A 112,079-nucleotide genomic window follows, 5' to 3' on the forward strand; every position below is an offset into this window, starting at 1 on the left:
TTTTCTCTCTTTGACATTATTCATTTGTCTTTCCATGTTTTCCACTTTTTTTTTTTCCCAGTAGAGCCTCTTGGCATCTTAAACATAGTTATTTTACATCCTCTGTTAGTTCCAAAATTATTGTCATATTTGAGTCTGTTAATTCCAACGTATGTGTCACATTTGAATCTAGCTCTGATATTTGTATTGTCTGTTCAAATCATGTATTTCCTCGCCTTTTGGTCTTGTAAATTTTAGTTTAGAGTTGAATGTGTTGTGTGGGGTAATAGTAACAGATGTCATTATGTCTCATGTGTCATTTATGTTGATCTGGCTAGGAGTTGGGTGTTATTTCTTGTAGCTATAGGTGCCAGAAGCTTTGATTCTTCCAGTGTCCTTGTTTTTGTTTTCCCTCTCGGATTATGACAGCTGTACAATAATAACATAAGATAATGACAATAGGGGAAACTGGATGCAAAGTATATGAGAATTCTCTTTACTATCTTTATGATAATTTTGTCAATTGAAAACTTTTTTAAAAATGTAATAGAAGTCACTCCTTGGACTCCATTGGAAATAACAAATGCAAACACTTCTTCCTCTAAGAATTGACCCTCCAAGGGAAAGAATTAAGCTTTTATCTTGCTTTTCTTCTACTAACTGTATTACTACATAACGCAATACCTGTAGTAAATGCAGTGGAGCTCTTACTGGAGGATTCCAGGTGAGGAAAGTGCAAGGCATGATAGGAAAAAGGAAATGACCATTTGCAAGCTCAGGAATGTAACTGATGTAGTTCATGATAACTGATGGGTGCAATCACTGGGTGAAAGTTTGATTATGTACTCTACAATGCAGGCATGAGGTGTCACCGCCTGAATCCTCTGTTCAGTGACCTTCTGATCAACAGTAGAAGAACCTGAAGTGATATGCCTTCTGTTAGAATGCCCTAGGAAGCACACAGTACTACCTAGGAGTACTTTCCTCCCAAAATCTTGAACTTGCTTCTGGCCTCCCACTGGGGTGAGTTACAGTGCCAGGAAATACAGCTCTCTGTTAAAGTGACTATGCCCCTCAGTGAAGGCACAGGGTCTTTTCTGCGAAAAGAGCTCTAGACATCAGCAGAAAGGTGTTTACTTTGTTCTGCACATAGTCTGCTCAAGAAAGGCACCATTTTCCTGTCTACCACAGTGATGCCACAACAAGACAACAGCCTTGCCTATTCCAAGTCAATGGTGTTGGTCTTTCCCTTTATCTTTAAACCTGCATTTGCTCCCTATCCGCTAGGTCAAGTCAGAAACCTAAGATAAAAACCTCAATGCAACAAGTCAGTTCACGGTACCAGTGCCACTGATCTTGCTGCAAGGCTACCCTTGGGTCAGAGGATCAGGCCCTCCAAACTAGTCTCTCAAGAGCCCTGCCTCCTACTCTCTGTTGCAGAGCCCTGAGCTACTGCATGTTTTGTTCTCCCCTGGGCATTTGCTTTTGTCAGGCTGCCAGTATTCCTCTTGAGACATCTTCAAGTCTCTCCTTCAATGTCACCTTTTCCATGAGTCCTTCTGTGTATACTTAAACCTAAATTGAAATCCCTCCTTCCACCCCATCCCCAACACTCCTTATTCAGTTCTGTGGATTCAATTTGTTTCCATAGCATTGATCACTATTCAACCTACTTCACCTTTTACTTTGTTCCATGGTTCATTTCAACTCTACAGCCTTACACACATTAGATTATAAGCACTCCAGAGGCAACGAATTAGTTCAATGCTGTATCCTTAGAGCCTCAGGCAGTGCCTGGCACATAGTACATGCTCACCACTTATTTTAAGAATGAATAAAGAGCTTCCAGCTCTAAGGTCGTAGTATTTGGAGCCCCTCTTCCCTAAACCCTATTGGCATTTCTAACGCCCACAACTACCCAAATGGGCAAAGTTTGAATGCTTTCCACCATCCTCTAATTATTGGATCATGGACAAGGTAAGCAACTGAGCTTTCTGGGGACTCTGGAGACCCCTTGTCCCAGTCCCTGGTTGGTGCTCCTGGTATTCTGGTGAAGTCAGCATGGCAGGATTCCAAACTATGGCTGACTGCACACTCTCTCCTGCCAGCAGGCAGCTATGGCCTTCATGCTTATGCTCTTCTCCTCTTTCCTGTTGGCTCAGATCTTTAAGTTGCTATGGTCAAGGACTCGTGTATCCTTGGGTTGGGCCACAAAAGGTTTTACAAATAGCCAGTTCACACAGCACATGCCTATTGATTCCTGGGTATGGTCTGGAGAGCACACTCATATTCACCAATGATCTTTTTTTTTTTAAGTTTTTTTTTTAAGATTTTATTTATTTATTTAACACAGAGAGAGATCACAAGTAGGCAGAGAGGCAGGCGGGGGGGGGGGGGGAAGCAGGCTCCCTGCCGAGCAGAGAGCCCAATGCAGGGGGCTCAATCCCAGGACCCTGAGAACCATGACCTGAGCCGAAGGCAGAGGCTTAACCCACTGAGCCATCCAGGCACCCCTCACCAACGATCTTGATGAGACTTCCCTAGACAGAGTAGGAAGGGGAGTAGCCAACATGGTTTGCAAGGTTACTTTCAAACCAAAATACTCTAACCACTAGGATTTCTCCCCATCGCCAAATACAGGTGCCTTCCTTGCCTTTGCACATACTGTTCCTTGCATCTGAAGGTGTTGGAGATACAGTACTTGCAAGAAGAAAGGCTTTTTCTCATTGTGCTGTCCTCCATGATAATGCCAAAGGATATCCTCATCATGAGAAGACATCAGACACACTCAGACTGAGGTACATCCTAACAAAACTGGAAAAGTAGTCCTCAGAAGTGTCAATGCCATTGATATAAGCAGAACACTGGCCTCCCAGAGATGTCCACATCCTAATGCCCGGAGCTGGAATATGTTAAGTTACACATCAAAGTGGAGTTAAAGTTGAAGATGGAATTAAAATTACTAATCAGTTGACCTTAATATAGGGACATTGTTCAAGATAATCCAGGTAGACCCAATGTTAATTCAATGGTCCAACTGTGGAAGAGGGAAGCCATGTGAGAAAGACTCATCCTCCCATTGCTGGCTTTGAAGATGGAGGAAGTGTGTATGAGCCAAAGATCATGGTCACCCTCTGGAAACACATATCTCCCTAGAGAATTCCAAAAAGTATCACAACCCTGCCTATTTTAGCCCAGTGAGACTATTTTAGGACTTCTGACTTTGAGAAATGTTACAGAATACATTTGTGTTGTTCCACTAATAAATTCGTGTTGTACCACTAAGTTTATGGTGATTTGTTACATCAGCATTAGGGAAATAATACAGTTTCAATGAAACTGGAATTACTAAGAAACTATCACAGATTGGAGGACATTAAGGGGATGTAACAACTGTATGTAATGTGGTATCCTGGGTTGGAAAGAAAAAGCACACATCCCTGCCCCTTTGCTCCCAGGGGTCTTGGCCACTCTATGGTCTGTCCGACTGTACCACCACTCAGGACAATTGCAGGGGCCCAAATGGAACATACACAGGGGTCTGTGGCTGAGCTGCAAAGACAAGACCACCCATGAGGACAATGTAGTCCTCTCCCCACTTTCCTTCTTATAGGATCAAGCATCCTCTTCACCCCAGTGAGAGAAAATGAGTGACAAGGTTGGGGAACTGGGTCCTGACAGTTGGAGAATGTTGACTATGAAGCTGGGGCGCATAGAAAGCTACATGAGGTTGTTTCTATTTAAAAAAGCATCAGGAGCCATGGGTTTCATTACCACACCATAAGATCCCAGAGCACAGTCCACCTGTTCTCATACCCAGGGAGTTAAGTCATGCACATCTTCTTTTTAGGTGTGAGACTCCAGATTCTGCACCCTTAAAGTGCAAGGCAAGGGTGGAGGTATTCAAAAATGGAGCTGCCTCACAGGAAGCTGTTTGCAGGAATTGGTGGGATACTATCCATTCTCTCTAGGGACAAGAGCTGCACCCATCAGTCTCCTGAGAACCATAACGTCCAGGGAAGCTCAGGATAGGCATCCAAGTGGCCATGCTAGAGAAGGGTATCCTCCTCCTGGGTCCCAGCCGGCAGCCCCTGTCTCCCTTGCTGCCCACACTACTCAGTCTCTCCTGAACCTTGCTTCAGTCTGGAGAGCTTGGGAGCTTTGTCCTCCTGTCTCCCCACTGCTAACCTCTCAGTCCCCAATGCTGATGTTCATAAGCAGTTACCTCCACTTGACAGTGAATGGGGAGAAATGCTCTTTTGTAATTGCTGTGGTTCAGGAAGAGACAGCATGACTTGATATAGCTTCTTGGTGAGTCTCCTAGAAGTTGGTAAATAATAATAATTGCCATGTGATTGTGTGACAAATCGTTATGATTATGAGTTATTTTCTAATAATTCCCTATGTAACACCAAATGTTTGATTAAACTGATGGCCTTGTGAGGGTGACTCTGAGATTTTGCTTCCTGAGGCTGAGCCAGAGAGGGTGTGTGTACTGGTCAGTCATCTCCAGAGCCAGCTGGGACCCTGGTGTCTGCAATCAGGCCTTTGGAGCAGAGGGAAGACTAGCAGATGATGGTGGAGGTCACTGGGACTCTCTCCCACACTCTCTCCCAGACACGCTCAGAGTGAAATGAGGACTTAGAAAGCAGCCATGCTGGAGGGGGCTTCGGGTTCCCAGGCAGTAGGCTGTGCAGAGGCTCAGCCAACCCAGGAGAGGTGGAAGGAGGAGCACCCCCACCGCATCCCATCTGGACTGCCCTGGGATGAGCAGGGGAGGGTCATGGGAGTACAGATGGGGCTGAGTTGAGCTAGAGCCTGGATGATATCATGAATTGGATGCTGTTGGCCCAAGTCCCAGGACCAGAGCCTGTGGGGCACTCCAGGATGGAAGCAGGGACACTGCATGCTGTCCTTGGAGGGAATGGACTTGAAGGGTGTGAGATGGTGTTTGATCCAGGCCATCATGGACTGCTGGGATGTAGCACTCACAATGTCCCACACACCACCATGGGGGTCCCTCAGGGAGGCATTTCCAGAGTGCAAATTTCTCTCCAGCATTGTCTGTGCTGACACACATCACCCAGGTCCCTGGCAGTTGTGGCCATGGTGGGGAATACCAGACAGGAGATCCTCTGACCATCAGCAGAAAGATCTGGTGTTCTGTAGTTGCCCTGAGCCTGCCCCGATAGGCTGGTGCGAAGCATCTCAGCTATGGTCCTGCTTCTCTGAGAAGCTCCCATCCCCCAGCCATGACGAAGCCTGCTCTAAACTCCAGCCTCCTTGGCAAGGGGCACTTCCTGCCTGGCTCTCACCTGTCCTCGTCTGTGGCAGATGTCACCGGCAGCTGCCCTAGGGCTCTACATGAGCAAGTATGGGATGTGACACCAAGGGACATCCACAAGACAGCATCCGGGCAAAGTCACATTTACCTAGCACTTAGATGAAGGGTCTGCCCAAAGACCTCTCTCCCTGTGGGCAGGCAGTAAGAGTCCTTAGACCTAGTGGGTGGGTGTTTTGAGCCGCTGGCCTGCTGTGTTGCCTGACGTCCAGCCTGTCCAGGGGAGTGAGCCTGCAGCAGAACTTTGGGTCACCTAGCCAGCTAGGAGAGAAAGAGACCAGACTGGACAGGTGAATGGGAGAGCAAGGACCATGCCTGAACCCCAGAGCAGCCTTCAGTGGCCATCGTTCCAAAACTCACCTCGAGGGGAAACTTGATCCTTACACCCTCTGTCTTAGAGTGCGCCACTCCTCATCTCCGTTTCAGGATAGATAGTGATCTGATGGGGTTGGGAAAGTACACATGGGCTGGTCGAATATCTGGCTCTCAGTTCCCTCTTCTGTAACATAGGGAAGATAAAACAGTACAACCTCTGGGCCTTGATGTGTGATTGTACTCATTTCCTGGGACTGCCTACCAAGATGCCACAAAGTGGATGTGGAGGGATTTCTTCTCTCACATTTACGGATGCTCACAGTCCACAGTCAAGGAGTTGGCATGGTCATGCTCCCTCTGAAGGCTCTGGAGGAGGCTCTATTCTTGTCTCTTCTAACATCTGGTATCCCCAAGTTTTCCTTGGCTCGTGGTCACATCACCCCAGTCTCTTTCTTCTCACATAGCTGTATTCCCTCTGTACCTGCATACGTCCAGCTTTCCCTCTTGTTATGAGGACGCCAGTCGGATGCATTATGGCCCACTCAAATGACCTCATCTGAACTTGAGTACATCTGCAAAGATCCTATGTCCAAATAAGGTCACCTTCCCTGGTCCTGGGGATTAGTAGTTCAGCATAAGTTTAGGGAAACTATAATTCAACCCCTAACAAAGATTATGGAAGGTGTCATCTGTCTCTAAAATGACAAGCTCAAAGTAGGTAGTCAGTAAGAAGAAGCTGTTATTACTAGGCATGTAAGATGTATGTTCTTTCCCGCATTTTAATGTTGCTGAATCAGTTTATATCTTACAATCCCCAAGTAAACTGATCGATGCAAGGTTTTTTCCTTTGACAATCAGTTACCAATGGATGACCCATCTCAAATAGATGGTCTTGGGCAAACATGGTACAAGTTATTCTATAACAAGACTCAAAAGCCCTCAGCATGGGACGCCTGGGTGGCTCAGTTGGTTAAGCAGCTGCCTTCGGCTCAGGTCATGATACCAGCGTCCTGGGATCGAGTCCCACATCCGGCTCCTTGCTTGGCGGGGAGCCAGCTTCTCCCTCTGCCTCTGCCTGCCACTCTGTCTGCCTGTGCTTGCTCTCGCTTCTCTCTCTATGACAAATAAATAAAATCTTAAAAAAAAAAAAAAAGCCCTCAGCATGTCGATAACCTGGAGAATGTGGTAGGGAAAAGGGAGAATGGAGCCCACAGATCATGCCTGCTGCTACTACAAACTAAGGAATAAGAGATCATTGTTCTGGCAGATGTTGGAGGCCCAGTTTGAGGTATGGAGAAGGGAGGCCTACTTGTTTGAAGGGATCTTGGGATGGTCTGACTCCTGCATTCATTTCGTGAGCTCTCCCTGAGCAGGCTTCCTCAGCTAAGTCCTCACTGCCCATTGGCCTAGGGTTGCAAGTAGGCAGGGCAGGGGAGCATGCTGTACATCAAGCCAGAGAAAACAGTCATCGTAGGAGGCCACAGGATCCCAGGATAGACTGGAGACTGAGACAAAGCAATCTTCCTGTATTCGAAATGTATGGAACAACCTCACTGAAATGTTGTTGTATGTTGCCTGGTTCTGTATGCTGCATTTACACACAGACTCTAGCACAGCCTCGACTGAGTCCTGTTCTGGTCCAGGGGTCATTCTGGGTAAAACATTTTTGCGATGAGCAATCAGACACCAAACTAGAGGGCCTACCTGAGGGAACGGTGTTCCAGAAACTCCACAGAGAATGAACATAGAGGACATTTTTCTCCTGAAAAGTCCAACTGCCTCCACTTCCTGACTTCTGCACCTTTGAAAGGGTTGTTCCCTTTGCCTGCAACTGGAAATCTTCCGTGGCCTTTCAGATTCAGCTCAGCAGTTCTCCTGCTCTGGAAGCTTATCACATACAACACTAAGTGTTAGCAGTGCTTTCCACAGTGCCCGACATTAGCTGATGCTGACAGAGGAGTGAAGTTTGCAGACTGCCCTGGCCAGAAGGGTACATCAGAAGAAGACATGGGGAAGAAGGGGACATCTTATAAGTAAAGGCAGAGTGTCCCAGAGAAAGGTGACAGAAAGCCAACGTGCAAGCACAAAGGGCAAAAGGCAAGCAGGGAGTGGAGACACAGGAATGAGAACAGGACAGTGGGGAGGAGAGAAGGGGCTTGTGTGGGCAAGTGCTCGGTGACCTCTACGTTTCTTCCTGTCTTCCCAAAAGGCCTGGCCCATGTACCTGACCTGGGTTTTCCAGGCACATCTCATTGGAGGACCGGATCTCAGGAGTCTACTTCCCCACCTGGGAAGCCTTCCCGGAGCCCCTGGTGACCGGATAGGTCCAGGGGGGATAGCACAGGGACACCACGATGGCTCTGTGGGCCCAGACACGGTCTGCCCACTCCACCTTCCAAAAAGAAATAGTCCCTGCTTCCTTCGCTGGGATGCTTGCTCCAGAAAGGATGCTGACCCACGTGTCCTCAGGGACACCATCTATGGTGAAGAGGGACTCCTTCTGGGCTCTTGAAGAAGACCAGAGGCAGCTATAAATCTGAGTAGAACCATACATATTACCTTCTTGGTCTCTTCCATTGCTCCCGGTCTCCACCCCAAGCTCCTTGAGCCCCCAAATCCAGCTATGTGTTCTACTGTACCCTTATCCAGACCCCAACCACCTCCCAGGGAGATCTCAGGAACAGAAAGACTACACACTACTCAGGTCAACTTAAAGTAGCTAGAAACAAAGGGCCCTCTCAGGAAGCAAGGGGTCCATTTCGCAGGTGGAGTCCCCATTGATTTCTTATTGGTGGAATTCGGGGTGTGGACTTTGGGGAACTTAGAGTGGAGAATTTCAGGTTGAGAGAGGGTTAGCCTTCAGCCCGCACCTTGCATCTCCCGGCTGAATATGTTGCCAAGCTGGTCCCCCAGGAAGTTTAGTAGGCCTGCCAGCCCTCCCCAGGATTGGATCCCAGCTGTCCCTCCTTCCACGAAAGCAGTGATGAAGCTGGTCTGAGTCTTCTAATTCCATGCTCTCCCCACCCTGCTGCAGCCCAGGGGAGGAGCCCCGGTGGTGTGAGAGTTGGGCCACAGCCACTTCTATCCCCTAATCCAGGCACTCCATGACCAGAATACCAGGATTCCCTCCTTCACAGCCCTGTTCCTGAAAAGTCTGACCTCCACCCTATCATTTTGGAGACAATGTGAATGTTTATTTGGACAAGCCACCAACTTAACAGAAGGGTGTTACAAATCCAAGGTAGTCTTCAAAACCATGGTCCAGATATACAGTGATGCTTCTGGGACATTGTAATATGTACCCACTCCAAAGCCACATGAGTGTGCTTTCTGGCTTATTTGGGGTCATGATTTTTCAATCCTGAGCCATTTCATGCCTTTATATAAGGAATGTTGATAGTCTGTAGTAAGAGGGCCCTGAAATTTGGTGGCAAGTCAAAGTCGGCTAGGGGAGATGATGAGGGCATCAACCTGTGTATGGCCCAGAGTCTTTCCTCAATGTCTGGGTCACTCATGCCTCTGTACATGCAGGCCAGTGAAGTTTTGGGCCCTTGCTCAGGGCAGGACACTGAGTGAGGGGTCTGAGATTGGCAGCAGTGTCTTTTGCACTTGCTGGAGAGAAGACAAGAGGGACACCCAGATATTCTGATGTTTTTTACAGAATTTATTTATTTATTCAACAGAGAGAGAGAGAGAGTGAGCACAAGCAGGGGTGAGGGACAGAGGGAGAGGGAGAAGCAGGCTCCCCTGTGAGCAGGGGGCCCGAGGCGGGCTCAATCCCAGGATCCCAGGATCATGATCTGAGCTGAAGGCAATCGCTCAACTGACTGAGCTATCCAAGTGCCCATGGATATTCTGATTTTTATTTCCATGAGAGCACTGGTAGAGTACAGCGCTGGACCTCCAGTGAGGCTGAGGCATACCAGGTACATCCACTTGCTGAAGATTAGTGATACGAGGCCTTCTCTTCTATTCCCATGGACAGGTTTATAAGCTCCCCTCGGCAATCTGGCTTGTCGGAACAAAAAAATACATTGGCAACTGGTTTGTGTATTAGTTTTCTCTTCCCTGGGCTGGGCAGCCCTCACAACCTGGTCATGTCTGGGGGACTGAGCTGCAGAGCAGTGGGTCAGCTCTGGGACTCCCTGGGGCCTCACCAAAGTAGCGCCTGCCCTCAAGACTCTGGACTGAGCAGCCTGCCTGGTCTCTGCTGGTGAAGTTTCTGAAAAGGCAACAGTATCTCCTGTTCAAGTATCTTAACTGACAAACAATCTCAGTCTTAATGCCTGTTTATGAGGAGGTCACCAATAATGAAGATGGTGCTGGCCAGTCTGGCCACTGGCAACTACCTCTTTTTCGCAGAGTGCGGGCTGCAATTTCGGCAGGACCCCCTGCTGCCTCTTTGCTCCTGTACCTCTACCAGCTGGGTAGCTCAAGGCACATCAGACAAGCTTCTCTGTGCCTCAGCTTTCTCTTGTGTATTTAAATGTTTACTGGGAAACTCATCGGGGGCAGACACTGGACTCTACCTGGAGGATGGGCGAGGGAATTGACCAAAGACTCTGGGACTGGGTTCTGGTGTTGCAGCAGCTGACAAACCTGATTCAGGTTACTCATATTGAAAAGCAGCTCCTACAGTAATATCCATTTGCCAGTGGGTTTGGGAAGCCTAATTACCACTTGTGAAATGTTTTCAGTCTCTTGGAAGAAAGGGGATACATCATGGCAAGGTGTGACTATCATAATTGTGCTCTTCTCAAGCTGCCCCCAGGGCTAGCCCATATGAAAACTGCCATTCACGAAACTCTGTTATTGTAACAAAGTGCAACTATTACCCATAATGATACTAGACTAATGTCTAAGGTATTGCTGTACTCATGGAAAAGTCTTAAATAAGCCGGAAGTGAGGAAGGTAGACTAGGTCACCTGCTATGAACTTGCCCAGCTAATTCCAAAAGTAAACAGACTTTTGAGGAGGTAGGAACTGGAAAGAGCACGAAAGAGCAACTACATTCTCTGAGCACTTGGTGTGAACCAAGCCCTGTTATGTATGCTCTCTTACCCAAGTTTAGGAAGTTGGTTTTATCATCTCCATTTTGCAGGGGAGAAAAATTGAGACCAAAGATGTTGACCCGTGCAAGGGAGATACCTGGCAGTTATAAGTAAGATGGCCTGGAGTGGAGGAGGAGGCCAGGTGCGAAGTGACCACAAAGTCGAGGCAGGGGCCAAAAAGTCTCTGAACTCAGCAAACAGGAAAATGACTACCAGATTTCCAGTTTGGATGCCCCCATGAATAGGTGTGCTGCCAACGGAGAGGGCAACCCAGGAAGGGAAGGCGGTTGGGAGGAAAGATGACAGTGGCGCGGGGTTACCTGAGTGTGGGACCATCAGCACGTATCCATATGCTGGCCTGGGCCTTGGGAGAGAAATGGAGACGCAGACTTGGGAGTCACCGACAGATCTAACAGGTGAAGCCTGGGATGAGAACGCCAAAATGCAACGAGTCACCGTGGCCACTATCCCCCTTCCCGCCCAGGCTCAGGGGAAATTTCCCGAAGGCACGGCGGGGTGAGGTGACAATTGTCCGCGAAGACCTCCCCGCGAGATTCCCGGGTGGCGCGCTCCCTTCCCGCAGGCCTGCGCCGAGGGGGCTTCTCCGCTCGGCTCTCCGCCGCCTCCTCCAGGCTCCCCGTCTCTCCCAGCCTCCACGTCCCCCGCGGGCCGCAGGGAAAACCAGGGCCGCGGCCTCCTCCGGTCGCCACCAGCTAGGAGGGAGGCGTCGCACGCGGCTCGCAGCGCTTCCCCGGCCGGCTGGGCGGGGCTCGGGCGCATGCGCCGCCGCCGTACGGAAGCCTGGAAGGCGGGGCGGGAGGCGGCGGCTCAGGTTTCTCCCGGCGGCGGCGGCGGCAGCGGCGGCGGCGGCAGCAGCGGCGGCGGCGGTGGCGGCGGCGACGGCGGCGGCGGCGGCGGCGGCGGTGGGGACGCGGCTCGCGCCGGCACCATGAACCCGTTGTAACGCGCAGGGTGCGCGGCGCGGGGGGAGGGGGGAGGAGGAGGCCGCCGCGGCGAAGTTCTCCGCCATGAACCTGAGGGGCCTCTTCCAGGACTTCAACCCGAGGTGAGGCTCCGCCGGGGGAGGCGCGGCGGGAGTGAGGCTGCGGCGGGCAGCGGGGTAGCTCCCCGCGGTGCGAGCGGCTCTCCGGGCCGTGCTTCCCGCTCCCGGTGCCTTCAGCACCCCCACCTCCGCCCTCGGCCCCGCGGGAACCCCTTTGCTTTGGGGCCAGCCCACCCCGGCGGCTGGCCCTACGCCCCCTTCCCGCCCCCCGCCGCCTGTCCTCTGTTCCTCGCGTCGGGGCCGTTTCGCTTGACCCAACACCTACCCCCCCACCACACACACACCCCAGCTGTTTCCTCCAGTTCCTCTGAGCCCTTGAGGTTTTCCTTGGATGTATGCCCACCCCTAGCTTGTTTGCTGCTTTGTCGAGTGATATGTGAAACGACGCCGAATCCTCGGAGTCGGTGTCAGGGTATGGCAGTCCCTTACATAATGCCTCTGGGGGTGAACCTGACGATTTCCCATACACGGTGTCTCCTCAGTCTTCACTGTAAGTTTATTTGCAGGAAGTAGACGCTGTCGTCCTGTTTCCCAGCTGGGGAGTATCCATGCAGCGGACAGTGTGGAGAGAACACTGATTAAGGAATCAAGCGCCTGCCCTTGCACTTGCCCAAGTGTTCTGTAACTCTGTTCCCTCCCCCATGCTGTGTGTGCCCTGAAGCAGAGACCATCGCCCGCACACCTCACTATCCCCAGCATCTCCCACAGCGTTTGAAACGGAGCAGGCCCTTATACAATGTTTGTGGGACTAAACTGAGCCCAAAGATCTGGATTAGGGACCAGGCCCATGTGACTGTTACATATTCTCTGTTCATCCGAAAAATAAAGGAGTTGGCCTCATTGATCTTCTGAGTCCACTAGTCTTTGAAGGGAGTACCTACCTGTCTCCCTTAGTTGCTAGTGGGAATCTGTGCCCTCAATCAGCCTTTTGTATGCTAGGTCCTATGTGAGGTGCTTCGGATGCTGGGAGGTCCCAGCTTGTGGGTGGAGAAAGACCTGTAAATAGATGATTGATAGCACTGTGCAGTGTTGTACTGGGAACCCAGTGGAGACCACTGCCTGAACTGCTTGTGGGTGATGAAGGGAAGTCTTGGGAGAGATGGAGAGAGAGTATTGCGAGTGCAGTCTCCTTGAGGACAGTGACATTTTTTTTAAAGATTTTATTTATTTATTTGACAGAGAGAAATCACAAGTAGACAGAGAGGCAGGCAGAGAGAGAGAGAGGGACGCAGGCCCCCTGCTGAGCAGAGAGCCCGATGCGGGACTCGATCCCAGGACCCTGAGATCATGACCTGAGCCGAAGGCAGAGGCTCTAACCCACTGAGCCACCCCGGTGCCCGAGGACAGTGACATTTTAAGTTACAAGCCATTGAGGCTTCCTAGGTGCTCTGTTCCTCTTCTAGCACTACCGCGTTTCTGTTCTGGTCTGGAGTGCCAGTGTCCTAGTCATGGTGCAGTCGTTATCACTGTTGGCCTCGAAGCCGTGCTGCATCCAGGAGCGTGTTGAGAGGAGGTAAGGGAGGAGAGACTGTAGAACCTTCCTTTGCTGCTCCTAGGGGGTGAGGAGTGATCTACAGGGTAGCAGGATTGGTGCTGGAGTTGGAAGGGCCTTGTGTGTCTACATTGTTTGGTGATGGTGGTAAGAAGAAAAGTAAAATCTGAATTGTTTTGTATCCTTGGACCACTTGCTTATGTGTTTTATCTGTAGAACGAGTATAATCTCAGCAGGATGGGAAGCCAAATTCATGATTGATTGCATAGTGCTTTGCAAATAGATGGTTCCAGGACAGTTTTTGCAAGTTGACAGATAATTCAGAACCCAAGAACTGTCTCAAGTATTCTAATGGGCTAACAGTTGCCAAGCACAGTAGTGCTGCACAGATAACATCCTTAACCATTTTCTTTTCCTGTGGCTTCTCCCCCACCCCCTAAAATTCGGTGTATGTAAACTACAGTGAAATATTAGGTATCTAAACAGATTTATAGTAATTATCAATTTATTTGTCAACACTTTAATTCTACTGAAATTGAAATGCATCTCTAAAGACCTTTTGTAGGGCACCAGTGTCCTGATACAGTGTTGCTTCAGTAGAAGTGAGCAGTGTTGCCTCACAGTGGTGACTGCTAAGACAGTGGTCAGGTAATATTGGCAAGTCTGACTTTTTAGCTAACGATGTGTCATGTCTCATGGGCACACCTAGTTTTTGATGTTGTTCTTTAGTCTTGTTCCATGCTGAAGAGGGCCTTCTAGACAGCTAGAGTGCAAACCAGAGGATATAGACAGGAAGATACCTTGTGCCAGGGCATCTGGCCGTGGTGCTGCTGCCTTTCTAATTTGGAACTACTTCAGTATCTCTCTCCTACCCCAGGACCTTGGCACATGCTGTTCTCATTGCCAGGAATGTTTCCCTCTCCTCTCCTCCTGACCTAGTTAATTAACTCTTATTTATCCTTGAGATCTCAGCTCACTTGTAACTTGCTGAGAGGGCCTTTCTGACTTGCCTGAGCCCAATGATACCTGTTTATGCAATCTCTGTAGCATGCTGGATTCTTCCATCGTAGCACTTATTTGTACCCTTATATTTGTGTGTTTATTTGATTAATGCCTGTCTCCCCTACGAAACTGTAAGCTCCCTGGGACCAGGGCCATGATTCTGCCCATTATGGTATCTTGTGCACCTGCAATGGTACCTGACTCATTAAATATTTGTGGAATGAATGGATGGATGAATGTATGAATGACTCTCCAGAGCCTATAGGAGAAATCTAAAATGGCTTCTTCCAATCACTGCATTCCTGGTGGTCTGTGGCCTGGTCCTCTTCCTTCTCATCTTCTCTCCTTCAGAATACAGCCATTCCATTAGAGAGACAGGAAAGACCATGACACTATGGCAGAATGTGGCTGCCTGTACTTCGTGGAGTACGTGTGTCACAAAAATAGCCACTATCATGGTTTTGTGAGTCCCAAGGCATGGGCCATAGCTCCAGCTCTCCTTTCCAACCTTTTGATCTTGGTAAGTCTGAACCCACTGCTGTATTGCCAAAGGTCTAGCAAACTGCAATAACAGAATGATTCACAAATGGCAGCACTCAGATGCACAGGGCTGCCAGCTGACCCTCCGCCTATTTCCATCTGGCACAGAACTGGTTGATCGTGAACTTTTTAGTGGCACAGGTTAAGACTCGCTGCGGTAGGCACACTAGACCCACCAAGTCCTTTTCTGAATGCCTGAGGCTTCCTAACATAGCATCGAGGGAGCCTTATTCATTGAGTCGGCAACGCTCCGCAGTGTACGGAGCCGGCAGACTGATTCTGAGGTGGGAGGTGGGATCTGGGAGGAGGTGGCATTAAGCCAGAACCCTGGTCACAGCGTGGAGCCTTGGGATTTTCTGCTAACTTGCTCGCGTTCTGGCTTGGAGATGGCCTTCAGGCCTGGGAGCCAGGCAGTGCTGGAAACTGTGAGAGCTCTGCTAGGCCCTCTGAGTCATCTGCAGTGAGCCCTGACAGTGAGGTGCATCCCACAGGTGTGCTGGCCTGGGACAAAGTCTGCGGGATGCTGCTCGGTCATGGGAGCATGGAGTACTAAGGAGGTCAGTAGTGTTTAGAAAGTTCTGTGGGCTGCAACTTCTAAAACCATTCTGTATAAGTATCTTGTCTCTTCTTTGATTTTAGGAAAAATGGACGTGATTTCTGGTAATTGTTAACAAAGGACGGCTACCTGGCCTTCACCAGTCATTTGTAAAATACTTATATTTAAAGCATTCGTTCATCCAGCATTTCCCAAGTTCTTCCTGTGTGCCAAGAGATGTGCTAGGTGCTCTCAGTACAAAAATAAGTGAGATATAATTCCTCTCCATGCTCAAGCCTGGCAGGAGAAGCAGAAATGGGAAGAGAAATTGAAATTCAACACAGGAAGAGATGTGCCAGAGGAAGGAACTAAATGCTGTGGGAGCACAAGGGGGCAGAGCCACCAATTGTGTCAGCAGTCAGGGAAGCTTCCACAGCTCAGTCTTGAAGAATATAACTGTAGGGTTTCTCAGACCAAGGGCAGGAAAGGAGAGTTAGGAGGGGCAGAGGATGGAGAGGCTCGGGGTTCATGAGAGGTGTGCTCAGACAGCGGTCAAAGGTCAGTGTGGTGGTGGTGGTGCTGCAGGTGGCACGTGTCATATGACTTAAAAATAGTACCCGTGGTGTGAGTGGTCACTGCAGATATCATTTACATATTACTGGGGGTTTTGTTTAAAGCCGCTCCAGGTCTAGCGGTAGTGAGTGTGTGTTGGCACTGTTCAGGAACTACTCACCCACCACCCGAATGTCTGGTTATCTGTTGTTCTGTCATCTTAAGTCACCTAGAGTAGGAAAAACCTCTCGATTCTATTGAAGTTGTTATTATATGGGTGTGACTTCTGGGGCACCTAGTACGGGTTGGGCACAGTGGCAGTGCTTTCAGCATTATCTCAGATCTTTGCAACAACCCTGCACGTTAGATGATCAGCCTTGTTTCGCAGAGTCTCAGTGAGTTTGTGACTTCTCTGAAGTCACACAGGCGACAAGGGGCCAGGTCAGGATTCTAACATGAGTCAGCCGGTCTCCTCCTGAAGCCTGGGTTCATTCCTGCATGCCGTGGCACCTATCGAATTTAGTGACAGGCCCACAGTGGGTCTAATATCCCAAGGATATGAGTTTATGAGTTGGGATGGCACAAAGCAAACCTTGTATCTGAGCTTATATATCCAAGTGAGTGTTATCCCTCAAAGAAGCCGCTTAGGAGGAAGAGGAGTATGTGTGTACCTACTCACTGCTCAGATTCCTTGTTACTCATCTGAAGTTTCCTTTGGAGTCAGATTACAAAACAGACAAGGAAATCCATCTCATTGCTTCATAATCATGGATCGTTTTTGAACCCAAAGAGTGCCACCTAGTTTGATCATACATCTTACTCACTAAACTTGGCTCTGACTGACTTCAGGCCATTTCCAAAAATCGAATCCACTCTCAGTGAAGAGTTGGCATCATTGACAATATTCAGAAGGACTGACTGCAGGCTCTCTAGGCGATTCCAGGAGGAAAGCTCCAAAGCTGGTTTGAGCGATGAAGTGGAATTAGCTCATTGCCTCCCAGGGGGACTGTTTAAAGGAGACAAGTCTCATTTGAATGCATAATTTCTGGTTTTAAAAATACCATTCCCATCACTTGATAATTACACACATATTTTTCTTGTCTGTGAGCTCTTTGAAGTCCCGGATGTTGAGGCATTCAATAAATGCGCTGAATGAGCGGATGTTGAGTACAAATAGACATGTATCATCGGAGACTCTGTTGTGAGCGAGAGGCAGCAGGTGGGAGGAGTTTTAGATGGTTTCCCAGGAGTCCAGGAGTTAAGCTTCCCAGCACTGAGCTTGGGGTTTCTAATTGCCTTGCCTGATCATAGGTTGTACCTGTTCTAGAATTCAAAATGAAAGCCTTGAAATGAACTTGAGATAGGCTTTCGTATCTAATGATTCGTACTTTGTCAGCTGTGGCCTAGTAGTAAGAAAAACGATTGTTATGTGAGATTGTTACAGCTTTTCTCTTGTAGAATACTAGTGGCAGCAAAAAAAAAAAAAAAATAGGTAGAATTGATCATTTACACAGAGCTTGCACATCCCTCAATCTTAGGGAATTAATACGTGAGCAGACCCAGGAGTAGGTAGGCTTAGGGAGAGAGTGATGCCCCCTTCCCTCACAACTGCATCGCTGAGAAACTTTCAGCCTGGCCTCATTCTGGTCCTCCTTAAGAGTGATTGGTTTTTATTGGGCTTTTGTGCTTTCTTACATCTTCTGGTTAGATGCTCTTAAACATTTTTCATCCAAATAAACCCAGTTAAATTGCCACTAAAGGAATTTAAATTTTGTCAGTAAAGCTCTGCTCAGCTTAAGAACTAGAGCCCCTTAAACAGTCTGGGAGTGCATCAGTTAGCAGTTTGTCCATTGGAGCCATTCTCTGAAATCGTAGACAGGGGATGTGTCACCCAGCGCGTGTGCGTGCCACACATGTGTGCACATGTGTGCATGTATGCGCGCATGCCACATTTAACTGGAAAAGACTGATGGCTCCAAACTGAGTCCATTTGCATTATTTGGGGTTTGTTTTTTGTTTTTTGTTTTTAAAGATTTTATTTATTTGAGAGAGAGAGAGAGAGAGAGAGAGAGAGAATGAGCAGAGAGGAGGGGCAGAGGGAGAAAGAGAGAGGAGTAGACTCACTGCCAAGCAGGGAGCTGGATGTGGGGCTTGATCCCAGGATCTGGAGATCATGACCTGAGCGGAAGGCAGAAGCTAAACGCTAAACCCAGTGAGCCACCCAGTCACCCCAAGTTGCATTCTTTTGATTTGCAGAAAACAGATGCTAGAACTTTTACATCAGAGTCATCTGTTTTCCTCGGTAGGTTCTCTCCCTCCCTCCGCCCTTTTCCTTCCCTTCCCAGCAAAGCGGAGAGAGGGAATTTGAGCCTTAAGCCAGAAAGCTCCATACGCATTTCAGGGAGGACACTAGCTTTGTAGACTGACCCCGTGACACTATTTCGTGATCATGTATCAGCACTGCAGATTCGTAGAGTGGAATACATTCATTTTAAAGGTACAATTGGAAAAGTGAAATCGAGGAAGTAGTGGTTGATGCCACAACATCCAGCGGAACCTCCATTTGCTGGTTTGTGGAGAATTACGTAAAGTCTATTTTTATACTTGGATTCTGGTCTAAGTGTTTCTTGAAAAGTGACTCAAAGTAGTTTAGGCTTTGACTGCAACTTTTTAAAAAATAAATTTTCTTGTCACTGTGCTATGGCTGCATCATATTCTCTGCTTGCCAGTCAGGTTTGGAATTCCCGCTTTGAGATGTGGTCATCTCTTTTACTTGGCTCTCAAGTGTGTTGGTGTAGTTGACATACTGTTCCTTCTCCCCCAGTTACAAATGTGTGTATAAATTACATCTTCTAAATTTCTGAGTGTATTAATTTATTTGATCAACTTTATAGTTGTTCATTTTTTTCAGAGAACCAGCTATTGGTGTTACTGATTGGTTCTGCTTCTGTATCTGTATTTCTGCTTCTAGTTTTACTATTTCCATATTTGGGCTCCTTTGGTATTTTTTCCTCCTAAATTTCTTAGATAGAAACTTGGTTCAGTAGTTTTCCCTTTGTCTCTTTTTTCTTTCTTTTCTTTTCTGCTTTTAGTTCCACTTTTGGAGCGGATATGTTTTCTCTGAATCTTGCTTTGGCAGCAGCCTGGAAGTTTTGATATTTAGTTGTGTTTAACTAGTATTTTAAATATTCTTCAATAATGTTCTGTTTCGTCATGATTTAGTCATTACTTAAGGAGAGAAACGAACATTTACTGAGCATTACCTCCATGGCGCCAAGCCTTGCAATAGGGCCTTTCTGATAGGTTATTTAATTCTTACCTCAGCACCACATGGTAGAGGTAGTATTATCTGCATTTTGCTCACGAAGACCAGAAAGTTCAGAGTTGCACAGATGATCTCTTTAGCTCTGTCGCACTGCTTCACGAGCGAACATTGAGAAAGATCCATACGGTTAAGCAATGTTAAATCCATTGTTGTCAGTTTATTATGAGTTATGTAGAATTTCCGCTTCCAGTCTCTGCCACTTACAATCTACCTTACAGATTCTTCTATGCCTTCTATATGTTTCTTTTGCTCAGAAAATCTTCAGTGGCTCCCCATTGCCTATTAATAAATTCCCAGGGCTTTACCTTAATATTCGAATCCCCCTACCTTATTGCCACAGCATACTTTCCCCTGAATTTGTCTGGTGCCTTTCCTCCTGTCTGCCTAGCTCCTCACCCCCCAAGATTTATAGAATTCATTCTGCATGTTCCAGTCCTCTGGGGTACAACGAAGCTGTTTCATACTTTAAACAGTCTTATCCCTTTGTCTGGAATTCCCTGTCCCCAACCTACTGCCCAGATCCCACCTCCCTTCCCAACTCTCCCAGAGATACCAATTTTCCGTGTACTGGTGTAGATGATACATAGTTACATGTCGATAGATCACCTTCCTCTGTTCCTGTTAGTCTTTGAGCAACTTTGGGGCAGAGACTTCCTTTCTCATTTTTTATACATTACATACTTTGAAGGCACACATTAATTTAATTTAATTTTTTAAAGATTTTATTTAGGGCACCTGGGTGGCTCAGTTGGTTAAGCAACTGCCTTCAGCTCCGGTCATGATCCCAGAGTCCTGGGATCAAGTGCCGCATGAGTGGGGGGGTCCCTGCTACATGGGGAGTCTGCTTCTCCCTCTGACCTCCTCACCTCTCATGCTCTCTCTCACTATCTCTCTCTCAAATAAATATTTTTTTAAAAAATCTTAAAAAAAAGATTTTATTTAAATTGAAGTTAGTTAACATTGACTGTATTACTAGTTTCAGGGGTAGAATTGAGTGTAGTTCATCAGCTGCATACAGCACCCAGTGCTCATTATGTCATGCGCCCCCTTTAGATTTGTTTTTATTTTGTATCAGTGCCCATGATCCTTTTTCTCCCCATCTGGAAAAATAAGTATGTGTGATTGTAATGAAAGCATAATTTTTGTCCTGTTACTTGATGCTATAGAATCATGGCATTTTTTGTCTATTGTAGTGTTCATTTCCATAGTTTACTTAGGAGTTTGTCTGCTTTATCTGTGATTATTTAATAGTGGCAGGCAGAAGCCCACAGTGAAAGTATCTCTGTATATTCTTGATAGAAAAATGGTCAGATTATTACCGTCTTCTATGGCCATGTTGCTAGTCTTTCACTGTGTACCATTGTTAGTCATTTTAGTATTTTAATAGTTTATCTTTGAAGTCTACCAAATTACTTTACTAGTAAACTGCTTCTCTCTTCCTTACCCAAACTTGATAAACCTTTGTCCTCTACTTTCTTGTAGTTGGTTTGACTTGATATCGGTTACAGATGTGACTCTTGAATGCAACAGATTCAGATTTTATTTTTTAATCCAGTAAGTAAACTTTCTTATTATAGGTCTCTGGTAGGCAGAATAATGATCCCCCAAATATACCTACATCCTAATTCTAGGAACCTAGGAATATATTCCATTACATGGCAAAGAGGAATTAATGTAGCAGATGGAATTAAGGTTGCTAATCAGCTGACCTGAAAATAGGGAGATTATTCTGGATTCCCTGGCAAGACTGATAATCACAAATCTTAAATGTAGAAGAGGGAGGGCAGAAGAGGAGATCAGAGTGAGTCTCTATAAGGAGAACCGGACTCTCCCCTACTGGCTTTGAAACTGTACCAAGGAGCCATGAGCCAGCGGACTACAAGGCAGCCCCTAGAAGCTGGTCAGGCAGGGAAACAGTCTCTCCTAGAGCCTCTGGAAGGATCTCATTCTGGTGGCATCTTGATTTTAGCCCAGTGAGAAAACTATTTCAAACAGATGAGTGGATAAAGAAGATATGGTCTATATACACAATGGAATACTATGCGGCCATCAAAAGAAATGAACTCTTGCCATTGCAACAACACGGATGGAACTAGAGGGTATTATGCTGAGCGAAATAAGTCAATCAGAGAAAGACAATTATATGATCTCTCTGATATGAGGAATTTGGGAGGCAGGGCAGGGGGTTGTGGGGGGTAGGGAAGGAAAAACTGAAACAAGATGGGATTGGGGTGGAGACAAACCATAAGAGACTCTTAATCTCATGAAACAAACTGAGGGTTGCTGGACAGTGGGAGGGTAGGGACAGGGTGGCTGGGGGATGGACATCGGGGAGGGGATGTGTTATGGCGAGTGCTGTGAAGTGTGTAAGCCTGACGATTGACAGACCTGTACCCCTAGGGCAAATAATACATTATATGTTAATAAATTTAAAAAAAATGATTTCAGATGTTTGATGTCTGGAACAGTAAAGATAATGAATTTATGCTTTTTAAGCCACAAGGTTGGTGGTAACTTTGTATGAAAGCAATAGGAGAGTAATACAAGAACATTTCATCCTATTTATAATTTTTCAACCCCAGTATTTGAAGAAGGAATTACATTTTTGTATTATTATCTGTCCGGTTCATCGTGTTTCTGTTTTTTGTTTTTCATGTAATAGACCCAGAACTCTAAATTTCCTTTTGAATTACATAAAAAATTATAAAGTTACCACTTTTCCAACATTTTAAACGTTTTAGTACTTCTGTTTTCATTATATCTACTATTTTCTTCAATTAAATTAAAAAACCATCTCCTTTAGGGAAGATCATGATTTAGCTCAGAGGGTTTACTCTCTCTGCATCTCATCTATTTTTTGTTTATAGTTTGAAAATCCTTTAGAAAAATTTTACCTCTATATATTATTTAATTTACCTACAAGTCCTGTGTTTACCAGTGTCCTTGCATTTGTTAATGTTCTGATGCAGTTTTTTTTTAATTGTCTCTTTTCAAGTCTATTGTTTCTGGTAATGAGATGTGTAGCCATAGGTTTTGGTTGACAGATTGGTTCTGGTTTTCACACTAGGCATCCCCCTGGGCTTTCAGAGAGAAAAAGTTGCTTCTGCTGAATCCTTTCTCCATGGTGATCACTCCATTTCTATCAGCTTGTGAATCCCCCTCAAGCCTTTTTCGGCTCCAGAGTCTAGTGGTGAGGTCATTGTTACCTTGGCCTCTTGCAGTGGTAGCTCTCTTTGTCTTTGTAGCAGCTCATAAAAGCCTCCCTTGGTCTTGAACATTAATCGTCATAACGAACATGTATGCAGTGCAGCAGCCATCAAACCATTTTTCACAGACCCCTTGTTAGGGGCGCGTGAGAACCTTTCTAGGGCTCTGCGAGGCCACGACTGTTTTCCTGACACGACGGCGTTCTTTGCGTCTCTGTGCGTCGCCATCTGCATTGGCGGTGCAGAAGCGGTGAGGGGCCGGCTGCTGCCACCTGAGCGCAGAGCAAGCCGCTCACGTGCAACTGTACTGGTAGGCACTGGATTCTTCGCTGCGGTACACTTGCAGATGAAAAACAAAAAAGCCAGCTTCTCATTGGATGTCCTTAATAAGGCAAGAAAAAAGGTCTCACTAATATTGACCCTTGAGTATACACCCATTTTAACATTCTGTATGACAGAACGGGAAGAATGCAGAGAGGCTGTCTGCTGTGTACAGAAGTACAGCAGTTGACTCAAGGGACAACACTGGGGGCGGGAGGCGGGGGCACCTGGTTGGCTCAGTCGGTAGAGCCTGCTGACTCTTGATCTCAGGGTTGTAACAAGTGCAAGCCCCACGTTGGGTGCAGAGTACTTCAGCAGCAGCAGCAACAACCAAAACCCTGCTTGTGTGCCTGGGCTCCAAGCTGCCTTTTTCATGGAACACCGTTTTTACCTGGGAGGACACTCACAGACAAGACTGTGGCTGTTGGTACTAGGGCACTTGGCAGACATTTTTCTTGCAAATCCAAGTGAACTTGTAACTTGGAAAGAGCAGCACTGACACACAATAAACACAAATCTCACTTAAAATGTAAGAAACTTTTGTTGGAGTGCTTTCAATGTTTTCAACAAGAAAAACAACTGATGGTGTTTTTACAAACAGTAAAATTTGAGCTTTCAAGGGAAAATTGAAATTTTTAAAAAGTTTTATCTACCCCCATGAACTTGACAGCCTGCCAGTACTTACGTATTTCTGAGGAAATGGGTTGTGACAATAGCTAATGTGATTTTTTGCTTTTGTATAGTGAAATGTGTCAACATTTGAAAGATCTTTGTTACTCAGTGAACTAATACTTTTCAGTCAACCTACATGGTATTATAATTACAGAGGGATAAAAAACATTCCTTCAAAGTGCCAGAGAGACCAGTGGGTTTTAATGTAGCAGACAACAAAAAGTTCAGTGATAGGGTTTCAGATTCCACATCACAGTTAACCTTCAGGAAACTGCCACTGGTTGACTTTTAGTACCCTGTTAAAGAAGAATATCCACCATTATCAAAAAGAGCTATTAAAATACTCAGTTCTTTTCCAACTACGGATCTTTGTGAAGCCAGATTTTCTTCTTATGCTTGAACCAAAACAACATCTTGCAACAGAATGAATGCAGATGTAGATATTAAAACCGGGGTGTCTTTTATGAAGCCAGACATCAAAAAAATGTTCAAAACTGTACATATTTTGGAAAATGATTTTTTCATTAAAATTACGTTGCTTATGTTAACATGTAATGACTTTATTGTTATTTTTGAATTAATAAGTATTTCAGAAATAGTTTCAGAATCTGATACAGTGAATAATAATAGGTATAACCCATATAAACAAAACTCTTTGAGTTGCTCAGTAATTTTTAATCGCATAAAGGAGACCTGATACAAAACATTTTGAGAACCACTAATGTAGTGCTCTGCACAAAACATTTTCCATATTCATTATCTTGTACTCACAACCACCTTAGGAGTTACATATTACCCTGATTTTATAGATGACAATACTACAACACAAAAAGGCAGTATATATATTCTAGTTAGCAGCCTTTCCAAATCTGATGGTCCTCCCAGTGTGGTTTACCTTCTTGGTGGTTTGCTTCTGAGCCGACTTTCGTAGGTCCCATCTCCTTACAGCCTCCCTGCTTTTTCCAATCGATGTTTCTTACATTGTTTTTCATAATGCAAGTACAGTACATGTACCTTAATAAAAAAAAGTCATTCAGAAGAATGTAAAGACTGTCCTTAATCCTCCCCACTGGAGATCGTTGTTAATTCTTAGCGTGTATCTCTCCAGATACTTTTCCAGGACTGTTGAATTATCAGCGTAATGCCGGTATTAAAAGGACTTTGGGGTCAAATGTCAAATAGATCTTAGTGTGAATCCCAGCTCTCTGAACTGCTAGCTGCTTGGACAAGTTATTTAACATCTAAGCCTTTGTTCCTCATCCGTAAAATGGGAATAGTTAAGGTGCCTCCTTTGCAAGGGCGGTTCTGAGGCTGAAGTGAGTGCGGGGAAAGCAGCACAGTCTTGACGTGTCATAAGCCTCCTGCAGATGCCAGCTACTGCGGTGGTTGTGTACACACAGGTAGATCAGTGCATCTGCACAAATATCTTGAAGTATATTTTACATGCAGTAAAATTTACCATTCTTTAGTGCACAGCCATCTGTGTTTTGTTTTGTTTTGTTTTTAAGATTTTATATATTTATTTGACACACACACACACACACACACACAGAGAGAGAGAGAGAGAGAGAGAGACATTGAGAGAGGGAACACAAGCAGGGGGAGTGGGAGAGGGAGAAGCAGACTTCCCGCTGAACAGGGAGCCGGATGCTGGACTCAATCCCAGGACCCTGGGATCTTGACCTGAGCTGAAGGCGCACGCTTAACGACTGAGCCACCCAGGCACCCATCCCTCTGCATTTTGATAAATCCATCTATTTGTGTAACCACCGCCCAGAGATCTAGGTATAACACAGTTCATCACTACCAAAACAATTCCCTCCTCTCCCTTCATAGTCCACTTTTTCCTCCCACACAACCACTGGTAACCACGCTGACAGATTTTCTGTATCTACACTTTTGCCTTTTCTAGACCCTCAGCTATATGGACTCCTACAGGATGTTGTGTTTTCAGTTTGTTATCTTACCTAGCATAGTGCATTCGAGGTTTGTGCATGTTGTTGCATGCATCCCTACTTCACTCCTTTTTTCTGCTGATTAGTATTCTATTGAACAGGTGTACCACAATTGGTTTAACTGTTCACCAACTGATGGACATTTGGATTGGTGCCAGTGGCTATTACAAATAAAGCTGCTTTGAACATTTGAGTACAAGTCTTTGTGTGGACATATAGTTTCATTTTCTTGAGTAAATACCTCGGCATGGATTGGTGGGCCATAGAATAGCCAAAGAATGTGGCTAATACTACATTGTCTTGATTATTGTAACTTTATAATAAAGCCTTGAAAGCATGTGGTGTAGATTCTCCAACTTTGTTCTTTCTCACAGTTATGTTGCCCATTATGTGTCCTTCCATTTTCACCTAACTTTTAGAGTCACTGTGTCAATTTCTACAAAGGGATTTTCCCTGGAATTGTGTTGAATCTTTAGAATAATTTGATGAATGTGGTAGGCTAAGTAATGGCTGTCAAAGATAACCACTTCCTAATCCACAGACTTTGTGAATGCTACCTTCTGCGGTAAAAAGGTAAATATTAGCTTATGTCATAAAATGTGTGATTAAGTTAAAGATCTTGAGATGGAGACAGTATCTAGGATCATGTAGGTAGGTCCTAAATGCAATCGTAGGTTCCCATATAAGCAGGGGGCAGAAGGATATACTGTTAACACAAGAAGGCAATGTGATGTGAGCATAGAAAAATATTTGAAGATGCTCTACTGCTGGTTTTGATAATGGAGGAAGGGGCCTAAGGAGAACAAGGAATATAGTTACAGAAGCTGAAAAAGGTAAGGAATGAATTCTCCCCCAAGTCTCCAGAGGGGGTGGGCCCTGCTGACACCTTAGTGAAAATAGTGAAATCTATTTTGGACCTCTGGCCTCCAGAATTAGAAGAATAAATGTCTTTTATTTTAAGCCACCAAGTTGGTGGTAATTTGTTACAGCAACCATAGGAAATCAATACAGAGTATGTAAATATTAACAATATTGAATTTCCTAATCTATAAACATGGTATATCTCTCCGTTTATTTAGATCTTTAATTTTTCTCAGTACTGTTTGGTAGGTTTCAGTGTACAAGTGTTGCACATATTTTGTTACATTTATTTCAGTATTTCAAATTTTGATGCTTGTAAATGGCAGTTTTTTCACAAATTTTTAATTTTGGAATAATTTTAGATTTATAGGAAAGTTTCAGTAAATGTTAGTTTTCTTTAAAAAAATCTGCGTCCAATTTTTCATTTTCATCTTTTCATTGCTAGCATAAGGAAATACAGTAATTTTTTGTACATATATCTTGTATCCTGCTAACTCACTTATTTCGTTTAGAAGTGGGTTTTTTGGAGTAGATTAGCTAGGGGTTTTTACATAGATAGTCATGTTGTCTGCAAATAATCAGATTTACTCCTTCCTTTCAATTCTTTATTGCTTTCATTTCTTTTTTGGGTATTATTGTTAGGGCTATGGCCTCTAAAACGATGTTGAATAGATGTTGTTGAAGTGGAGGTACTTGCCTTGTCTCTATAGGGAAAGTGTTTAGTCTTACACCATTAAACATTATTTTCATAAATACCATTCTATTCCTAGTGTTTTTACAGCTTTTATTAATGGGTAGTGAGTTAAGTTAAATGCTTTTTCTGAAACTGTTGAGATAATCATGGTTTTTTTTTTTCATTCTGTTATAATAACAGTGTATTACATTATTGGTTTCAAGTGTTAAGCCAAGCTTGCAATCCTGATTAAACTACACTTGGCCATTCTATAATATCCTTTTTATATATTGCTGGGTTTAATTTGATAATTTTTAAAGAGTTTTTGCATCTATGTTCATGAAGAGTATTAGTTTATAGCTTTCTTTCTTGGTCAGATTTTGGTATCAGGGTAGTGCTGGCCTCATAAAATAAATTGGGAAATATCCCCCTCTCATTTTTTTCTATAAGAATTTGTGCAGAGTTGGTACTATTTTTCCATTATTTGAAAGATTTTTTCAGAGCCCGACATTTTCTTCCTGAGAAGGATTTTAACTACAATTTTAATGTATTTAATAGAGATAGGGATGTGAAAGTATTTCTTTTTGTGTAAAATTGGATAATGTCTTTCTTTCAAGAAATTTACTTGCATACAGTTCATAATATCCCCTTCTAAACCCTGTAATGTTTGTAAGATTTGTAGTAATGTTCCTGCTTTCATTTCTGATATTGATGATTTTTGTCTACTATTTTTTTCTGATGGGTCTGGCTATAGTTTTACTACTTTTCTTGGTCTTTTCAAAGAACCAGGTTTTAGGCTCATTTTTTTTTTCCTGCACTTGTATTTATATCATTTCCTTTCTTCTCACTTTTTAAAATTTCCTTCTCTTCCTAGTTTCTTTTTTTTTTTTTTAAGATTTTATTTATTTATTTATTTATTTATTTATTTATTTATTTGAGAGGGAACCAGAGAGAGCATAAGCAGGGGAAGAGGGAGAGGGAGAAGCAGACTCCCTGCTGAGAAGGGATTCCCAGCATGGGTTTCGATTCCAGGACCCTGGGATCATGACCTGAATGAAAGGCAGACACCCAACCAACTGGGTCACCTAGGCACCCTCTCTTCCTAGTTTCTTAAGGTGCATCTTAGATCATTGACTTTAGATTCTTTTCTAATGAAAGCATTTGATGCTATAAAGTTCCCTTAAGTACTGCTTTAGCTGGAGCTCCATAAATTTTAGTAGGCTGTATTTCCACTTTCATTTAGTCTGGAATTTTTCAAAATCTCCTTGTGTTTTTTTTTTCTTCTACGTATGGATTCTTTAGAACAGTATTGTTTAATATGCAGGCATTTTGAGAATTTTTCAGATATCTCTCTGTTGTTGACATTTAGTTTAATTTCATTGTGTATGGAGATTTAATTTCTATGACTTCGATCCTTTTAAATTTGTTGAGTCTTGTTTTATGACCCACATTTCAGTCTGTCTTGATGACCGTCCATATGCATTTGAAAGGAATTTGTATTTTGCTGTTGTAGGAGGAATGCTTTATCAATATCAGTTAGGCTATGTTGGTTGATAGAGTTATTCTTGTGTATCCTGAGTAATTTCTGTGTGTTCTGTCAGTTATTGAGAGGTGTTAATTTTCAATAATGATTGTGGGTTTTTCCATTTTTCCTTAGTATTTTCTACATGTAAAATGAAGTTTTGTTACTAGGTACACAAATATGTAGTTGTTAGACGCTTTTTGACAAATTGACCTCTTCTCATTGTGAACTGCCCCTATTTGTCACTGGTAATATTTCTTGTTCAAAAACACAACTTGTCTTAGTTTGTGGCAGGCAGAGTGGGCCCCCAAAGATATCCAGGTCTTAACCCATGGAACCTCTGACTATTGTATTTCATGGTAGGGGGTACTTTGCAAAAGTGTCTGAGGTTATAGTACTAGTTTCTATTGTTTCCTTGGCAAATTTACCACAGATGTAGTGTTGTAAAATGACACAGAACTTATTATCTCACATTTCTGTGGGTTAGAAGTGTAGGTATACCAGGGCTAAGTTGAATTCTCTGCTTGGAGTCTCACAAGGCCAAAATCAAGGTGTGGGCCAGGCTGCATTCCTTTCTGGGGCTCTGGGGATTAATCTGCTCCAGACTCTTTTGGGTTGTTGTCAGAATTCAGTTCCTTACAGTCGTAGGACTGAGAACCCCATTTTTCTTGCTGGCTGTCGGCAGGAATCATTCTCAACTTCTAGAATCTGCCTGCATTCCTTGGCTCATGGCTTCCTTCCGCCATCTTCAAAGCCAGCAAAAGCAGGTTGAATCCTTCTCATGTTTAGAATTTTTCTGACTTCCCCTTCTGCCTCATCTCTCCTCTTCTGCTAGGTCTCTCTGACTCACTTGTAGGTCTCCTTTTTCTGCTTTTAAGGATTCATATGATTACATTGACACCTGGATAATGTGGGATAATCTCCCTATTTTTTTAAAAAGATTTTATTTATTTTTGAGAGAGAGAGACAGTGAGAAAAAGAGGGAGAGAGCACAAGCAGGGGAAGTGGCAGGCAGAGGGAGAAGGAGAAGCAGACTCCCACCAATCAGGGAGCCCGACGTGGGGCTTGATCCCAGGACCCTGGGATCTTGACCAGAGCCGAAGGCCGATGCTTAACCAACTGAGCTACCCCAACGCACTAATATCCCTATTTTAAGGTGACCTGATTGGTAACCTTAATTCCAACTACAAAGTCCTTTCATATTAGTACCTAGATTAGTGTTTGATTAACCAGGAGACAGGAATTTGGGGGAACATCTTTAGAATTCTGTCTGGCACTGTTATGCACTTGATAGGAATAGTCTCCTAGATTACCCAGGCGGATCCAGTCTGTCACATGAGCTCCCCTGAGCGGAGAGCTTTCACTGGAAGCAGGAGCGATGGGGCAGAGGGAGAAGGCAGAAGAATTCTAAGTGTGAGAAAGATTCCATATGCTGTTGCTGGCTCTGAGATGCAAAGGCTTATGTGCAGGGATCAGAGAGGGTCTCTGGGGTCCAAGAGCAGCCGCAAGCTGACAGCGCATGAAGAAACTGAGACCTCAGTCCTACAGCCACAAGAAACCAAATTGCCGGCAACCCGAATGAACTTGGAAGCAGATTCTTCCCGGGATCCCTTGATAAGAGCCCAGCCGACTGACGTCTTGGTTTCAGCCGTATAAGCATCTGAGCAGCCAAACCAACCGAGCTTATCTGGACTTCTGACATATACAAGTGTGAGATGATAAATCCGTGGTGATTCGTTAGAGCAATAATAGAGGACTAGAACAGTTGTTAATATGCCACTTCAGCTTTCTTTTGGTTAGTGCTTGCTTGGTATAACTTTTTCTCTCCTTTCAGTTTTAATCTGTGATTTTATAGATAGATGAAGTGTGGTTTTTTTTTTTCTTTTTAAAAGATTTTATTTATTTATTTGACAGCCAGAGATCACAGGTAGGCAGAGAGGCAGGCAGAGAGAGAGAGGAAGGGAAGCAAGGCTCCCTGCGGAGCAGAGAGCCCAATGCAGAACTCGATCCCAGGACCCTGGGATCATGACCCGAGCCAAAGGCAGAGGCTTTAACCCACTGAGCCACCCAGGCACCCCAGGAAGTCCCTTTTATGTGAAATATGAGTGTGTATGTATAATCTGTTCAGTCACAGAAAGTATAATAAGGGTACTAAAATGTTACTGTGTTATACGGGTACTAAAATGTTACTGTATCTGAACACGGCAGATTAAAAATGCCATACTGGGGCACCTGGGTGGCTCAGTGGGTTAAAGCCTCTGCCTTTGGTTCGGGTCATGATCTCAGAGTCCTGGGATCGAGTCCTGCATTGGACTCTCTGCTCCACAGGGAGCCTGCTTCCTCCTCTCTATCTGCCCCCTATCTCTCTGCCCACTTGTGAGCTCTGTCTGTCAAATAAATAAAATCTTTAAAAAATAAATAAAAATGCTATACCTTTTTAAAAATAAAATCAAATAATTAGCTAGTGACAAAATTTGACAATATTTTAAACATGTCAGCCTTTTTCAGTCTCCATGTTTTAGTACGTCTAGTTTCTTCTGCTTGGAATGCTCCCTCCTCTCACAGTCTTTCTTGGCGAGCAGCTTTCCACATACCTTCAGGAACCAGCTCCAGGGGCATCGCTTAACCTGCTTTTTCGAGTCCCCAGACAGAATCCAGATTTCTTCTTTGGGTTCCCATCACACTCTATCCTTGTTCTGTTCCAGCACATACCATGCTGTATTATAATTCTGTGTTTGTGTGTGGCCTCCCTCCTACCAGGAAGCCTTGGAAAGCAGAGAATTATTTTATTCTCCTTTATGTTTCGCTAATCCCCTAACATAGTATGTCTATGACATAGAACTTTTTAATACGCGATGTTGAATTAGTGACTCTTCACACATGCTCAAAAATACTGCTGTTACGACTCTCCGTTTCAGTATCACATATTTGTAAAAGTGAGTCTTCTTTAATCATTTTACTTTTCTCCTAGTAAATTCCTCATCTACGCCTGTCTCCTGCTGTTCTCTGTGCTTCTGGCCCTTCGTCTGGATGGCATCATTCAGTGGAGTTACTGGGCTGTCTTTGCTCCAATATGGCTGTGGAAGTTGATGGTCATTGTTGGAGCCTCAGTTGGAACTGGAGTCTGGGCACGAAATCCCCAATATCGGTAATACTGCTTTATATAACTCATTGACCTCTACCCCAAGGGAACAATGTCTTGTTTTTTACTTTTGATTAAGTAAGGACGATTTTTTTCTGCCCATCTGTGGTTTTATAGGAACTATAATACAAGCAAACTGGGTTCTGTTCTAAGTTTTTTTTTTTTTAAATTAGGGGTTTGATATGCATTTTTAAATAAAAACAGTGTCATCTGGGGTGCTTAAGATCCTAGCCAGCCCACAAAAGCCAGTGTAATCTAAAATGCATCCAAAATATCGAACTGTTGCACCATGCTAGGCTAGGAAACATAAAACTATCATGTTTGCAGGAGCAGTCCTATAAAACAGAAGCCTGGCTTTGGTCATCAGGGATCTGTCTGTCTCCTCTTTTGTCCTGGAATTGGGGTTCCCCTTGTCCCAATCTCCTAGTCCTGGGGTTTTAGGACTGTTAGCGGTATGTATGTTGGGGGGTAGCTTGGCCAGGAAACAGTGAGTCAGTGAGCTGGGAAAAGAGGAGGCCCCGATGCTGTGAAGGAGAACAGAGCCTTTGGGGACCGGGCAGAGGGGTAAGTAAGCTTTACCTTCAACACCCCCGTGCTTTTCTTCTCGGCCGTTCAGGTTCCTAGAGTTGGCTCAGCTCTGGAATACAGCCTAGTACTGCTGGAGCCCGAAGACTCCCTGCCCCCTCGCAGAGGTTGGCACTTCGGAAAGGGAAAAGGAAACCTTGAGGGGCTGTCCTCAGCGTTCAGCAGCAAGACAGGAGAGGAGTGGCCGGTGGGCAGGCGGGGCGCGTGCAGCTGCTCACGTGGGAGAAGTGCAGATGTTTCGTCGATCTTGACTAGCTTTAAAAATAAGAGTTAGCCCATGTCACATACATAGCCACATGCGTACCTAAGAACTTTAAAATAGTCCAACAGAGAGCCTTGGCAGATGGGGGACATTTGTGTGGCGCTGTTTTCAAGTCCTTAGACTTCCCTATTTCTTTTTTAAGATTACCTGTGCAGCTGACAGATCTTTTCTTTTTTATAAAATATTTTCAGATATCTAGTATTTTTGACTCAAAGAATGAAAAGTTAAATAACTAAACCGTTTAGGGTCCACTAATTGATATTGAGAACCTATTTGACCTTTGCCACATTGGTTTAAGTTAAGATTTGTTAGAGCGAGGAGAGGCGCTGTGAGGCGCTGTGTGTGTAGTTGAATGTAGTGAGTGCGGAGCCGCGGTCATTTGGTTCTCAGTGTTCACGTTCCCCGGTGGGCCGTTGCCGTGTCCTGTACGGGTGACCACTACTTTCTTTTTCTCTGTGTCCTAACCTCGGGTGTACATCATAAAATGTACATCATACATTTATACATCATAAAATGTTTATCTGTATTTTGAATGAAACACTGTAGACCTTCCAAATGCATTTTTAAGCATTTTTCTGATTAACGGCCTAATTTTTCAGTTGTTAATCTGATAAGTTCCTGCATGATACTTAAACAGCTAATTAAACTGATTTTGTTTAAAAACAGTTTTAACTGCTCTTCCTTCTCTTTAATCTGCAGGTGTTAATTCATCTTCATGGAATAGAAAGGAAAATAAAAAGATGTTCATAATTTTATCGGTATTTTTAAATAGCACCTAACAATAGTTACTATATATTTTTGAAATATAACCCACAGCTTATTAAAAAAAAAAAGCCAGTTACTTTTATAGTACTGCATGGAATGTGATTTACATGGTTTTTAATTTATTAAGAGATGAGGATCTTGAGACTTAAGGGATATTTGTCTGTTTTTAGTAGTAGAAGCAATCAGCTTGAATCATCTTGGAAGTAGTTGAATTTAAAGTTACGAATAAAAGCATTTTTGTTTACTGTCAGGGAAGGAATAACTCTGGCTGTTACTTCTGAGAATGTCATTATCCAGTTAAAACTTTGGTTTGGCTGTGAAGTTCCTTTACCGTCATGTAGTAATTTGGGGCATTTGAAAGATTGCCTACTAAAGATTAAGTTTAAGTTTGCTTTCTACCTAACTTCCTTTGCTTTTTGTCAAATTGATAAATATCGCTTATAGTATCAACATTAAGTTGGTCTTTGCCCTGGACAACCTGCCTGTTCTGGAGATTCCGAACTGAGTATTTTTCTTCTTCTTCTGATGTCCCTTTTCAGAGCAGAAGGAGAAACATGTGTGGAGTTTAAAGCCATGTTAATTGCCGTGGGCATCCACTTGCTCCTGTTGATGTTCGAAGTCCTGGTCTGTGACAGGATTGAGAGAGGAAGCCATTTCTGGCTTCTGGTCTTCATGCCGCTGTTCTTCGTCTCCCCGGTGTCCGTTGCAGCTTGTGTCTGGGGCTTTCGACATGACAGGTCACTGGAGGTGAGATTTCATGTATTTAAGAATGTTTTAAAAAGTCAGATCTTTTGGTCTGTTATTGTAATGTAGATTTCTTGTCCTTCGTTAGGAAGAGAGAAGTCATTAACTCTAGATTATGGTGTGTAAGGAAACAAAAGCTGATGGGAATAATCATGGTTCTCTCTTTTGACTCAGAACGCAGGCTTTTCACCCAAGCCCTCGGGCTCCATCCAGCTCTGTGGTTTCCCCTAGCCACCTGTGTGGGTCAGGCTTCTCCTGAGCCAGTGGGAGAGGTGGGGAATGGGAGAAGGGAGGGAGAAAGAAAGAGAAAGAGGGGGAGGGAGAGCACGACTGATTACTTCTATGGAGCTTGGCTCACACACTTGTGGGGCCGACAGGTCTGAAATTTAGGGGGCGGACCAGCCGGCAGGAGACGCGGCCTGAGTTGGTGCTGCCATCCTGAGACAGTGTCTCCAGGAAACCTCAGGCCCTCGAACTCATTTGATGAAACCACCCAGAGTACCGAGGGTGATCTTTACCGGAAGGCAGTCCTTCTGCTGCAGTACCTAGACTCGGGCCTGATCCGGGAAGCGGTCCTGTGTGGGCCCAGCCAGTGGGTCCCCGCAGAGCCCAGGGACTGGCGCTTCGTCTGCTCTCATTGGCTGCAAGCCCGACGTAGGGCAGACGCTGCTGAATACAGAAGCAGCGCGAGAGCAGCCCTGATATTAGGATCGGAAAGGAGTGCAGGTCACATTGACCGAGCCCTCAAGGTGTGCCGGGCACCCGGCTGGTCCCTTCCCGCGCAGCAGGGCCTTCGTAGAGGGGCACCACCACCCCGCAAAGCAGGTGCAGTGGCCGCCCCTGTTTTGTGACGGGCCGTTCGTTCCAGGGCAGGGCTGGGGCCGGACCCCACGTCCGTCAACCTGACTCCAGAGCCTGCCCGCCGAACTGCACGGAAGCTGAGGGCCCAAAGCCCTGTACAGATGGGGCGAGGGGAGACCTGGATGCTGGGGGGGCTTTGTTCTCAGCTGGATGAGTAACAAGCAGAGGAAGGAGAGTGGCTGTGGGGCTGGAAGGCTCCCAGAAAGAGGGTGGGTGAGAGAGCCAGGCTCCGTGGGAACCCATGGGAACAGGACCCTGAGCGCCAGGACGCTTGGTCTTCACTGGGGAGAGGGCACGGGCATGGGGGTAGTGTGGCTACTCTGCCATCTGAGGGCCCACTCTCGCCTCCCTGCCTTTCCTCCAGCCTTCCACAACCCGGCCACTTGTCTGCAAGGCCCCTCTGGCTGCTTGCCAGTGGGAGGAACGCTATCATGAATGAGTACAGTTAAGAAAAAAGTCTGGAAGATTCCCTGGGTGACAGTCAGGAGAGTGAAGTGGGGAAGCACAGAGACCCTCCTTGGCCCCCGGGGAACTTGGTACCTGTGCAGCCTCTGCCCGGGGCTGCTCCCCGCTGCAGGAAGACCCTCGCCCCTTCCTGTTTCTCGGTGCATTTGCTCCTGGGCTCGTCTGGTAACTTGGGCTCTCTCGTCTGAAAGAGAAAGCTAAATGACAGCAGCAAAAGCTTCTCAGTCCTCTGGCTCTTGTGCCTCTCTTGTCATTTAAGAAAGGCTCCCTCTAGCAGAGCCCATCTGACCTTGGGCTCCCTGATCAGCCTCCCATCCGCCGGACACTGGCCAGACCCAGCAGTCCTTTTTCTCTGGCCACCAGCCATGCTGTGGCTTCTGACACTGCTGGGTCTTTGACTAGGCCGGCACCCTCTGCTTTGGCTCCGTTGTTGCTGCTGAGGATTCTAGGCTTGGGTGTTCAGTCCTCGCTGTGCACATCTGCGAGCCACACGGCGGATGATGATGCTTACTTCCTGTCTCGGCCGCCACTTCCATGCCGTCGTCTCCTGCACGCGGCCGATTGCAGATTTCAGTGTCAGCTCTAGACCCCTTCTCCAGCGCCACCTGAGTCTGTATCTCTGTGCGGCTCAAAGGCACCACGTCCACCCGGTCACCCTCCCTGTTCTCCTTTATGCGCCTGCAGCTCTGCACGGTTTCTCTAGCACCTGTGCCCATGCAGCAAAACCAAGCTTTAAAATCCTTTGCAGAAGCGTACGGTAAACAGGACCACAGCAGTCACACATTCCACATATTCCCTATTTGGCTCAGCATTTCTCAGGGAGGGAGGGACGTGTGCTGTTGGCCTCTCGGACAGGAAACGTTTTGTTCAACAGGACTGTCTCATGCATGGCTGGACGCTTCTGCTGACCTCTGCCGACTCAATGCTGGTGGAGGGGCTCTCCCCACGGGTGTGTGAGAGACCCAGGGCCACTGCTGCACCATTCCTAGCCTCTTCCTGGGGTGGGAGCTATGTCGCCTAGGTCGAAAAGCTCCGAGAGAGCCATCGAAATGTAGTTGGATGGGGACCAAGGAGGAAGTTTCAGGTACATGTGAAAATGTGGAACTTTGTTTCTTAGGATGTTAAAGTGTATGCAAATGCTAGGACTACATTGGGCATGAAACCATCTTTTCTTCATGTGGAGTTACAAAACGTGAGTTGTTCATGTGGCCATGCCGGGTGTTCCTACCCAGAGGAAGCAACTCGTGTCAGGAGTTGAGCTCCCTCTTGGTGCTTGTGTCCCAGGAGGAAGAGCACCAAGTTTGCTAGGGGGTGGCTGGGGGATGGGCCTGCGCAGAGACATGAAGGAAGAGCCGGTGTCTTTTTTTCCCCCAAAGACTTTTTATTTATTTATTTATTTATTTTTTTTGTCAGAGAGAGGGAAAAAGCACAAGCAGGCAGAGTGGCAGGCAGAGGCCGAGGGAGAAGCAGGCTCCCCACTGAGCAGGGAGCCTGATGCGGGACTGGATCCGAGGACCCTGGGATCATGAACCAAGCTGAAGGCAGAGGCTTAAGCCACTGAGCCACCCAGGCGTCCCAAGGGTGACGGTGTCTTAAGAAATGGTGCAGCACCCAACAGGCACACACGTCCTTGGAGGAATTAGGTGTGGTTATTTAGGAATGAAATCAAAATCATACTTTTCATTTATGGGTGCTATTTTTTTAGATGGCTACTTAGGGCATAAATACTAAGTTTCAATCTAATTACTTGACCCAGTGGAACTGTTAAGGATTTCGTTCAGCCCAGAGCCCTAGGAAAGACTTGCTCCCTCACAGAAATGCCCTGTGAATGGAGCACTCCAAGGAAGCTCTGAGCCAGACGAGATGGCTTCCCGTGATTTTCAGTTCCCAGGCGGTGGCAGCCCAGGGAAGAGCAGCGAGGGCTGCCGCCAGAAGGAAGCCAGCCTGGGGTGTTTGGGAGCAGGGAGCCTTCCGGGTTGGAGGCTGGGAGGCTCGTGGGGGGGGGGGGCGTTGGAGGCGTTGTGTGGGGCGGTGGGGAGAAAGGCCTGACGAGGCAGCTGTCTTTGGGGTGGTAGAGAGGACAGGACGTGGTGGCAGAGCATGCAGGAGTGGGAAGAGGAGTACAGGGTGCTCCTGGCCGTGTGGCTTGGGTCCTGGGCTGCCACGGGGCCTGACAGCCAGGTGGGAGGCTCTGAAGGGACGGGGACAGGGTAAAGGTGCGAGGGGCTGATGGACTCAGTCTGGGACTGGCTCTGGCTGATGCGCGTCTAGGAGAGCTGGGTCTGGGCCACTGCGGGAAAGCTGGGTCGGAGACAGAGACGGCTGAGCAACCCACAGGAGGTCACCCGAGCCGGGGCTGTGGACGCAGGGCGACCAAGTGAAGGCCTGTGTGTTTGCATCCATGTCTCTCTAGTGGGGACAGAAGACCAAGTTGAAGTCTCTGGGGGGCCTCGGGGTTCAAGGAGAGGAGGAGACTGAAGAGGAGCCGCAAGAGCAGCAGGAGGAGGCGAGACCATGCGGGGCTCCTGGCAAGAGATGCTGCGTGGGTGCCCCGTAGGGTGATCTGACACAGGCGGTCTGTGCCGTAGAGGTTACCGTCAACCTTGACAGAGCAGTTGCTAATGGTCGGGGCTGGACGCCGGATTGGGTTGTTGGGAGCTCGGAACGCCAGGGGAGGCCGCAGGGGCTGGTGCATCCACGCTGTGTCATGGAGCTTGATGGAAACAGAGTGCTAGGGCTGGGAGGGGCCGTCGGCTCCAGCGAGGGTTGGGCTTGTTTGGTCTTGGGGTTCTTTTGTGTTTAATGGAAATGAGTTGAACTTGTTTCTGTGCTTCTGGGAGGGATCAGTGGAACAGGAGGGGTTAATGATGCAGTAAAGAATCCATAATTGATGTCTTGATGGGACACGGTCCTCGGGTCCTCGAGGAGCCAGAAGGGAAGGCGTGGAGAGCTGAGCCCTGGGTAGGACAAATAAGTGCAGGTACGGAACAGGGGTGGCCGTGGGGAGGGGCAGGAAGGCCGCTGATGGCCGCTGATGGCCGCGGATCGCCTCTACTGGCCAGCCCGGAGACAAGGTTATTGTTCGGGAGAGCATGAGGGGCAGGGCGGCCGCGAGCCAGAGGCGACGAGGCGGGAGACCGGCTGGCAGGCTTCTTGCTGCCTCTGCGTCCCTTCGCTCCTCTGGTGTGGAAAATCAGGAGGTCCCAGTACAGCTTCATAGGACTTTTACCATATTATAATTTGCATTGCCTCTTAGTGTGTTAGTCAAATAATTGCAGTATTGAATACAACTTTGACTTTGTTTAACTGATTCTTCTCTTCATTTTTAGTTAGAAATACTGTGTTCTGTCAACATCCTGCAGTTTATATTCATTGCCTTAAGACTGGACAAGATCATCCACTGGCCCTGGCTTGTATGTAACTTTTTAAATCCTTAAATAAACTTTTCTTTTTTTAATTATAAAAGTAATTTGTGTTCATTGTAGAAAACTTGGAAAAGACAGGCTTGGGTAACGGAATGCTAATCCCCCATAACCCACGGGGAGAGAGCGCGGCTAGTGTGCGGGGTTCCCTGTGCCGGACGTTACTGCTTCTGGAGGGCAGCTGAGCGCACGCCGTGCGTGCACCGCTATGGTGCGCTCTCGTCCTGACACATTGTGAGCAGCTTCCCCTGGCAAACAAAAGGTCCTTATAAGTATAACTTTTAAGGTTTAATTGATGCAGTATTTTTCCAATGCATTTACCAAGCCATCCCCTTCCAAATATTGAAGTTGATACTAGTATAATTATAAATCATGATGTAACGTATATTTTTGTGCCTAAAAATCTTTGCCTGATTTTTTTCATTGTTTTCTTAGGAAAGACTCCAGAGATAGTATTACTGGGCCAGAGGGTGGGAACTTTTTGAGATTTTGAAAGACAGACTGCACTCCCAACTTGCTTTCTAAAATAGTTGTGCCACTGTACCGTCATGCAGAGGGCGAGGTCTAAGTCCTGCTCAGAGCCTGTGGCTTCGGCTCCTGGGCGTTTGGTTGAAATTGCCTGCATAGATGGCTAGAGGGGGGTGGTGGCTACAGGTATGTACATGGCAGGCTGTGGCCAGAGAAGCCAGCAGCACTTGCACTCCTGCCACAAATGCCTAGAAGGCAGGTGAGAACCAACACAGAGGAGGCACGTGGGCTCTCAGAGGGGGTCGTGTTGCGGTTTGGGCTTTTCCCCCCTGCTGCTTAATACGTACTTTTGCATATAAAACATTTTTTGTTATGAACTTGGTTTACCGTTAAAAAAAAGTACCAAGTATAGCAAAAAGAGAAGATATTCATTTGGTGATGGGGAAGAAAATAAAGGAACATAGTCACCGCCATAATAAATGAAGGCACAACTCATCACCTCTTCCCAAAGTCTTTGATAAAACAGCCATAATACAAAATGTTTGGGTACCTGCCCTCCATCTTTAGGTGCTGTATCTGGAGAGGGGTAATTGGGTACAGGATTTTCTGTTGTAATGTGAAGGAAACTAATCTGAGTAAAACCAGCATTTGAGTATAAGGTACAATCAGAAAAAAAAAAAGATGAGGAATTATGAATGTTTTCTGTAGGTGAGCGGAGAGATTTTTTCCAGCCCCAGTCCTGGGCAGGCCCCAGCACATGGAACAGTCTGATGGCATGCTTCTTGCAGTGATCAGGAGAGACTGAGGGAGGCCACTATGATCGGTGGGGGGGGGGGGGGGTGATAAGTGAGCGCTGCTAAATGAGGGGCCCAGGGAAGAGACTCTCTGTAGACTGTACAGCAAAACCTACCATCAGGAACTCCAGGCTACTCAGGAGGTTTAACAAGCACACACCAACTCAAGTCATAGGTCTCAAAACAAAATGGAAAACCAAAGAACTGGCTGAAGAAAACATAGGAGAAAATCTTTGGGAACCTGGAGTTAGATGAGGAATCCCTACAAGTGGCACTAACAATAAGGTCCATAAAAGAAGCTTAGAATTGAAATTAAATGCATGAAAAGACAGGCCACAGAGTAAGAGAAAATATTCACAAAGCACGTGTCCAAATGAGGACTTGTATCCAAAACATCTGAACTCTCAAAAAACAAACAACCTAATTTTAAAATTGACAGAAGACTTGAAAAGTCCATTCACAAAGAGGATATACATATGGCAAATAAGCGCACAGACAGGACATCATTACCCAGTAGGGAAAGGCAAATCGAGGTCAAGATGAGGTCCTGCGAGATGCTCCTCAGAAGGGCCGAGCTGAAACAGGATGCAGGGCGCGGAGGACGGGGGGAATGGATGGGGACACCCACGCATCGCTGGGGGGGATGCCGAGTTGAAGGGGCACTTGGAGAAATAGTTTGGCCATTTCATGTGAAGTTAAGCACAGAGTGGACATAGGATTTCGCAGTGCCAGTCCGGGGTATGTCCCTTAGATGAATGATGCTGTTCAGCCACATGAAAACCCACGCCTGAATGTTGGTGGCAGCTTTAGTTGGGACACCAAAAGCGGGAAAGCAGCCAGATTTCCTTCCGCGGGTACTGGACACAGGCAGTGGTGCCCCCACCCTCTGGAATGCGGTGGCGGGGTCGTAAAGAGAAGCAGTCCGTGGTCACGCGTAGCAAGGAGGAGGGACGTCACAGGCCCTGTGGGCGGGAGCAGGCCGTTTCAGGAGGCAGCGCTGTGCGGTGCTCTGGGGACCACCCAGCGGAGTGAGAGGCATCGGTGGGTGCCAGGCGTTGGGGTGGGGTGAGGGGATGATGCCGTGAAGGACAGCACAAGGGAGTCCTGTGGGTGAAGCGGATGTCCTGTGTCCTGCCTGGGGACACACAGCTCTGCACAGGCGTGTGTGAAAGGTCATAGACCTGTGCACCAAGAGAAGAGTCCGCTTACTGTTAGACAACGAGACAGAGGGATGCCGGACAGACCCATGGGGCAGCCTCAGAGGGAGAAAGATTACACAGGGGAGCCGGGGAGGCCCCAGGGCTTCTCCGGTGTGCTCGTGTGGGGGCGAAGCAAGGTGTTTCTGGTGCGACAGCAGCAGGTGTGGACGTCGCCCAGGCGCGGTGACTGGGACCGGGCGGCAGAGCCCTCGCGGTGTCCGTGCGCATGTGAGTGGAGGGCAGCCTCGGCCGGGGTGGCCAACAGCCGCCGAGAGGAGGTGTCAGGGTGAGGTGGGGTGAGTGTGTGGGGTGGGGGCAGGCCGCCCCCTTTCCCTTGGGGTGGAGCCAGGTGCAGGCTGAATGAGGTCCTGTCCTAGGAGGACAGCTGCCAGGCTCCTCATCCTGAGCATGGCCCACAGCAGAGCGTGTCCCGGAGCAGGTGTTGGCCCCAGACCATCCTTGGTGCTGTCCTGCGGGCTGTGGGGTGGCGGTCCTCGTTCGCACCGGCACTCTGAACTGCAGGCCTCTGCCGGGGGCATGGCTGCGCCTGCCTTCAGGTGCTAGGCACAGAACACCCACACTTGGTTCTCTCCTCCTTCCCTCAGGTCGTGTGCGTCCCTCTGTGGATTCTCATGTCCTTTCTGTGCCTGGTGGTCCTCTATTACATCGTGTGGTCTGTCCTGTTCCTGCGCTCCATGGATGTGATTGCAGAACAGCGAAGGACGCACATAACGATGGCACTGAGCTGGATGACCATCGTCGTGCCTCTCCTTACTTTTGAGGTGAGCTTCCGGCAGCAGAGGTCTTCAGGCCCTGAAGCCTACCCTACCCCACGGCGGCCTTCCGAGGGCCTGGGAGCCACAGCACAGGAGAGGGTGGAGGGGTGGGGGGCTGGGGAGAATTAGAGTGGCCTGCGTTTGGGGCGGGTGAGAGGTAGTCCGGTAGCCATCGTGTGGCGTGTGTGGGCGCGTTTGCCTCCAGGAGGAGGGCCTTGCTGGATTCTCTATTGAGTTCCCTTAGAGGCGGACTTAGAGGCGGCACGGTTGCCTCTAGAATGAACCCCACCCAGCAGGAGCTTCCCATAACAGTCCTGGTGTTGGAAACTTCCCGAGTGCACAGATTTTGCTTCATCCTGAAGTGGGATAAGTTTGTCTTGTGCTTCCCCCCAGAATAGAAGGCCGCGCTCGTCTCCTATGGGACTGACCTTTCCTCATGACAGCCGGCGAGGGAAGGGTGGACTAGCCTCCGATGCTGTCCGTCCGCAGATGCCTTATCAACAAAACCTCAACTGTTTCTCTTTCCTTAGATCCTGTTGGTTCACAAACTGGACGGCCACAACGCATTCTCTTGTATCCCGATATTTGTCCCTCTCTGGCTTTCCTTGATCACTCTGATGGCAACCACATTTGGACAGAAGGGAGGAAACCACTGTACGTACTCAGCACTTCAGAAGCCCTTGACCTATGTGTGTGTGTGTGTGTGTGTGTCTGTGCCTGTGGCCCCAGTCTATGACAGGATGAGCCTGAGGGTCCCAGTTAAGGAGGTTGCCCAAGGAAGGCCTGGAACCTTCCAAGGGAGGGGTAAGCTGTCAACCTCACTCTCCCTGCCCTGCACTGTGACCTCCTTAGTAGTGTACTCTGCCGTCTGAGGTAGGGCTGACCGTGGCAGGTAGCCGCCTAGCCCTGTCCCCCCTGCTGCAGAGTGAGGGTCAGGACACCTGCTTCCTGGGGTCCCCGAAGGATTAGATAAAAGTCCACGTTGCCCACCGAACCCCAGGAGTTCTCTTAGTGTCTGCGTCCTGCTGGCTCTCCCCAGGGACATTGTTGGCATCACTATGGCTTGTCCGTGGTGCCCTGCTTGCCCTCTCTTCTCTTCACCTGCGTGACGGCACATTCGGTTTTGAAGTGATCTTTCCTTCCTCACTAGACTGTAAGCTCCTTTGCAGGTAGCCTGAGCATGCCATTCTGGAAGCCAGGGAGCTGGAGCGGGGGTTGTGCCCTGGGAGAGCCAGCACTGAGCTGATGGTCCCATGGTAGAGAGAGCAGGAGCAGGCCTCAGAGAAGGAGCTTTGAAGGGCCTTGTGAGCTCAGGCTGCCTGCCGGCATGGACCAGCGTGCCTGCCAGATGCTGACAGAAGCCCCTTTTTGGTTGCCATTCGTGCCATTCTTTGTCCTGTATGAGCATGTCCAGTGGGGAAGACGGCAGGAGGCAGGTATCCATCCGAGACGTACTAGAGCCGTCCCGTCACCGGAGCCCCCGTCAGAGGGCACCCCCCTCCCCTGATCTCTGGCAACGTCACAGTGCTCCCTGGGGTCGCGGCCCGTGTGGGAAGCCCCTGTCAGAGAGCCAGGGAGCCACAGGCCTTTCTTCTTCCCTCAGTGGGTATCGGGCTTTGCTCGATCTTCGTTGCTAAGGCAGCAGGAGAAAGCGTTATGTTGTATGAGCAAAACTTCACGTTCAGAAGAGGAAAGTGACAGGAGAGTCAGTGGAGGCCAGTGTTTGAAAAAGTGCATCCTTCCTTTTCAGGGTGGTTTGGTATTCGCAAGGATTTCTGTCAGTTTCTGCTTGAAATCTTCCCATTTTTGAGAGAATATGGAAACATTTCCTACGACCTCCATCATGAAGATAATGAGGAAACAGAAGAAGCCCCAGTTCCAGAACCTCCTAAAATTGCTCCAATGTTTCGGAAGAAGACCAGGGTGGTCATCACCCAGAGCCCTGGGAAGTATGTCCTCCCACCTCCCAAATTAAATATCGAAATGCCAGATTAGACTCGAGCAGAGTGCAAGTGGACCGGGGCGCACGCTGTCTTCTGCCCTCTTCTGCCTCCCGTTTACCCCACCCAGAACTAGAACTGGAGCGGGGGCTCCAGGGACTTCCATCTCATGCCTTGTTTGCACTCAATGCCTACCAGTGACTCACCGTGACGGGACGCACACAGGGCAGGGGACGGGCGCGCGCAGTGTGGGCTGGGGGGAGGGTTTGTCAGTGGCTGTGGGTGTGATGGAGGGACCACGGGTGAGAAGGAGAAAGCGATCCCCTCTGGGCCGGCGCCTCGGGAGCTGGCTTGGCTCTGTTACGGATGGCTGATGAGGCCAGAGAAGGAACTGGTTTTCAAAGTGCTAAAATTCCCATCAGAAGTGTTCTTTGAAAATGTTTCTTTAAACCAGGCTGGCCTCACCACATAACTTCGCGTCTGCCATTGGGGTGCAGTCAGCAGGCGCTGTCGCGGAAGCTTCGGGGCCCCTTGTGCCCTCACCGCCCTTTCTGCGTGGCTCCTGCGGGGGGGCGCTTTCTCCCCGGGCAGCAGCGACAGCAGTTTCTAATGGCCTCATTGCTGAGCCCTTTCTAATGGAGTGACTCTGTGCCTGTATAGTATTTATACAAATATTTTAGCATTGTAATATACCGTGTCAAATCCTAGTTCTGTACAGTATATTCTGTTAAAGTATTTTTTTACAAGCTTGTATTGGAGACATAAGGTGTTCTGTTGCGGAAGTAGAAGTTGCTGGCACACCTGTCCCGCCCTGGGGCGCAATGCGTCAGGGCACATCATCATTTACTCCTTGAGATCATACAGTAGCTGCTGCCGCCAGAACAGCCACAAAAAGCAAGAAATGGTCTGAGCTTTGCCTATGTCTGGGAGTACGGGCTGTCAGACAACAATCATGCGTGACCTGAAACTAGAAATGCGGGACAGAGTGGCGGAGATGGAACAGCCACTGGAAGGGGGAATTATTAAGATCTGAGGCCTTGTGTCTGCCCTTGACAGAAGCCCTTCCTGCTGGTCCCAGACCTTTCTCGAGGAGAGCAGTGGCTCACAGAATGGCGGGGTCGTGGGGTGAGCCCTGAGTCAAGGCAGAAGTAAGCAGCCCTCCAGGCTAAGAGCCTTTGGGGAGAACAAGCAGCCCTTTGTTCCAGGAGGGAAAAGGAGCACCAACATTCTGACCCAGGACGAGAGGGAAGGGTTGGACATGTGCAGCCGCTGCCCTGGCTGAACCAGGCTCAGCGGGTGCCCAGCACACACACGCGCGTGAGACCACCTGGCACAGGCTGCCGCAAGCCTGTGGTCTCTGAGGTAGAGGGAACGCTCGGGATGGCGAGGCCTTTCCTGCTTGGTGTGGAACAAATGTAGCGCAATCCACTATTTTTCCTCCCTGCAGCTGTTCAATAAACTGGTTCCTCCTTTTCCATGGTATTGTGTGCATCTGACTTTAGATGTGGTTCAGGCCACAGGCATGCTCTCAGCACACAAGGAAATACCTTCTAGCCGCCAAGGGCAGCCGGGGTGCGGCGGGGAGGTGGGGGGCGGGTGAACATCTCTAACGCGCCCGCAGGGACAGCCTGAACACAGAGAATGTGGAGGGAAAGACGGACGCCGGGAGCCTCGACCAGTGGCCTGGGACACCCCTGCCGACACGGCGACAGCTCAGGAGCCCCACGACACCACTCTCCAGCCCCAGGCCAGTCTGAACCCGTGACGGGCACTTGTCGTGGTCCCGAGGCAGCGCCCGGTGACGGCAGCCGCTGGTGCCGCTCCCCCCTACATCGGTTGCCCTGGGACCTCTGTCCGTGGGCCCCCGCTGTCTCGGCATTTTCCCGGGCACTCAGCTCGGGTGGCATTTCAGCCCGCGGTTTGTACCTGCCTCGGATGGAGTGAGGCCCCGCGGGGAGCCCCAGGCCACAGACTCTATGGCCTATTTGCTGCTACACAAAATAGCCTCCAGTCTGGCGGTGCGCCTGCTGCGTGGCCATCTCTGGAAACTCACTGAGTTCCACGCCCACAATCGAGTTGGGGAGGCAGTGCTTGGGGGGAGGTGGGCCTGCACGTGGGGAGAATGTGCTAGAAGGCTTCTCTGCATGGCCTCCTCTTCTGGATCCTCCAGGCCCCAGAGACCAGAGAAGGATCCCGGAGCTCAAACCCTGGCCACCAACCAGGACGGGTGCCCCTGCCACCGTCAGTGGAGGAAAGGGAAGGAAGCCAGCCAGTGTGAGGCCCCCGGCTCCCGGCCGGCCCCACGGTCTGCCTGGGAGGTGGTGGCCGGGTGTGAAGGGGGGCACGTGCAGGCTGAGGAGAGGCAAGGAAGGAGAAGGCCTCCTCCTGCCGCCCTCCTCCTCCTCCTCCTCCTCCTCCTCCTCCTCCTCCTGCAGGGTGGTGGTGGGACACACCTGACTAACCTGTTCACCTAAGAAGCCATCGGCCATGTGGCCTCGGGGGACCCACGGCGTGGGTAGACTAGGAGGGTCTCCGGGGAGGACCTCAGCACCCTGTTGGGACGATGCTAAAAAAGGCCCGCGTGGCCCACACCCTTGACCGTGGACGCCCGCCCCAGCCTCTGCTCCCTGCTTGAAAGCGTGCATCTCGGTAGGGACTCTCGAGACCCACGGGCCCGGAGAACGACCTCTGACCTCTTGAAGGACGCAGGCCAGCGGAGGTCAGCCGGCACCCGGGGAGCTAGGTGTGGGATGGATGGACGGTCTGGGGTTGGCCCCGGATGTTGGGTGTGTTACTGTTTTCTAAAGATTTTTTTTTAAATTTATTTGTTCGACAGAGAGAGAGATCACAAGTAGGCAGAGAGGCAGGCAGAGAAAGAGGGGGAAGCAGGCTCCCCGCCGAGCAGAGAGCCCGATACGAGGCTCGATCCCAGGACTCTGAGATCATGACCGGAGCCGAAGGCAGCGGCTTAACCCACTGAGCCACCCAGGGGCCCCTGTTGGGTGTGTTACTTTAAAGCCATAGACGAGGCTCCCCTTGCCCAGGGAAGGACCGGGTGTGACCAGAAGGTTGGCGTGCCGACAGGTCACTCGTGTGGCTGGCCCTTTATCAGGTCACTGGCTGGCTGGCTTGTGATGTCACCCCCCAAGTAACTGGAGCCCCTTTGTGATGTCCCCGGGCCGCCCTGTTATCAAGGGGTGCAGCCGGCCAGGCCGCACTCGCAGGTCTACAGGAAGGAGGGGCGCGCCGGAGCGGAGTATGGCCAGCAAGGAGAAGCGGGGCCCGCCGGGCCCGGCGCAGGGCTTGGGGCCGCCGCCCTCCCCTCCAGAAGAGGGGGCTCCTGCCGCCGCCGTGGGCCCGGAGAGCAGCGCTCCTCCAGCACAGCCTCCGCTCACCCTGGCGCAGCCGCAGCCGGTGTCCCCTGGGGACCCTGGCTTCAGGCTGCTGCTGGAGGAAAACGCTTTCCAGGCCTTGGCCCAAGAGCCTCTGCTCAAAAGGCCGCGCACCTCCCAGGACGCCCTGTCGGTGGGAGAAGGCAGCCTCCTCTGCCTGCCCTTTCCCAAGAGGCTGTGGGCCATCGTCAACAGCACCCAGTTTGCGTCCATTTGGTGGGCCAAGGATGGCACCTGCATAGGCATCAACGAGAAGCTGTTTCAGAAGGAGGTTTTGGAGCGGGAGGGTCCGGACAAAGTGTTCGAAACGGACTGTATGAAGAGTTTCGTCCGCCAGCTCAACCTGTATGGATTCAGCAAACTGCGCCGGGACGTGCACACATCCATCTGCCTTACCAGCTTTCTCACCGGAGGGGCCCCTGTTCACGTCCTGAGCAAGGTAACGGGGGCCGAGCCGCCAGGCTCTGGCGTGCTGGGGTCGGGGTGGGGGGTGGGAGCCCCCGGGGCTGCCTCCTGGGCATCTGGGGCCCGGGTCTCCCTCTGGGCAGTGGGGTCGGCGACCGAGACCCACTGTGGGGAAAGTGCCCAGGATGGCGCCAAGGGTGTCGGGGCTGCCTTCTTCAAGGACCCGCGTGATGGGCGCGCTGCCGCCCCGGGCCGGCACTCGGCGGGGGTGGGGGGCACTGGGAACTGGTAAGAGAGGAGGCGCTCGGAGCTCTCCTCGCGACGGAGAAAGCGTCTTCTCCTTTCTACCCTTCTTTCTGCTGCGACCCCGCCCCCCCCCCCCCCCCCCCCCCGCTTTTCCCATTTCTCTAGGTTTGTGTCTTTTGGCTGGGTGTGTCCGTGAGGCGATGGGCATCCGGGGATGGCCACACGTGAGGGACGTCGCTGCTCTGGGCACCCCCAAACGGCACGCTGCTTGCACGGGGCCCGTGCCCGAAACCTCCGCCAACACCGGATCCTCCCGCCCTGCTGCTCGGGGGGCGGGGGGTTGGGGGGGACCCCGCCTCACCGGGGGCTGTGAGCGTGCCCACGCGGGGCTCCCGCAGCTCCCGGCCGGCCATCGCCGAGGCGGGTGGTCGGGCCCCTTTCGTGAACTAGCGGTGTCCCTGGGCGTCTGGGGGCTGTGCTGCCCCAAAGCCCTTTGGAAGCCTGTGGAAGGCTGAAGGAGTGGGCGTGCTTCCCAAGCCCAGCGGGCCCCTGGACGCCCAGAGCCGGGGACTCCCAGCCAGGGCGCGCTTCTGCGGCCAGCGGACCTTGGCTCGGACAGCCGCCCAGGCTCCCGCCCCCGTCTGCCAATCCCGAGCCTCCCTCCCTTGGACTCCAAGCCCCCCTCCTTTGGGCGTGGATGCTGACCCGGGAGGCCCCTTGGAACCCTGGCCCCAGGGGCCGTGGGTGTCCCAAGCGAGCGAGGGCGGACGACGGGACAGCGAGCACACGCGGCTTCCTGCCCGGGCCGGGACCTGCCCCCAGGAGGCCTCGGGGCCTACGGCTACCCCGGACCGCAGCGCCGCTTGCGATCAACTCTGTTGTGACACGGACTCTCTCGTCCTCTTTCCATTTTGCCCCGCAGTTACAGTTCTACAGGAGCCCCTTCTTCAAGAGAGACTGTCCTCACCTGCTCCTGAGGATGAAGAGGAGAGTGGCCGTGAAATCCACAGTAAGGCAGATGGAAAGCAAGCCCGAGCCCGACACCCTGGGCGTCCCCCCGGCGGCACCGACACCCGGCCCGCGGCACGAGGGAGTCCTGTCCTCTGCCGGGGACCCGCCGGAGCCAGAGAGCAGCCCCGCAGGGCGACGGCCCCACCATCCAGGGCAGGAGCGGGTCGGCCCCTCCTGCCATTGCCGGCGCGGCGGCCAGGACCACCGTGGCCGACACCCGCGCCGCGGCAGGCCGGCCCGTGCACGGCCAGCCCCAGGGTGCCCAGGCGTCCATCTGCCTCGCGCCGGCCGTGGCCCAGCCCGCGACCTTCCCCTGGGTCTGTGTCACCCTGCCTCCCGCGCAGATACACCCTTACGCGTCGGGGCTGGGCCTCGCCCCCGGGCCCCCCGTGCTCCTCCCCGGGCCCACCGTGCAGCTCCCCGTGGCTGGGCTGCTGCCGCTCTACCACCCCTGGGGGCCCGGCGTGGCCGTTCTGCCTGGTGTGGCTGCCGGACCCGTCACCCCCGTGACCCTGACCCCTCACCCCCCGAGCCCCTTCCACTGCTGTCCCGACTGCCGCTGTTTCCCCGAGTACCTGCCACCGACCGCTCGGCCCCCCGATGGCCCCCGCTAGGCACACCACCGCAGCCAGGGCCGTCTGGTTGTCGGAAATCAGGCAGGTTAATAAAACGTGTCAGAGAGGGAGCCCCTTGTTGATGAGCCCAGTGCCCTCGGCCCCTGCGATGTTTCTTTCTTAGCGGCGGGCTAGGCCTCAGCTTTCTGCTTGCGCCGTCAAGAACTTGGCACGACACCCCTCCTGGTGGATGCGGGGGCCCAGGAGACCCTCGGTCAGGCCCCTCGGGGTTTCCGCCTCCGCTCCTGAGGAAGGCCTCCGTGTGGCGCCTGACGGGTCCGAGAAGCTGGCATCGGGGGCCGAGGGCTCACCGCGGCAGGGTTTTCCTGGCCGGGCAGGCGCCCTTCCCCGTCGTGCCGGGTCCCTTGTATGACAGGACCTTCCCTTGACCCACGAGGGGAGGTCAGGTCGCACCTCATAGGAGGAGAGAAAAGGTGGCCCTACCGTCCTCCAGCACCCAGAGGTGGGTGGAGACGGTCGCCGCCGGGTCCTACGGGTTTTGCAGCGCAGAGGCTGCCTGCTGGTATCTGGAGGACAGGATGCATGGTGGGGAGGGGCTCTTCCCGTCCCTGTCAGAGGAGCTGGTAACTTTTCCCCTTTGCCCCCAGTCGTCCTCTTTCTCTTCCGAACTCAACATGTCGAGCGCGTCATGCTCCGACTTGGGAGGAAACAACCTCCGGCTCCTGGGGCGTGCAGCGCCTCGAGGACGCGCACTCCGCACCCCGAGCCGCCTCAAAGACAGAGTGTCTCAAGGGGCACGGGCAACGAGCTCCCAGGCTCCCGCCGTGGCCTTGACGGGCCACAGACCATACCAGATGGGCTCTGGAACCGGGCAGCGGGGGATAGGGGGAAAAGCAACCGTCCCCAGGACGGAGAGACACCGCTGCCCTTAACTTTTCCACTGGGCAGGAGTAGGGAGTCCCCCTGAGCCGGGGGGGGGGGAGAGCCCATAGGGCCCCCGTCCCCCTGAGGCTAGTGCGCGCCTGGCAGGGATGAACACTCCAAGCTTCTAAGCATGGCTTGGTGTCTCTGCTGAGCTGTCGCCACCTCCAGGGCCACCCAGGAGCCCAGCTAGGGTCACCTGGTTAGAACAAAAAGATGCTCCTAGGGCTCTTACCTCTCGGGAAATGACAAGGGTTTTATTTAGGAGCCCCGTGTCAAACACGGGATCAGAGACTACATGTTAAGAGAGAAGCGATCCTCCCAGCACCCCCGTTTACAAGGGATTTAGGAGCCCCGTGTCAGGAACCGGAGTCAGAGACCTGTATGATAGAGAGAGAGAGAGAGACAGACAAGATATAGAGATATAGATGTAGAAGTACAGAAATCAGTATCTTATTAGGTCACAAGGAGCCTGGAGCACCTCAAAGTGCCAGAAAGTAGGGACACGGTAAAAATAAAATGAAAACGAAACAAAGCCACTCTGTACCTCAAAGGGACTCGGAAGCTGAGTGAGGTCCCTTTTCGGAAGACCAACGCTAGAACAGTGTGAGCGACCAAATCGAGCGAAACTGGGATGTGACCCAAACGATAGAATAAAACCTCCTCGAGTCCCTCGTGAGGAAAGACAGGATGGCATGGTGAAGGGACAAATGCGCGAGAGTGGACAAGCCTCCCGCAGGCGAGGCCCAAGCTACCAAAGTAGATACCGCTCCCCCAGAGAGGAGGAGCGCAGCCCGGCTCCCCAGAGGGCGGGGCTGGGCACAGTGACCTCCCCCAACAGCACCCCGCGAAACAGACAAATGAAAGGGTCCCTTTCCACTGGGGACCCCGACAGCCTCTACCTCAGCCGCATGCGCAGGGTCAGCATCCACAGTGACGACCCGTACTCCTCGTCCGGAGACACTCTCCAGAGGATGGGGTGAGCATCTTTTTCCTCTGTGCTCTTCCTCTCAGAAAGCTCTAGCCGGCTCTCCGCCGGAGAAATCTATCCGACAGACCCCAGTTGATGGACGTCCCACAGTGCGTGTGACCAGGACCTCTCCTAAAGCTCACGGTCCTTCCCGACAGCAAAGTCTGGGAACTCCCAAAGCCACGAGTCGTCCTCGGAAGACAGGACACCTCAGTGGGGGATGGGGCATCGTGGGAGGACAAGATCCCACTCGCACGCGGATGGAGGAGCCAGGACCCACCGAAGGCTGCTCTGGGTTCGGGCCCGGCCGCTGCTCGGCCGCGCCCCTTCCCAGTCCTGTCCCCTTCCCTTCCAGCCGACGGGGCGGTCCAACGGTGTCCAGCGGGCTCACTCCCCTGGGCAGGCTACACATCAGACACGCAGCGGGCCGGCAGTTCAAAACACCCTCCCACCGGGTCTACGGACTGTCACGGCATGCCCAACGGTGAGTGTCCGGGGGACCCTCTGCACACATCCTCTGTCCGGGCGCTCGGGAAATGCAGCACTGCCGTTCCCACTGTCTCCTGGCTGTCCCTTGGTCTCACACCCTGCCTCCCGCCACTTGCCCTTGCCCTGTGCTCAGCCCTAGCTCCGGCCCGGTACAGGCAGAGAGGCCCCAGGCTTGCTCGTGAAGGCGCCAGGACCGGGGACAGCGGTATTTGTCCGAGAGGACGGTCGGTCGGTGGGAGCCAGCCTGAAGGCCAGACCCCTGGCGAGGCGGCGGGGATTCAGGAAGGCCTGGCTGGGCCCGGGCAACGGGGGCTTCGGAGAGGAGCAGGACCGTGCTTGAGACACCTCACACCAGCCCCTCCTGGGAACGGGTCAGGCCACCTAGAGACCGTCACGTCGTCTGGCCAACGGGTAAGGGGGTCGGTCCCTGCCCTGCCCAGCCCTGGCCCCCAGTTACCGGGGACCGGGGGGGTGACGTGTGTTACCGTCGACACGATTGAGAGAGCCTGGCACCCCTGAAATGCCTTCCTGAGGGACGCTCGTGGTGGCGCTGGGCGAGTCCGAAGTGGGACAGCAAAGCAGTCCAGGACGGTCTGGATCAAACACCATCCCACGACCTCCAAGTCCGTTCCCTCCGAGGAGGGCACGCAGTATCCCTGCTTCCATCCTGGAGTGCCCCACGGGCTCCAGTCCTGGAACTTGGGCCGAGAGCACCCAGTTCAAGAGGTCAAACAGGCTCCAGCTCACCTCAGCCTCCTCTGGGCTCCCCTGACCCTCCCGTGCTCGGCCCAGGGCAGTCCAGACGGGATGACAAGGGGGTGCTCCTCCTCCCACGTCTCCTGGGGCGGCCAAACCTCTGTACAGCCTGCCGCCTGGGAACCCGAACCCTCTCCTCCAGGGCTGCGTTCTAAGTCCTCATTTGAGACTGCTTTGAATGGGGGAGCGTTGCGGTGGCCACGCCGTCACCCGCAAGTCTCTCCTCTGCCCCAACGGCCCGACTGCAGACACCAGGGTCCCAGCAGGCTCTGGGGATGGCTGACAGGGACACACGCCCACTCTGGCTCAGCCTCAGGAAGCAAAGCCTCAGCGTCACCTGCGCAGGGCCACCTGCTTCATGAAGCAGTTGGGGTGACACAGGACATCTCCGAAAATAACACAGCGTTGTACACGGTCTCACGCAGTCACCGGGGGACGACTGTCACTCGCGGGCCCCGGGCACACGCGCCACCAGGGTGTCGAGTCAGCTCTAGCGGAAGCGCCGGCACGCTGAGCGGGATCCACGGCTGGGGTCTCCCAAGGAAGGATGAGTGTGAGAAGACTGAGGGGTGAGGGCTTTGCAGCGGGGAGACAGGAGGACGAGACCGCAGACATTGCAGACCGAGGCCAGGGTCAGGACAGGCTGGGCAGTGCACGAGGCATGGGGGCTGCGGGCCGGGCCCCAGGAGGAGGACCCCCACCCCAGTTCCCACAAGGCCCACATGCAGCTGGCTGCCCGGCTCCCAAAAGAGACTCATGACGGCCCCACGGGCACTAACGGGGTAGCTCAGGGACCTGGCGGTGCAGGGGGCAGGAAGCATCCCTACAGCCCGTTTCCCGAGCAGAGGCTCCTGTGGGGAAGGCCGCCCGCCCTGCCCGGAGCAGTAAGGCCCACACGTCGGGCATGACACACACGCATAATGGTCCGTGGGTCTGACACCAGAGTCTGGCTGAGGACGCGGTGCGCTCTCTGTTCTGTGCTGCCATGGCAAAGAACGGATCCAGGGTCCCTGGGGCGCCTTCGATAGGAATGCCTGTGACAAACAGGATTCTGCCACGGGAGCCTTCCTAAGTGCGAGAGGACAGGCCACGCCGTTTCCTTCTTAGCCTGGGGACAGGAGGAGCACAAGGGGGGGGCCCGGCACTGGACATCGCTCTGATTCACTCTTGCGGACTACCTTTTCAGCCCAAAGCCGCTTTGCTACTTCGCTGAGGCAAAACCCCCTCATTTCTGGGAGGGGTTCCTGAGAAAGTCCAATTTGCCTTGAAAGTCTCTGTCTTTGGATGTGCCCAAAGACCAAGGGACAGGGGCTTCAAGTGCGAGATCGCACCTAATGTTCCCGAGTTGGCACACGCACGGACGTGGCTATGGTTGTTCACGACATCTCAGCGGGGCTGATCACCCTCCTCACCCCGGAGCCCCTTTTGGCACTTCCCAGGGCCATAACCTCCAAGATCTCAGTGGGCTGACAATGTTCGCTGTCCTCGGATGCACAGTCCGAAACCTCTCTAACCCGTGATTCTCTGCTCCTGTCCCGCTTTAGAAGAGGCCGGAACACGGGCACGCTGGCGTCTGAGGGTCTGCGCTGCTTGGGACAGCTGTCCGGTGCTATTGTGACACCCCCCCCCACTCGCCCCATCTACAAATCGTTCGTTGCCCTGACAGATCACAGACGCGGGGTTCGAGTGGAACGACAGAGAAGCGAAGCACACCGAGCTCCCTGCCTGTGCACCTCCGGGAGGACAGATCGTGCCCAAATGGGTGAGGGTGGCGCAGGGGGTCCAGACCAGCTGCGTGCAAGGAACCCAAAGGTCCCCAGGAACAGGAAGAGACCACCTCGATGCCTCTTTTCAGCTTCTCTCCCATGCAGATCTCTGAGCTTCAACCATTTCTGCCCACGAACACCCAGCCACTCTTCAGGACTGGCGGCGGACAACTCCGGGGAGTCCCGATAATTTCTCCTGGCCGAGGAGCCAGCGAAGGCTCCGCCGGTCCGGGGGGAACAGGGCTGTCCGGGACGTGCGCATTCCCCGCTGTCGTCCACAGAACGTTCGTGGTGAAGGTGGGAATAAAGCCCCTGAACCTTCACTGTGTTCAAATACCCTGTGACGGGGCCCGGCACGCTGTACCTTCAGGCCACAGACACTCGGCCTTCTCCACGGCCCAATGCAAACTGCTCCCGGCGTTTATCCATTTAAGACATCTGTCCCGCCCCAAAAGCACCCGATGCCCAAAGAGGGCCACTGTCACCACCCAGCTTCCCCGTGACCGGCAGCACAGAAGCGATCATGGGGCCCCTCTAGTCACAGCCCTGCCGCCCGGGCTGGGTCAGGGGCATTTCCAGGGCCGTCGTCGCCTCGGGAGCAACACCCCCCTCACGGCTTCCGCTTCATCCACAGCTCTCAGGGCACGCCTGCCCACCTTCGTGCCACGACTGGGACGGCTACACACAGTCCCCTTTGGCTGGGACGCGTCCTGCTTCTAGCGTCCTCCGCGCTCAGCCGCAGGGCCTTCCAGACGGTAGAACTCAGCCCACGTCGAGGAATCGAGGAGCCAGTGAGCCGAGCTCCCTCTGTGCTGAGCGGACGCTTCTCCTCCTTTCTTGAAGAACCAAGCCAGGGCAGGAGCCCCGTGTGTGTGCCTCTGCCATGGACACCATGACAGCCAGCGGGGCATCAGAGGCAAGAACCCACACGCTTATCGTCCCCCGTTCCTGACCCCCTTCCCCTTCCTATTCCGTTCTTTCGCCTTCCCAACCCACCCCGAGGCCAAGCCCTGTGATTCTGGCCCAGAGCCCAAAACAGGAGGCAAGGTGTCTAGGCTGGTTTCTAGGACACGGCAAAAATCCTTTTTGCTGAAAGATATTTTATGTGTTTATTTATTCGAGAAACAGCACACAGAGAGAGAGGGAGAGGGAGAAACAGGCCGACTGAGCAGGGAGCCCGATGTGGGGTTATATCACAAGATCCTGAGATCCTGACCTGAGCTGAAGGCAGATGCGGAACCAACGGAGTCCCCCAGACGGCCCCGGGACATGACAAAACTCGTAACTCTTGAACTGGGTCAGGACAAACGCTGTGTTGGGGGATGTCACGCACACACTCAGTCACTGAAGCCAATGAAACCTCCTACGCCAAGGAACCCACTGGAGAGCTCACCAGGGACACCGAGCTCTGAACTTGGGAGGCATCGCAGGGAACCGCCCTCCACATCCCCAAAGGAGGCTCTTTGCCCTGTATTTTCCCCCAAACCTCCCTGGCCCTGCACTGCTTCGAAATCCCAGGGCTCTCTCTTCACACACACACACACACACACACACACACACACACCCCAACAGGGAAGAACCAAGAAACAGCCTCACTTCGTGCCCGGGACCCCCAGGACAATCTGCCCACCCCGCCAGGGCCCGGACCGCACCACAGCCACCCCTGGGGCTCAGGCCCTCCCTTCCTCGTGGCTCACAGCCTCTTCAGAGGGGACCAGGGAGGAAACCGGCAGCCCGGGATAGACCCGCAGCAAATACTCCAGAACCTGCAACCTGCTGGTTTCCGCGTGGGCCCTGGGGCCCCACAGGAACTCGTAGCGGGCAGGGTCACCGCCGGGCACCTGCTGGTACTCCAGGTACCCTTCCTGCACCCAGACGTTGGTCAGGAGCTCCCGGGGCTCCCCGTAGATGATGTGTTCCTCGCCGGCATACACCCCCATGACCCCCAGCGCTTCCCACACCACCTCCTCGGGGGCACGGTCGCCCTCCAGGAGGATCACCGCCAGGAGCACCACCAGGAGGCCGGTCTTGGGCGGGCCCTGCTCACCGTTCAGCATCGCATCGCAGGTGAGGCCCAGGACAGTGACCAGGACGTAGGAGTGCTCGGTGGGGTCTACTTCCTTCACCTCCACGCCGAACACCAGCCGCATGCACTCGGACGCCTGGCCCAGCATTCCGGGGAAGGCGTCCTGCTCATCCTCGCCGACGATCGCCAGCATCTCCGCCTGGCTGGCCGGCTCCTTGGTGAGATACTTGAGGAGCAGGAACCCCACCAGGTCAGCTGTCTTCTCCTGGAGTATGTCAGAGCGCCTGGGCTCGGCTTCTTCGGACTCCTCCCCGGTGCTGGACCCCTCCTCATCTGAGCTGCTGGAGCCCTGGTCGGGCGGGCTCCAGGCAGTGGCTGCCATGGCCGCGGGCAAGGGGCAGGCCATCTGAGGGCTCTGGGGTGGACTCAGGGTCCCCGCAGCAGACCCCTCCTCCTGGGGGCCCAGAGACAGGGCCGAGCAAGAGAGGGAAGAGACGCTGGACTGGGAGGAGGCAGAGGCGGAGGAGGGAGGTAGGGTCTCCTCTCCTCCAGCCCCGCACTGCTGTGCCTCCTCCAGGCCCTGTCCCGGTCCTGGGACCGGGGTCTTCCTCCAGCTTCCACAGCTCACTCCTCTGACCCAGGGGGCATGGCGATGGTGTCGGGCTGAACCTGAAGACACATGTGGGTGGCTTCTCAGGGTGCAGCCAATCCGGCAGAGGCCCGGATGTCCCAGAGCTGACAGTGGGCTGCGTCGCCCATGGGTGCCCAGGGGTGCCCTCTGGGTTGGGACCCTGGCGCCAGGCTCACAGCAAGTACCTCACCTTGACCACTGGCACTCACCTGCACCGTGATCTCAGGGACTCCTGCCTCACACCAAGGGCTCAACAGCTGCTTCTCCATACCCCTAGGGGAGAAAAGGAGAAGACACCTCAGGGGACACACTTAGAGCACAGCCCCGGGGCCCGGGGCACACCGGAGGGCTGGGTTGGACTCCTGAGTCTGCCACCCGTCCAGGCTGGGCCGTCCCCTCCTTGGCCTCTCAGGAGACTTCTTACCCCTGCCAGGACCTAAGCCCCACGCCCCTTGGCCCAGAGGCCAAAGGGTCCCAGCAAGACCATGCGGCCCTGAGCCTCCACGGAAGGAAAGCGAGGGGGTCACATCTGGACCGGCCTGCATCAGGTCTACAGGGCTCGTCACGGATCTCCAGGGATGGCCAAATGTGGGGGTGCCATCTATGTGGGATGGGTCTGCTTCTTTGTCTATACCTTGACCCCAGGAAGGCTGGGAAAACTCCCGGTGTTCACTGGAGGCCACCTTCCTGGTGTCGAGGCCTCATCTCATGGAGAAGCCGGAAGGAAAAGCGAGGAGAACTCAGTCTGCCCACCGATGCCCCGTCTCCCCACTGTCCCCCCATCTCCCCATGGCTGACAGAAGTGTGAGGGCAGGCCTGGCCCCTGGGGATCCTCCCTCCTCCACTGACCTGAGTCCAGACCCTCAGGCACAGACCCTCCCCTCCCAGAGCCCAGGGAATTGGGGACGAAGAGGGGCTCAGCCTGACAGACGCAGCCCGGGTTCTCAGGGCGGTCAGGTAGAGCTGGCCAGATTTCTGGGCCATCCCCTCCGCGTCCCAAAGGGGGTCCTCGTTCCTGTCTAGGGGTTCCCCACATTGACTCTTGCTGTACCAGGGTGTCTCCCAGGTGGGCTTCCTCAGATGACCCGACTCTGTCCTCTCCCAGCATGGCCCTCGCCTCCCTGAGAGCTCCCAGAGGACGGTGAGGAGCCACCACGTCCATGTCCGAGGGTCCGTCCCCCACCTTCAGCTTCCAGCAAGATCCCAAAGGGCTGGCAGTGCGGACCGACCCCTCTGTCCTGGGATGGGGATGCCCTTATGGTCCTGGGAGGCTAATCCTCCTTCTGGCCAGGGCCTGGTCTTCCACCCACCCCCAACCTGAGATAGAGGCCATGTGCCCCTCGGCCCGAGACCTCACTCCCCGAGGTCTCTCCACCTTCCAGCCCATGAGACAAGTGAGCATGCCTGCCACCTTGGGCTACCGCTGACCAGTCCTCCCTGGGCTGCCAACAGGGCAAGGCTGGACTCCGGGGCACTGGCTCCTTTGTTGAGAAGGTAGGATCCGGTATGGCCAGTCCTGCCGCAGGGTCCTCATCCTCTCTCCCAGAAGGACCTGAGACCCTCCTCCCCACCCCATGCTCCTCTCTCTCTCTCTCTCTCTCTCACACACACACACACAAACACACGCACGAGCCCTCCACACCCCAGGCCGTGTTCCTTCTCACCACAGCCCACAGTCTCTCACACCCAGATGTGGACATCAGGACAGGCATGGGCTCCTCCTACACTGGGGCCTCCTCTCCGAATTGAACATGCTGGGGACCGGGATGCCTCAGTCCTCCCTCTGGTCCTCTCCTTCCACCACAGCAGGCCCACGGTCCGCCCGGGAGGTCCTGAAGCCCGATGCTTCCACCCAGACCCGCGTCTCTGGGAGACTTGGTGGGAATGCAGGGCTCGCCCGATGTGATCATCTGTCCCTGGGGCCTCCTGGGACCAAACGTGGTCTCTGTCCCCGATCCTGCAGTCCTCCTTGTAGGCCTCGCCTTCCCCCCCAGGCACACACGGTCCATCTCCCCCCTCACGCGTTCTTGAGGCGGTGCTCCATCCTTGTGACCACCGGTCCTCAGAGGCCCTGAGTCGGCAGTGGCCACCCACGGCGTGGGATCGCCCACCCCAGGAGCCTCCCGTGGCTGAACCAAGCCGCGGTCCCGCGGGCTCCCTGGGGACGCCCTCAGGTCTTCTCGCCTCGAGCCCTCGCGGGTCCCGGGCCTCTCCTGTCTGCTGTCCCGGGGCCGGGGCTCCCACACCAAGGCCATCGCTCCCCTGAGCCCACTGGCTCAAGCCTGTGACCACGATGTGCAGCGGCAAAGCCCAAGACTTCCCAGGGCTGACCGCGGGGGCTGAGATGGGGCGTCCGGGTCTCTCGGGCCTTCTTTCCCCTTTCCAACGGGGCTCCCTGGTGCCTATGCCTTTGTGTGCTGTACCGCCCGTGGATCGACTCCTGGACCCCAGCGCATCCAGCATCCGGGAGACCCAGCTGGGCGAGTGAGGTACACAAACACGCACATACGAACACAAATGAGGAGTCCGTGTCCTACACTAAGACGTCTAGGGGCTGCCTCTGGGTTGGGGTCCAGGGTCCCTCAGACCTCCCTCTGCCTCCTCGCCGTGAAGCCCAGCACGGCCTGAGCTGCCCCCTGCCCCTCTGAGCATCAGGGCCTTCTGCCAAGGTCCCCAGTGTCTGTGAGACCCGGATGCGGAAGTTCGGACTCGCCACGTGCTCCCATCCCCCTCCCGGAAATTCCCTGACTGACTCTGGGCTCGGGTCCAGGGTCCCTCAGTCCTCCCTCTGCATCCTCGCCGTGAAGCCCAGCAGCACCTGCCCCCACGTGTTTGCCCACGCGAGGGAGGCCCTCTTCCTTGTGCAGAGGTCCCCAGTCATTAGAGAAAGCCTGAGGCGCGAGTCCCACCCTAGGGGATAGGAGACCCCATCCTGCCAGATGCCTTTCTAAACTGACCCTGGGAACCCAATGCTGTGAGGTCCCCCCTCTCCTGCCTCAGGGTTCATACCTTGAATCCCATTCGCGGCTGAGCCCTCCCCTCTGACGCCCTGAGATCGGCTCCTTACACCAGGCGCTTTATCCCCGAGAGACCCGGATGTGGAAGTCCGGACTCGCCACGTGCTCCCATCCCCCACCACGGACCTTCCCTGACTGACTCTGGGTTGGGGTCCTGGGGCCCTCAGTCCTCCTACATCCTCACCATGAAACAAAGCACGACCTGCGCTCGCCCCTCTACCCCACTGAGGGAGGCCCCGCTCCTTCTGCCAAGGACCCCAGTGTCTCTGAGACCCGGATGCACCAGTCCCACCCCAGAGGCTATGAGTCCCCATCCCCCTCAGGTGCCTTTCCAGACAGAAACTCGGGCCCGAATGCTGTGAGGTCCCCCCTCTCCTGCCTCAGGCTTCATACCTTGACTCCCATTCGCGGCTGAGCCCTCCCCTCTGATGCCCTGAGATTGGCTCCTTACATCAGGCGCTTTATCCCTGAGAGACCCGGATGCGGAAGTCCGGACTCGCCACGTGCTCCCATCCCCCACCACGGACCTTCCCTGCCTGACTCTGGGCTGGGGCCCTGGATCCCTCAGTCCTCCCTCTGCACCCTCACCACGAAGCCCAGTATGACCTGCGCCCGCCCCTCTGCCCGCCTGAGGGAGGCCCTGCTCCTTCCACCCAGGCTCCGAGTCTCTCCGGAGGCCCCGAAGCCCCAGTCAGGCCACCTGACCACTTGTCCCATCACTCCAGGGCGGACTTCCCGGAATGGCCTTGGGAGCCGACGTGGGAGAGGTCCCCTCTGGCCTCCCTCAGGGTTCATACCTTGAATCCCATCCGGTCTGAGCCCTCGCCTCTGACGCCCTGAGATCGGCTCCTTACATCAGGCGCTTTATCCCCGAGAGACCCGGATGCGGAAGTCCGGACTCGACACGTGCTCCCATCCCCCACCACGGACCTTCCCTGACTGACTCTGGGCTGGGGTCCAGGCTCCCTCAGTCCTCCTACACCCTCACCATGAAACAAAGCACGACCTGCGCCCGCCCCCTACCCCACTGAGGGAGGCCCCGCTCCTTCTGCCAAGGCCCCCAGTGTCTCCGAGACCCGGACGTGCCAGTCCCCACACACTGGCCACGTGTCCCCATCCCGCCCGGGGCCTGCCCGGACTGGTCCTGGGGCCGACCTCAGTTTCGACCCCTCTGTCCTGGGCTCCCAACTCCCTCGGTCCTGCCCCCGCTCGGGCACGACCCCATCCCCCCTGACCCCCCAGGGCCTCCCTGGGCCGCGGCCTTCCTGACCCGGCATCCTCGCCCTCCGACCAAGGTCCTCAGCCCCCTCGGACCCCCGAGGCACCTTTTCAGCCGACGCCCCTGTGGCCACCCTCCCCCGGGGCCCCAGGGTCGGTCCGCGGCTGGGCTGCGGTGGGGCTGCAGCCCTCGGGGCCGCCCCGATCTCCCTCAGGTGCCGACACCCGCTCCAGGGGGGGCCTGGGCCCGTCCTTCTGGGGACCCGTGTCCCCTGCCCTGGCCCCGGCGGGAAGGGCTCCGCCGGACGGCGCTGCCCCGGCCCGGGGTCTCTCGGGGCTGCCGCCATGGCCCCCTGGATCCCGGGGGTCCCCCCACGACCCCCACTCGGGGCACCGTCGGGGCAGGGTCTACCTGCACGCCTGGCTGCCGGGCCTGGGCTCCTTCCCTCAGCCAACCGGACTCCGGCTTCCCGCACACAGGGCCTCGCCTCTCTCAGGCCTCGGAGGCGGAAGTCGGCGCTCGTCACATCCGGACCCCAGAGGAAGGGGTCCCCTAGGGCTGACAGCACCTCCGCGGCGATGGGTCCCAAGTGGGATTCGTGGGGGAGGGGACGGTTCGTGGGCTGGGAGTGGGTGGCGGGTACCCTGGGTGTTTCCTAACCACCTCCCTTGGACTCTAGCACGCAGGGTTGGGGGCCCCGTCCCAGCCCCCCGCTGATCCTGTGCTCGTGCACCTCCCCTTCTAGACTCCCCCAGCCTCCCCCCACCGTTCCCTGATATGGAGGCACAGTGTGGAGTCTGGGCACTGTCACCACCCAGCTTCCCGGGGACCAGAAGCACTGGAGTAATCACGGGGCCCCTCTGCTTACCCAGGCCACCTGGGCCTGGCCGGGGGCATTTCCAGGGCAGTGCTCCTCCCAGGACCCGCACCCCTTCTTCCTTCTTCTGCTTCTTCTGCACCTCTCAGGGCACCCACTACCCACCTTCCCAACAGGACTGGGGCTGCTAGACACAGTCTTCAGTGGCTGGGACAGGTCCTGCTTCTCTTAGTGTCCTCTCGGCTCACCCACAGGGCCTTCCAGAGAGCAGAGCTCAGCGCGTGTCTGGGTATCAAGGAAGCAGTGAGCAGGGCTTTGTCTGTGCAGAGAGGAAGTTTCCCCTCCTTTATGGAAGAATCAAGCCAAGGTGGGGGCACCCGTGTGTGTGCCCCTGGCATTTGTACAATGATGGCCAGTGAAGCATCGGAAACAAGAGCCCACACACTTTTCTTTCTCCAGTTCCAGACCCCTGTCCCTGCTTGCTCTCTTCTTTAACCTTTCCAACCCACCTTGAGGCCAGTGCCCTGTGATTTCGGTCCAAAGCCCAAACAAGGAGGCAAGGTGCCCAGCTTGTATAGTGTTTGTGTTATTAAGGTATATACATGGAGATTGTGTGTGCGTGTGTGTGGGTGTGTTTGCACAGGTATGAGGAGATTATCCTTTTTTGTATTCTCGTGCTTTAACTAGCTCACTTGTACATATACTCTCCCACTGTTGCCCTTCAGCAACAGTCACTTCTCTTGTGACAGACCAAATGCTGGGGGTGATGTGGAGCAGCAGAAATTCTCATCCTTACTTACTGGGATGAAAATTGTTCGACCAGGTTTAAGACACTGATGTTGTTTCTTACACATATAGACGTATTCTGTGGTATCATCCAGCAGCCATATGAGTATTTCCCCAAAGAAGTTGAAAACTATGTCCACACAAGAACCTACGCATCAATGTTTCTAACTGCCTTTCTCACAATTTCCTAAATACAGATGCAACGAAGATGTCTTTTAGTAGGTTGATGGATACACTCTAGGACATCCAGATGATGGAATGTTAGGGGCCACTCAAAAGAAATGAGTTATCAAGCCGTGAAAAGATATGGAGAAAACTGAGATGCCTATTGCCAAGTGAAATGGTCGATGTGGAAAGGCTCCATTTTGTATGTTTCCAACTCAATGACATTCTACAAAGGGACATTTATGGAGACAGGAAAGCGATCGCTGGTTGCCTGGGGCTGTGTGGGGAGGAATGAATCGGCAGAGTCGTGAATGTGCTCTGTATGGTACTGTCCTGATGGGTACATGTCATCCCACTTCAGTGCAAACCCACGGAAAACGAAAGCCAGATGTGAACATTAGTGGTACTTTGGCTATGGGGATACTTTGGTACTTTGGATGGTGGGCTTTGGATGACTATGATGAGTCATGGACCTTCCTCAGGGATGACCACTGTTTTACTCTGGTGGGGGATGTTGATATTATGGGAGACTCCGTAGGTGTGCGGCAGTGGATCAGTGGGAAATCGGTGTACTTTCCTCTCTGTCTCTGTGCACCTAAATGTGTCCTACAAAATGGAAACTCCTTTATTTTTTTAAAATTTTTTAAAAAGATCTTATTTATTTATTTGATATAGAGAGGGAGAGAGACCACAAGTAGGCAGAGAGGCAGGCAGAGAGAGGAGGGAAGTGGGCTCCCTGCTCAGCAGAGAGCCCGAGGCGGGGCTGGATCCCAGGACCCTGAGATCATGACCTACGCTGAAGGCAGAGGCTTAACCCACTGGGGCCACACAGGCGCCCCACAAATGTAAGTCCTTTAAAAGACATACAATGTGAACAGCAATACCTGAACAAGAGAATCGGAGAAAGCTTTAAGGTGACGCTTCGGAGTGCCGTCGGGCCGGGGACGTGGGGAGTAGCAGGGATGTCAGGAGGGAAGATAGACTGCATGGATGCCAATGAAAGCATGGGTAGTGGGAACGATTTTCTACTTCTGCCCCCGCTTCCTTCACAAATCTGATGCAGGACCGCAGAGGATACGTGCCAGCAGCTCTGGGCAAGTATCAGGACAGCAGAGAAAACGGCATTGACAGAGGCAGATGCGTCTGGATTCTGGGCTTTAGCTTAGGAGGTGAGGACAGCCTTTTCAAAAAAGTGCTGGAGGAGGATATCAAGACTAGACCAGAAACAGATGTGAGTATCAAAACAAATGACATATAGGATGAGAAGTTAGTCTTTCATAAAAGACATATACACACAGTCTACACGTATATACCTACATACCTATAAAAATGCATCTATAGCAAGAACATAGGTGCATACATGTCCGTCGATGTCCATACATATGTGATATATACATGCATGTAGACCTAAACACATACAACGTACACCCAGCCTATATACACATATGAAGTACACACACCGGGTAGAGGCGGACACTGTGTTTCTTAGGATGAACGAGCACGACCAAGGAAAACTCACTGCAGCGGACCCCGAAACAGGGGATAACCCTAAACACCCTGGGACCGAACCCCAAACCTCTGCAGCTGCTCAGCCTCGTCAGTAGATTCAATGTTTTTATAAAATCTTCAGACTGTTCCTGAAGTCTGGCGGCTGGCGAAGGGACCCCTTGGAAGGAGCGCTTCTCCTCCGACCCTGCCTCCCGGTCACGGGCACTGCGGGTCCACATCAGGCATCTGTCCCGTGACGGCGTGTGTCCCACAAGGGGAGAGGAGGGCCTCCTGGGTGAGGGCCGAGGGGTCCCACGTCCCAGCGCACTGTGTCCCTGCCCGCAGCCCTGAGACACCCCGGGCCCCGGGAGCAGGTGCGGCACGAGCCCCGCCAACCATCCCGCTGGGGCTCAGGTCTGCGGTCAGCGGCGGCCCAGTGTTGCCAGAGGGCAGGCGAGGCGCCCAGGGAGGACCGAGGGACCCTCCTCCCCGCTCCCCTGCTCCCGCCTTGCCCACGCGGGACCCATCGCCGCGGAGGTGCTGTCAGCCCTAGGGGACCCCTTCCTCTGGGGTCCGGATGTGACGAGCGCCGACTTCCGCCTCCGAGGCCTGAGAGAGGCGAGGCCCTGTGTGCGGGAAGCCGGAGTCCGGTTGGCTGAGGGAAGGAGCCCAGGCCCGGCAGCCAGGCGTGCAGGTAGACCCTGCCCCGACGGTGCCCCGAGTGGGGGTCGTGGGGGGACCCCCGGGATCCAGGGGGCCATGGCGGCAGCCCCGAGAGACCCCGGGCCGGGGGGCAGCGCCGTCCGGCGGAGCCCTTCCCGCCGGGGCCAGGGCAGGGGACACGGGTCCCCAGAAGGACGGGCCCAGGCCCCCCTGGAGCGGGGTGTCGGCACCTGAGGGAGATCGGGGCGGCCCCGAGGGCTGCAGCCCCACCGCAGCCCAGCCGCGGACCGACCCTGGGGGCCCCGGGGGAGGGTGGCCACAGGGGGCGTCGGCTGACAGGGGCCTCGGGGGTCCGAGGGGGCTGGGGACCTTGGTCGGAGGGCGAGGATGCCGGGTCAGGAAGGCCGCGGCCCAGGGAGGCCCTGGGGCGTCAGGGGGGATGGGGTCGTGCCCGAGCGGGGGCAGGACCGAGGGAGTAGTTGGGAGCCCAGGACAGAGGGGTCGAAACTGAGGTCGGCCCCAGGACCAGTCCGGGCAGGCCCCGGGCGGGATGGGGGACACGTGGCCAGGGTGTGGGGACTGGCGCGTCCGGGTCTCGGAGACACTGTGGGCCTTGGCAGAAGGAGCGGGGCCTCCCTCAGTGGGGTAGGGGGCGGGCGCAGGTCGTGCTTTGTTTCATGGGTGAGGAGGGTGTAGGAGGACTGAGGGAGCCTGGACCCCAGCCCAGAGTCAGTCAGGGAAGGTCCGTGGTGGGGGATGGGAGCACGTGTCGAGTCCGGACTTCCGCATCCGGGTCTCTCGGGGATAAAGCGCCTGATGTAAGGAGCCGATCTCAGGGCGTCAGAGGGGAGGGCTCAGCCTCGAATGGGATTCAAGGTATGAACCCTGAGGCAGGACAGAGGGGATCTCACAGCATTCGGGCCCTAGTGTCTGTCTGGAAAGGCACCTGAGGGGGATGGGGACTTGTAGCCTCTGGGGTGGGACTGGTGCATCCGGGTCTCAGAGACACTGGGGGCCTTGGCAGAAGGAGTGGGGCCTCCCTCAGTGGGGTAGAGGGGCGGGAGAAGGCCTTGCTGAGTTTTATGGTGAGGATGTAGGAGGATTGAGGGACCCAGGGCCCCAGCCCAGAGTCAGTCAGGGAAGGTCCGTGGTGGGGGATGGGAGCACGTGGCGAGTCCGGACTTCCGCATCCGGGTCTCTCGGGGATAAAGCGCCTGATGTAAGGAGCCAATCTCAGGGCGTCAGAGGGGAGGGCTCAGACGCGGATGGGATTCAAGGTATGAACCCTGAGGGAGGCCAGAGGGGACCTCTCCCACATCGGCTCCCAAGGCCATTCCGGGAAGTCCGCCCTGGAGTGATGGGACAAGTGGTCAGGTGGCCTGACTGGGGCTTCGGGGCCTCCGGAGATACTCGGAGCCTTGGTGGAAGGAGCAGGGCCTCCCTCAGGCGGGCAGAGGGGCAGGCGCAGGTCATACTGGGCTTCGTGGTGAGGGTGCAGAGGGAGGACTGAGGGATCCAGGGCCCCAGCTCAGAGTCAGGCAGGGAAGGTCCGTGGTGGGGGATGGGAGCACGTGGCGAGTCCGGACTTCCGCATCCGGGTCTTTTGGGGATAAAGCGCCTGGTGTAAGGACCTGACTGACCTCAGGTCGTCACAGGGAGGGCTAAGCCGCGAATGGGATTCAAGGTATGAAGCCTGAGGCAGGAGAGGGGGGACCTCAGAGCATTTGGGCCCCAGGGTCAGTTTAGAAAGGCATCTGGCAGGATGGGGTCTCCTATGCTCTAGGGTGGGACTCGAGCCTCAGGGTTTCTCTAGGGACTGGGGACCTTGGCAGAAGGAAAAGGGCCTCCCTCGGGTGGGCAGAGGGGAGGGCACCGGTCCTGCTGGGCTTTACAGTGAGCAACCCAGAGTCAGGCAGGGAAGGTCCGTGGTGGGGGATGGGAGCACGTGGCGAGTCCCGGACTTCCGCATCCGGGTCTCTCGGGGATAAAGCGCCTGGTGTAAGGAGCCGATCTCAGGGCATCCGAGGGGAGGCTCAGGCGCGAATGTGATTCAAGGTATGAAGCCTGAGGGAGGCCAGAGGGGACCTCTCCCACGTCGGCACCCTAGGCCATTCCTGGAAGTCCCCCCGGGGGGGATGGGATAAGTGGTCCGGTGGCCTGACTGGGGCCTCGGGGCCTCCGGAGAGACTCGGAGCCTGGGTGGAAGGAGCAGGGCCTCCCTCAGGCGGGCAGAGGGGCGGGCGCAGGTCATACTGGGCTTCTCCGTGAGGGTACAGCGGGATGACTGAGGGCCCCAGGACCCCAGCTCAGAGTCAGTCAGGGAAGGTCCGTGGTGGGGGATGGGAGCACGTGGCGAGTCCGGACTTCCGCATCCGGGTCTCTCGGGGATAAAGCGCCTGGCGTAAGGAGCCGATCTCAGGGCGTCAGAGGGGAGGGCTCAGGCGCGAATGTGTTTCAAGGTATGAACCGTGAGGCGGGACAGGGGGGACCTCACAGCATTGGGTTCCCAGGGTCAGTTTAGAAAGGCATCTGGGCGGGATGGGGTCTCGTATGCTCTAGGGCGGGACTCGCCTATCCGGGTTTCTCTAGTGACTGGGGACCTCTGCAGAAGGAAGAGGGCCTCCTTCGGGTGGGCAGAGGGGAGGGCACAGGTCATGCTGGGCTTCATGCTGGGCTTCACGTTGGACTCTGGACCCCAGCCCAGAGTCGCTCCGGGAAGGTCCTTATGGGGGATGGGAAGACATGGCGAATCGGGAATTCTGCCTCCGGGTCTCTGAGAGACTGAGGGCCTGATGGTCGGAGCAGGGCCACCCTCAGGTGGGCAGAGGGCTTGGTCCCGGCGAGTCTGGGAGGAAAGAGCAGGCATGAAACATGAGGCATGACCGAGGACACTCTGGCAGAAGCCCCCCCTCTGATGTCAGTCTAGGGAGGCCCCCCTGGGCGGGGCGGGGACTCAAGCCCAGTGGGGTCGGATTCCCCCATCCTGGTCACTGGAAAGATTGGGGGCCTTGGTGGAAGGAGAAGGGCCTCGGTCAGGTGGGCAGAGAGGGCCCAGGCAGTAACCCGAGTCAAGGTATGAACTCTGAGGAGGACAGAGGACGCCTCACAGGGGTTGGGCCATAGTGTCAGTCCAGGAGGATCCCTGGAGGGCATGGGACTGCATAGCGAGACCAGACTTCAGATTCCGGGTCTCAGAGGGTCAGGAGGCCTAGTGTAAGGAGCAGGGGATTCAGTTCAGCAGGGGGAGGGCCCGGGTTCTGTCAGGATTCAAGGTGAGCACTACGAGAGAGGACCGAGGGTCCCCAGACCCAGTACAGAATCAGTCCTGGGAGGCCCCTAAGCAGGAGGAGGTAAGTGGCATGTCCAGAATTCCACATCCGGGTCTCAGAGAGGCTTGGGGTTGGGGTGAGAGGCACAGCCTGAGGTCAGCAGCAGGGAAGGCTCAGACCCTGCTGGAGTCACGGTGAGGACCCTCAGGGAGAAGTGAGGGGACCCTGGACCCCAGAACAGAGTCATTGAGGGAGGCCCTTGAGCCAGCTGTCTGCCCGAGTCGCACCCCCACATTTGGCCGTGGATCTCAGGGATGTGCGGGGAGGTCAGAGAGGAAAGGACTGCGGACAGCGGAGGGCATGGCCCCAGGTCCTGCTGGAGTCCAGAAGGGAGGCAGGCTGAGAGTTGAGGTCCTTAGAGCCTAAAACAGAAGGTGATTTTGTTGCCCTTGGGCCTTCTTAGATGTCCCCCAAAGTGGGGGGGAATAGCTAAAGTGTTTCCTGATTTTTAAAGTGTTTCACCCAGGTTCTGGGGGACGGGAGAGCCTTGGTCTGAAGAATGTGGCCTCAGATCAGCAGGGTGGGGAGCCCCAAGACCCCGAGGGAGGACTGAGCAGACCCCTACCCAGACATAGGGGTTCCAAATGAATGGGTGCCCGGAGGGTCAGTCCTGCGAGGCAAGGCCGGGTGTCGAGAAAAATGAGGATCCTGGTTTCCCCTCTGGGTCTCAGTGGGATGGGGAACTGGGCCTGCAAGGTGCCTCCTGGAGTTAGGAGAAGGGATACTTCCAGGTCCTGCTGAAAGGAAACATGAGCCCTTTGAGGACAGAGCGTGGACTCCCGCCCCCCAGGACAGAGGGGCCAGCCCCCAATCTCAGCTCTCTATGAATGGGGTGCGGTACAGGGGGGTGGGCGTGGAGTGCTGCCTCCTCACTCTCCTCTGGGAGCTCAAAGGGAGGCGAGGGCCATGCTGGGAGAGGTCGGAGTCGGGTCATCTGAGGAAGCCCACCTGGGAGACACACAGGAGGCCCTGGTCCCGGCAAGAGTCAATGTGGGGGCCCCCCCGAGGCAGGAGCGAGGGCTCCCAATCCACACCCTTGGGACGAGGAGGGGATGGCCCAGAAATCTGGCCAGCTCTACCTGACCGCCCTGAGAACCCGGGCTGGGCCTGTCGGCTGAGCCCCTCTTTGTCCCCAGATCCCTGGGCTCTGGGAGGGGAGGGTCTGTGCCTGAGGGTCTGGACTCAGGTCAGTGGAGGAGGGAGGATCCCCAGGGGCCAGGCCTGCCCTCACACTTCTGTCAGCCATGGGGAGATGGGGGGACAGTGGGGAGACGGGGCATCGGTGGGCAGACTGAGTTCTCCTCGCTTTTTTCCTTCCGGCTTTTCTCCATGAGATGAGGGCCTCGACACCAGGAAGGTGGCCTCCAGTGAACACCGGGAGTTTTCCCAGCCTTCCTGGGGTTCAGGTATAGACAAAGAAGCAGACCCATCCCACATAGATGGCACCCCCACATTTGGCCATCCCTGGAGATCCGTGACGAGCCCTGTAGACCTGATGCAGGCCGGTCCAGATGTGACCCCCTCGCTTTCCTTCCGTGGAGGCTCGGGGCCGCATGGTCTTGCTGGGACCCTTTGGCCTCTGGGCCAAGGGGGCGTGGGGCTTAGGTCCTGGCAGGGGGGAAGAAGTCTCCTGAGAGGCCAAGGAGGGGGACGGCCCAGCCTGGACGGGTGGCAGACTCAGGAGTCCAGCCCAGCCCTCCGGTGTGCCCTGGGCCCCGGGGCTGTGCTCTAAGTGTGTCCTCTGAGGTGCCTCTTCGTTTTCTCCTCCAGGGGCTTCTAAAACAGGGCGTCGAGGTCTGGGTCTGAGGCAGGATTCCGTGAGGTCACAGCGCAGGTGAGTGCCAGTGGTCAAGGTGTGGTACTTGCTCCGAACCTGGAGCCAGGGCCTTGCCCATCCCACACCTGAGGGGACCCTGGATACCCACAGCCCTTTGTCAGCTCTGGGATGTCCGGTCTCTGCTGGCTGGGCTGAACCCCATGAGCCGACCACATGTGTCTTCAGGTCCTGAGGGCTGGGCTCTGCAGGGCGTATCCTCTGGGTGAGAAGAGGAGGAGGCAGCCCTAGTGGAATCAGTAGGTGCTCCTTGAGGACGCTGAGGGGGTTCCCCGCCCAGGCCGAGTGCGCCCCACTGTCTCGACCTGCGCGGCCTCAAAGAGCACAGGCAGGAGAGGCTGCACGTGGAGCACCCCTCGTCCTGCTCAGGGCTGAGAGATTCTGTTCAGGGTGCTGAATTTGGGGCCACAGAGGGAGCCCTACATGGTCAGCAGAGAAGGGAGTTCAATGAATGGCCAGGACTCAAAAAGGGGCCTTTGGGAGGCTGGAGGGTATGAAGGTTACCCCACATGAAAAGAGAAGGGGCCTTAGGGAGTGCAGCTTCCTTGTTCTCAGCAGGGCCCTCTGCCAGGGAGCACGTAGCAGGGACAGCTGGATGTGGCACGGCCCCACCTGTGTCCCACGGTTGGGGCTGGGGGATGTCAGGGACGTGAGGCCCTTGGTCTGTGGGAAAGGTCAGGGCAGCGGAGAGGGAGGATCCCTGGGACACCCAGGGCAGTAATGTGAGGACCCCGAAGGAGGACGGCCCTTCCCCCCACCCCCATTTCAGGGAAGAAAAAAGGACAGCACAGAGTCCAGCTCGGCCTTGCTGTCGGTCCTGGAAGGAGCAGTGAGCGTGTGGCGCTACGCGGCATGCTCACGTGTCCCATGGGCAGGAAGGTGGGGAGGTCCTCCGGGAGGGTGAGGTCCTGGGCTGAGAGGCACAAGGCCTCTAACTCAGGATGGGGCTGGGAGAGGAAGGGCAGGTCCCGGCAGGAGGAAAGAGTAACCTCCTCGGAGATTGAGGGAATCCCCACCGCGGGACAGGGCACCGGGCCCCCCTTTAGCCCCGGGCGGTGGCCTGTGGGTGGTATACGTGCATTTTGGAACCAGCGGTGGCACGGAGGGGGTTCCCTGTGACAGCGAACCTCGTACACCCACAAAGAGTCCAGGAATTCAGCACAGCGGCGACACTGTCCATCTGGAGACATCTTCAGAGTCCACAGAGCAGGAGCTCAGGCCTACAAGAGTGTCCCACCCTTCAGGGGTCACTGGGCAAACCCCGGGTTGCTCTGGGCACTTGGGACCAAGGGGCTCTAAGGCACAGGCTCCGGGAGCCCGTCCTCCACTTCCCTACATGGGCTGGAGCAGCTCCAGGCGCTCAGGCACACAAGCCCCTCACTGGACCCGTGGCTGACCGTACAAGGCCGTAGCTCAGGAACACCGGCCCCGAGAGCCGCGAGGCCACAGGCGGTGGGCAGGCGTGCGCGCACAGTGTCCATCCCTCTGGGTGCGCCTCTCCCCCTGCATCTCCATGTCCCCATCTGAAATCTCTCTAGCCTGTTCCTCTGGGGTTTCATGGAGGCTCCCACACTCAGTCTCCGGCCCCCTTAGCCGTCCCCCATGGTCAGGGGTTCCGGGGACCGAAAGCTGCCACCCTCCAGTCACCTGGCGGGTTCTCCTGGCAACCAGGCCCCCGCCTCGGTGCTGCCCAGAGTCACCTGGTGGACCTAACAAAAGTCACCTTCCTCACGCTCGACACTTAGGGATTATGAGGGCCGGAGAGTAGAGAGCCAGGAAGTGCGGACAAAGAGCAAGTCTTCGTCTGCTTGTGTATCACAATGTCCAAGGTGCCTTTTCCGGCTCTCGGGGGCTCTCACGGAGGTGAGGACCATGCTCTGAGAGGACACCATCTGGTCATCTGGGGAAGCCCAACTGGGTGTCAGGAGTCCCAGGTGAGGACCCTGAGGCAAGAGAGAGTGGACCCCGATTGCCAGAACAAGGAGGGAACCCCAGAGAACCCTGGGCTGCCCCTACTGTCAGCTCTGGGAACTCTGGGCATGGCTGGTGGGAAAAAGTGGGGGGGCCGAGCCCCCCCTTCTTACTCTCAGATCCCTGCTCTCAGGGAGTCACGGGCCTTGGTCTGATGGTCTGGACTCAGGTCAGCTGAGGCAGGATCCCGGGCCCTGGCAGGAGTCAAGGACCCAGCAGCCTCCCCTTCCCAGGGAGCTAGGAGGCCCCGGGGTGGGTGCGGTCAGATGTGGACACGCTCACTTGCTTCTGTTTGGTCTCGGGGCTCTGTGGTCTTGTTCTGAGACTGGGGCTTCAGGCCAGCAGAGGGCTGGGCCCAGGCCCTGCCAGCGCAAAGGTAAGTCCCCTGAGGGAGCAGGGACCGCCACCCTCTGGAAGTGGGGACCTCGCAGCATCAGACCCGCTCTCCTATCTGCCCTGGGGGCCCTGTATTCTCAGTCTGCACCCTGAGGGGCCTCCCCCTTCCCCCCAACAGGGGACTCGGGAGCTGGGAGGTGAAGCCCTGGGTCTGAGGAGCAGAGGGGAGAGAGAGAGAGAGAGAGAGAGGCAGAGGAGACCGTGGACTTCCCTCCTTCCGTTTTGAAGGGGACGGGCTGCCCAGGAGGAGAGACCTGTGCGAGGCCCGAGAGGGCCAGTACGGGGAGGACCCGGAGTCCCCTTTGTCAAGGCTGCTGAGGGCCCCTTCCTGAGCTGAGGCCCTTCACACCCCCCCTCTCTCCCAGGCCCTTGGGTCGCTTCGCCCACTCCTGCCCACACCGGGGGCTGCTGCCAGACACAAGTCATCATGCCTGTGGGCAGGAGGAATGAGCTCCGGAAATTGGAGGAGGCTCCTCAGGACCCTAGAGAGGCCCAGCGCCTGGCGGATGCGGAGCTGTATGAGGCTTCGGGGTTCGAGGAGGCCCTGTCTCTCTCGTCCTCCCCCTCCTCCCCCTCCTCCTCCCCCTCCTCCTCCTCCAGTTTCTCCTCCTTCTTCTCCTCTTGTTCCTCCCACTTATCCGTCTCTTCCTCCTCCTCTTCCTCCTCTTACTTTGTCCTGTTCCCTAATACCCCGGAGGAGGAGTCCGCTGCTGGAGGCTCGAGTCCTCCCCAGAGCCCTCAGAGGGCCTTCCCCGCCCCCAGTGCCATGGAGGCCTCTCCCTGGAGCCTGTCTGAAGATAGCTCCAGCTCCGCGATGGAGGAGGGGTCTGGCACTGGGGGGGAGCCAGGGGTGGCCGAGCCCGTGCTCCACGCTGCACTCCACGTGAGGGCGGTCAGCCTGGTGGGGTTCCTGCTCCAAAAGTTTCGCACCAAGCAGCCGACCAGCCAGGCGGAGATGCTGGCGATCGTCGGCGAGGATGAGCAGGACGCCTTCCCCGGGATCCTGGGCCAGGCGTCCGAGTGCATGCGGCTGGTGTTCGGCGTGGAGGTGAAGGAAGTGGACCCCAGCGAGCACTCCTACGTCCTGGTCACCGTCCTGGGCCTCACCTGCGATGCGATGCTGAGCGGTGAGCAGGGCCTGCCCAAGACCGGCCTCCTGGTGGTGCTCCTGGGGGTGATCCTCCTGGAGGGCGACCGTGCCCCCGAGGAGGTGGTGTGGGAAGCGCTGGGGGTCATGGGGGTGTATGCCGGCGAGGAGCACATCATCTTTGGGGAGCCCCGGGAGCTCCTGACCAACGTCTGGGTGCAGGAAGGGTACCTGGAGTACCAGCAGGTGCCCGGCGGTGACCCTGCCCGCTACGAGTTCCTGTGGGGTCCCAGGGCCCACATGGAAACCAGCAGGGTGCAGGTGCTGGAGTATTTGCTGCGGGTCTATCCCGGGCTGCCGGTTTCCTCCCTGGTCCCCTCTGAAGAGGCTGTGAGCCACGAGGAAGAGGGGGCCTGAGCCCCAGGGGCGGCTGTGGTGCGGTCCGGGCTCTGGCGGGGTGGGCAGATTGTCCTGCAGGGTGCCGGGCACGAAGTGAGGCTGTTTCTTGGTTCTTCCCTGTTTCTGTGTGTGTGTGTGTGTGTGTGTGTGTGTGTGTGTGGGTGTGTGCGCCTGTGGGTGTAGAGAGATCCCTGGCATTCTAAGTGCAGGGTCAGAGAGGGTTGGGGGGAATATGCAGTGCAAAGAGCCTCCTTTGGGGGGTGCGGGGGGGCGGTTCCCTGTGATGCCTCCCAAGTTCAGAGCTCGGTGTCCCTGGCGAAGCTCTCCAGTAGGGTTCCTTGCTGTAGGAGGTTTCATCTGATTCAGCGGCTGAGTGAGTGAGTGACATCCCCCAACAGCGTTTGTCCTTACCCAGTTCAAGAGTTATGAATTTGTCAGTTTTGTCATTTCCTGGAAACCGGCGGAGCCGCTGTTTCCTTGTTTGGGCTCCTGTTCAAAATCACAACACGTTTGGAGGGATGGAATGAAAAGTCGAAAGAAAGGAGGAGCGAATTGATGGGGTGGGGCCAGGAAATAGAGAAATAAAAGGAAAGTTTGTTTGTTTTTGCTTCTGATGCCTTTCTGTCTATCATTGTGTAAATGCCAGAGGCACACATGCGCGGGCTCCTGCCCTGGCTTGCTTCTTCCAGAATGGAGGAGAAATGTTCTCTCTGCACAGAAGGAGCCCTGCTGGCTGGCTCCTTGATTGCCAGACATGCACTGAGCTCTGCTTTCTGGAAGGCCCTGTGGTTGAGCAGGGAGGACACTAGGAGAAGCAGGACGCTTCGCAGCCACAGAAGTCTGTGTTGTCGAGCAGCCCCAGTCCTAGTGGGAAGCTGGGGAGGGGCTGCCCTGAGAGCTGCAGAAGAAGTGGAGAACGGAAGGCGGGGTGCAGCTCTCGCGGTGAGCACCGCAGTAGAAATGCCATGAGCCCAGGTGGCTGGGGCGTCTGGTCCCCAGGATTACTTCTGGTCCCAGGTGATGGCCAGTTAGCTGTGCTGTGACCGTGCTCCTGCATGGAGAAGGGGTGGTGCCTTCGGTGTGGGGGCAAGTCTGGAATGGAGAATTGCTCTGAGAATACACACTGGATCCTGGAGCAGCCCGAGCACTCTCTTGTGACAGGAAGGAAGCGTGTTTGCTGCCTTCCACCTGCATCAGAAATTTTGAGCACAAGAAAGAGTTTTGTGGCCTTTCCGACGTTGGATCTGTGGAGAAATCGGAACCCTTGTACACTCTTATGGGAATGGAACCTGGTAACAGCTGCTGTGGGAAAGCATGGGGCAGGGCCACAAAAAAGCAGACATGGAAATTTCTGTATGGGGCAGCAGCATCCCAATTCTGAGTGTGCAGTCAAGGACTTGAAAGCTGGGACTCAAAACTCCTTTGTGGGCCCGTGGTCACACTAGCGGGATTCAGAGAGTGTGGAACGTAGGCGTGATACCGTGATTCATGAGGAAGATATAGGGTTGGTCATTCAATGACCACAGTACACGTCTCGTTTCTATTTGGTCTTGGTCCTGAGCCCTGACTCTGAGTTCCTCAAACCCTCATAATTCCAAAGTGTGGGGAGTGAAGAAGGTGACTTTTGTTAGGTCCAGAGGTAACTCTGGGCAACACCTACGTGGGTGCCTGGTTGCCAGGAGAACGGGCCAGGTGACTGGAGGGTGGCAGCTTTCGGTCCCCGGACCCCCTGACCGCGGGGGAGGGCTGAGGGGGCTGGAGATTGAGTGAGGATGGGAGGAGCGTCCGTGAAACCCCAGAGGGACAGGCTCAAGAGATTCCAGGTTGGGACATGGGACATGAGACATGGGACACATAAGACATGAAGATGCAGGGGGATAGGCGCACCCAGAGGGATGGACACTGTGCGCGCACCCCTGCCCACCACCTGTGGCCTCCGCAGCTCTCGGGTCGGGGTGTTCCTGGGCTATGGCCTTGTACGGTCAGCCGGGGGTCCAGTGAGGGGCTTGTGTGCCTGAGCGCCTGGAGCTGCTCCAGCCCATGTGGGGGAAGCGGAGGACGGGCTCCGGGAGCCTGTGCCCTTAGAGCCCCTTGGTCCCAAGCGCCCAGAGCAACCCAGGGCTTGGGACTGGTAGCAGTGGGGCTGGACCCCCTGGTGGGCAGGAGCCTTGACCCTGTGGGATGTTGTTGGTGGTCTCCGGGTGGAGAATGGTAGAAGTGAGGTGACTTGTGGTTGTGCTGCTGGAGGTTCCCCTCTCCCGCTTGCCTCCTCCCACGCAGCACCCTCCCCCCCACCCTGGCCCTGTCACACTGCTGTCTGTCTGCTCCCAGGCTCCGAGGTGGGTTTGAAAACTGTGCGCCCTGTGGCAGCTCTGGGGGCAGCACAGGAGCATCTCTCGGGAGGGCACAAGGCTTCCAGGAGCACGGAGCACTTCTGGAACCCCAGGATCACAGAGCCCTACCTCCGCCCCACATGTCCTGGGTGTGGGGCTTGCCTTTCTTCCTGATATGCAAATCAGTGTGTCGTTCAGCGATCAAAACTGCGTTGTTTCCCTCACCCCCTCTTCTCTCCCAGGCCTTTTTGTCTGGAGGCTCCTGTGTGGCGGGTACACAAAAGCATTTTCACAAACCAGCACCGTCATAGAAGGGAACCAGAAAGACTCGTCACTGTCGAGGGGGTGGTGGTGGGGATGACGTGCTGAATTTCCGACGGCTTTGGCCAGGGGGTGTACATCGCTTTCTCCCGTGAGGGGGAGAGGAAAGAGCAAAGCCTTTCCCGGGAAGGCTGACCGAACACCCTCACGGCCTGGTGGGTACAGCTGGGGGAAGCGGGAGGGACTCGGGCAAGCAGCGTTTGTCGCAGACTGCAAGCAGCCCGGCTAGGCCTGCCGATGAGGCCAAGGCAGAGTGGGCTGTGTTGGATCAGGGCAGGCGCGTGTGGAGGCCTCCCGAGTTAGGAGGGCACTCACTGGTCTGTGTCCGGGATGCCGCGCCCACAGGCAGCAATGCCTCGGTTGCAGGAGAGAACGGGCCTCTATCCTGAACATCTGGGAGGGACCCTCACGGTCTGCGACCGCACCCAAGATACTTGGACAGATCTGGGCCTCGCAGAGGGCTGTCCCACATGTGCAAGGATCCCCAGCGCTCAAGATCTGTCCCTGGCGCTTAGCTTGCTGTCCTCTCAGCACAGCTGACGCGGAGGCTGCACAGGGCCGCCCCCCGTGCACGCGTTCAGGTTCGGCTCGGCGTTCCAGCCAGCCCGCGAGGCTTTGTGAGTCCCGGGTCTGACAGAGTCAGTGGCTTTCCTGTGCCAAGTCAAGGCATGGCTCGAGCAGAGGCCTTTTTTGCTTCGCCATCCTTAGAGACCCCCTAGCTGACAGCTAGAAACCCTGCACCTCATCTTGGATCCACAGCGGCTGCTAAGGTTTTGAGACCTGGGATCTCCCAGGAGCTCAGGAGCAAATTGCAGTCCGCTCTGGTGAAATCCACTGCCTAGGGACCCGTGCACCAAAGGACCTGTTTGGCTCATTTCGGGAACACAGCCTGAACCCTGCTTTTCCAGTCTCTACAAGTCTGTCTCTCCGCAGGCTGCCTCTCCCTCCCACACGGGCCTCCCTGTCCAGAGGCTCCAGGAAGCATTGGGAGATGGGTTTTGTTTCCAGGCATCAGAGTTCACAGCAGAGAGAGACCAGTGGAGTGACTTAAACACCACGAGTCCCAGTGGGAGAAGGTCCTTGAGGGAGAGGAGTCTGATACTGCAGAAAAGGAAGCCAGTGGAAATCTTTTTGGGGGAGAGTCCGGGCCCCCGTGTATACAGCAAGGGAGGACGGCTGGGAAACCAAGCTTGGACGTGGGTCCTTTTTTTTTTTTTTTTTTTTTTTAAATATTTTATTTATTTATTTGACACAGAGAGAGATCACAAGTAGGCACAGAGGCAGGCAGAGACACAGGGGTAAGCAGACTCCTTGCTGAGCAGAGAGCCCGATGCGGGGCTCGATCCTGGAACCCCGAGATCATGACCTGAGCCGAAGGCAGAGGGCTTAAACCCACTGAGCCACCCAGGCGCCCCAACGTGTGGGTCCTTTAGAAAGGCATGTTTTACACCATGGCCCCGTGGATATGCTTCCCAGTGTCCCCTGAGCCTTGGACGAGGACAGAAATGTGACAGCACCAGAGCAGACAGCTTCCTTTGCTGCTTGTCCCCACCGGGGACCGGTGGCTTCGTGGCTTCAGGGCAGGCAGAAGGGACCGGCTCCTCTTCCTCAGGTGAAAGCTGGGCTTGACTCCACCTTCCACGGCCTCGGCTGGGCCTTTCCCGACACCTTCCCGAGGGACTGTGGTCCAGAGTAAACGGCCCCCGGACACCAGGGAGTGATGGGCACGGCCACTGTGAGGCAGGTGTCCTCCCCGAGGGCTCCTCCTGCCCTCTTAAAAAGGCACAGCTTTTTTCCAGCTGCTGCTGGGGGGGAACACAGAACTTTTGGGAACCAGGTTCACATGATGGTCACTGCTGTCTTCCAGGACCTCCTTCCTTGTCTGGATGGGGAGACGGGAGCTCCTCAACTGGGGACTGTGTGGGAGCTGGCCTGGCCATGGGAGCCCCAGGAGAGGGGCCCTAAGGGCGCCCAGGCCCCGGAGGAAGGCCTTCTGGAGGCCGCCGCCCTGGAGCAGGAACAAAGGAGGGGGCAGCATGGCACCAGAGTGAAGACTAAGAACAGAGCTGTCCCGGGGGCTAGAGAACACAAAATGCCCCGAGCGACCGTCCCCTCCTCTCGTCTGTGGTGAAGAGGACCTTCCATTTAGGTTTGGTCCCCACCCCACACCCAGACTCTCCTCTGTTTTCAGATAGTGTGTATTGGCTTCCTCTGGTCACGCCTAGCTAAACAAGTCTCGAAATTTTCCTTGGGAGGGAGGCTGTTTAGAGCAGGCCCTTTGACAAGCAACCCCAGCGCGCCAACACCATCACTCGGTGGCTCGGTCGTCCGGGTAACGACGAGGTAGGAGAGGAACGCCGGGGTCGGGTGGGGGCGGGCTCGGGGCAAGGGGAGCAGGCCTGGCATGGGGAGTGGGCCCGTGAAATGCTTCGTTTCAAACTGAACAGAATGTACGCTGAACCCCAAAGTCAAGTCATCAAAAGGGGGAAGTGCCAAAGGAGATCTAGCTGGGAAGCGGGAGGCCAGAAATCCGGGAGAGCTCGAGCCCCAGCACTCTGCTGAGGAAAAGCGATTGGGCCTTCGAGGCGGCCTCCAGGGAGGCTGCGTCCACCTGTCTGTGCTAGGAGCTCTGCCACGGGCGAACACAAGTGTCCCCAACGTGGGAGAGTTTCTACAGGGAACAAATGGGAACAAGGGACAATCCCATCATGATCTGGAGAGGGACGAGGTCTGGGGACAAGCAGAGCTCGACAAGACACCCTCAAGCAGGGTGGAGGCAGTGGCCGTTCACAGACAGCACTGGTGCTGTGGGTACCAGTGTGTCTGAGGCGCTGCGGGTGACGCGGAGCTTGAGGAACAAGAGGGACGCGCTCGCCCTGCCGAGCTCAGCCCTACTCTGGCAACACTGGATCCAGGGGTGAGAAAAAAGGACTCTTTGCTCAGGCGCATCTGAGCAGGACCAACTAACCAACAGAAGCAGATGGAAGAGACCAAAGCGGGAATTGCGGGGGGGGGGGCAGGCAGAAGAGGGGGGCTACCAACTGAGACCAGGCCAGCTAGACCGCTAGGGACTGCCGTCTTCTGAGAGATACAGTCCCCCAAGGGCCCATCTGACTGGGACAGATTTGGTGGTAGTCAAGCCAGGACTAACCAGGGCCTGGCCCTTGAGCTAAGCCGAGAGGCCAACAACAGGTCTCCCCCCGTCCTCGGGGAGTGGGAGTGGACCTGGAATCATGGCTTCTCTACCCATCCAGCGCCTGGCCCCGGCAAACAGTGTGCCTGGCTGTAGCCAGGAGCCTTTCTGGAGAACTCAAACCATGCTTCTGTATACTCGTAGAAAAGAGAGAAGCTGGGGGCCTGTACCCGTCCCGCCCCCACACTTGGCCAGGGTTCCCTCTCCAGACCAGCTCGGAGCCACCTTTGTGACATCACATGACAGATAAAGAGGGCGATGACCCGGGCACCCGGTTGCCCCACTACGCAATTCTAGAATTTTGTGAACAGTATATATTGGGCATCCTGTCTTGGCTGGAGGCATTTCTGACTCAAGAGTCTAGCAAGACGGCCTCAGGGTGAAAATGCTCTTGATCTAGACTAGCTCCATGGCTAGTCAGAGTAACGACGACATATACCAAGTCATGCTGGCTCCTCCCGGTGATGGGGAGTCGGCAGGAGAGGTCCCGTCGAGTTCCTCCCTGCACCTCAACTTGGATTCCCAGAATTTGGAGAGGCGCGAGGGTCCAGCCGTGAGCCGAGATCCAGGCCCCCAAGACAACCCACCGCCACCGGCCCCAAACCGCGGTGCCTACAACGTGGGAGAAAACATTTTCGGGCTCTCCTTCCCAAGAAGGCTCTGGAGGATCGTGGAGGACACCACCTTCACGTCCGTGTGCTGGAATGACGACGGCGACACTGTGATCATCGATGAAGACCTTTTCCAGAGGGAGATTCTCCACCGCAGGGGCCCAGAGAGAATCTTTGAAACTGACAGCTTGAAGGGGTTCATCCGCCTAATGAACCTGTACGGGTTCAGCAAAATACGCCCAAACAACCCTTCGGTTCGTGCCCCAGGGAACAGGAAAATGATGGTAAAGTAGAAAGTTCTTGGTTTCCCATGTTTTCTGTCCTGACACTTTCCTAGTAGACCCAGATGAACAATCTCATGAAAGGGTTTCATTTCTTATTAATATTTCAATTAATGTATTTCTCTATGCCTAAACAGAGGCCAGGGAACGTCACACAGGTATGTGAACACCTTAACCTATGCACTCTGGGTCGTTCGTGAGCTCAGGGTCTAGGGCATAGTGAAGCTCACAGGCAGCTGCTTTTCTCCCTAGTAGAACTGGACCATTAAGACTGCCCTGGGCTGGGTGAGGGCAGGGAGTAGCTGTGGTGGTGGTGGGGGGGGGGGATTAGATGGGGCGCGAGTGGGGGTGGCAGTGGCGGCAGCGATGGTGGTGGTGGTGGGGACAGTGGTGGTGGTGGGGGTAGAAGGGGCGAGAGTGGTGGTGGCAGTGGTGGGGGCGGTGGTTGCGGCGATGCTCGCGGTGGTCGGGGTGGGGGCAGTGATGGCAGTAGGGACAGCCGTGGCCGTGGTGGTGGTGGCGACGGCGGGGGCAGCAGGGGACACGGCTCTTTCCTTCCAGAATGTCTAAAATGATGAATCTCATTTCAGCTCTACCGCAACTCCAGCTTTCAGCGAGACAGGCCAGGGCTGCTGGAGAATATTCAGAGAAAAAGTAATCTGAGAACTGTCACCGGGTGGCCAGGGAGCGGCACAACACCGTCAAAGAGAAAGAAGCCCGTGGTACCTACAAGACGGTCCCCACGAATCCATCACAAGGAATCCACCAAGGAGGACAAGGCAGCCCCCAAAGAAGGCCCAAATGTTCCGGGACCCAGTGGCACCGGGTCCTTTACCTTCTCTGGTATCTGGTCCCTGAGCAGTGCGGCGGGGTATGACACGGAGAATCCTGCCTCCGGGGAGCAGGGCGGCCCGTGTGGGGAGGGCACCTCCAGGAATGACACAGTTGCGCCCCCCACTACCACCGGAAGGGAGGGCGCAGGGGAGCTGCCCACCGCCCCCGCACCCTACCCAGATTACGGGTCAGTGATGTCGCTGTACAACACCTGCTATTCCATCCTGCTGGCTGCCCTTTCAGTCATGTCCCCAGACGAGGTCCCCAGTGAGAACGAGAACGAGGAGGAGGAGGGCTCCTCAGATTACAGGTGTGCCCTCTGTGAACATTTCAAGGACAATCCAGGTCCTTAAGCTCACAGGCCACTGGTGACAAGTAAAAATCACTACTGTATAACCGTGAATCTGTTTTTGGCTTTAATAAAGAAAAGCAAAACTCGGCAGGAGTAAATAAACAATCAAACGACAACGGCGAGTCTGTGTTCTTTTCAACTTGTGATACTACACACGCCTCATCGGATCACCCTGGGGAGGCTAGGAATCCTGGCCCGGGACAGGTTTTGGTGCCGGTGGGTCCCCTTTTCTCTGAAGCAGCAGCACTATCACACACACAGCCCAGGAGCTGGCCACGAGTGTTGAGGAAGGCCCAGGAAGATCTGGCCCAGAGCCTTGCAGGCCGGTCAGGAGAAGACAGCAGGCCTCACCCCTGACCTTGGTGGTGTCCCCTTACAGCATTCATGTAGTCTGAAACAGGAGGGCCTTTCCTCATGGGTCCCCTCGTGATGCCGGCAAGTTTCTGATCAGCAGCCGAGCGCGAGTGCCAGAGGCCTTCCAAAGAGGCCCACCTCAGAGCAGGGACAAGGGATGCCGTTAGGCTAGCTCAGAAGAGACAGACCTTTCCAGTCAATGGCCGGAGGGGGGCAAGGGTGGCCCGGCATCCCCAGAGAGAACACCTACTAGAAACTCTGCAGGGAACACAAAAAGCAACAACAAAAGGTTCGCCACAAAAGAACCACCACCACTCAATCACTTTCCCATCAGGGCTGTATTTAGGGTCCGCTTGCACACGACGTAGCCGTGCCATGTGCGGAACACGCATACTTCCTGGGCCAAGGGTCGCTTTTACAACAGAGCAACAGTCATCTGAGAGGACAGGCGGGTGCTTTGTTTCTCAGTCCGATGTCCTTGTCACCGTGAAGGGGGCTGACGTGGCTGGCCACTCCTGGGCCTGCCTTCCACAACAGTCCCTGGATGCTGTTCAAGCCCTCGCTGACTTTTGACCAGAAACGAGAAGGGGGGAGCCACTAACTAGTTCTCTTAAAACCGATTTCTTGGTACAATCCAAATTAGTTGAGGTGCAAAGGCCTTTATGGCAGCTTGCCCTTTCTCCTGAAGGTCAGGGTCCTTGAGGCTGTCGAGGAGCCCAGAGGGGCAGCTCCCAAAGGAAAGTCCGGCTGAGCTGTCCCCGCACGGGAGTGCGGAGATCGGGGTCCACGAACAGCACGCAGCCATAGCGGCCTCCGCAGCGGGGCCAAGCCAGACCACGCTGCTGTCGCCGACTGACGCTCAGCTCCCGGGGCAGGACGCAGCGCTCCTCCCTAAGCCTGCCCTCTCCTCAGGCCTCCCGCCCCGAGGGGATCAGGTGCTCTGGGATGTCTACCTGGAAGATGTCCTTTCCGCCTTTCCTGGGGATGGGCTCCAGCAACCACCTGGGGTTCGAAAGCACAGTGAGGTACTTCTGCTTCAGGCCGCTCAGGACAGCTTGCTTTTCCAGTTCCACGACCTCCTCCGGAGCTAAGTCTTCTGGGCACAGCAAAGTTTCCCCAACGTCAATAAGCCCTATGCGCAAAGAGAAGCACACGGTGGTTTTTCCTCCCGAAACCGAGGCCCCCCTGTTGCAGAACACAGCTATCGATCGCTCCAAGCACCAGAGACTAAGGGAGTCTCACCGAGGGGACACGGGATATGCTGGGCCCCTCTGATGGAGCATTTGCAACATGGCCAGACTCTGTTCAGGGAATTCTGGGTGAGGCCGAGGGAGGGAGAGAAAGGAAGTGGAGGGCCTTGTCCTCAATGACCACACCCAACTATCGGGCAGGTCCCTGCCCAACCTGCTTAGGGCAGCAGGCAGAGATCAGAAGGGCTCCCGACGCCAGGAGGAAGAGTCCGTCAGGTCCCCAAGCACTTCGGCAGGTGGCAGGTGCAGCCGTGGGACCCGACCCCTCCAGGGAACTTATCCAGGATGCAGGGACCATGGGGGCGGGGCATCGCCCGCAAAGCCAGGCAACAGCCTGAGTCTGGAGGCTACCCCAAACCGCCTCCCAGGGTCTCTGCCACGTGTATGTGCGTGCACACACAGACACACGTGCTCGAGCACAAATACAGGGGTGTACACATATACGCCCGCAGGCAAATGCCATGTGGAGTCTGGGAACCTGTCCCTGCCTCCAAGATCAAGAACGGAACCGAGGCCCAGAGTGGATGCAGGCTTCCCCCGAGGTGGTGGGTCCCCGGCGACCCCCCAGCCCCCGAGCCCAGGGTCCCCGGCTGTCCCTCTGAAGGGTGTGTTGCTTAAAGAAACCACGGCCCAGGCACCCAGCAGTTCTAAAGAAAACAAGCCACCCAACCCGGAGCCAGACGCTGGGGGGCAGCCCTCGGAGATGTCCCAGCAGCCTCTGGACTCCGGTCACTTGCCTGCTATCACTCCGCGGCCATACTTCTCCCCTTCCCGAAGCAAGGCCTGAATCTGAGCGGGGCTCATGCCAAGCCTCTCGGCCAGCAGCTTCCTCCAAGCCCCGTCTTCCCAGTCCCTGTGGGCAATGTGGATGGCGATGGTGCGGTTCCGGTGGCCGCTCAGCAGAGGCCGCCAACGCGTCTCCACGGTCTTGACCCCATTTAAGACAAAACCCGCATAAGGCTGCCGGAAGGAGAGGCAGCCGAACTTCATCTCCCTACAGCTCCAGCTCCGGGGCCTCACCTGGCCTGCGGAAACACGGAACCACGCACGTCAAGGAGCCTCACGCCCGGCGCTCCCCGCTCATGACGCGGGCAAGACCTCTCCCCAGCGTCCCACGGGTCACCCTGAGACCCCGCCCACCTGGTGGGGGAGCAGAGAGCCTTGGCTCCTTCCTTCTACCACTACACGGTCAGCTGACGGGCCCAAAGGAAGGGGCCGGGGCTCACGACGACCTGTCCATCAGACGGAGTCCCTGGCGAGCTCGCGCAGGAGGGCGGAGACGGCTAGACACAGGCAGGGCCAGGACAGCATGTGGTCAGTGCCACCACAGAGGCCACTGAGCCCCAGGAGAGCACACATGGGGAGGCCCCTGGGTTTGCCACACCTGTGTGGCCCCCACCACAAGGACAAAGACTCCCCCCAACCCGCCCCCTCCTCAGCCCACACAGGCCTCCGCCTCCTGAGGCCTTCGAATCTCCACACGGCAGAGGTCCCCAGGACGCTAGTCTACACTCGCAGCCTCTGCCCCTTCGCCGTGTGCCACCCCCCACGTTCCAGGAACACACGGGCCACCCCAGGCACCAGGGACCCGCCTCGTGCCCTCTTTCTGTCCTCATCTAAGTCGCGGCCCGACAGCCCGGTGCCCTTAACCACCCCTCCCTCCCTTCTTCTCAGACTGGCACACTGCAGGCTCGCCCGCTCCGTCCCCCTCCGCACGGGCCACTCCCGCTTCGTCTCCACCTTCCAGAGCCAGCAGCCTCAGGTCCCCAACCACCGCCCGCCCTCAAATCCACTTCCGTTCCCCCTCTGCAAGGGGTTTCACCATCAATGCGTCGTTCCAGTCCCCCGACCCAGCAGCTGCCCGGGCTCCCCTTCCTGCCCCGGGCCCTCACATCACCCGGGCGCCGCTCCCCCAACCTCCTCAGAGCCTGACCCCTCTCCATCGTCGCCACGGCCACCATCCTAGTCCAAGTCTCCCCAGGTCCCGCTGCCCTCTCGGGCGGGTCTCCCGATCATCCTCGGACTCGCCGTGGGCGCGCAGCACGCTAGCGTCTGCACCGTGGCCAGAGCGGTTCTGGTACAGGAGTGATCCATCCTGTCACTCCCCTGACAGAACCTCCGAGGGGCCGCCTGTCCCATCCAGGACAGATCCACACCTGTCACCCGGGCCTCAAGGCCCCACGTGATCTTCACCCCCACCCCCTGCTATCTGCTCCCTTCTCCCCTCTACTCACCACCCTGCAGCCACCAAGGCCTTCCTTCCATCCGGGGCGCAGGCCCAGAGCATCCCTCCCTCAGGGCCTTTATCCGTCCTTATCTCCTTATCGGTTGCATCACGTCCCCGCCCAGCCCAATTCGCAGGTCCGAAGCCTCAATCCCCAGTCCCTCAGAACGTAACCTTCCAGTAACCTTCCGTAGAAAGAAAAGGTCTTTACAGACCCTTTGAGTTCAAATGAGCTCAGCTCGGCAGACCCTCACCCAGGATGACTGGTGTCCTTGTAAAAGGGTGAAGTTCAGGGACAGGCATGTGAAGAGGCAGGCAGCGATCCACCAGCTAGGGGAGGCCACAGATGGCCAGGAAACCAACAGAAGCTGCGGGGGAGGGACGGAACATGTGCTCCCCCGGCTCTCGGAAGAGGTGAATATAGCTGACGCCTAGAGCTCAGACTTCCAGCTCCCAGAAACGGGAGACCATTCCTTTCTGCTCTTTAAGCCACCCAGTCTGTGGGAGTCTGCTCCCACCACCGTGGCAAACTAATTCAGAGGTAGGAGTAAGCTCCGTCCCGGACATCTCCGCAGGGCGCACAGTGCTTTCTCCACCCGGGGCACGTCCGGCATGTTCCTCCATGCCTGGACATCGTCATCTGTCATCTTTTGCACTGCCTGTGTGGCCTCCCGTTGTGGGCTGTCCCTCCATCTGCTGACTCTTCCCTTACTGATGGAGACTCCCAGGCTGCTGCATACTTTCTGCCACTACAGAGGACGTCACAACAGACGCTCGCGGGCAGAGGACCTGTTTAGAAGGCGGCCGGGGTCACGGCATGCGCACCTGAGATGCTGATGTACAGGCCGGCAGATCACCTTCCCCAAAGGCTCCCTCCCCTGTGTACGCCCCGCCAACCACGGGCAAGGGTTCCCCGTCCTCCCTCCTCCACTGCCGGCCCTGAGCATCGTTACCCTGTTCCAGTCCGGCCAACCCGACGGGTGACAGAGGGTCGCCCTGTTCATTGGGTCCGGATCAGTCACGAGGGAGGCTGGATGTCCCCCTGTGGCCTGGCCCTTTCTCTTTCTTCTACGAGGGTCGATAACCGGACTGCGGGTTTGCCTCGTGTCTGCCATTCAGTTTCTTGGCCAACCCTTTTGTCATCGGGGCCACAAAACCACAAGGAGGACGGACCAGTGTGGACGGAGCCCCTCGAGGGATGGAACTGTAAGGGTGCCCTCCTGCCCCACCCCGCAGAGTACCTGCTTCGTGGTCTGAGCAGGAAACGCTGTTCCACTCGTCTGGGCTTCGTCACCTGCACAAGGACTGGGGTGGGTGGCGGGGAGAAGACAAAGTCATTAGGTAGAAAAGGACAACGTTGGCGGATGTGCCAGAACAGGTTTTCTGCTCAGCAGCGTTGGGGGACCCCTGGGACTCAGGAGGGCCCCCGGCATGGGAAACACCTCCCTCAAGGTTTGGTTCTGCTCATCACGTTGACGCCCCAGCCAGCAGCAGCAGAGAAGATCCTCTCCTGGAAGCGGATCGTGTCCTTCCAGCCTAGCAGACCCCTTATCCGACAGGAGACAGATGACCCCCCCACCTCCCACTGTCTCAGGGGAAAGATCTGGGGACCCCACAATCCCGTTCCCCTCCATAAAATCCTGAGTCGGCCCCTGCGGGAGGAGTGCCACAGGCAACCAGCTGAACACCGCACAGCTGCACAGCCGGGGGACCTCAGGTAGGTCACAGCCCAGGGCCCAGGGGACGCAGGGAGGGACACAGTGAGGGAGGGCATGCTCCTGCTTCCACGCGCACAGGCCCGTCGCTGCTCCGGGCACTTCGAAGGATGGCGGGCGTTGTGACAGTGGCGGGAGGAGGGGACAGGGAAGGGTGGCCTGGGCAGCTCTGTGCATGCTCCCAGACCCGCCCGCCCCGGCCCGGGAAACCCCAGCCCAGAGGTCCCGTCCCGCGGAGGGCCGAGCAGGCCTCAGCGGCACCGGCTTCCCGGCCCCCTTGCCGGCGGGCGGGCCCGGGCACGGAGGCGCGGGCACCCTCGGCTGGCCCGGCTGCGGCCACTGGGCGGGATCGGCCGCTTCCGAGGGACCCACCGACGCTACCAGCGCCAGGACCACCGGCGCCCACGCGCCGGCGAGACGACGCTGGCCGGGGAGGGAGGACAGAGTGCTCCGCCCGCATCGTGGCTCTCGGGCCATCGCCGCGGCCCCCCTGAGGCCATCGGAGCGGCCCGGCCCCGGGGACCGCGGACAGGCTCGCTCAGGCGCCGGCGGCCCCTCACCTGACAGGCTCGCTCAGGTGCCGGCGCCCCTTCTCTGCGGCGTGTGTGCGCAGGCTCGAACCCACGTACGCACACGGAGGGGCCGAGTAGGCCCGTGCGCAAGCGCGGAGGCCCGCAGCCAAGCCGTTACGTACACACGCACTCACGTGCGCACGCACAGAGCCGCGCCCGCCCCGGCCGCTAGGAGACGGGTTTTTGGACTCACCGCGCCGCGACTCGCCGGGCACGCTCCCGCTCGGTGGGGAGGTAGGCGCCGACGGCTGGAGCGGAACCGGAAGTGAGAAAAGAAATGGGGGGCGCGCGGCGAGAAGGGGCGGGGCGGGCGCTCTGGGGACGGGCCCGCGGGGGCGGGGCTACGGGAGGCGGGGCTGGGGGAGGGTTTCGGGCGGGCGGCCTGTGGGAAGGAGTTGGGGGGAGGAGCTGTGAGGCAGGTTTTCGGGGAGTAGCTGGGGCGCCCCTGCAAGAAGAGTGGGCTCCGGCTGTGAGAAAGAGCTGGGGGGGAGCTAGAACTGAGCTTGGGGGGGATTTGGCGGAGGAGGAGCTGTGCGAAGAGTAGGGTGGGCCTGAGGACGGGTAGCCAGCGGAGGTGCCGGGGGGGGGGTCTGGGGAGCGCTGGGGAAGCGGAGCGTGGGGAGGCGGCAGAGGAGAAGCTGGGGGACCACCGGGGATGGAGACCTGGGGAGTAGCGGGGCGGAGCTGAGTGGAGGAGCTGGAGAGGGGCGGGTGGAGCTGAGGAAAGTGGGAAGGCTGAGCTGGGGTGCAGCGGGATTACGTTGGGGAGGTGGAATTGGACGTGGAGCCTTGGGAGGAGTTGGGGGACCACTGTGGGTGAGGACCTGCGGAGTTGTAGGGCAGGGAGGGGGACCCCGGAAAGGCGAAAGGGGGGAGGAGTGGGGGGGGGCGTGGCTGGTGGACCGCGCGGAGGAAGAGCTGCGGTCGAGCGGGTGAGCTGGGAAGGGGCAGGGAGGGACTGGCGGACAGGTTTGTGAAGGAGCGGCCAAAGGGGTCTGGGGATGGGCGAAACCTGCGAGGAGGAGCTGTGGAGGGGCCGGGCGGGGTTCCGGCGGAGCAGAGCGGTGTCGGAGAAAGCTGGGAGGAGGAGTTGGGGACGAGCGGGGCAGGGCTGGTGGGTAGCTTCGAGGAGCAGGCTGGGGCTGGGGAGGGGTAGCGCCAGTTGCGGGATCGCTGGGAGGAGGAGCTGGGGCAGGGCTAGGGTGGAGTGTGGCGGGCCTGGGGACCCCTGACCGCAGGTACTGGGGGAGGAGCTAGGCGAGCTGGGGAGGAGCTGGGTGGACTGGTGGTATAGCTGGGAGGAGGAGCTGCAGGGGAGCGAGGCGGGGTTGGGGAAATGCTGGGTGGACAGGTGGAAGGCGGAGCCGGGGCGGGCTGGGCGGGACTGGTGGGGTGTTTGGGAGGTAGGGGCGGGGCGGAGCGGGCTGGACTGGTGGAGCGGTTGGGAGGCGTGGCCGGGGCAGAGCAGGTCAGGACTGGTGCGGTGGTTGGGAGGCGTTGCCGGGGCGGTGCTGGGGCAGGACTGGTGGAGCGGTTGGGAGGCGTGGACGGGACGGAGCTGGGCGGGACTGGTGGGGTCGTTGGGGGCAGAGCCGGGTCTGCGCAGATCGGGACTGGTGGGCTGGTTAGGAGGTGGGGCCGGGGCGGGACGGAGCGGGGCGAGACTGGTGGAGCGGTTCAGAGGCGTGGACGGGGCGGAGCAGATCAGGACTGGTGGGGTGGCTGGGAGGCGTGGCCGGGGCGGAGCGGGTCAGGACTGGTGGGTGTGACTGGTGGGCGTGGCCAGGGCGGAGGCGGGGGTGGGGGGTGCTGATGGGGTGGTTGGGAAGAGAAGCGGGTGGGGGGCGAGGGGGGTGCTGGGGCGGTACTGGAGGAGCGGTTGGGAGGCGGAGCCGGGGCGAAGCCGGGGCGGGGCTGGGCGGGACTGTTTGGGTGGCTGGGGGGCGTAGCCGTGGCGTGCTGGGGAAGGACTGGCGGAGCGGTTGGGAGGCGGAGCCGGGGCGGAGCCGGGGCGGGACTGGTTGGGTGGTTGGGGGGCGTAGCCGTGGCGTGCTGGGGAAGGACTGGCTGGCGGAGCGGTTGGGAGGCGGAGCCGGGGTGGTGCTAGCCGGGGCGGAGCTGGCAGAAGTGGGGTGGGGAACCCAGGGAAGGGCTCGGGGGCGGGGCAAGGGCGTCTCAGTGGTGGAGGCCAGGCAGTTCCCTTCTGCCTCTGGGGACTTAGGCGTCTGGGTGGCACCGCCTGGGTAGGCAACAAAGTGGCAGCCCCAGGTTCCTCAGCGACCTCAGGTGACCCTCAGAATGGACCCCGGAGAACACGGAGGCGGGAGAGGACGGCGCCTGTAGGTTGAGTCCTGCACCTGGACTCTGAAGGCCCTGGGCGGGCTCTCCTTCCAAGCCACCCTGGGGTGGTCAGCGGGGTCCTGAGGGACGGTCTTTAGATGAACGTTTTTTGCAGGTGAGAAGAGAAATGCCTCCTCTGTTTCCTGCTGCCCGTCGGACCTGACGTGGCCAGACAAAGCCAACTTCTGTTTCCTGTCCTTTACCTCTCAGTCAGGGGCTGGACATACTTCAGAGTCAGTGAGCTTTGCTCCTGGGGTCCCCTTACCCTCACCCTGCTTCCGCATTTGCTTGGTGACCAAGTTCCTGTCCCTGCCTCCCACATGTCTGATCAGGATAAATTCTCTTCCTGCCCCCACTGCTACCTCCTGAATTCAGGCCTATGGTCTGGGTCTGGTGGCTTTTTCCCGAGTTTCCCCACTGGCCTGGATGCCTCCTGTCTTTCCTTCGCCAGTGGGTCCTCCACTTGCCAGCAGCTGAGATCACATTTTTAGCTGCACATCTGTCCTCATCAACCCCGTACTGAAAACACTGGTGAGACCTTTCCTATTTACACCCCATGACCTCAGGGCCCCGGGAGGGCCTTCCAGTGGCACCAGCTCTCTTGGTCTTTATAGGCCCAACACTCTGGGTCATTGTGCTGTGGAGTCCCTCTGTCCTGAGCGCACATACTCTACCAAGATTCCCTGCCCCCTGGAATGTCCAACTCCTCTTCCCCTTGGCAACTCCTATCCTCCTTCCAGACATAACTTTAGCATCCCCTATCCAGTGGCACATAAGCATCAGGCACTCTTCTCTGCCAGTTCTGGGAGTATCAGGTATCTTTCTTCCTACCTCCCTGCACTGGCTCTCACCTCGCAGTGCTCTAACTGCTCTCAAGGAGTCTGTGGCCCCCTCAGGGGCACCAAGCTCCTCACAGGCAAGGACTGTGTGTTCCTTCTTTCTGTAACCCAGGTGCCCGAGACGTGGTAGTCACACACAGAAGACTGCTTTGTCTTCCAGTGAGCTGCACCTTCTCTTTGTGGAATCTGGAAGAAACAGGAGTGCTCACCCTGAGATGAGGGCCCGAGGGGGTCTTCATGGACTTTAGGCCTCAGGGCTGCAGAAACTGTCTTCTCCAGGCCATGATTCTCTCCCCATAATACATTGTGTGTTCCCTTTAGAAAGTCCTTGCCATTTTCACCCTTGCTTTTTGCAGCACCCATGTCCCCAGGACACTGTCTCTTCTGAGCCCATGGCACCTGCTCAGGGCAGTGCTCCCTGTCCCTGCGCAGATCTGAGCACTCGCCTTTGCAGTTTCTCATCCTTTTCTCCAGGGCCCTCTATCCACCAGGTCCCTGGCTGCAGCTGGCCCTTAGGAACTGGCTGCCACTGTTCCTCTCGGTGCTCCTCACTCTCACTCTGCCATCCTCCTTGGCCCAGATGTCCCCCTGCCTAGCCAATCCTCTCTGCTCAGTGCAATCCCTATGCACTGCCTCCCCTTCTCTCCTTCCCTGAATGTGTTGCCCGTTCTTTCACTTGCCAGCAGGTGCAGATTGTGTGGTAGAGAATGCTACCACCTCCCCACCCCATGTGTTTCTTTGACTTTGAAGCCCAGAGAGGCTCCAGTTTGTTCCTGCCATGAGTTTTGCAGCACCACTGGTCTGGGACCAGCTTGACCCAAATCCCTGGTTTCCCTCACTTCTTGGCAGGTCTGGTTCCTCCTCTCTGAAGTACCTTTTCTCCATCTTTCTATTGGGTTGCTTGTCGTTTTTGTCCTGAGATGTGGGAGCTCCTTTTTTTTTTTTTAATTTTTAAAGCCAGCTCTACACCCAACATGAGGCTGAAACTCATGACCAAGAGTGAAAGTGGGAGCTCTTTTTGAAGTGTGGATCCTAATTCTACCTTAGTTGTTTGTGTCTCAGATTCTTTCTCCTACCTCTGGGACTGGTTTCCTCCTCTCTTTGCAGGCCTGCTTTCAACTCCTTATTTGCACAGACTGAATTGTAAGTGACAGCAAAGATCAAGGGGTGCCCTCGGGCCCCTCCCACTGGAGGCTGCCATCCACCCCCAGCCCTGCCCTGAGGAGCAGTCCTCAAGAGGAGGTGCCCTGGCATCCAGCACACTGCCCATGAGAAAGGGCTGTTTCTTGTCTCTGGAATGCACTCTGTTACTGCTTAACTTTAGTTCTGCACCCTGGATTCACACAGGAGAAGCCCTAGGGCAGCTGTGTGGCTGGGGAAGGACAGCAAGCCTCATTTCTCTGGCTCCAGCACTCCTATTTTACCTCCAGATCTTCATCTGGCCCGTTTCCAAGATGCACACTCCCCTAGCCCTGCCTTCCTCTGTCCCCTGGGCAGCTCTGGTTGGTTCTGTCCCTCTCTCAACATGGCCCAGATCAAGTGGTCCAACCTGAGAACTACACTCATTTCTGGTTTTGTTTAAGCGACACTCGTAGTGCATGGGGAGAAGCTGCACCACAGGGAGCCTGCAGACACGGGTGGGCTACTCGGCTGGCACTTGTAGGCCTGGTGCCTAACAGAATGTGACAGAACAGAGTTGGGACCTTGGGAGCCCTGTAGGCTCTTGGCATCCCCCACCCTTGCATTTCCATTACAACTTACTATATCAACTTTAATTGGGGGAGAGAGATAATCCCTTCCATGTTTCCATTGCTTCTGAGTTCTTTGGCATTACCTGGAGGCAAGAAGTTTCTACATTTGGGTGTGCTTCCCTAGTTTTTTCCCTGTGTGTTTTTTCTTTTCTCAGTTGAGTTCATGCTATATTACCATTTTGTAGTATAGTTTTTCATGTATCATTAAGTATTCTTCGATGTTCTGGAAGATTCCTCAGAAGACATTTCATTAAGCTCTGTACCTCATCCTGGAGGATATTGGATTCTAGACTCTCCCTGCTCAAGACCAATTGACAAATGCTCAGGGATAGTCTAGCATACCTTGGACCCAGTGACATCCTCTGCTCAGAAACTCTGGCACAGGGGGTCCTCCTGAAGCTGTCTGATTTGGAGACAGAGTTTATTGAATCTCTCATATCCATGTCATCTTGGACACTGTGCCCAACACCATTAAACTGTGGTTATCCTGTTTCCCAGCATTCATTCACCCAGTGCGTGATGTCCCTTTGGGAAGAGCTGGGGGTCATCCCAGTGTCTACCTGCCATGGTGCTGTGGTGTCTTTCCACCTGGGGACCTGGCCACTTCCCTAGTCCATGGTTCCGATGCCACCAGGCAATGTCTGAGGACCCAGAGGGTCCTCTGGCTGCATGCAGAATAGAAATCAAATGCCAGCCAGCAGGAGGTGAAAGCAAAGTTTATTGAAGACCTAGAGAAAGGGCACATCTGGGAGACACTGAAAGGAAAGGTGGGAGCCTTGTCTATTTGGGGTCTGGGGTTTTTATTGAGGATGGTGGTCTGGCGTACATGTCCCCTCAGGCATCCAGGAATGGTTAGAACAAAGGCGAGGGTCCAGGTGTTATTCCTCAGAGCCTGGGGCTTGGCGTCAAGATATCTAGCACTGGTGGTCTGGAATTGGCCTGTGATGGCTTTGACTGGTCATTCTTACCTGGGCTTTCCTTAGATGTTACCGATTTGGAACAATCCTTAATTCCTTGTCCTTTACATGGAGGACATACACTATTTGCATTATGAGATGTGTGAAGGGGGGACGCAGGTCATAGTAAGAACAGAAGCAGGAAAAGGAGCAAAAAGCAAATTTGCATGGAGTCCTTCCGTTTCCCTAGCTCAGTTCCAGGTCTCGAAACTGGCTCAGGGGCAGCAGCTGGACTAAGGGATCATGACTTGTTTATTGGGGTGGCTGATCTCAGCTTCTTGCCATCTGTTCTTGCTCTTATGCATCTCCATTTTAGGCAGTATCTTGGTGAGTTGTCTATGCCCCCAGGAAGGCCTCCACCTCCACCAGTTCATGGGTCATGAGACCCTGGGTTCTGGCCACTCGGCACCATCCCAGGACCTCTACTGCAGTTCTGGTGGGGGGAAGGGGGATGGGTAGTCCCTTTCTGCCCTGCCTGGGAAGGTGACTTCACTCTGGTTGGGGGCCTGGCAGTAGGCTGCCTATCTCTTCCTGGTTTTCCTGGAACTCTCCTGGTTGTAACACTGCAAGTTCTAGAGCAGATCAAGGTGGCTGGTCACCCTGCCTTGGATGGAGGGCACCTGTGGGGAAAGATTTGTGTAGTTTTTTGCCTCCTCAGTGGTGTGGTAGATGTACTAGCTCGTTAGGGGAAGGGGTAGGCCACTATCACAGACTCAGAAGCTTGAGATATCTGTGGAGTCTGGCTCTTCTGGGGTCTTCCCATAGCTGTCCCTGTTCTTTGTGTCAGGGATGCAGGTTTTCCCAGGTGGGCTTTTGAGATTGACATGACAGACCTGTCTCAGTTGAATGTTCAACCATCTTTGAAGTTCAGCCATTCCTAGCAAACCCTGAGTTTGACCTTTGCCCCCTGTGTGAGGTAGGGGCTACTTTGTAAGCTACCAATGAGCTTCTGGGGCTGTCTCTTCTTCTTCAGCTTGTTCATCACCCTAAGCTTCTCGTCTCCTTGTGAGCCATCCATGCTGGGAAGTCCCCTCCATCCATTCCCATCGTCCTCAGAGCTGCCATCTTCACACGTTCCACATACCTGGGTCTTCTCATCTGCCAGGAAATTACTCTCCACCTGCCAGCCCAGTGAAAACTCCGAGTGTGAAGGTCCCAGCAACTGGACTCTATCCTTGTGCCAGGGGCTGCCTGCACGCCACTTGTCCTCCAGGATGGGTCCTCATTACCAGAGGGGCAAGTGAAGAGTAATCCCCTATCTAGAACCCCATCTTGCCACCTGCTTTATGGACCACTATGGAACCAAGAGTCTCAGGTCAAGTCCTTCAGGAAGCTGACCCTAAGAGAGAGTTAGGAATGCCAAAGACCCACTGGGGTCTAATACCCACTAGGAGAGCAGGGGTGAAGCAGGGCTGGGCAGGGTGTTCCTTCCAACCAGATGCTGACCTGGCGGTCTCTATGAGCCCACCAGGGAGCTGCAGAGCAATGATCATCATTCCAGGGCCTGCATCTGGCCTGCTTGGTGAGGCTCTTGCCGTGCCTGAGGCCATGCAATCCCTATTGACTGAACGGACGACTTAACACCCAGGGGGAGTGCCTGAGGAATGGGTGTGGGCTATGCGGCTACATAGGGCAGCAGTTGCCTTCACCTGGGCAGAGCTGCACTGTACCCTGCTGCTGGCTTGGTGGGAGGTGCTTTGACCCCTTGTACCTCAGATAACTGCTGGGTCAGGGAGGGCGTTTGCCAGCCAGGTATGTGCTAGCATTGGTGCCAACGTTGCCTGATGAGCGAGGGCAGATCTGGGTACACAACTGGTAAGGCAAAGGACACTGAAGTCCACGGCCACCCGTCCGTGGTGAGGCCAAGAGGCTCTTTGATGGTGTGCACTCGCCTCTGTGGCTGATTGGAGGCAACACCTAGGCCAACCTGTAGGCTGCCGACCCTGGCATGAGGCAGAATGAGGTTAGGTAAATGTGAGCAAGCAGGAAGTGCTGACGTAGGGAAAGGGGCTGCAGAAAGCTTCGCAGAGGAAGAGCGGGGCCGTGAAGGCACACAAAGGCTTCTTCGGCGGGGACGGCGGAAGCTGCCCCGAAGGGCCAGATGCACGCAGGGAACTGAAGGAGGGCTCCTGGCTGGAGCAGACACATTTGCGGAATGCCCCCAGCCTGGCACCATCAATTCAGGTCTGATGTACAATTTTTGGCATCAGAGCTTGGGAGATTTTGATACGCTGTGAAGCTGCATTCATTTCCCCCCAGAAGTAAGTGCGTGCGTGCATGCGAAGCCACCTAGATGTGGCTGGTCAGGCTCCTGTCATGCAGGAGCCCGGCAGGTAGGCCGGCAGGAAGCACAGTGTTTGTTCTATAGCTAAGAACCTGGGATTGACCTGTGGCATCCCTGCTACGACGGTGTGAGTCCAAGCAACTCAGTTTACCTCTCTGTGCCTCAATTTCCTTCATCTGAAAGATGCGCGTAACACAAAAATCTCTCCCTAAGGAGTAATAACATTTTCCACTTTACCTCATAGGGACGAGGATGACACGAGATAGCTCCTGTGACAGTGGTCCGTAAACCATAAAGCATTCTACTAATAGTGCTTGAAGGGGCATCTACTCCCAAGAAGGCTTTGCTAAGTAAGAAGGAGTGTGGGGGGTGCTGGCCTGTGCCGTGAAGCCTGCTGATGAGAGATGAGCAGACACTGAAAAGAATCTCATTGGTAATCAGTGCGGGGAATGCACAAAGCTTGGAGCCTCTCTCCAGATCTGTGTGAGAGTCGATGTCAGCCTGTTGCCTTGGGTAACACAGGTCCAGGATCTGCTACCCACAATTCCGTCATTGATAAAGCTTTGGTAACCAAAAGTGTTTTCATAAGCTTGACCTAAACTCTTCTGGGGGTAAAACCAGAAATGGACGACGTGAAGCTATTGAGAGAATCCTGAATTTTCTTTATTTCTTTATTTGTCTTATTAACACCAGTGTTAATAGTCACATTTCTGTACAGTGCTGTCCCTGTGTTTTCTAGACCCTGCAAGGGTGTCACTGATTTATGGTCTGTCCTCATTACCCTTCTGAATTCTGAAATTCACCTGGCCCTGAGGTTCTGGATGAAATGGTACACACGCATGATGCTAACAGCAGTGAGAGCCAACATTTGATGAGGATTTATGGAGGGCCACGTTCCTGGATGTATGTCCCTTCCTCCAGCCTTCAGGCAGCAGGAACGCCCTTCCTGGGCCACGCAGGACAGGGGCCCTCCCTGGGTCCACCTGGATGGCCGGATACCTTGCCTGCCGCTGACCTGTGCCATGATGGGAAATCTCATTTGGTACCAGTCGCAGTTCTCCGTGGTGGATGAACACAGAGCTCCAGATGGGAAGGCCCCTTGGCCAGTGTGTGCGTACACTAGTCATCTGTATTACCAGTGGTCTGCCCACAGCCTTGCTTCAGGCCGTCCTGAGCCCCGTGCCATCTCCTAGGGCAGTCCCACTGAGCCTGGGCCCGCTCCCATGATTTTGGGGTACTGTATGATTTGGAGTCTGATTTTGAGATGAATGTGATGACTTAGGCCACTGGGAGGCCCCAGGTGCCTGGCTGCTGTTTTCACAGTATGCTGTGGGCCAGCATCGACAGGGAGGCATGGCCGGAGGAGAGGGGCAGAGAGGGTCACTGCTCAGCCTTCCCTGGTGACTCTCACATGGGCCTCTGCCCGAGGAGCCTGTGGATCATCTCTGGACAGGACAATAAGATGCCAGAAAGCAGTTGGCCCCACCAGGTCTTCAGGGGTCCCGTTTTTGTTCGTTGTGTCCATTTGTTTACTTGATGGTTTTTTTTTTTTTTTGTCCCTTCACCTTGAGGTGTCTTGACTGGAGAGCTCATGTCTTGCAGCCAACACAGGGGGACATTCAGGAGGCAGGGTGGTGAGGCAAGGCGAGGCCGGGCAGCCTGGAGGCCAATGCAGGTGGCGTGAGGCCTGGCGCATGGTGAGTGCCCGCTGCAGGGTAGTGCGTGAGGCCTGGCGCATGGTGAGTGCCCACTGCAGGGTAGTGCGTGAGGCCTGGCGCATGGTGAGTGCCCGCTGCAGGGTAGTGTGTGAGGCCTGGCGCATGGTGAGTGCCCACTGCAGGGTAGTGGGCCACAGTTGCGCATGTCTTTGTTTGTGGTCTCCCTCTTCAGCGAAGTAGTACTGAGCACAGAGGCCAAGTGAGGGAGTGGGGCTGGAGTGCTAGCTCGGTCAGTCTTGGTCACTGGCAAGCTGCAAGACCTTAGCTTGACTTCCTTTTCTCCTGATGCAAAAGGAGGCTAGTAGGACTCACAGCCAGTGCTGTTGGGACATAAATCTCAGGCCACAGCATCTAGCTCTCACTCACCACATCCTTGGTGGCTAATAGTATTCTCGTTAGAATTAATATGAACCCTAAATTGCCAAGTGCATGTTCTCCATGAGCAAAATTGGGGTTTTCTGCCAGCCTAAGTTCTGGAAGCTCTCTCTTTCCTGTCTACCCTGCTTCTGTGCCTCAGTGACTCTCCATGTCCCCTGGCTGCCTGGGAAGACACACAGTGATGACCCTCATGGCAAAAGGCTGAGCTGCCCAGACAGGGCCCTGGCCTGGATCTATCTGTGGCAGTGTGAGTGACGTCGTGGCTAGGAGGCCAGGGTTTAGGTTCCAGCTCTGTTGGCTGTGCAACCCTGAGCAAGGGACATCCCTTCTCCAAGCCTCATTCTGAATATCTGTGTGCTGGGAGCCCAGAGCAGCGCCTGGTCCCTGGGGTGGCCGTGGAGACACACTGAGCTGAAAAGGCCGGGATGGATTTGGTGCACAAAGATGTTACGGGGAAGAGAAGCAAGACCGTGGTGTTGGGGTCTTTTGTCTCACTTGTCCCCCGCCCCAGCACCAGCTGACAGTGGCACAGAAGAGCTGATACCATCCCACCAGCAGCCCGCCAGCCTGTGCCTCTGGGGACTTAGTCTTCCAGCAGCTTGTTGTTGATGGAGAAGACAAGTTACACAGGAAATGGAAAACCAGAATCCCCCTGATCTGAGTACTGGGAAAGAGGTGCCCGGAACATGCCACCCACTCTCCCTAGAGCCTGTTTGGCGTCTGGGCTGGCATCCACCTGAGTGAAGGCTGAGCAGTGCCACCCCCGCCCCAGCCATGCTACAGACTATGGCTTTATAAATGCTCACATCTTGCTGGCCCAGCTCACATCTCTCTGGAGCTCACAGGCCATGGTGGGGGGCTTGGGTGAACCAGCAGTCACTGCAGCTGCCCCCCCCCCCCAGGGGGCTGGAGCTGGGGTGGGCGGGGTAGGCTGGGATCTGGGACTCTGTGGGCCAGCATCTAGCCAGGCACATGTAGCCTGCGACACACGGTTCCTGTTTGTTAAGTGCCTGCCAGAGGCTGGGAAGGGGCCCTTTGGTGGTCTCTGTGTGGGATTCACCTTTCCAGTTGAGGCCCAGAGAAGTTTAGCCATGGACGAAGTCCACACTGTGGACCTGGGGCTGAAATCAGCTCTGTCTGACAGCAGGGCCCATGTTCTTTCAACTGGCCCATTGTGGGTCCCCTCAGCGTCCTGTCACTTGAGGCTAGGACTGGGAGTCACAAGGCTTTGCTCCTGCCCAGGATCCAAAGGCAGCACTTGGGCCCCAAGATTCAATGGAGAGAAATCCCCACTTGATGGACTTTTGAAAACTTTAAATGTAAACAACATACACCCTTTAACAAGAACCCCTTTTGGTACGCCTGCCACCCCTGAGTGTTCTCATGGGTCCCATAGAGACCCTTCAAGAAGTCTCTCATATTGACAGACTTTGAATGACGTTAAAGAAAAATCACATCCCACCAGTTCCACACAGGGTAACACCCACTGCTTCCCTAATGCCACACTTCCTCAAGTAAAAAGCAGGTGACTGCGTGTGGTATATCGAGATGTCATGTCTTGGTAAAGAGACAGAATTGAAATTCTTAGCAAAACTTGCCCTCCCTTTCAGTAATTAACCTCATATCATAGCAAAGGAGGGCTGATTTTCGTCACTGAGCCGGCAAAGTTGCTCTCCTACTATCCTTCCTGCTGTAAACTATTAACATCACAAAGGCGTCTGTCGCACAAGGCACGCGGTCATTTGGTGCACCTCTGAAGATTTCTTATGTGCTTCTGATTTTTATCCCTTGGTAGCATCATAGCTCAGGCCGTCTTTAACTGTCCCTTCTGTCAACGCATAGATTCATGCCTGAGGTGTGTCTCATAGGACACCAGGAGAAAGGCCCCCGAGAACATCACCAAAGCCTTGCAGTGTTTCCCAGTCTGACTTGTCCTCTGGTTCTTACTTCAGAAGTGCAGGAGGCAGTGGGTTTGCTTTGGCCATCCAGCTGTGGGGTCCCCTTTGCAAGAGGCATCTGCCTGGGGACCCAGGGACAAGAAGCCCCACCCCTCGCACAGAAAGCTTTCCGCCACGAGAATCCTTTTTTATTCCCAAAGAGCTGTCATTGTTTCCCTTCCCTGACGTTCTTTGTAAAGCTGGAGCTAGGGGAATACACAGAAGTTCTCCCTGAATCCAAGAGGAATGGGAAGTCAGGAGGAGAGGGAGTGACCAAACGTAAACTCCTCATCCAAATAAATGAAACGCAAATGGGAAAACAAATAGTCATGCCTCACTCAGTGACAGAGCGATGCCTACAAATATCTGATTAGGCAGTTCCGTTTTATTCATTTTGTTTTCAGCTTAACCTTTACACAGAATACCTGTTTTCAGGAAGTGAATCGCCTAGGAAGCGGTGCTAGCAAACACCGGCACTTGGGCGACCCCCGGTGGACGGTCCTTAGAAATGCTCTGCTTCTGGCTCCAACTCCGGGGCGGTTGCCCGTTTGTCCCCCCAATCTGGGCCCCGGGCGGAATCCACACAGAGCAAGATGGGAAAGTCTGGCCTTGAAAAGAAAAAGGGAGAGGAGGGGCGGGAAGGGAAAGATTGCTTACAGGATAATGCAAGATGTCCAGAGGCAAATGGGACTGAGACTAACCCCTTGCATGTGAGAGAATCATGGCCTTACAGAGCTCTTGGCTCAGTGTGTGAGCCACAGAAGGAGCTCAGCAACCGTTAAGGCTGCAGCGATGCCCAGGCCCTCCTCGACCCCTCATGCTCCATGGGACGTGCTCCACGGGGCTTCTACTTCAACAGAATCAGATGCTGGTTGTGATCCCATTTACTTTCACCCTCTTGGGCCCCCAGCTAGGAGCAGCCCAGCCTCAGCCCTGTCCGTATGGCCCTCCTCAGGCTGCTGGAGAACAGACTCCCAGAACTGCCTCGCACACCTTGAGACAGCCACTTCCGGGACAGGGCCCTTGGTGGTGGCATATTTGATGGCAGTCACAGCCCACCTCAGGGTCCTCAGAGCCATTACACACATCCACAGAGACCAGGGCCCTGCCTGCCTCTCTGCACAGGGTGAGAGAGCCCTTCTTGGCAGCAGGCCGACTGCTCTGCCTTCTCATCCAGGTCATTCTGATCATGCTTCTTATCCCAGGAATCCTTTGGAACCCAGTAAGCAGGGCTAGCCCCGGGGCTATGGCAGTGAGTCAAAGGCACAGAGCCTGGCCTCAAGGAGGGCCCACCTGAGGACCCTGGATTGGGGATGAGAGGGAGGCCTTGAACTCTCCCCTGAATCCTCACCCTTCTGCTGCGGCAAGGTGTTGTGTGGTATTTACCAACGTATTGATGGGTGCTGCCCTCAGCCCCTGGAGTCAGAGTCAGAGTCAGAGGAGTGCAGTAGAAGTCCAAGGGCAAGGCACTTGTGCTCCCTTGCTGGACCATCCCCTGGAAAGTGCAGAGTTCTAGGTTTCCTTTTTATTTTTTTAGTGTGTAATTAGCTATCTTTAATGTATCATGTCAGCTACTCAAGTGCAACTTGACCCTTAGAGTTATGCACAAAATTATATTAGATGGTGGGATATGGACACATTTTAATTTTTTTTTTATTTTTTAACTTTTTCTCACCATAGCACAGACCCTCCCCAATGTCCATAACTCAGCCACCTCATCCCTCCCATCCTCCTCCCCTCCAGCAGCCCTCAGTTTGTTTCCTAAGAGTTAGTCTCTTATGATCTGTCTCCCTCTCTCGTTTTGTCTTATTTCATTTTTCCCTCCCTTCCCCTATGATCCTCTGTCTTGTTTCTCAAATTGCTCATACCAGTGAGATCATATGATAATTGTCTTTCTCTGATTGACTTATTTCACTCAGCATAATACCCTCTTGTTCCTTCCACGTCGTTGCAAATGGCAAGATTTCATTTCTTTTGATGGCTGCATAGTATTCCATTGTGTGTATATGTATATACATATACACACACATACATACACCATATACAAATACCACATCTTCTTTATCTGTTCATCTGTTATGGACATCTAGGCTCTTTCCGTAGTTTGGCTATTGTGGACATTGCTGCTATAAAATTGGGGTGCACGTGCCCCTTCGGATCACTACATTTGTATCTTTGGGGTAAATACCTAGTAGTGCGATTGCTAGGTCATAGGGTAACTCTATTTTCAACTTTTTGAGGAACCTCCATGCTGTTTTCCAGAATGGCTGCACCAGCTTGCATTCCCACCAATAGTGTAGGAGGGTTCCCCTTTCTCTGCATCCTTGCCAACACCTGTCATTCCCTGACTGGTTAGTTTTAGCCATTCTGACTGGTATGAGGTGGTATCTTACTGTGGTTTGAATTTGTAGTTCCCTGATGCCGAGTGATGCAGAGCACTTTTTCATGTGTCTGTTGGCTGTTTGTATATCTTCCCTGGAGAAATATCTGTTCATGTCCTCTGCCCATTTCTTGATTGGATTATTTGTTGTTTAGGTGTTGAGTTTGAGAAGTTCTTTATAGATTTTGGATACTAGCCCTTTATCTGATATGTCATTTGCAAATAAGTTCTCCCATTCTGTCAGTTGTCTTTTGGTTTTGTTGACTATTTCCTTTGGTGTGCAAAAGCTTTTGATCTTTATGAAGTCCCAATAGTTCATTTTTGCCCTCGCTTCCCTTGCCTTTGGTGATGTTTCTAGGAAGAAGTTGCTGAGGCTGAGGTCAAAGAGGTTTCTGCCTGTGCTGTCCTCAAGGATTTTGATGGATTCCTGTCTCCATTGAGGTCTTTCATCCATTTGGAGTCTATTTTTGTGTGTGGTGTAAGGAAATGGTCCATTTTCATTCTTCTGCATGTGGCTGTCCAATTTTCCCAACACCATTTGTTGAAGAGACTTTTTCCATTGGACATTCTTTCCTGCTTTGTTGAAGGTAAGTTGGCAATAGAGTTGAGGGTCCATTTCTGGGCTCTCTACTCTGTTCCACTGATCTATGTGTCTGTTCTTGTGTCAATACCACACTGTCTTGATGATTACAACTTTGTAACAGAGCTTGAAGTCTGGAATTGTGATGCCACCAACTTTGTTTTTCTTAGAATTCTCCTCATACCAGATCAGCAGGGCTCAGCTGCAGACGTGCCTGAGACAACCTCCCCTCTGCCCCCCCCCCGAATTTCCTGTGGCACTAAAGTGGCACAGGAAAGCAGCTAGATTTACCTGTTCCCCAAAAAGGGCTTGGAGATTGTGTGTGTGTGTGTGTGAGAGAGAGAAAGTGAGTCACCCTCCAAAGAATGTCACAGAGGAAGGTGGTGTGGACCACATACTAGGTTAGGATGACCCCTCATTGGAAGCTAGCATGAAGGGGCACTACCTCGGGGCGGGGTGGGATTGCATGCTGCGGGAAAGGCTGGCAAAGACCGTTACCAAGGACAAGGATCAGATGTGCTGGCTTGCTCGTTCTCCAAATGCCATGAAACTGCCTCACAGAATCTAGGTGATAGCCTGGTGCCAAGGAAAAGAAAATCCTGAATGATAATGATAATTGGTAATTAGTAGGAAAACCCTAAAGTACTGGAAAAATATGGAATGGACTAGATTAAATTATCTGTTTTCTGATGGAACTTAGGCTCAAGACAGGGCTCTTCTGTGGTAGGCAGAAGTCCATATAGACCTCCTACTCCCACAGTGTACATGCCCTTGTATAATGCCCTCCCTCATTGCTTAGAAGGAACAGAACATAGCAAAGGTGAAGGGATTTTGCAGATATAATTAAAGCCTCCAATCAGTTGACTGTGAATTAATCAGAAGGGAGATGACCTGGGGTGGGTCTGACCTAATCAGATGAGCTTTTCAAAAGAGGCTAAAGTTAGGGGCACCTGGGTGGCTCAGTGGGTTAAAGCCTCTGCATTCAGCTCTGGTCATGATCCCAGGGTCCTGGGATCGAGCCCCGCATCGGGCTCCCTGCTCAGCAGGGAGCTTGCTTCCTCCTCTCTCTCTGCCTGCCTCTCTGCCTACTTGTGATCTCTCTGTCAAATAAATAAATAAAAATCTTAAAAATAAAAGAGGCTAAAGTTAGAGCAACGACCAGGCTGGCCTTGAAGAAGTAAATCCCCCGGGTTGTGAGAGCAGCAATGGGAGGGTCCTCTGGGAAGGAACTGGGACAAATCTCTAGGACCTGAGAGTGGCCTCGGTCTGATGGCCAGCTGGCAAAGGGGACCTCCACCCTCCATCCACAAGGAACTGAATTCTGCTGACAGCATGAGCCTGGAAGAGAACCCAGAGCCCATCCATTTCACTATGTTCAAAATGCTTTTAAGTTGTATTAGGACCACAAACGAAGTGGTTTAGAACAACAAAAATACATTGTCTTACAGTTCTAGAGGCAAGAAGTCTGCCATGAAGGTGTTGGCTGAGCCATGCTTCCTCTGAGACTGCCAGGGGAAGGATCCTTTCTTGCCTTTTCCAGCTTCTGGAGGTTTACTGCCAGGTTTCACCATTCCTTGGCTTGGAGATGCATCACTCCAGTCCTCCACATTCACGTGAACATTTGCCTTTGGTGTGTGCTTGTGTTTGGGTCCAAAGTTCCTCCTTTTAGTAAGGATTGTAGTAAGATTACGTCCTACCTTGATGACCTCATTTTAACTTGATTACCTTATCAAGATCCTATTTCCAAATAGGATCAGATGCTGAGGGTTAGGGGGTTAGGACTCAAACAAATCTTTTTTTGTGTGTGTGTAGGAGGTGGGAGTAGGGGTACACAATTCAACCCATAGCATAGGTCAAAGAGAACAAAAAGCGTATAATACAAAGCAAAGGGCCCGTGCCATACTCCTTAGCATCTCTATTCTCATTTTGAGTATTTCTAGTTTTCGTTCTGGTAGTTTGCCTCTGTCTGGGTAAAACTGTGCTTATTGTATCAACTTTTTATGTTAACTTCAGACATTCTCAGCTGACTTCCTATTGTGACAGAGATTATGCTTCTCTGCTTCCTCTTATGTTTTAAAATTTTGATTGCAGTAATCGATCTAACATATACAAAAGCACATAAAATAGTATACTAAAAGCCAGTGCTCGTCACTGAAATTTATCAGTTATTGACTCATGACCAATTTCATCTCTCCCTACAATTCTCCCTTCTCTTAATTTATAGATAGATCACTATTTCTAGGTTTTCTCTTGGCTCCTTTGTGTCTTTAAATAATCTCCCTATACTTTGATTTTTCATCCCATCAACTGGGGCAATAACTGTTGGTTTTCTGCTTTGCAATGATATTAATGTGCGAGCTCTTCCCTACGCTTCTCCCCTTCCTCCTCCCAATCCTCTGATGATTGTTGTAGGTCAGGTTTCCAGGGGTGCTGGTTCTAAGATGGAGAAGAATATGCAGGGGTTTTGTAAGCAGTTGTCTCAGGATCAATACTTGTCGAAGGAAGGGAAGAGTTTGGATGGGTGGAGAAGGTGGGCTGTGATGCGGTCTCAGAACATGCTCTGGCCCATCCCCTGGGGCAGGATGTGGGCTTCCTGAGGACCAGTGTGACTTAGTTGAGGTGGCTGTTTTTCCAGCGCAATTCCTGAGGAGGGCTGACAGCGGCTGACAGCACTCAAGCCAGCCAGGGAAATAAGAATTTCGGTCTTAAGGGAGTTCTGAGCCGGGCATCGTGCAGCACTGCCACAGATGTGTTTGTACTTTTCCATTGTTCATTGCTCTTTACCTGTAATTAAGTCTTCTGGGCTTTGTTGCAGATTGATTCTCAAAGTTGAAAGGCAAACAGCTGTGCAGTATTGTGACTGTGGTCATATTATTCATTACAGTTCAGTGTAGGGTTAGGATACTATTCCCATTTCTCTTTTTAATTGAAGGACAGTTAACATACAATGTTATCTTAGTTTCAGGTATATAACGTAGGGATTGGACATTTCTACACATCACTCAGTGCTCACCACGAGAAGTGTAGTCCTCATCTGTCACCATGCAAGGTTATTACAATATCATTAGCTATATTCCCTATGCTGTACTTTTCATCTCCATGACTTCTTTATTTTATAACCAGAAGTTTGTACCTCTTCATCCCCTTCACCTGTGTTGCCCATCCCCCACCCCTCTAGTGACCACCAGATTGTTCTCTGTATTTATGAGTCTGCCTCTGTTTTTATTTTGTTTGTTTGTTCATTGGTTTTGTTTCTGATTTCATTTCTATAGTAATGACCCCATTGCTGCTCAAATGACAAGTATTCAAATGGAGTTCCTTTTTTGTACCTTTTACTTTTTGTCCCAAATCTTACCACATTCTCCTTTGTGTTATATTAAACTGTGACTTTCTTTTATGGTTTTGGTTTTTCCTGGAATTGCTGGCTGAATTTTTGTGTGTAGGTGGGAGAAAGAACAAAAGCCTTCTTCTAGCTATAACCCTAAACCTTTTAGCTTCTTTATCTATGCACGTCCTGAAATCTCTCCAATTCTTCTTGAATGTCACTGACTTCTCTTTCAATCTGAACTGGTTGCTTAATATTTGGACAGAGACTTTTAGAGACTTCTGGTGTTTTGCTTTAGGCACTCTGTGTTTTTATTTTTATTTTTTTTTAAAGATCTTATTTTTATTTATTTGACAGAGAGATCTCAAGTACACAGAGAGGCAGGCAGAGAGAGAGAGGGAAGCAGGCCCCCTGCCAAGCAGAGAGCCCAATGCGGGGCTCGATCCCAGGACCCTGAGATCACAACCCGAGCCGAAGGCAGAAGCTCAACCCAGTGAGCCACCCAGGTACCCTGTGGCACTCTGTGCTTTTAGCATATATTTTTCTTCCAATGCCTCAGTTATATTATCTATTGGATGCAATTCCTTTATATCCTAGAGATCTTCCAGAGTCTCTAACCTTCTGTTTCACTCTGGACTGGTTACCCTCTAGGTCTGCTGCACAGTAGACATACTGGAGGATTTCCTAAACAAATATGTATGAATAATAACTTAACATAATTATATTTAATGTAATCAATGTCTATAATTTCCTGATTATATATATATATATATATATATATATATATATGTATTAGCTATGGTGATGGCAGTAATGATGGTGTTCTTTCATACTTCCTTCAGTTGCTAGAGTGCATCTTCAAGAAGCCTTGTAAGAAAGGATCAAGTAGGGCTAAGTTTTTGAATTCTTGCATGTCTGGCAAACTCTTCATTCTCTACCCTGTTTGACAGTTTGGCTGTGTATAAAACCTCACACTGAAATTTTATGCAATTTTTTTAATCTCTGAAAGCTTGTAGAATCTTTTCTTATCCTTGGTGCTCTGAAATTTCACTTTCATTCATTGTGCTAGGAACTTACTCAAAGAAGTCATTACAGTCTGAATTCAGTTGTTTCTTTAGCTCTGAAGTTGTTTTTTTTCAATATGTCTTTAATAATTTTCCTCCTGTCCACTTTTTTTCTTTTCTATTTCTATAACTTAAGATGTTGGTCTTCCTAATTGACTCATATTTTCTTTTGTATTTCCTAGACTGCATTTTACCTTATTATGTTGAGACATAACATACAGTAAAGTGTACTAATCTTAGTTGTAGAGATATTTTTTTCATATATACTCAGTCATGTAATCACTAATCAGGTAAAATATTAGAACATTTCCAGCACCTGTATGGATGTCCTCATGCCCCGCTCTCGGTCAGTACGTTTGTTTTCCAAAGGCAACCCCTATTCTGACCTTATCACCATAGATCAATTTTGTTGTTCTAGAACTTCGTATATATGTAATTGCATACTAGGTACTTTTTTTTTTTTAATGTGTGGCTACTTTCAGTCCACGTATTTGTGGAATTCAACTATATGGTTCCATGTATAGATAGATTGTTCTGTTTTTATTGCTGCATCGTATTCCATTTTGTAATTTTAGCACAGTTGGTCTATCCAAATTATTGGACACCACTGGGGGACATTTGAGTTGCTTCCAGTTTGGGGCTACTATGAATAATGCTACTCTGAATTGTGTGTGTCTTTTTGTGGCCATAGGTACTCATGTGTTTTGGGCATATTCATTGGAGTAGCATTGCTGGTTCATAGGGCATGCACATGTTCAGCTCTGGGTTTAGTAAATACCGCCCCCACATTTTCCAGAGTGGTTGTATCTATTCACGCTGCTGCAAACAAGTAGGAGAGTTTGAAGTGCTCCGCATTCTTGTCAGCACTCAGTGGTGGTGTCCTTTCCTGGATTTCTGTTCTATGTTTTTGAAATTCCTCTGAACTTAATTTGTCAGTTCTTTTATCAAATTCTTAATTTTGTAATTATAGTTTTAATTTAAAGGATCTTTCACGTTCTCTGGTATTTCTTTCACAGCAATCTTTTAAAAAAATTTTCTTAGATTTATTTATTTGAGAGAGAGAGAGAGAGAGAGAGAGAGCACACAGAGGGAGGGGGTAGAAGCAGGCTCCCCACTGAGTGGAGAGGCTGATGCGGGATTCAATCCCAGGATGTTGGGATCATGACCTGGGCCAAATGAAGATGCTTAACCCACTGAGCCACCCAGGCACCCAGCAATCTGCTTTTGTTTTTTATATTCCCTATCTTCTCAAATATTTTTGAGGCTATTAATAAAAGTATTTTATAAAATATTTTATTTAAATTCAAGTTGGTTAACATACAGTGTATTATTAGTTTCAGGGTAGAGTTCAGTGATTCATTAGTTGCGTGTAACACCTGCTGCTCATTCCATCACCCGCCCTCCTAAATGCTCTTCACCCAGTTCCCCCATCCCCTCACCCACCTCCCCTCCAGCAACCCTCAGTTTGTTCCCTAGAGTTAAGAGTCTCTTATGGTTTGCCTCCCTCTCTGTTTTTTATCTCATTTTATTTTCCTTCACTGTTTTGTTTCTTAAATTCCACATATGAATGAAATCATATGATATTTGACTTATTTCACTTAGCGTGATATACTCTAGTTCCATCCACATCATTGTAAATGGCAAGATTTCATTTTTTTGATGGCTGAGCAATATTCCATTGTATATCTATACAACATCTTCTTGATCCATTCATCTGTTGATGGACATCTAGGTTCTTTCCATAGTTTGGCTATTGTGGACATTGCTGCTGTAAACATTCGCATGCACGTGCCCCTTCGGATCACTACGTTTGTATCTTCAGGATAAATACCCAGTAGTGTGATTGCTGGGTCATAGGATAGTTCTGTTTTTCTTTTCGAGGGACCTCCATGCTGTTTTCCAGAGTGGCTGCACCAGCTTGCATTCCCACCAACAGTGAGAGAGTTCCCCTTTTTTTGGATCCTTGCCAACATCTCTTGTTTCCTGAGTTGTTAATTTTAGCCATTCTGACCATGTGAGGTGGTATCTCATTGTGGTTTTGACTTGTATTTCCCTGATAATGAGTGATGTTGAGCAATTTTTCATGTGTCTGTGGGCCATTTGTATATCTTCCCTGGAGAAATGTCTGTTCTTGTCTTCTGCCCATTTCTTGACTGGATTATTTCCTTTTTGGGTGTTGAGTTTAAGAAGTTCTTTATAGATTTTGGATACTGAGCCTGCCAGATGCCTGAATAAAAGGTATTTTTATTTGTCTTTTTAAAATTGTTCTTTTCTTTCCCTTAATCATCTCTTTCCTCTAGGGCCAGCTTTGCTATTTCTGTTTCTTGGTATTTCTCTGTCATCTTGTACATCATCCTCAAATATTTAGACTTCTTTTTGTCTGATTATGCTTATGAATGAGACTGGCTGGCAGCTCTGTGGCCACGGAACTCACTGATTTGCAGGCTTTGTTGTAAGATGAAGTGGCAGTAAGCCGACAGTTTTGTGGGGTGCCACTTCCCGACGGCACATGGGAGAAGAATGAGGCACAAAGGAGTCAACTGTAAGAGAAAGAAAGCAAGGGTCAACAGTAGAAAAGATTGTCACCCCAAACAACCCGTCAGTCTCATATTTATTGGAAAGTAGGTAACAAACAACAAAGAAGCCAAAGTAGGTTACACATTGACCATGAGTCTTATAGATAAGTAAGAAGAAAGGCAAAATATGTCTGGTGACATAGTCCATGACCTATAGTGAGCAAGCCCAAACAAAAAGGATTGTCTGACTGACTGCAGGTGCTCCCCGGGGAAGGGGAGATATCAAAAAATGAAGCAGGCGGCATTCCGCCCTGAGTGGGCCAGGCATTCCCAACTGTTCGGCTTCAAGGATGTGTATCATCCTCTCCCCAAAAGGCCTGTTGCTAGTACATGTTTTTCTTAAGGCTATCTTTAAGCATGCTTGGTAACTAGTATAATTTGTCATGGGCTATATTTTAAGTAATGCATTGTTCTGAAGGACAGTTACAGTGGGGACCCACCAAAATGTCATAATCTGGAGGGAGTGGTTTCTGGTGGTTTCAATACCCACTCCAGATTTCCTAGTCTTCCCCAGACACTTTATTACATTTATTCGGAGAAGAACCTTTTTTTTTTCCATTCTTGGGTTAAACACTGGCTTTTGGGTCTTCTGGGGGGAGGCTAACATCCACATAGAAACCTCCAATTAGGGGCACCTGGCTGGCTCAGTCAGTTAAGTGTCTGCCTTCTGCTCAGGTCATGATCCCAGGGTCCTGGGATCTAGCCCTGTGTCAGGCTCCCTGCTCAGTGGGGAGCTGCTTCTCCCTCTCCCTTTGTCCCCCAGCTCTCTCTTACTCTATTTCAAATAAAATCTTAAAAAAAAAAAAAGAATCCTTCAATGAATCTCTCTGGTTTAAATCCCATTCCTTACTTTTGGCCTCTGATACCTGCTCTCTGTGAGTTGAGGGACTGGCTAGGGTAAGTCTGCTCCCTCCTTAGCTGAATTCTCTTTGCAGGTGTTCTAGGCTGTGGCTTCATTTGTCTCCACTATGGCAGCTTCAAGAAATTTGGTGGAATTCTTAAGCCATGGCTAGGCTCCCTCCCATCTTTTCCCTTCTTTAAATTGAGATAAAATTCATTTAAGACAAAATTACCCATTTTAAAGTGAATAATTCAGTAGCATTCAGTGCAGTTACAATGTTGTATAATCAGGGCTTCTATCTAGTTCCAGAACATTTCCATCAGCCCCAAAGGAGACCCCATACATGTTCAGCAGTTGTTCTCCAGCCCCTTTTCCAACACCTGGCAAACATTAACTCGTGTTCTCTCTATAGATTTACTGACTCAGAATAGTGTATGTAAATGGAATTACACAATATGTGACCTTTCGTGTCGGGCTTCTTCCCATTAGCATGATGCCTTCCTGAGTCCTCCACACTGCAGCATGCCCTAGGGCTCCAGGGCTTCTTCATGGCCACATCATATTCCACTGTGTGGCTAGACCACTCTCCATTTATCTGGGGATGGACATTTTGGCCGGTTCTAGCTTTGGCTTTTGCGAATAGCGCCCTTACAAACATGCATGTACCCGGAAGTGTTGAAATACCCGTTTTCCAACTTTTTGGGTATGTATCTAAGAGCAGAACTGCCGAGTCGTATGAGAATTCTATGTTTAACTTCTCGTGGAACTGCCAAACTGTTGCCACCACAGCTGAGTCATTTTACATTCCCACCAGCAATGTGTAAGGGTGCCGGTTTTTCTCCACACCCTCACCAGCCCTTGTTATTATGACAGTTTTTGATA

At 53.5% G+C, this 112,079-nt stretch overlaps 6 protein-coding genes and 1 long non-coding RNA gene across 13 annotated transcripts; 4 read left to right on the forward strand and 3 right to left on the reverse strand.

Annotated features, from left to right (window-relative positions):
- Window positions 1-11,589: 11,589 nt before the first annotated feature.
- On the forward strand, window positions 11,590-45,304 carry TMEM185A (transmembrane protein 185A). Of its 2 annotated transcripts, XM_045068033.1 has the most exons (7): window positions 11,591-11,753; window positions 31,378-31,554; window positions 33,700-33,907; window positions 38,560-38,643; window positions 41,719-41,895; window positions 42,420-42,543; window positions 43,640-45,304. In XM_045068033.1, exons 1-7 carry the CDS (start codon window positions 11,716-11,718, stop codon window positions 43,882-43,884), a joined length of 1,053 nt encoding a protein of 350 aa, XP_044923968.1. In that variant the 5' UTR covers window positions 11,591-11,715; the 3' UTR covers window positions 43,885-45,304. The 2 variants fall into 2 exon arrangements, with proteins under 2 accessions (XP_044923969.1, XP_044923968.1); XM_045068034.1 differs by lacking the exon at window positions 38,560-38,643 and having other exon boundaries at window positions 11,590-11,753.
- A 1,405-nt stretch (window positions 45,305-46,709) lies between these two features.
- On the forward strand, window positions 46,710-49,497 carry LOC106003320 (heat shock transcription factor, X-linked-like). The gene is made up of 3 exons (XM_045068081.1): window positions 46,710-47,660; window positions 48,795-49,021; window positions 49,083-49,497. The coding sequence occupies exons 1-3, from the start codon at window positions 46,998-47,000 to the stop codon at window positions 49,495-49,497; spliced, it is 1,305 nt and encodes a 434-aa protein (XP_044924016.1). The 5' UTR covers window positions 46,710-46,997.
- Window positions 49,498-55,518: 6,021 nt separating this feature from the next.
- On the reverse strand, window positions 55,519-56,975 carry LOC123388451 (melanoma-associated antigen 8-like). Its single transcript, XM_045068035.1, has one exon. It carries the CDS (start codon window positions 56,790-56,792, stop codon window positions 56,031-56,033), a length of 762 nt encoding a protein of 253 aa, XP_044923970.1. The 5' UTR covers window positions 56,793-56,975; the 3' UTR covers window positions 55,519-56,030.
- Window positions 56,976-57,030: 55 nt separating this feature from the next.
- Window positions 57,031-61,769, reverse strand: LOC123388453. The gene is made up of 3 exons (XR_006602978.1): window positions 61,665-61,769; window positions 57,227-57,290; window positions 57,031-57,055 (listed from the first exon to the last, which is right to left on the reverse strand). It is a non-coding gene; the product is annotated as an uncharacterized LOC123388453 (long non-coding RNA).
- Window positions 61,770-65,095: 3,326 nt separating this feature from the next.
- On the forward strand, window positions 65,096-74,338 carry LOC101671863 (melanoma-associated antigen 8-like). The gene is made up of 3 exons (XM_045068086.1): window positions 65,096-65,203; window positions 70,272-70,335; window positions 73,068-74,338. Exon 3 carries the CDS (start codon window positions 73,130-73,132, stop codon window positions 74,204-74,206), a length of 1,077 nt encoding a protein of 358 aa, XP_044924021.1. The 5' UTR covers window positions 65,096-65,203; window positions 70,272-70,335; window positions 73,068-73,129; the 3' UTR covers window positions 74,207-74,338.
- Window positions 74,339-79,900: 5,562 nt separating this feature from the next.
- On the forward strand, window positions 79,901-82,114 carry LOC123388470 (heat shock transcription factor, X-linked member 3-like). Its single transcript, XM_045068085.1, has 2 exons — window positions 79,901-80,930; window positions 81,518-82,114. Exons 1-2 carry the CDS (start codon window positions 80,445-80,447, stop codon window positions 82,112-82,114), a joined length of 1,083 nt encoding a protein of 360 aa, XP_044924020.1. The 5' UTR covers window positions 79,901-80,444.
- Window positions 82,115-82,786: 672 nt separating this feature from the next.
- EOLA1 (endothelium and lymphocyte associated ASCH domain 1) lies at window positions 82,787-88,501 on the reverse strand. 6 transcript variants are annotated; one of them, XM_045068088.1, is made up of 5 exons: window positions 88,422-88,501; window positions 87,183-87,246; window positions 84,858-85,000; window positions 84,455-84,742; window positions 82,787-83,599 (listed from the first exon to the last, which is right to left on the reverse strand). In XM_045068088.1, the coding sequence occupies exons 4-5, from the start codon at window positions 84,705-84,707 to the stop codon at window positions 83,376-83,378; spliced, it is 477 nt and encodes a 158-aa protein (XP_044924023.1). In that variant the 5' UTR covers window positions 84,708-84,742; window positions 84,858-85,000; window positions 87,183-87,246; window positions 88,422-88,501; the 3' UTR covers window positions 82,787-83,375. The 6 variants fall into 6 exon arrangements, with proteins under 6 accessions (XP_044924023.1, XP_044924022.1, XP_044924024.1 ...); XM_045068087.1 differs by lacking the exon at window positions 88,422-88,501 and adding an exon at window positions 88,217-88,265; XM_045068089.1 differs by lacking the exon at window positions 88,422-88,501 and adding an exon at window positions 88,029-88,210.
- Between the last annotated feature and the right edge of the window lie 23,578 nt (window positions 88,502-112,079).

This window comes from Mustela putorius, unplaced genomic scaffold (genome assembly GCF_011764305.1).
Source record: "Mustela putorius furo isolate JIRA1106 unplaced genomic scaffold, ASM1176430v1.1 tig00003899_pilon_pilon_pilon, whole genome shotgun sequence".
In the NCBI taxonomy this organism is placed as follows: domain Eukaryota; kingdom Metazoa; phylum Chordata; class Mammalia; order Carnivora; family Mustelidae; genus Mustela; species Mustela putorius.

Bases quoted from the DNA above. Each gene is read 5' to 3' on its own strand.
- TMEM185A (XM_045068033.1), top strand. From the start codon at position 11,716: ATGAACCTGAGGGGCCTCTTCCAGGACTTCAACCCGAG. The intron at 33,908-38,559 runs GTGAGATTTCAT...CTTCATTTTTAG, and splicing joins GACATGACAGGTCACTGGAG to TTAGAAATACTGTGTTCTGT. The intron at 42,544-43,639 runs GTACGTACTCAG...CTTCCTTTTCAG, and splicing joins ACAGAAGGGAGGAAACCACT to GGTGGTTTGGTATTCGCAAG.
- LOC106003320 (XM_045068081.1), top strand. From the start codon at position 46,998: ATGTCCCCGGGCCGCCCTGTTATCAAGGGGTGCAGCCGGCCAGGCCGC. The intron at 47,661-48,794 runs GTAACGGGGGCC...TTTGCCCCGCAG, and splicing joins CTGTTCACGTCCTGAGCAAG to TTACAGTTCTACAGGAGCCC. The intron at 49,022-49,082 runs GCCCCACCATCC...CGCGGCGGCCAG, and splicing joins AGCAGCCCCGCAGGGCGACG to GACCACCGTGGCCGACACCC.
- LOC123388451 (XM_045068035.1), bottom strand. From the start codon at position 56,792: ATGGCCTGCCCCTTGCCCGCGGCCATGGCAGCCACTGCCTGGAGCCCG.
- LOC101671863 (XM_045068086.1), top strand. From the start codon at position 73,130: ATGCCTGTGGGCAGGAGGAATGAGCTCCGGAAATTGGAGGAGGCTCCT.
- LOC123388470 (XM_045068085.1), top strand. From the start codon at position 80,445: ATGGCTAGTCAGAGTAACGACGACATATACCAAGTCATGCTGGCTCCT. The intron at 80,931-81,517 runs GTAAAGTAGAAA...ATCTCATTTCAG, and splicing joins CAGGGAACAGGAAAATGATG to CTCTACCGCAACTCCAGCTT.
- EOLA1 (XM_045068091.1), bottom strand. From the start codon at position 84,707: ATGAAGTTCGGCTGCCTCTCCTTCCGGCAGCCTTATGCGGGTTTTGTC. The intron at 83,600-84,454 runs GCAAGTGACCGG...CTTTGCGCATAG, and splicing joins TGGCCGCGGAGTGATAGCAG to GGCTTATTGACGTTGGGGAA.